At 39.8% G+C, this 144,179-nt stretch overlaps 2 protein-coding genes across 2 annotated transcripts; both read left to right on the top strand.

The window, feature by feature from the left end:
• Nucleotides 1-18,106: 18,106 nt before the first annotated feature.
• LOC122342232 (NACHT, LRR and PYD domains-containing protein 3-like) lies at nucleotides 18,107-49,414 on the top strand. Its single transcript, XM_043236042.1, has 17 exons — nucleotides 18,107-18,419; nucleotides 19,151-19,235; nucleotides 19,384-19,497; nucleotides 19,678-19,791; nucleotides 19,875-21,653; nucleotides 28,376-28,552; nucleotides 39,522-39,698; nucleotides 40,646-40,802; nucleotides 41,041-41,093; nucleotides 41,648-41,783; nucleotides 41,869-41,919; nucleotides 42,040-42,144; nucleotides 42,216-42,287; nucleotides 42,779-42,862; nucleotides 44,358-44,572; nucleotides 46,225-46,271; nucleotides 46,354-49,414. Exons 2-17 carry the CDS (start codon nucleotides 19,186-19,188, stop codon nucleotides 46,905-46,907), a joined length of 3,885 nt encoding a protein of 1,294 aa, XP_043091977.1. The 5' UTR covers nucleotides 18,107-18,419; nucleotides 19,151-19,185; the 3' UTR covers nucleotides 46,908-49,414.
• A 14,017-nt stretch (nucleotides 49,415-63,431) lies between these two features.
• LOC122343150 (NACHT, LRR and PYD domains-containing protein 3-like) lies at nucleotides 63,432-119,539 on the top strand. Its single transcript, XM_043237506.1, has 8 exons — nucleotides 63,432-63,565; nucleotides 64,302-64,386; nucleotides 64,530-64,643; nucleotides 101,859-103,724; nucleotides 109,509-109,685; nucleotides 112,445-112,606; nucleotides 114,956-115,002; nucleotides 115,313-119,539. The coding sequence occupies exons 2-8, from the start codon at nucleotides 64,337-64,339 to the stop codon at nucleotides 115,861-115,863; spliced, it is 2,967 nt and encodes a 988-aa protein (XP_043093441.1). The 5' UTR covers nucleotides 63,432-63,565; nucleotides 64,302-64,336; the 3' UTR covers nucleotides 115,864-119,539.
• The last annotated feature ends 24,640 nt before the right edge of the window (nucleotides 119,540-144,179 follow it).

Raw genomic sequence — 144,179 nt, 5'->3', positions numbered from 1 at the left:
CCTTTTTGTTATTGTCGTTTTTGATTTTTCCTGTCTGCACACATTGAACACACTTAAATACATTCTCATAACAACGAGATTGTTTTAGTTTTTTTTTTTTTTTTTTTTTTTTTTACAAAAACAGACACACGTTTGTTGTTTTCAATCACAATCACGAGCCTTTCACATGTGGTAGAGAAAGAACACACAATGCTGTCCCGCAGCTGTCTGATGAAAAATCCTGGACTTGCACAGTAGAATTTTGTACCCTATTGCAATTTAGATTTAGAAAATCATTAATTGCTGATGGAAAATATATATCGTCTGATTTATTTCCAAAGCTATCAAAGAAATATCATATGCCTTCTTCATTTATGAGTGTTAAAAATCACATAAGATGGTAATTTTCGTGAAGGGCGTTTTTGGCAAATAGTCACGTGGGTGTTGCATGAAATCGCATCCATGATTGTCATAAGTTAGATTGTGTTCATTATTATTTTTATTAATAGTAATCAATCAAGACACTTAGACACTTCAATAGCACAGTTAAAATTAGAATAAACAATGAGGTTTATCGTACGGGATAGAGGCTGTCTGAAGCACGCTTCAAGTCTAATATTCCCAGATTTGATAAGTGACCTTCGTCTGGTGTAAGATTGAATGCATAGAGAGTGTAACCATGCAAAAAGTCCTCTCTATCCATAGATAGAGCTTGATCTTTGAGATGTTTTCCTGAAACCAATGCTAATTGGTAAAATTCACGCACGGTAGAACCACTCCCATAATCAGGCTGCAGAGGCTTTGCCGGGAATTGTTGCCCATCCAGATAAATAGATTGCTAAATAATTAACATTTGTTTAAGGTCCCGCTGTTCTCATAGAATACCTCTAAACGAATTCTCGAACTCATAGGGTGTAATGTCTGGGAAGCAAGAAGACACACAGAGACTTATATTTCCTTATTCTAAAGTTTATTCCAGAATACAATGATTTATAGGCGTTTACAGAGGGGAGTTTTACCCCTCTAGCCAATGAAACAAAAGATGACATTTGTTGTATCCATGCAAAAAGATATGTACTTATATAAGATAAAGGAAATTATGAACATATAAAGAATACTTTTGGACACTGAAATACCCTTCTTTTTGTGAAGTATCAAAAGTGTAGAGCAAACACATTCAGCCACGACTGAGAGTAGCGCACACACCAATGACCGACTGAAACCTTCTAACATATAGAAGGATGTATAGATCATACATACTACAGAACACTAGGGGGAGATAAAAAGAAAATCACGTCTAGGAGGAGAGAAAAAGATCAGACAGAAAGTGTCTGGGAGGGAGGTGAGAAAGGAGGGAGAGTGTGTTCAAATCTAACAGTTGCCTGCTTTTGTTTAAAATAAACAACACAAAAACACACACTCTGAAATCTCTCATCCATCATACATGTTTCTAGAAGTAACTGGAATAAATATATGTTCACTCTTATCTTAATTCTGTCATGGAACCCTTTACTGGTCTGCTCACAAAAGCATACTGATATGATACAAAGGTATTCATAGCACAAGAAATCAGAAGTCTAACAAATGGGATGATGCAACACACAATAACTTTCTGGCACAGTGGCTTATTACTTTCCGACTCCTTTCCCTCATTCATTCTCGAGCACAGCCGACACCGGTGCAGTAGGTCAATCCCTTCCATCTGGAGCTGCCTTTATCCTGCTGGCTTGTATCCACTGTGGCTGGAAGTCCGTTAGTACTCCTGTCCTCATTACAGCAATGACACTCACAGGTCTAAGGTACCTTGGTTCACCCAGCTTCAGAGGTTTTAGACACCTTATTAACACCTGTTGGCCAGGAGCGAAAGAGTGAGTTGGTCCTTCTGCAGGAAGAGGGAGAGAGAGAGAGAAAAGTCACCGTTTATGCCATTTAACGTTTTCACCAGAGAATCCACGTAATCTGTGATGATCAACTCCAGATCTCCTGTGGAAAAAGTACCAGTATGGCCTTTAACCAAAGGGTTTGGGAAAGGTCTGCACATGATTATTTCAAATTAAGACATTTTTGTTGTTGCTGAGGGGGACATTCGTGTTTCTGCAAAAATAGCAGGCAATACGTCAACCCAGTTTTGACCACTAACCATACAAGCCTTCATAATAGAATCTTTTTATAGTCTGATTCATCCGTTCCACATTTGACACCGATTGTGGATGGTAAGGAATGTGGAAGTTCCAATTAATAATAATTTCTTTAGCCAATAGCTGTGTTAATTTAGAGGCAAATGGTGTGCCATTGTCACTCTCAATAACTGACGGTATACCAAAATGTGATATAATTTCTTTAGCCAAAATTTTTACTACTGTCTGTGTGTTTTCTTTTCCACACGGGAAAGCCTTTGGCCATTTTGAAAAACGATCCGCTATTACAAGTAGATATTTGTGATTCCCACACGGAGTCATGTGTGTGAAAATTTGCAAATGTTGAAACTGCAATTCCGGGTGTGGAAGAAAATCATGTTTGCTGGTTTTGTGTTTGTTTGTTTTTGTAAGGAGGTGAATCAAAACCTGTAAATGCAATAAGACTAATCTGAGAAGGGATATTCAAAAGAACAAAAGGACTTCAAAAAGAGAGTAAACAACACACCCCCTCCCTGTTGCTTTTATGAAACCCTCCTCACCTCTGCTCTTCCTGCTTCCCCCTCCTTCTTCCCAAAAGACATTATATGTCATGTGTTTTATGAACCTATTGTTCTTCACTCTCATGTTTGGTCTCATTTGAAAGGTCTTAGTGCAATTGATAAATTGGTCTCAATTTCACAGTAATCACTTATATTATGGGAAAGATTAAGAACTTGGTAGAACTGTGTTCTTTTGAGAAGGAGGTGTGCCCTCCTTTTGGGTCTCTGAACGTTCACAGCCAATTTGGATGGTAGCTGAGTGTTACATCCCTAGGATGTATGTGAATATTTATTGTATAATCTGCCCTTTTGGGTGTGGCTTTGTGCTCTGTGTATGTGGAAATCAATGAGGAGCACCTGCACACGCCCATCGCCGGCTGATTGGACGCAGCTGCTGCTCGTCTGGGAGAGAATTGCACCAATGCCACTCACAATCACAATCTGATGTATTTACTTCCACAATGAAAAGTTGTTCAGGGTTAGGGTGTTTCAAAATTGGGGCATCAAAATTGAGTTTTGCTGGTTTGCCCTTGAGTAAAGATGTCAGGGGTGATGCAACCTGGCTGAAGTTTTGGATAAACCCTCGGTAAAAATTAGCAGATCCCAAGAATCCTATAATTCTTTGACACTTGTAGGTTGAGGCCATTCTGTCACTGCTTGGACCTTGAGTTTGTCCATCTTAACTCTGTGATGGCTAATTTGATATCCCAAGAATGAGGTTTTTCTGACATGGAATTCACACTTCTCTGCCTTGACATAGAGTTGGTTTTTGACGTGAGAGGACTGTGCAGACATGAGTGATGTGTTCGGATTCAGACTTTGAATAGATTAAGATGTCTTCAATGTAAGCAACAACGAATCGATTGATGATATCTCTGAAGATTTCATTAATACATGAATGGAAGACAGCAGGTCCATATGGCTTAGTGCCCCCTGGTGGTGAGATAAACCGCCTTCCACTCGTCACCTTCTGTTACAGCCCAATGGATATTTTCTGGTGGTTGTCCGGACTTTCAACACTAGTGTTGCAACAGAAGACAGGTTGCTTGGGGATGCATTGATCATGGCAAAAGGGGGACCAGTTACGTAATTCTCCGCGGTGTCACAAAATATTAGGGTCATGCGCAGACAACAATGGGAACCCAAAAATTACCTCATGTTTAGGTGAGTCAATGACATTAAGGGAGATTCCTGATGGAGGAGTCCAACTTGTAGCGTGAGGGGTTGAGTCACGATGCCCTTCCCAATTAGCATATTGTTGATAGCCTTGATTTGAATTGGGAGGTGGCAGGACTGGGTAGGAATGTTGAATTTTGATACTAGACTTTTATATATTCACCCTGGGGTTTGAAACTTTGAGTGGACAGCTATGACTTTGATGGCCTGCTGTTCCACAGTAGAAACACAGATTGTTGTTCCAGCATCTCTGGCGTTCATCTTTGGAAAGACGAGAAAAATCGAGTTGCATGGGTTCAGAAACTTGTTTACTTGGCATGGGTGAGCTTGGTTTAAAACACGTGGCTCTACTTGTCTTACCTTTAGGTGCCTGTTTCATTAGGTTGTCTGTCTTAATAGCAAGAGTGACAAAGTCAGTGGAAGATAATTCCTCCCCTCTGCAGGCCAGTTCAGTCTGTAGCTCACAGGTCAGGCTTTGAAAAAACACGGCTTTTAAGGCAACATCATTCCATCCACTTTGAGCAGCTAGCATTCTAAACTCGATGGTGAATTCAGCGGCGGAGTGGTGCCATTGGGTACTCTGCAGTAGTAGGTACTCTGGAAATCACTTCAGCAGGATACTCGAACACTTCTCATAGTTGTTGAAGAAAATAATTAACTGAATAACGCAGTCTAGTCCCACACAGCTGTTGCCCAATCAATTGCTTTGCCCATGAGGAGGGACACAATAAATGCTCATTTCTTTTTGTCGTCATCAAACATATTTTCTTGAAGGCGCATATACAACTTAACTTGATGCTCTTGATAAATCTTGAGAATTTCACTCTGGTAAGCAAACGCCGCTTGTAGGCTCAAAACTTCCGCTGGATTCGAAGGAGGCGAAGTATTCTGTAATGAGGAGGCAGATACCAACGTAGAATCCATGTGCAGATGTTTATTAGACAGAAGAGCAATGGCTAGTACTCTGGTGAGGGCTCCCTCTGCTGGCTAGGTGTTACAGAAACCGAATGCCAATAAAGTTTTCCTAAGATAATTATGATTATCTAGAGTGATCCACAATCTAATCAAAATTAAACAACATTAAACAAAATTAACAGCAGACCATTGTCACGGGTGTGGTTAGCAGGAGAGCACACAACTAGCATAAGGGTAAATAAAAGGCTTTAATCCACTCAGGGATGAAATAAACAATATAATTACAGGCAGGCACGAAGGCAGGACGAAACCACACGCACATAAAGACGAGATCGGACAAACAGAACTGAAACCACAGGACTTAACTACTCTAAACTACTAATTACTTAAACTACACACAGCTGAAGACAATAAAGACAATTAACTAAAGTGGGTTAAACGGAACACATGGCAAACGACAAAAACAATAACACAAAGTCCAAAAACGTGACAACCATACTATGACCAGAAATGCAGGGTGGCCCAGACTCCCCTCTCCCTAGACACTTCCTCCAGCTCTTCCGGGGAACACCGAGGCGCTCCCAGGCCAGCCGAGAGACAACGTGTCCTAGGTCTTCCCGGGCCTCCTTGGGAGGCGTCCGGGAGGCATCCGGAGCAGATGCCTGAGCCACCTCAGCTGGCCTCTCGCGATGTGGAGCAGCAGCGGGTCTACTCGAGCTGAACTCCTCACCCTATCTCTTAGGGAGCGCCCAGCCACCCTACGGAGGAAACTCATTTCGGCCGCTTGTATCCAGGATCTCATCCTTTTGGTCATGACCATAGGTGAGAGTAGGAACTAAGATCGACCGTAAATCGAGAGCTTTGCCTTGTGGCTCAGCTCCTTCTTCACCATGACAGACCAGTACAAATTCAAATTCAAATTCAAATTTTATTTGTCACATACACAGACATACGTAGTACGACATGTAGTGAAATGCTTTTGGGCCATCATCCCATCCACATACAGATACAAGATGGGGGTAGACATGACGGGATGACAGAAATAAAGAAGTACAGCATTACATGAGGAGAGGTGAGGCGAGAAAAAAATAAGCCAAACCCAGACTGTGCTCCTAAGGGACCACAGTGTGGTAACGGGAAAAAAACACCTCAGCAATAGAAGCACATAGTTTAGACACTTTTGACAACATGTAAGACGAGGTAAAGGTCTGGGTTATTGGGATCCTCCACTAGCGAGCAGTCATCCTTCTCTGGCAGCCGTCGATGCAGCGCTTGATCCAGACCCGTCTGCCAGGCAGGCGGAAAGGTGGGGGTGAGGAGTGCGAGAGCGTCTTCACTGCCGTGATCTGCCGGGGGAGTTGTTTTTCCAGCAGTGGCCTTGGCGAGGCCAGTGCATGGTACAGGAGTCAAAACCAGATAAGAATGGAATTTGTTTAGGCTTAGTGCGAGTAGTCATAGACAATTTACCCGAACTACTCTATTGTCCATCCTGGTCCATTTTCCGAAACAGAGCCTCGAGCTTCCCCACGATGTTATCCAAAGTGCGGTTCACAACCACAGTCTGAGTCCCGACAGCCTCGAGCTTCCCCATGATGTTATCCAAAGTGCGGTTCACAACCACAGTCTGAGTCCCGACAGCTCTGCCCACCGCTTCAATTAATCCAGGCAGCATTGTGGGGCTGTGGACAGCTGCCCTCGTTCTCTCAATTTGTCGATAAACCAGGGCTATGCCCAATCCGATCAGCAATAGCCCGTAATCAAGGTTCGAAAAGAAAGATATCTTCAATATCCTCCACGGAAAGAGGCTCCAAGCACACGAGACGCCACTTCTCCCACGCGCGTCCATCGAATACCGGCCGCCATCGTCCCGGCAGGACAATCGGGTTCCCGAACCCACGCTCTTCGAGAAGATGGTGTCAATTGCGTTGAGAGACCAGTTGATCAAATCCATGTTTTCAGCTGGAGAGCAGGGCAGAGAGTCTCTCAAGTGGAGAAAAGTAGACACAAGACGAGACTAAGAAGCACAAGCAGGCAAGGTCACGGGTAGGAGAGGGAGGAAAAACACGTCCTACTCCGAGGACGGGCAGAGAAGACTGCATTACTGCATAAGCTGCACCGATCCGTCTGTCGATCTCTCGTTCCATCCTTCCCTCACTCGTGAACAAGACCCCAAGATACTTAAACACTTCCACCTGAGGCAGGAGCTCCCCACCAACCTGAAGGGGGCAAGCCACGCTTGTCCGACTGAGGACCATGGCCTCAGACTTGGAGGTGCTGATTCTCATCCCAGCCGCTTCACACTCAGCTGCAAACTGCCCCAGAGCACACTGTAGGTTTTGGCCAGATGCAGCCAACAGAACAACATCATCAGCTAAAAGCAGAGAAGCTATTCTGTGGTCACCAAACCAGACCCCCTTCGGCTCCCGGCTGCGCCTAGAAGTCCTGTCCATAAAAATAATGAACAGGACCGGTGACAAAGGGCAGCCCTGTCGGAGTCCAACATGCACTGGGAACAAGTCTGACTTAATGCTGGCAATGTGAACCAAGCTCGGCTCTGATCATAAAGGGATTGGACAGCCCTTAGCAAAGGGCCCCTTACCCCATATTCCCAGAGCACCCCCCACAGGACACCATGAGGAACCCGTCGAATACCTTCTCCACATCCACAAAACACATGTGGACTGGTTGGGCAAACTAAAAAAAGAGGGTATAGAGCTGGTCCAGTGTTCCACATCCAGGACGAAACCCACATTGTTCCTCTTCAGGTTCAACTATCGGACGGATTCTCCTCTCCAGTACCCTGGCATAGAATTTCCCAGGAGGCTGAGAAGTGTGATCCCCTATAGTTGGAGCACACCCTCCGGTCCCCCTTCTTAAAAAGGGAACTACCTCCCGGTCTGCCAGTCCAGAGGCACTGTCCCTCGCGTCCATGCGATGCTGCAGAGGCGTGTCAGCCAAGACAGCCCTACAACATCCAGAGACCTGAGGTACTCGGGCGGATCTTGTCCACCCTGGTGCCTTGCCACCGAGGAGCTTTTCAACAACCTCAGTGACCTCAGCCAGGGTGATGGTCGAGTCCCCCCGGGTCCCGGCCTCTGCTCCTCAGTGGAAGACGTGTTGGCGGGATTGAGGAGGTCCTCAAAGTATTCCTTCCACCGCCCGACAATATCCCCAGTCGAGGTTAGCAGGTTCCCACCAGCACTGTATACGGTGTTGGCAGGGCACTGCTTCCCTTTTCTGAGGTGTCGGATGGTTTGCCAGAACCTCTTTGAGGCCGTCCGATAGTCATTTTCCATGGCCTCCCTGAACTCCTCCCAGACCCGAGTTTTTGCCTGCACAACCACCCAGGCAGTGGTCCGCTTCTCCCACGGTACCTGTCAGCTGCCTCAGGAGTCCCATGAACCAACCAGGCCCGATAGGACTCCTTCTTCAGCTTGACAGCATCCCTTACTCCCGGTGTCCACCATCGGGTTCGGGGTTGCCGCCACGACATGCACCAGAGATTTTACGGCCACAGCTCCGGACGGACCAAAGAGGTAGAGAACATAGTCCACTCTGGCGCAATGTCTCCAGCCTCCCTTGGGATCCGGTCAAAGCTCTGCCGGAGACGGAGTTGAAAATCTCCTGACAGGGTCTCTGCCAAACGTTCCCAACAGACCCTCACGGTACGTTTGGGCCTGCCAAGTCTGTCTGGCCTCCCCCTGCCAACAGATCCAACTCACCACCAGGTGGTGATCAGTTGACAGCTCTGCCCCTCTCTTCACCTGAGTGTCCAAGACATGCGGCCGGAGATCAGATGATACAACCAAGTCGATCATTGACCTCTGCCCTAGGGTGTCCTGATGCCACGTGTACTGGTGGACACACTTATGCTTAAACATGGTGTTCGTTATGGACAGACCGTGACTAGCACAGAATTCCAACAACAGAACACCACTTTTCTGGTTTAGATCGGGAGGCTGTTCAGTATCACGCCCTCCAAATGTCGCTAGCATCACCAATAGAGTCCCCGGTTAGAGCACTTTCCAGCACCCCTCCCAAGGACTCCAAGAAGGCCGGGTACTCTAGAGTAGAGTACTTTTACTCCTATTTTTTATTAATTTAAGAAACAATTCAGTATCATCCACTTCATAATTGTGACTCACACAATCACTCTATGAAAGTGAGAAGCTAGAACCAGATTCACTGCCACTCTCAGAGACAACCTGGTCCTCACTTTTGGCTATATCTGTTTTTTTTGCAAATTTCACATCACCGCTATTATTAGATATGCTTTGATCCAATATTTGTATCGGGTATCAACATCAATAATGAAATTAATTATATTAAATATATACCAGCATAATAAATCCCTAATTAAAAACAAATAATTATAAGTACACCTTTTTGGTATATAATATGTTTGATTTCTGTGTTCTGTGTTAACACATTTGAGTATCCAATTCTTTAGCAAACAAAGATCTCCATTTTGGGGATCAAAGGGAACACTGCTCATTGACAACAGTTTGGTAGAACTTTATTGCTTTCCTGTAAAACTTTAAAAAAGCAGATTACACCCCAAACATTTTGTCGAATTGTGCTGGTATTCCACTGATACCTTCATTTATAAAATGCGTGTGTGCACAAAACAGGGCTAAAAAGATGTGTATGCCACTGTGCCAAAAGTTGGATTTCTAAAAACAAACTTGACAAAAGATTTACGCACCTACAAAGTCTGACCCATGCATACAAACTCTTTTTTTCTGGAGTGATATGAATGAATGAAGTAAAAACAGTGATTTTAAGCTCTGTTTTTGTTACATGAAATATTCAACTCTCATAGAGAATGGTCCAGTATCCGGATTGAATAATCTTACTGTACAACTGCAGCTGTTTACATGGAGGTGTTAATGTGGAGTGAAGGCATCTCTACAGCATTCTTTATACTGCTATTTGAAGGATAGGCTACAAACTGAAGAAAATGGTAAGATTTAGGCTATACGTTTTCTTTTTTAAATAGACTACTCAATGACACAATCAGACAATTTTTCACTGCAATAAACTGTAAAAGCCTGTCTGTTTCCACTAAAATAACTAGAATTTGCAATCAGACAAATCTGAAAAAGAAGTTCCATGAAAAAAGAGGACCATCACTTGGTCTCCGGACTGGGACTCCTGCGGTTGGGCCCCGGATTAATGGCATGAAGCGAGTGCTGAAAGAGTTTGTGTTAAAACACACACAATAAAGCTTGCTGCAAAACCGAGTAATTATCATAATGAGGACAGGAGAAATTAATTATTTGCTTACTTTTTCGGTTTATTTTTGTGAAGCACTTGCAGAAAGCGCATGTTTGTTTTTTAATTTTATGATTATTGTGAGTGCACACAAATGAAAGTAGACGCTTTACAGTTCCAACTGATGTAGTATTACTCTTACTTTTATCAGAAAAAATAGGTTTTGGGAAAAGGGGAAAAAGTCTTTCAGATTACATTTGATAATTATCTCCATCCAGTGTTGCGTTATATTTCGACAGAAAAATATAGTCCTTTAAACTAGTTGTGAATATGACATATAATAGGTATAATACACTTAAAGTGTGACATTTATTGGTAATAACAAAACTTTGTGAGCTTGCAATGAGTCACAGCTTTAGTGGTTATAAGCTCTTTGTGATTTTCTAGCCAATCAATTTAAAATATAGAGATTTGTTTTTGGCTACACAAACACCTCAAAGTTTCAAGAACAACATCTGCATATTTTTCCGGGATTCACTCTAAAGGGGACAAAATATGTGAAAATATGCACTAAGTGACCACCCTCAGTAATTGCAGAAGCAGTGATTTATTTCTGGAACCTGATTGATACACTTCTATAACTATATAATAATTAATAATTTAATAAGTGCATATTTACATTTTAAGTGGGGACAACAAGACCAGAGCCTATTCATAAAGGAGCAATGTATGTTTAAAAGCATGCATACATACAGTTTTTTGTGAGTGAAGGAAATCTGCTCACGAGTGGAGAGATAAATTCTATATATCTATTCATTATATTCATTATATTGTGATGGGGTGAAGAACCACATGACAAGGAGAGCTCAAAAATAGAGACCCTGAAGACTGGATTTATTTGTATAGAAACGGGGGAGAAATGACGGTAACGGCAGCAAGCAGGCGGTCAAACCCCAGCCAGTATTGGCCGATGAGGATGGTCACCGGCAGATCCTTTAGCACTTCCACCTTTCCCAACTGATAGTACAGGCTGGAACTTGTTGGGTGTCCAGTGTGGAGGATGCAGCCTGCCAGCCACATGGGTGTGGGTTGTGCGCAATTATCTGTGGGCACAGGCTCGTTGTGATGTGATGGAGCCGCCAGCCTGCTTACTGGTCGCTTGGTGCCCTCCGGTGAGCGCCGCTCCTAGACCACCCTCCGGAAAAAGGGCGGAGCTCTCTCCCCCTGCTCCCAGTGTTGAGCCACATCCGCCAGCTCAATCGCCTGGGATTCCTCATCCTAACGGCCTGTTGATAAGATCGGGGAAGGGCCCACAGGAAGCGATCGATAAAAACACGTTCCATTACCTGGCTGGCTGATGGGGACACCTCCAAAAGCCAGCCATGTGGGCTCAGGCTCCTGCGCCCGAGCCGGTTGGTGAGGCTTGTACTCCCACTCGTAAAAAAGCGGAGCTGCACATATAGGGGACAGACACAAACTTGAGAGTATCTCCTATTTCACGTCCCCATAGTGGGCGCACTGATCTTTACCTGTTAGGAGGGGAGCCAGGATCCGCGCCCATTCATTGAGAGACCAGCCTTTGGCAGTTGCAGGGGTCTCAAGCATAAGACTCAATAAGGTCGTGAGCAGTAATCTTAGGCAGAACTTTAGTGGCAGTGGTGCTCGGATCTGGCAGCATTATTTGCTGCTGGCAGATGCTGAGCTTGGTGGGGGGAAACAACAATTAGTGGGGGGAAATCACTTGCCGGTGATTCTTCACTCACTTGCCCACATTCTCCACCAGTGTGACGGGGTAAAGAACCACACAACAAGGAGAGGTAAAAAATAAAGACCCTGGAGGGTGGATTTATTTGTACACAAACGGGGGAGAGGTGAAGTGACATTGAGAAGGTGCTCCGGTGCTGATAGAGCTCAATTTTTCAAAAACTTCTGGGTGCAGTGGGTCCGTGGATGCTCTTGTGAGGAGACTGGTCACACACTGCTATCTAGAGTCAAAGAGACAAAGAGTTAGGTTCGTTCAGCATGGAGTCGTTGCTCAAACTGCCGTTCTTTCACATGGGGCTTTATAGCCCAGCCAGAACAAGTTGCAGTTGTGACCGATCTCCTGATGAAGAGTGCTGCCAGGTGCACAGTGTTGGTTGCCAGGGCGACCTTTACTAGCTTTCGGGATGCTCGTCACAATGTGCTCTTCACATTTGATATTAAGTTCATACTAATCCACTTACAATGTATTACAAAGAATGCCAGGATTTGCAGATGTAAGATGCAGTTAGAAATGTACTAAAACAAGCCTATCACAAGACATCAAGTGTGTCCAGACAAATTTCAGGAGGTCTGGTGTCAACAGCCTACAACCACCCCATGTACCCTAACAACTGCATAACAACAGCCTAGCAACCACCTAGAACATCCTAGACACTACATAATAACAACCTAGAACCGTAATGGTTTTTATACTGTACAGACTGTATGTGGTATTGTCCTCCACCCCAAGGTCAAAAATCCTTGTGGGGACATTTGGTTCCTACAACGTAATAAATACCAGGTGCACACACACACACACACACACACACACACAGCTGTAGTGATTGTTGTGTTTTTAATGTCTTTGTTTTTGTGTTCAGGGGTCAGTTTTCACACTGGATCCAAACCCGCTCCCCTGCGCATCTACTCAGTTTCAGCCCTGTTCATCCACCATACCCAATGGTGAGTGTCACGAGTAACTCCATCGGTTTCCCGCATTCCATATATCAATGTTAATCACCTGTACCGTGATCAAGACCACATTCACTCAGACCCCTGTCTTGGATATTGGGTCTATTTTGGATCCACAGTGAAACTGTGTTGATGAATCAGAAGAGACTGATGAGATTCTACCCATAATGCTTTGAGCGGCATGATGAATCCGTAACAGTGAGATGTTATGAGCATCTTCAAGACTAATACTGCATCTAAAAAGAAACGTTACGAAACAAAAGGAACAAGTTACAGTAAAGTCAAGTGTCTTATACTTGTCAAGCCTATACGTATTTAGATGATCAAAAACAGAAAAAGTAATATTGTGAAATGTAATTAAAATCTAACAAAATAAAAACTGCTTTCTATTTTAATATAAATTCAAATGTACTTTCTTAAACGTAAAGACAAATTTTCAGTTATTAAAGTTCAATTATTACACTAGATCATGAGTCACGTGATCAATCAGAAATGATTGTAATATGCTGATTTAATGCTCAGTTGTTATCAATGTGGTACTGCTTAGTATTTTTGAAACCTTTGGTATTTTTTCAGCATTCACTGATGAATAAGTCTTTATTCATTCCTTTCAAAAAGAAAGTAATTACTGACTCCAATATGGTTGTGTATTTATTATTTCAAACAAATAAATGATTATCATGCCGTCACAATCCCAATCACCAGAATACTGATCACCCGCAGCTGTAGCCACTTTTAAGCACGCTCGCTCCATTCAGTCAGTGGCTGATCTCAAGTTGCATACCTCCTGCTCTGATCCCGCTCCAGACTGCCTGCTTGCCCTGCCTGCTTGCCTGAAAGACATCTCTGTGACTATGATCACCGATAATTATCACCTAACCACTCAGGAAAGAGCCTGTTGGATAAAGGAGGGATTGTGTTGTACTGTGGCTCCCCGCGCATCTACTCAGTTTCAGCTTGTTCGTCCACCATACCCAATGGTGAGTGTCACGAGTAACTCCATCGGTTTCCCGCATTCCATATATCAATGTTAATCTCCTGTAGGAGACATCATCATGTCTACTGGTGTGCCAATGGACCCTTAGAAGGTGGAGGCGTAGGTAACCGAGAACTCCTGGCTATTAAACTCGCCCTCAAGGAGTGGCGTCACTGGCTGGAGGAGCCAAACACCCCTTTGAGGTGATCACAGATCACAAGAACATGCAGCACCTCAGAGAAACCAAATGACTGAATCCCTGGCAAGCCAGGTGGGTCCTGTTCTCCACTCGCTTCAAGTTCAAGATCTCCTATCAACCTGGCAATAAAAACCTTAAAGTAGATGCTCTCTCTTGACTTCACCAACCTGATCCAGAACCTGAGGAATCCTATTCAATGTACCGTGATCAACTTTCCCTAGTTAAGGTGCTGGTGGACCTAAGGAGCTGCCGGAAACTTAATCTCATCCCGCAGTTTGGCCCACATCTGTATTCCCCGTCACAGTCACTCTACAACTTACCAAATAACCACCATACAAGGAAAACCCTGGGAAAGGGTCTGGTCTGCACTGTACACCACCACTATCCCTGCAAATCGGCAGTCTCCATGCAGAATCCCTTACCCCACTCGTCCTGGAGGATGCAGCCATGGATGTGGTGTTGGGCCGTCCCTGGCTCACACAACATCAACCCATTGTGGATTGGAGAACTGGTTAAATACTGAGGTGGAGTGCCTATTGCCTCATCGACCTGCTGCTTGGTGCCAACCTGCCCAAGGGTCGAATATATTCTGTATTGGTCCTGGTGGAATACCAGCCACTCTAGAAAATCTTTGTGAGTTACAGGTCTTCAACAAATTTGAATTGAGGAATGTATATAACCTCATTCGAATCTGCACGGGGGACGAATGGAAGATAGCCTTCATCACCCCGCTGGGCACTATGAATATCGGGTGATGCTGTATGGGCTTTTAAACTCACCTTCCATATTTCAACCGAGAACTCCTGGCTATTAAACTCGCCCTCAAGGAGTGGCGTCACTGGCTGGAGGAGCCAAACACCCTTTGAGGTGATCACAGATCACAAGAACATGCAGCACCTCAGAGAAACCAAATGACTGAATCCCTGGCAAGCCAGGTGGGTCCTGTTCTCCACTCGCTTCAAGTTCAAGATCTCCTATCAACCTGGCAATAAAAACCTTAAAGTAGATGCTCTCTCTTGACTTCACCAACCTGATCCAGAACCTGAGGAATCCTATTCAATGTACCGTGATCAACTTTCCCTAGTTAAGGTGCTGGTGGACCTAAGGAGCTGCCGGAAACTTAATCTCATCCCGCAGTTTGGCCCACATCTGTATTCCCCGTCACAGTCACTCTACAACTTACCAAATAACCACCATACAAGGGAAACCCCTGGGAAAGGGTCTGGTCTGCCACTGTACACCACCACTATCCCTGCAAATCGGCAGTCTCCATGCAGAATCCCTTACCCCACTCGTCCTGGAGGATGCAGCCATGGATGTGGTGTTGGGCCGTCCCTGGCTCACACAACATCAACCCATTGTGGATTGGAGAACTGGTTAAATACTGAGGTGGAGTGCCTATTGCCTCATCGACCTGCTGCTTGGTGCCAACCTGCCCAAGGGTCGAATATATTCTGTATTGGTCCTGGTGGAATACCAGCCACTCTAGAAAATCTTTGTGAGTTACAGGTCTTCAACAAATTTGAATTGAGGAATGTATATAACCTCATTCGAATCTGCACGGGGACGAATGGAAGATAGCCTTCATCACCCCCTTGGGCTGGGCACTATGAATATCGGGTGATGCTGTATGGGCTTTTAAACTCACCTTCCATATTTCAAAACTTCATTAATGAGATCTTCAGGGACATGCTTAACCGGTTCATACTCATCTATATTGATGATATCCTTATCTACTCACCCAATCTGTCTGGACACCGGCGCCACGTCACCCAAGTCCTCCTGTGCCTCCAGACACATCATCTCTACCTAAAAGCAGAGAAATCTGAATTGCAGAAATCAATCATGCACTTCCTTGGCTACATCATCATGTCTACTGGTGTGCCAATGGACCCTTAGAAGGTGGAGGCGTAGGTAACCGAGAACTCCTGGCTATTAAACTCGCCCTCAAGGAGTGGCGTCACTGGCTGGAGGAGCCAAACACCCCTTTGAGGTGATCACAGATCACAAGAACATGCAGTGCCTCAGAGAAGCCAAATGACTGAATCCCCAGCAAGCCAGGTGGGTCCTGTTCTCCACTCGCTTCAAGTTCAAGATCTCCTATCGAACTGGCAATAAAAACCATAAAGCAGATGCTCTCTCTCGACTTCACCAACCTGATCCAGAACGTGAGAAACCCGAGCCCGAGTTAGTCTTTCCTATCCAATGGACCATCGATAGCCAGATCTAAAATGCCACTCTCAATGAACCTGCTCTGTCGGGAGGTCCAGAGGGGAAGATCTTTGTGCCTTTTATCCCCCGTCTACCCCTTCTGGACTCAAGACAAACCTCTCTGGGATCTGGGTATCAAGGCAGCTACCAAACCCTCTCGCTCCTCAAAAACCGCTATTGGCTCAACATGGTCCGGGATGACGGGCAGTATGTCAAAGGATGTTCAGTCTCTGCCATCACATCCACACCACGCCACTTACCGAAACGTGAACTCTTACCCTTGCCAATCCCACAACGGCCCTGGTCCCATCTCGGAGTGGACTTTGCCACCGACCTCCCTTCATCTCATGGCTGCACAACCATCTTAGTCATGATCGACAGATTCTCGACAGAAGTCTTGCTAGTTAATTCCCCTACGAGGATTACCTACTGCAATGGAGAGTGTGAAGGCACTGTTCCATGACATCTTTCGACATTTCAAACTTCCCAAAGACACAGTGTCTATCAGAGGGTCCCAGTTTACATTCAGCCTTTCTTCCGGTTACTATTCACAAACTAACGGCCAGACTGAACTAAAAAATCCAGGAAATCGGTCAATATCTCAGAGCCTACTGCCATTAGCATCAAGGCAGCTGGAGCCAAATATGCCCAAAACTAACCCGGTCTAACCCCTTTCCAATGTGTCCTAGGTTACCCTCTCTGTTTCCCTGACCGCGATCAAGCAGAAGTCCCAGCGATAGATTACTGGTTCCATAACAGCTAGAGGGTATGGGACTCAGCTCACATTCATCTCCAGTAGGCAGTTCGTAGACACAAGACCCAAGACCCAAGCAGACACCCGTTGAGTCAACAATCCCGTCTATCAACCAGGTGACTGCATCTGGCTGTCCACTAGGGACATTCGTCTCTGACTGCCCTGCAAAAAGCTGAGTTCCCGATACATAGGTCCCTTTCCCATCAGCCGGTGCATCAATGATGTCACCTACCAACTTCACCTGCCTGACCACTTCCGTATATCCTCCCCCTTTCACTTCTCCCTGTTGAAACCATACACTGACCCTCTTCTTCCTCCCTCCACAGAGCACAAGATACCCCCCTCCACCCAAAGTCAAGACCACCGAATCGATCTACTGAGAGCCACTAGCAATACCTGATTGACTGGGAGTACTATAGCCCCAAGGAGAGGTCCTGGGTTGACAAGGATGAATTATCAGATTGAATTCTGAGTTTGTCTCATTGATCACAGCGTGACAATGATATTCTTACTTTTTTACTTTTTGAAGCGCTCATGAAACTTTCACAGCTAAAAAATAACTGCAGATGCATCAAAACTTGATGAGTGATCCGGTTTTTATTACATTCAGTAAAAATGGATGCTGTTCAGTTGTTAATATTAAAAAGACTACATGTTTTCATACCTGAATTTTTTTGTAGACTTGTCCATTTTTTGCTGACCACAATATCAGCTAATATCATGTATTTTTCATATATGATAAATATGTGCCAAAGGAACAATAAAACAATTACAAAACAATTTAATAATATATTAATAATAAGATGGGTATTTTATTATTACTGTCCAGTCCTAGTTAAGTACTTTTCTTTTTTATTTCCTCAAAGTCTTAAGTACAAATCAATGTTTTTAATATACACTAAATTAATCCACACTAAAAACCAAATGTGAGATTTTAAATCATGAGCAGAGACCACGCCACAACTGAATACATAAATAAAAGTAGAAAGAGGATGAGAACGTGTAGGGAATGTTATAGTCAGCTTGATCGGAGTCATTGTCCCGTTAGTATATTTAGGCCAGACTATTAGGACAATAATATTGAGGATAAATAAATGATGACAGAATTTTTGTTTTTGGGTGAAATATTTCTTTAAAATTATGGGAGGGAGTAACTGAAACTGACGAATCATTAGTGTGACAAGTGTGTGATTTCCACCAATAGAAAGAGAGAAAATCTGGAAAATACCTGTATTTGACCATGAAAACAGGTGTTAAATATATATTTTTAAAATAAATATATGGCCATAGTGAAATAAGACATTTATTATCATGATCATTTCATAAATTGTATTTTTTTGGAAAACATCCAAGCTTCTCCTCGTAACCTCTAAACAGGAACAAACTTGCTGAGAAAAAGAAAGTGAATGCAGATTATGTTTTACATGTGACGTTTACGTTCTCCATTTTCAAAAACTGATCATTAATCTTTTTATTTGTTCTTGTGGGAAGATACATGAACATAATGGGAAAGAAAAGACATTTTCAGAAGTTTTCTAGAAACTGAACGTTTTGATCGAAGCAAGTCTTCAGCTGTGGAGCAGAAAGACACTTCCTTATTCATGTAAGTAAATATTAAATAATGTCTTAATCATGAAACATGATCAAATATGAACAAACAGGACTGATAAGACTGTAAGATGTTTCATTCTAAAATTCTGTAAACATTTTTTTTTACTTTTATAAAATGTGTAAAAAGTAACTTAAGTAAAAAAGTTTTTAACAGCTTTAATAAGGTTGAGTTACACTTACACTGTACTTAATATGAAATGTAACAAATGCGTTTCAAAAGATACTCATGCATTCTCATGTCTTTCTTATTTAATATAAGGAGACTATTTAATCTTAATGTACATTATGTAATCTTGAGCCAGATTCACTTCTACTTTTATTAATAGATAAACTGTCATTATCTTTAACACTGGACTTTTCTTAGTTTGTCACACTATACAACTGATAATTATTTAAGGAAAAATTAATTTTAATAAAGCAAAGCTAACAGCTATTAAACCCTGATTCATATTTCTTTACATAATTTAAAATGTGTTTATGACACAAGCTGACATTAACTATTGATTATCATTATTGACATAACTAGTGAATCACAGCAATTTACATGAGGATAATAATTTAAATTAAAGTGAACAAAGTGAATTTAAATATGCAGAATTGAAATTCTGTTATTTCATGAACACAACTTTGATTCTTTACGAAACAGAACAACTTGATTTATGACAATATAAGATGTTTCATCATTTACTGTAGTTTTTGTGATTGTTTGTCATTTCCATCTAGAGTCAGTGTTGGAGATCAAACTGTTCAGATCCATCATGAATGAAACACAAACATCTAGAGATGAAGATAATTTTCCAGCCTGCAGGTACTTTGAGGAACACAATAAAGCTTTTCTTGTATAGAAATAAAACCATAAACACTTGCAAGATTTTTTAAAAATAAAAATCACTTTTGAAATATACTAATATTCTTTATACTTCTGATTATAAAATATTACATATGTTCTGTTTCAGCTCAGTTCATCAGAAGAGATCAGAAGCAGAGCCCAGCTGTGTGTCTATGAAGAGTGACTGCTCTATGGATCCACCAATGAAGTTTAAGAGTGAAGATTCACAGCCTGGATTCAGGTATGACACTTATATGATGTTTTGCTACAGTTTATTTTATCATGTCTTATCAAATTTAAGTAAACAGTTTTTGTAAATACAGTGTATGAAATTATTAAAAAGTACTCTTTATGAATTTTATAATAATAAATAGCTGATTTGTTACCTACTGTGATTAAGTTGAATCTCTCTCTGTATTAGTTCAGTTCATCAGAAGAGATCAGATGCAGAGTCCAGCTGTGTGTCTATGAAGAGAGAGACATCTGTGATTCAGTCTTTAGATTTTAAGAGACGAGATACACGGCCTGTTCTCAGGTAGAACATTTCTGTAAGAGATATGATTTGAAAATGTCAAACACAATACAAAAAGCGTTATGCTTATTGGTTTTATTTTACAGTCATGAAGTCCTCAACACATTTAGATCAAATCTGCTGAAGAAGTTTGAGTGTCTGTGTGAGGGAACAGCGACGCAGAGAAACCCAACACTGCTGAATGAGATCTACACAGAGCTCTACATCACAGAGAGTGAGAGAGGAGAGATCAATAATGAGCATGAGGTGAGACAGATTGAGACACAATCCAGGAGAGAAGTAACAGAGGACACAGCCATCAAATGCAGTGACATCTTCAGACCTTTACCTGGACAAGACAAAGACATCAGAAATGTGCTGACAAAGGGAATCGCTGGCATTGGAAAAACAGTGTCTGTGCAGAAGTTCATCTTGGACTGGGCCGAAGGGAAAGAGAATCAGGACATCCAGCTCATATTTCCACTTCCTTTCAGAGAAATCAACTTGATGAAGGACAAAACATTCAGTCTTTTAGATCTTCTTCACGTCTTTTTCCCTGAAACTAAAGAAATGGAAATATCTAGTGATGAATGTAAAGTGTTGTTCATCTTTGATGGTCTGGACGAGTGTCGTCTGTCTCTGGACTTTAAGAGTAAAGTGAATCTGTGTAATATATCTGAGTCAGCCTCAGTGGATGTGCTGCTGATGAACCTGATTGTGGGGAATCTGCTTCCCTCTGCTCTCATCTGGATCACCTCCAGACCAGCAGCAGCTGATCTCATCCCCTCTGAGTGCGTCCATCGAGTGACAGAGGTACGAGGCTTCAATGAGCCACAGAAGGAGGAATACTTCAGGAAGAGGATCAGTGATCAGAGTTTGGCCGACAGGATCATCTCACACCTGAAGTCCTCCAAGAGCCTTTTCATCATGTGTCACATCCCAGTCTTCTGCTGGATCTCAGCTGCTGTTCTTGAGAAGATCTTGAGTCGAGCAGAGACTGGAGAGATTCCCAAGACTCTCACTCAAATGTACACACACTTCCTGATCCTTCAGACCAACATCAAACATGAGAAAGATTATGAGAAGAAGGTGACGGATGAAGACGTGATCCTCAAACTGGGGAAACTGGCTTTCCAGCAGCTTGTGAAAGGAAACCTGATCTTCTATGATGAAGACCTGAAAGAATGTGGAATTGATGTGACAGAAGCATCAGTTTACTCAGGACTGTGCACTCAGATCTTCAGAGAGGAGCTGGGCTTGTTTCAGGGGAAAGTCTTCTGCTTTGTTCATCTGAGTCTTCAGGAACATCTAGCAGCTCTATATGTACATCTCTCCTTTACAATCAACAAGAAAAATGTGTTTGACCGAATCAAACAATATTCTTTCTTTAATGTCTTACACATAATTAGAATGTTATCTAAGCTGCATCAGAGAGCTGTGGATGAGGCTCTAAAGAGTAAGAATGGACACCTGGATCTTTTCCTGCGGTTTCTTCTGGGTCTCTCAGTGGAGTCCAATCAGACTATCTTAAGAAAACTACTGACACAGACAGGAAGCTGCTCCTACAACAAAGAGAAAACAGTTCATTTCATCAAACAGAAGATAAGGGAAAATCACTCTTCAGAGAAATCCATCAATCTGTTTCACTGTCTGAATGAACTGGGTGATGATTCACTGATGCAGGAGATCCAGCGTTATCTAAAATTTGGAGAAATAGGAGAAACTAAGCTCTCCTCTTCACAGTGGTCAGCTCTGGTTTATGTTTTGCTGACATCAGAGCAGAAGATGGATAATTTGGATCTAAAACAGTTTGTTGGAGAACAACATACAGGAGATGAAGTTCTTCAGTATCTGTTACCTGTAGTTAAAGAATCCAGATCAGTTCGGTAAGTAACACTGAAGATTAATACACTTTAAAAACATGTTCATGATATAGTTTGTGTTTTTACTAAAATAAATGTGAATGATCACATCTCTGGCAGTGAACAGGAGAGTTTTGGGAGATTCACTAAACTAGTCAAAGAGGTCTTTGTGTGATCTGTGTAACAGTTCCTCCAGAATTTTGCAGCACTTTTTAAGACTTTTTTTCTTTATAATTTATGCCAACACTTGTGCCATTTATTGTGGTGATTTGCAGTAAAAATATAAAATTCGTCTGAAAATAAAATACATTTACATTTACATTTACATTTAGTCATTTAGCAGACACCTTTATCCAAAGCGACGTACAAATGAGGTAGGAAATTAATATCAGCAAAAGGGCAGTAGTGCATAAGTGGGGTCTTGTCTTACCTAACGCAGACACAAGGCTTTTTTTTCAAAAAATCAAGAAAAGGATAGGAAGGAGCAGGAGAAGAAGAAAGTGCTATCGATGTTGGGTCAAGTGTAGACGAAAAAGGTGAGTTTTGAGGTTTTTGAAGATTGCTAGTGACTCTGCTGCCCTAGTGGCGACGGGCAGATCGTTCCACCAGCGAGTAACAGACCAGGTGAAGGTGCGCAAGAGTGATTTTGCACCTTTTTGTGAAGGCACTGCAAGACGCCTTTCGTTTGCAGAGCGTAGGCACCTGGAGGGAACATATGATTCAATTAATGAGTGTAAGTATGAGGGAGCAGAGCCTGTGATTGACCTGTAGGCCAGCATCAGGGATTTGAATTTGATGCGGGCATCTATAGGAAGCCAGTGTAAACTAATGCAGAGGGGTGTGATGTGGGCCCTCCTTGGTTCATTGAAGACCACCCTTGCCGCTGCATTCTGGACCATCTGAAGAGGTCTGGTTGTAGAGGCTGGGAGGCCAGCAAGGAGGGCGTTGCAGTAATCAAGTCTACTCAGGACTAGTGCCTGGACAAGGATCTGTGTAGCGTGTTCTGATAAGTACGGTCTGATTTTCCTGATGTTGTACAGCACAAACCTACAAGATCGAGCAGTTTTTGAAATGTGTTCAGTGAAAGTTAGCTGGTCGTCAATGATCACTCCAAGGTTCCTAGCTGATCTAGACGAGGATACAATAGCCGAGCCTAGCTGAAATGATAGGTTGTGCTGTATGTTGGGATCGGCCGAAAAAACGAGGAGCTCTGTTTTTGTGAGGTTTAACTAAAGGTGATGATCCTTCATCCAGACTGAGATGTCGTTTAGGCACGCAGAAATACGTGCAGAAACAGTGGGATCGTCTGGTTGAAAGGAGAGATGGAGTTGAGTGTCGTCAGCATAGCAGTGATATGTGAAGCCATGCTTCAGAATGACAGAACCCAGTGATGTCATGTAGATGGAAAAAAGCAGTGGCCCAAGTACTGAGCCCTGAGGCACTCCAGTAGTGAGGTGATGAGACTCTGAGACATCGCCCCTCCATGATACCCTGAAAGACCTACCAGAGAGGTAGGACTCAAACCACCGAAGGGCTGTCCCAGAGACACCCATCTGCCTGAGGGTTGATAGGAGTATGTTATGGTTTACAGTGTCAAAAGCGGTAGACAGGTCCAACAGGATAAGCACTGAAGATTTTGATTGTGCTCTTGACCGTCTCAGTGCCTCAATGACTGATAAAAGTGCAGTTTCTGTGGAGTGGCCGCTTTTGAAACCTGATTGGTTGCTGTCCAGGAGATTGTTTTGTGAGAGATGGGAGGAGAGTTGGTTAAAACACGCTCTAGTGTCTTAGCCATGAATGGGAGGAGAGATACAGGTCTGTAATTTTCAATGAGCTCAGGGTCAAGTGTGGGTTTTTTAAGGAGAGGGGCAGGGTTTGGTGTTATGTTGGAAGAGGTTAGGGTGGTGTTGAATGTAATCAGGAAGTGGTCAGATGTGTGCAGTGGTGTTACCTGGGCATGATGAGTAGAGCAGTTTCGAGTGTAGATGAGGTCCAACTGATTACCTGATTTGTGCGTGGCAATGGTGGATACATGGCTGAGATCAAAAGATGCCAATAGGCTGAGGAAGTCACAGGCCAGACTCTTATCTACATGGATGTTGAAATCTCCAGTACCAGAGGAGTGCCATCCTCTGGAAAAGCAGAGAGCAGCACATCCAAGTCATTAATGAAGTTACCGAGGTGCCCTGGGGGGCGATATAAAACAATCAGGTGAATTTTAAAAGGGTGGGTGATAGTAATGGCATGTGATTCAAAAGAGGAGTTTGTATTGAGGGTCTGCATTTGGCTGTGCTTCCAATTCTTTGATATGAGCAGACCAGTACCTCCACCCCTCCCAGAAGTGCGAGGGGAATGAGTGAAAGTATTGTTGGCAGAGAGGGCAGCTGGAGTGACAGTGTCCACTGGTTTAATCCAGGTTTCGGTAAGTGCTAGAATACTTAGATTGGAATGTTCTGTGATGGCTGTAATGAAGTTTTTTACAGAAGACTGGCAATTCCAAAGGCCAATGGAGAAAGTGTGTGATGTGGTAAGCGATGTGGGAATAGTATGCATATTATTGTAGTTGCGCCTCCGATGACGCCGGATACAGGAAGTGCGAGTGGTAATGAGGCTAGGGATGTTTAAAGACATTGTATTAGTAGGGTGGAACAGAGACACAACAGTGGAAGAATTTGGAAGAGGAAATAGGGAAAGCTCAAATAGGAACGAAAATAAATACTAGGTATACGTGAGTGTTTAGCTGGTGTCTTTGCTCGGCGGAGTTGCACAGGTAGAGTCGATGGTCTTTACACTCATCAGTCTTCACACGATGAGGCCTGCACACGTGGGGTTGCTGCGACCGCTGCCGCGTTGAAAACACTATTTTTAAAACTATCTGAATCGCGTGACTGAGTTCAGCAGGGCATGCCTCCCAATTTACAACAACAAAATAACATTCTTCTAACATTATCTTTCTGACCTGAAAAACCACTGTGCTTATAAAACTTATAAAAAAAGACTGAAAATGTAACATTTAACATTTAACTTTATGTAACTCTAAATAAACATTAAATGTAAATTTAATATATTAATTGTATGAATATTTTAAATTTTTAAGTACTCAATATTTTTTTTTCATCTTAATCTGTTCTGCTATTTATCAATTTTAGAGCATACCAACAATGCATTAACTAACAAATGCAAACAATGTAAACATCATTTGGCTTAAAAACATCAGCTTTCATCATTCACAATTTGTACCATTTGGCCAAGGTTCTTAATGCAATTAGTCTTTCATGTAGACCTTTCCAGAACTCATCCAAATCCACCTCCAGATGATGAAGTTCTGAGGGCTGCTAGACTCAAACATGTCAAGCGAGTTAGTTCATATTGTTGCACATCAATGAAATGTGGAATGGCCTTGCAGCACATTGTTATCTAAGTGTCAAACACCCTGACCTCCTGGTCAACCTTATACCCATCTGCCATGTACTTGTTGAGTTAATCCTCTACACTGCTGTATGTTGAGTTTTAATTGCAAACGGGAGTCAAAGGTTCTTAAAGTACTGTAATCATGTTTCATTCTGATGCTCCTGATGCAATGAATGTATTATGCAAATCTTCCAGATGAAATAGATCTAAACATCTTTGTGGTCACTGTATATCTGTTCTGGAAGATGCTGAGAAACTGGAGGATAACATTGTGTTTGTCAGCCATGATGAAGATCTGGGCATTTAGATTGAGCCAGATTTGTATCTTACATTGTTTTAATGTACTCTTTACACCAGTGGTGATGAACGTCTGCCATACATCTGGGAATAAAATATACAAAAAGAATGAAAGTCTAAGCAAGGTTCACCCCAATGGTAAATGTAATTACATTTCTGAAAATGAAGACAAAGTATACAACTAGACTACGATATTATTTAATCTACGATATTGTTAATTGAGTTTTTTTTGCGTTGCTGAAGGAAGTATATGATAGGTCTATAATGAGTAATTTTAACGACATTTTATTTTGTACAGAGATTTGTACTTTATTCAGACCTACCTCCATTTCCTTTTTATCCTATTGTATTAGTTTGAGTTTTTTATGTTGATTTTCTGTCCTTTTATTTCCTTGGTGTCACAGTGTGGTTGTAGAGAGAAGCGCGAGACGAGAAAATCACTTTTAACAGTTGTAATGTTCTCCTAACGAGCAAAATAACAATATTACAGGTAGGCAGAAAAAAACACATGTATAAACGACAAGACAAGAACGGACCATAAAACAGAAGCAAACTGGAACTTAAGTACATACAGGAAATCACTAAATTAACTAGACAGAGCTGAACACACTTAGACAATTAACAGGACAGAAAGTAGGGCACATAGAGCACATGGGAGGTGAAAACAACAACAGAGTGACACTTGGTTCCTAAATATGTGTTTATTTGTTTTCATAATTACAGATTAGTTTGTTACATGTCTATTTTAGTTCTTCATTATGTTATTTATAGTCTTTCTTCAGACAATGGTGCAAGTTTGTTAGCTGTTTTGTTGGGATTATATTTTTTTGTTAATTTGAAATAATACAAACCTGCTGCAATTGGATCCATTCTTTCTATAACAGTTGTTTTCTAAAGAATTAAATTACTGAAACTGGCATTTAAAATCTAAAGGAAGGCCATATACTTTTGTTCAATCTAACTGTTTGTCTTGTTCTTTACACAGGCTATGTGGATGCAAACTCACTGCTCAGTCTTGTGAAAATTTGTCTTCAGTTTTACAATCCTCAAACTCAAACATCCTGAGAGAGCTGGACCTGAGTAAAATGACCTGCAGGATTCTGGAGTGAAGCTGCTCTCTGAAGGACTGAAGAGTCCAAACTGTCATCTGGAGATTCTGAGGTAAATGCTTTCAATAAAACAAATAAGCAAAATGTGTTTATCAAATTGAAAAGCTTGCAATGTCATTTTAATATTATTATCCAATCCAGCTCTATATTTATTAATATTTGACTCTGGACCACAAAACCAGTCATAGCCATCAAAATTAAGATTTTTATATAATCTTTAAGCTAAATAAATAAACATTGATTTGTTTATTTTGGATGGTTTATTAGGATATGACAATATTTATCCAGGAGACAAATATTTGAAAATCTGCAGTTTGAAGCAACAAAAACGAAAATCACCATTATAGTTGTCTAAAAGTCCTTAGTAATGCATATTACGAATAAAACAATAAAATTTTATTGACAAAAATAAATTGACAAAATATTTTCATTGGACATGATCTTTACATTAGATTTCAATGATTTTTTTTTTTTTTTTTTTAAATGTTGACCTATACAGTCTATATGACAGGTCAATAAAGAAAGACTTTAATTACATTTTATTTTGTACAGAGATTTGTATTTTATTCAGACCTACCTCCATTTCCCTTTAATCCTGTTTTATTAGTTTGAATCTCCTAGGTTTATTTTCTTTCCTTTATTGCCTTGGTTCCTATTTGTTTTCATAATTACAGATTAGTTTGTCATCTGTCTAGTTTAATTCTTCATTGTCTTATTAATAGTCCTTCTTCAGACAGTGGTGCAAGTTTGTTAGCCGTTTTGTTGTGCTTTTATGTTATTTGTTAATTTGAAATAATACAAACCTGCTGCAATTGGATCCATTCTTCCTATTACAGTTGTTTTATGAAGAATTGAATTACTGAAACTAGCATTTAAAATCTAAAGGAAGGCCATATACTTTTGTTCAATCTAATTGTTTGTCTTGTTCTTTACACAGGCTATGTGGAGGCAAACTCACTGCTCAGTCTTGTGAAAGTTTTTCTTCAGTTTTACAATCCTCAAACTCAAACATCCTGAAAGAGCTGGACCTGAGTAACAATGACCTGCAGGATTCTGGAGTGAAGCTGCTCTCTGAAGAACTGAAGAGTCCAAACTGTCATCTGGAGATTCTGAGGTAAATGCTTTCAATAAAACAAATAAGCAAAATGTGTTTATCAAATTGAAATGTTTGCAATGTCATTTTAATATAATTATCCACTCCTACTCTATGTATATTTATATGTGACCCTGGAACACAAAAGCAGTCGTAAGGGTACATTTTTCAAAATTAAGATTTATACATAATCTTAAAGCTGAATAAATATGTGTTGATATGTTTATTTTGGATGGTTTATTAGGTTATGACAATATTTGTCCAGCAGACAAATATTTGAAAATCTGCAATCTGAGGCTACAAAAAAATAAAAATAAAAATAGTGAAATTCACCTTTATAGTTACCTAAAAGTTTTTAGTAATGCATATTACAAATTAAAAAAATAAGATTTGATATTTAAGGTAGAAAATTGACAAAATATCTTTATGGACTATGATCTTTACTTAAAAACCTAATGATTTTTGGAATATAAGAAAAATGTACAATTTTAAACAAAACTGTCCATATGACAGGTCTATAAAGAAACTTTACATTTACTTTTGTACAGAGATTCGTATTTAATTCAAACCTATCTCTATTTCATTTTTATCCTGTTTTATCATTTTGAGTTTTCTTATTTATAGTCCTTCTTCAGACAATGGTGCAAGTATGTTAGCAGTTTTGTTGTTTTTTTTTTTTTTTGTTAATTGAAAAATAATACAAACCTGCTGCAATTGAATCCATTCTTCCTATTACAGTTGTTTTATAAAGAATTGAATTACTGAAACTAGCATTAAAAATCTAAAGGAAGGTCATTTACTTTTTTTTTTCAATCTAATTGTTTGTCTTTGCACAGGTTATGTGGATGCAAACTCACTGCTCAGTCTTGTGAAAGTTTGTCTTCAGTTTTACAATCCTCAAACTCAAACATCCTGAGAGAGCTGGACCTGAGTAACAATGACCTGCAGGATTCTGGAGTGAAGCTGCTCTCTGAAGAACTGAAGAGTCCAAACTGTCATCTGGAGATTCTGAGGTAAATGCTTTCAATAAAACAAATAAGCAAAAACATGTTCATCAGATTGAAACGATTGGAATATAATTTTAATATTATTATCCAGTTCTGCTTTTTGTTTATACATCATCTTGATTTATACATCATCTTTAAGCTGAATAAATAAACGTTGATGTGATTTATTTTGGATGGTTTATTAGGATAGAGACAATCTAAATCTAAAGCTACAAAAAAAATAAAAATAGAGAAAATCACCTTTATAGTTATCTAAAAGTCCTTAGCACAAATTAAAGATTTATATTTATGGTAGAAATTTGACTAAATGACTTCATGGAACATGATCTTTATTTAAGATCATAATGATTTTTGGCATGAAAGAAAAATTTAGAATTTTGACCCATATAGTCTATATGACAGTGTTGAGACTATTTCACTCAAACGGCTCTTTACCAGGAAGGATCAACTCAAGGCGAAATAAAACACAAGACAGGTTTTTATGGATTTTAAGGCTTGCAAAGATTGTGCTGTCGATTGCAAGCGGGAGAGAAGCAGGTTTCTCCTTAACCTCCCTTTTGTCTCCGAAGCTCAGATTGCAAGTCGCTTTATTTATAGAGAAAAAGACAAGATACAGTAAATGAAAACAATTGGCAACTTCTCTCGTGCGTCAGAGTCTTCACTCCTTCAGATTCTTCCGGTGGCCCTATCAGTATTATGCAGAGGTCATGTCATGACCAAGGATCAAACAGAAATTAAAAACCTACAGGTGCATAACTGTCAACATTTAACTCCAACATTCCGTTCAGACCAAGCTGACAAAGCCTGGCACCCGATGAAAGCTGAAACTGAAGGGTCGAGATTTCAAAATGTCAATACATAACTCTAACATATTCCTCCTGTTTGACGTTTTAGCACCTGAAAAATAACATATGCATATTAAACTACATCTCTACTGATTACTTGATTACATAGTCGATGCTTACTTGAAACAGCAAGGTTGGGCGAAAACCCCAGTATCTGAGGAAAAATTCCCAACCGACCCCCAAGATGTTACATGGGCGATCACCTGTAAGGCTTGCATCTTAATCATAATGTATACATAAAGCTTGAACATAGGAGGAGAATGTGAAAATAAACTGAAAAGGAAGAATGAAATAAAACAGTGCCTTGTTCTCAGCACGGCTACTGTAGCTTATCAGTGTACCTTTTGTATCATAACATCAGCACTCAGCCATGTCACAGCTGTGGTTTTAACTGAGACTTCATACATGATACTTAAAGCTCTCCGTTTCTCTCTTGGTGGAGAAGCATGGTAAAACTGAGAAATGTCTGGCTAATCATTTTAGTAATCATTGCCCTTAAACATGGTAAAACACAGATCATGCACAAACACAGCAAACTTAAGACTGCAATTATTGGTGTGACCATTTTCAATAGCACATTCCACCATCCCCCACTGAACAGCCAGGATAACAGTCCTTGAGTTGTTATGCTGTCTTTCTCCATGGCATCTCTCAATGCAGTGAGGTTGGCTATTGCTTGTTCGATTACTCCTCCGTCCGCATCGTTGTCTGGTATAAACGTGCAACATGATGTTCCAACTATTGCGCACACTCCTCCTGTGGAGGCTGTGAGTTGATCTAATACCAGCCTGTCTTGAAGCTCCATTTGTCTTAACGCTCTCAGCTCTGCCTGTACTCCTTTTATGGCGGCTATAGTGTTATTCACAAACAAACCAAAACGGTAATCCACCGTCTCCATGCGTAACATTAGTTTACCAACCCCATCTCATGGAAAAAGGGCCAGTAAAACTTTCTCTCCATCAGTCCATAGCTTGTGGTCTTTGGGAACGTCCGCCCCCAGATAGAGTCATGTCTCTCAAAAGACCTTTTTCTCAGTCTTACTTTGCTAGGATGTGCACTTACGATGTAGGAATGGTCTGTCAGCAGGACAGGGGCACATCGTCCGGTCCACCTCGCAGGTAGATTGGAATAAACATTGTAGCCACATAACCACACATGTGTTGACTGCGGCGTGGTTCCCATGACGTCAGGAACTGTAAAATATGACTCACAAATTGTCAGTGTAGGATTAATTCCATTATGTTTACCTGCTACACACGCTGTAAATGTCTGATTACAGTATGCAGAGGGGACATCTCCCATTTCTTGCTCTGGAGCGCCACCTAGTGTCTCTCGATTCTCATAACAGGTAAAAACGGACCCTGCTTCTATGTGCACCGGTCCACACAGTTTCTCTTCCCCTGTGGTGTTGAGTATTAACAAGTTCTTGAAAGTCAATGTGCTCATATTCACAGGTGCAGGCAATTTGTTGTTTTTAGTGGAATTCAAATAAGCAGAGCTGTAAGCTGATACAAGTGTTTCAGGAAACAATGTTGAAACATTCCTATACGGTCTAGGAACCATGCGCGGGTTTCTGCTTGCTGCTGGCATTTTAGTACAGACATAGCAGTTGGTTGAATTTGTGCTATTCGCTAGGAACTTTGCATAAGCATACCACATGTTCAAATCAAACTGAGTTTTTAGTTCATGTCGTTCTGTGAACCAGTCAAATTTCACCTCTTTCCGCTCCGCTGCAATTGTCTCTCTTTCCTCCGCATCCATCCACAGCAGGACCCCCACCAGGACTGCTACTGCCACAAAGGTGATTTCTTTCCACGCCATGCTAAAAATGAGTAGGGCTCTGTTGGTTTCTTCACCGGGTTGAGACCAGCGAGGCCTATTGCCTTCACCACCCTTTGTAACCGGACTTCACACCCGCACTCGTGCGTTTTAGGCAGGAAACTCTGTGACCTTTTTACAGTGGCTCTGATGAATCCACGTAGATCTCTCAGCAGTCTTCAAGGCAGTTGGGGTAGTCAGCACCACGGTGCTTTAATCAGGATGCTGTCGCCTGGTTTCACTCTTGAGGCCTGTGGGGACAGAGGTATATCTGGCAGATCATTTGCTCTCACAACATTTCAAACATTTTAAATTTCAACATTTTGTTCATCCACTCTGCTAGTGTATGCTGCTCTTGTGGTTTCTCACACACATCATCACACAGCGGTAAACTGAACGTACAGTATTTGTACTGTTGGCAAGGTGTCAGTTCAATAAAATCCATGTGGATAAACTGAAAAGGTAGTCTGGCTTTGGAAATTGACCTCTCTTAGGCCTGCAGTTTCCCTGTGAGTTATGTTTACAGCAGATCAAACAAGATTTAAAAAATTTTTTTGAGTAGTTATTAAAACCTGGTGCATAAAAGTACTGTTCTACCCTATGCACCATCCCTCCTGTTGACATATGTGCTTGCCCATGTGTCAAGATTGCTGCTGTTTTGTACAAACTTCGTGGAAGGCACAGTTTGCCTTCAAGTCTGTATGTGTCATCTGACAATTGTGCTCCTTTTGTTAACCACATTTGTTTCTCAGACGCTGGTGCTTGCTTTTGCATGTCTGATATTACTGACATGTCTAATGGAGTTTCTACTGATGTTATTTTATGTATTTCACATATCTCTAGCTTCCCTTGTGCAGCTTGCTTAGCTGCTTCATCTGCCTTTGCATTGCCAAGTGAAACTGGGTCAGTACCCTTTGTGTGTGCGGCGCATTTACACACTGCAATTTTACGAGGGAGTTGAATGGCTTTTAATAAGTCTGTAAGGAGGGCGGTGTGTTTCACGCTTTGACCACTAGCAGTTTTCATGCCCCTTCGCGCCCATTGTGCCGCAAAATGGTGTAAAGTAGAAAATGCATATTGGCTATCTGTGTAGATTGTGACGTCTTTTTCGGAATCGGAGTCATTTTCTGGGTCATCTAGGGGGTCATTATTGGTCTCACCTAGTCATAATTGATCATTATATGGAGCTGGTCTTTGGCTTTCCTCTGGGCTTTTACCCTGTGTTCTGGGCTTTAGCGGTTCTGGGCATTCTCGGATATAATGGCCTTCCTTGTGGCAATTAAAACACCTATCACATTCTCTGTCATCGTGTCTCTGTCTCAACAACTCTCCCCCTCTACCTCGACCACGTGCTGCTTTCCTCCCCTCCTCTTCCTCTCCGATTAGCTTGGTAATAAGTGTCTGCACCAAGTGAGGCCCGCCTTGGGAGAGGGCAGTGAGTGCAGCGAAAGTATGGGCCCTGTCTGCTTTTTCTTTTTTATTTTTCAACAATCCCTGTCCATGTTTGGCATAAGTCATTATGCTATTCACTGAGTCGGTGGACCAACTTATATCATATTTTTTGATGTAGTTCGTCAACTGGGGATTGAATCCTGAAAGGAGTGCTTGTTTTAATTGTTGTTGGTATGGACTAGCCTCCACGACACTCTGTATTCCTGTACATCTTCTCCATCTTTCTGTGTACACTGGAATATATTAGAGTAATCTGGCGCGTCCAAGGGTGTTTCTAATTCTTTCTGTCAATGCTCCTACTGCTTTTTTCAATGCCTCTCCATCATGAGCTAACGGATCATTATTCCTATCTAGACCCGTGAAACTATCCCTAACCAGGCCATATTTGTATTTAAGAGCCAATCCCGCAACTCTGTCAACCTCTTGGCCATTTAAACGATACGTGCGTATCAGTTGGTTAAAATTCTCTATCCATGCAGCGGTATTTTCAAGTGGACCAAGTGCCCCTGCTGCCTCTTTAATGTCTTGGTCTGACCATGGGCGATACACATTAAGGTATCTATTGCGATCGTCCTCTACACCGTAATGTGGATTTGCCACTTGGATGGCTGGAAAAACGGAACCTGATTCTGATGAAAGGTGTGAGGGGTTCAAGGGGTCTTTGTTATGCTCTTTTTCTTCCCTAATTCTCTCTATCGGGGCAACTGCTTCAGCATAGGGTGTATTTCGTCTAGTACGAGGGGGACTGAATTCAGTTATCTTGGATTGGTCATGTTTTTCTGTCTCTTTCCCTTTTACTCGCACTTCACTTTGTGCTGCCTGCTCTCTCGGCTCCTCTTGCTGAGCTGCTGCAGCCGTCTTCTGGCCTCTAGCTGCTCTCTCTACTCTTAACTTTTCTTGCCTATACAATGCCTCTGGTCTCCCAACATAATCTGCTGGATCCTCTTCTTTTTGCACTGCAACCAATCTTTCTAGTTTCTGTCTTTTTCTCTTCGACTTCCACCTGTCTTTTATCAGCCTGCTCTTGCCACTTCGTCGCTTCAATTAATTGAAGTTTCAACAGATCAACCTTTTTTCCCTTGGCTAAGGATAAATCAACCTCTATTTTGTTTATTAAGAGAGCGCAGTCCCTTTTGACTAATTTACCACTGAAATCATATTTTTTATTCCACTCATTGAGATATCGCACACTGTCTGCCGAATCTGCATGCATAAACTTTGGATCTCCCATCAATTTACTTTTTCCTGCACCCATTTTTGCTTTTTGGTAAGAGTCAACGATTAGTCACACGTCTGATCAGATCGTCCACTGCACCAAGCTTCTACAGACACTAATTTGTCTGCGGATACAGCCGTCTGAACAAACCAACTTTTCAATTTTGACTCAAACCCAATACAAATTTTATGTTTGAACGACACAACTCCCTTCTAGTGGGAAAAATATCAGTTGTGTTATTCCTAAACCACAACAACCACCTTATTCACCGTAAATCCTAGTGATTCACAATGACGTTCATACAACACATTCATACCATTCATACCCCTGCGCGCTTAGAACAATTTTTTGTCGACAAACCAATGTCCCAGACTATTGGTCGACAGAATTAAATCTGTCGAGATTACTGTGCTTCCAAAGCAGCTAGTAATCTTGGCTTCACTGTCGATACAGATCCTTCACCTTAACAGGCAAATCACTGGCTACGAACTCGAGCCGGTACCTATTATACTGCAGTCTCATCCACATACTTCAGCCATAAAAACAATACCGGTATATCACCTGATCAGTGCGTTGAGTTGTCCTTCCAACGGCTCCCGTCAGACAGCCCGGAGAAGTTGATTTTTCCAGACGAAGAATCACCGACCCCCCTCGAATTCACGCGGGTGGATTTTTGCAGGCAGCTATTGCCTGGCTCTGATCAGAGACTGTCTCTCGGCTCCTCTTCGTCCTCTCCTCCTCCGCTCTGTCGTGTTGGGATCCGGCTCGAAGGACCAAGTAAATGTTGAGACTATTTCACTCAAACGGCTCTTTACCAGGAAGGATCAACTCAAGGCGAAATAAAACACAAGACAGGTTTTTATGGATTTTAAGGCTTGCAAAGATTGTGCTGTCGATTGCAAGCGGGAGAGAAGCAGGTTTCTCCTTAACCTCCCTTTTGTCTCCGAAGCTCAGATTGCAAGTCGCTTTATTTATAGAGAAAAAGACAAGATACAGTAAATGAAAACAATTGGCAACTTCTCTCGTGCGTCAGAGTCTTCACTCCTTCAGATTCTTCCGGTGGCCCTATCAGTATTATGCAGAGGTCATGTCACGACCAAGGATCAAACAGAAATTAAAAACCTACAGGTGCATAACTGTCAACATTTAACTCCAACATTCCGTTCAGACCAAGCTGACAAAGCCTGGCACCCGATGAAAGCTGAAACTGAAGGGTCGAGATTTCAAAATGTCAATACATAACTCTAACAGACAGGTCTATAAAGATTAATTTAATTACATTTACTTTTGTACAGAGAACTGTATTTTATTCAGACCTACCTCCATTTGTTTGTTTTTTTCCTGTTTTATCAGTTTGAGTGTCACATGCTTGATCTGTTTGCTGTTGTTTTTTAACGTCCCATGTGCTCTGTGTGACCTACTTTCTGTCTTCAGTTGATTGTCTCATTATGTTCAGGTGTGCCAGTTAATTTAGTAATTTACAATTTGCTTTATAAGTTCCTGTTTGTTTGATGTCAGGTTGTCCGGTCTTGTCTATAGAAACGTGTATGTGTGTGTTTTGAGTCTGTCTACCTGCCTGCCTGTCTGCCTGCATTATTATTATTTGCTCTTTTGTAGAAGATTAAAGAATGTTGAAAGTTATATTCTCATCGAGCGCTCCTTCCTGCCACCACAGCGTGACAGAAGAACGGACCGTAAACTGTTAATAAGTGCTGTGTGTTTCCTGTTTTTTTTGTTTTCCTAATGTATGATCCAGATGTCCTTATCCTCTTGCTGGAGCAGGGGGATCGTTCTCTCGAGGAGCACACAAATAACTTTGTGTTCCTCTCGAAAGGCTCATGGTACCCAGACAGATTCCTGTTCACGATAAACTTTAGCGGACTTAACACCTTCACACAAGCGAAGCTGTCCGGGAATGGTCCTTGAGAGAGCATGATTGCTTACATTGAGTGGGTGCTGGTATCATGTAATTCCTTTGTGACTATTCAGTCCATGGACAATGACACCAGTCCAGCTCTGGATCCAGAGCCCAGCCCACCATTTCACCGCAACGCATAGCAACAGCCAGAGCCCACCGATAATGGAGGCTCGCCACAGAGTGCGATAGAGACCTGTTTGCATGCCTTCCAGTGACCGTGCCACCAGCGCTCCCTCCAGTGATCACGCATAAAGATTTCCCACCCTTTTACGTCTCCTGGCAGCCCCTATGCTCACCCTCAGCACACCATTTGGTGGTGGGATTCGCCACAGGTCTGCCAGTCACCATCACCATCGTGGGTGGAGGATCCCTCACCTTGCAATGCAGCCTCCGAGTCCCAGACTCCACTTCGGCCTGTAGACCTGTTAGCTCCCCCATGGCTCCTAGCTTCCTCCTTTCTTTACTGTGGCCCATCAATCCACCAGCTCCGCAAGGCTCCATCATCCCTCCAGCTCCGCATTGTTCTGTCATTGACCATATGTCGCCTTGCGATTCCACTCCTCTGGCTTCACCTCATCCTTCCTTACCTCCGGCTCTGTCGGGCTCCTCTATCCCCCTGGCTCCACCTCGCTCCTTTGTCATTCTGGCTCCACTGCGTCTTTCTCCGGTGCCATCGGTGTTGCCTAGGCGCTCCTGCCTCCTCCTGTCTCCGTCTCCTCGACCACCTGCTCTGCCCTGCTCTGCCTCCTTTGGTCAGCCCCATGGAGTCGACGGCAATTGCCAACACAGACAACAAGCGAAGCTGTCCAGGGGTCCATCCTCCACATGAACCTCCTCCCAAGTTTCCATTCGCTCCTCCTTTTGGTGCTTAATTCCAAGAGGGAGCGATATGTCACGTTTGATCTGTTTGTTGTTGTTTTTTAATGTCCCATGTGCTCTGTGTGACCTACTTTCTGTCTTCAGTTGATTGTCTCATTATGTTCAGGTGTGTCAGTTAATTTAGTAATTTACAATTTGCTTTCTAAGTTCCTGTTTGTTTGATGTCAGGTTGTCTGGTCTCGTCTATAGAAACATCAATGTATGTGTGTGGTTTGAGTCTGTCTATGTGCCGGCCAGCCTGCCCGCATGTATTATTATTATTTGCTCTTTTGTAGAAGTGTTACGTCCCCTATTGGTGTGATGGACTAGGGTAAATAAGGACGCACATAACCGGGAGAAATAACCCTCTTGAATGACATACGAGAACAGGTTAGAACAGGCTTGTCAAACTCAAATTCACAGAGGGCCAAAATTAAAAAAAGAACATTGTCGAGGGCCAGACCAATTTTTTTTATTAATTTATTTATGTTTTTATTATCTTTAAGATACAGTAAACTACTGTATTAACCATCCTCATATATTACAATTGAATTTTTGCTTACATACTGAAACCAGAACAGGGTTAAGAAAATAATAAACAACAAAAACTGAAAAAAATATCAGGCTTCTATATCTTTAACTTTATTGATTTTAATTGTAACCTAAATCTTTTCATCACAGACCATCAAGGCCAACACCTAAAAAAAATATCTCTTTCAACTTTGAACAGACCATGCCATCAGTAAATAAAATAATATTTATCCATTTTAGTTTTTTTCACTGTTCATTTACTCTAATGATGCACATGGGTCCAAGCCAGATACTTGGCATCGCTTTTTACATGCAAGTGCATCAATTTCTGGAGTCAGGTTCTGCGCAGAGGAAATCCTCAGGACTGAATGAAGGTGTTCATCGGTGAGACGACTCCTATGTGGTGTTTTGTTCATCTTCATTAACGAAAACAGTTGCTTGCACAGATGTGTGCTCCCGAACATAGAAAGCATTTGCGCAGCTTGGGCACGGAGTTCGGGCAGCGTGTCAGGGAGGTAAGGTGGAAATTGCGCAGCACCGACAAGTCATATTTTGACTTGAGCGTGTCTAACACTGCAGCTCAATAAGCTCCATTTGGAGATTGCTTGGTGCGTTATTCACATCAAACGTAAAGGGGTTGCTAAAAAGTTCAAATCTACATTTTTGGCCTTCAAAGTCGGCAAATCGTTGGGCAAACTCAGCGCCAAGTAGAATGAGTTTTTCAGCGAACTGTGCAAAAGGCATCACGGCGGTAGTGGTCTGCTCTTTCATGACTTGGCAGCACAAAAAATGAGCCAGGTTTCCCTGCTGCCTCTGACTCTCCCACAAGCGCAACTTGGTTGCCCCCCGGCACCGGCTGCTCTCCTATTGGCCGTGCGTAGATGTCGTCACAGCGTTTTGACGCTCGAATTAAAAATGTTTTAAATCAGGAGTCAAACGCCACCCTTGCGCGACGCTCTGCGCCTCAGTGCGGACTTGCACTCTGTTGCTGACTTCGCACATACACAATGAGTGGCTGCGCTGATGCCACCCAGCGCTTGACGCGTTCAATATGTAGGCACCTTTAGCGGTACGTGCGCTGTATAACGGGCCGGCGGGCCAGATGTAATACATATTTGAAATCATCTCGCGGGCCAAATATAATTGTAGTGCGGGCCAAAATTGGCCCGCGGGCCTGAGTTTGACATGTCTGGGTTAGAAGAAAGAAACAAAACAATCAGATAATTCACTACAAACCAGTGGTTCGTTGTATTAAATAATATCTGGCTATTGCCAAATATATGATCATGAGTGCATATTTACAGGTTGTACAAAAAGAAACAATAAACAGAGAGAAGAAAAAAAAGAGCGGTGCTAAATAAAAGAAATTAACAAAACATGCAATACTAACTGAATCCCCCTCTTCCTCTAACCTAACTGAAAAGAAAGAAAGAAAACAAATCTTCGGCGACTCACGCCGTAACTAAACTACCCTAACTGAAACATAAATACACAAAGCAGCACCCGCTCCTAATCTAGTGTGTCTAACATGGATACCTCTACGTGTTGGAATATGTATGTCACGTGACATCCTTTACTCACTCTTCTCTCGGGAAAAATAGATCATATCTAGATGTTCGACAATAGTACTCAAATGAAACCCCTCGGCTAGTACACAGACAGAGGGACCACAGCACAAATGAGGTACGGTGAAGCTAGCAACAACGCCACCGCCCTCCCGAAGCATGAACACTGTTCCGTTTAAATGCTGCATCACTGCTTCTGATTGGACCTCCAGATCTTGACAGACAGTCAGGCCAACCAATAAAGAAACCTAATGAAAACACAGCAGCAAATAATAACAGAAAAGACATCACCAAAATTACCCAATCACAGAAAAGAGGAGGAGAGAAACAGAAACAAATGTGGTCACGTAACAAGAAGAATAAAGACGTTTAAAGTTATATTCTCGTTGAGAGCTCCATCCTGCAACCAGAGCGTGACATTGAGTTTTCTATGTTTATTTTTTTGTCATTTATTTCCTTGGTTCCTAAATATGAGTTATTTGTTTGTTATTTGTCAATTATTTCTTTTCATAATTACTGATTAGTTTATCACCTGTCTTGTTTAGTTCTTCATTACGTTATTTATAGTCTTTCAGACAAAGGTGCAAGTTTGTTAGCCATTTTGTTGTGTTTATATATATATTTTAAAATATATATAAACATACGGCAGTTGGATCCCTTCTTCCTGTAACAGTTGTTTTTATAAAGAATTGAATTACTAAAACTGGCATTTAAAATCTAAAGGAAGGATGTTTACTTTTGTGTTCAATATAATTGTTTTATCTTTACACAGGCTATGTGGATGCAAACTCACTGCTCAGTCTTGTGAAAGTTTGTCTTCAGTTTTACAATCCTCAAACTCAAACATCCTGAGAGAGCTGGACCTGAGCAACAATGACCTGCAGGATTCTGGAGTGAAGCTGCTCTCTGAAGGACTGAAGAGTCCAAACTGTCATCTGGAGATTCTGAGGTAAATGCTTTCAATAAAACAAATAAGAAAAATGTGTTTATCAAATTGAAAGGCTTGCAATATAATTTTAATATAATTATCTAGTCCTGCTCTTTGTTTATTTATATGTGACCCTGAATCACAAAACCAGTTGTAAGGGTATATTTTTTAAAATTAAGATTTAAACATCATCTTAAAGCTGAATAAATAAGCATGGATGTGTTTAATTTGGATGGTTTATTAGGATATGAAAATATTTGTCCAAGAGACAAATATTTAAAAAATCTGCAATCAGAGGCCAAACTAAATAAAAATAAAAATAGAGAAAATCACCTTTATCGTTATCCAAGTCTGTAGTAATGCATATTACAAACTGTAAAAAAAAAAAAGTTTTGATATTTATGGTAGAAAATTTACAAAATATTTTCATGGAACATGATCTTTACTTAAGAACCTAATGATTTTTGGCATAAAAGAAAAATTTACAATTTTGACCCATACGTGCTATATGACAGGTATATAAAGAATCATTTTAATTACAATTACTTTTGTACAGAGATTTGTATTTCATCCAGACCTACCTCCATTTTATTTTTAATAGTTTTTTCAGTTTGAATTTTTCTGTTCATTTTCTGTCAGGCAGTACCTTACCTCGTGTCTGCCTCTTAGACTAGTATGTGACAATTTTCTTGGTTCCTAAATTTGTGTTTATTTGTTTTCATATTTACCAATTAGTTTGTCATCTGTCTAGTTTAGTTCTTCATTGTCTTATTTATAGTCCTTCTTCGGACAATGGTGCAAGTATATTTTTTGTTCACTTGAAATAATACACACCTGCTGCAATTGGATCCATTCTTCCTATTACAGTTGTTTTATAAAGAATTTAATTACTGAAACTGGCATTTAAAATCTAAAGGAAGGCTGTTTACTTTTTTTCAATCTAATTGTTTGTGGTGTTCTTTACACAGGCTATGTGGATGCAAACTCACTGCTCAGTCTTGTGAAAGTTTGTCTTCAGTTTTACAATTAAACTCAAACATCCGGAGAGAGCTGGACCTGAGTAACAATGACCTGCAGGATTCTGGAGTTAAGCTGCTCTCTGAAGGACTGAAGAGTCCAAACTGTCATCTGGAGATTCTGAGGTAAATGCTTTCAATAAAACAAATAAGCAAAATGTTCAATACAATTTTAATATATTTATCCAGCATTACTCTTTATTTAAGTGACCCAGAACCAGGGTATATTTTTCAAAATGAAGATTTATACATCATCTTAAAGCTGAATAAATAAGCATGGATACATTTATTTTTGATTTATTTTATGTCACAACATCACTTTCGTCTGCACCACCCTTCATCAACAGGAGTCACCACCTGGTCACGATCCCGTTCACACGAATACTAATTACCCGCACCTGTAGCCACTCACCAGCCACCCTTCAAAACAGGCTCACACCAATCCTTCTACGACTGATCACAAAGAAACATGCCTAGAACTCTGGTCATTCTTCTCTCTGTCCGTCTGCCCAACTACCCGTGCTGTCTGCCGCTATTAAGGAAAGAACTGTTTACTTCCTTCTTTACATTGTGATTGAATGATCTCTTTTTGTTTGATGTGCTGGCTGAGCGCCACTTCCTGAGTTATTTATATTAAAGGAAAGTTTCTTTGAAATTCATCAAGTGTCTGCTTCCTTGACCAGAATGTGACAGATGATCAGCTCTTAAAGATATGACAAGTGAGAATTATTGGGATGGATTCCCAAGAGGGAGCAATGCCAGACCCGTTCCAAACGTTGGTTCAAGCCCTACGTGAAGCGGTTAACCCTCCTTCCAACTACTACGCTACTTTTGCCAGAGAAGCTACATCATGTGCGGGCTTTCTCCTACAATGCTCCCTGTACCTGGAGATGCACCTGCACCTTTTTCCCTCAGATCGGGGTAAAATAGCCTTCATCATTTCCTTACTCCCAGGAAGAGCGCTACTCTGGGCGGAAGCCCCCTGGACGACCAACAGAGCCTTGAACACTTCAAAGAGGTATTCGGCCAACCCCTCACCAAGTTCTCCGTGCACGATGAACTACTACAGCTCCCGCAGGCAGACCTCCCAGTACACAAATATATCCTTTGTTTCCGCATGTTGGCTATTTGCAGTGGGTGGAATGACACTGCTCTCCTCTCCGTATTCCGCCAAGGACTCAATCCAGATGCACATGGCTATCTACTATGACAACGTAGGCTTGGAGGTAATCCTACGTAAAGTGTATCCCCTTTTGGTCCTGGAGAGAGAGGCCATGGAGGAATACATCCAGGAGGCTCTCAAAAAAGACTTTATCCGTTCATCCACCTCACTTGCCGTCTTTTAGAACTTCATGAACGAGATCTTCCGAGACATGCTTCATAAGTTCGTCATCGTCTATATTGACGATATCCTCATATATTCACCCAACCTGTCCGCACGCCGTCATCAAGTCACTTAATCCTGCAACGCCTTCGACAACACCACCTCTATTTAAAAGCCGAGAAGTGTGAATTCCATCAGTCCACCATTCACTTCCTCGGGTACATAATAACTCCCTCGGGGGTCAGCATGGACCCCAAGACAGTAGAGGCGGTACGTGACTGGCCCATACCCACTTCTGTCAAGCAACTTCAAAAATTTCTTGGTTTTGCCAACTTTTACCGCCGATTAATTTACAAATACAGTAGCATCGTGGCAAATCTCACTTTCCTTCTCCTCCAGAAACCCATGAACCTTCCCTGGAACCTGAAAGCACAACAAACCTTTTTTTTAGTTGAAATCTGCCTTCTGCTCGGCCCCAGCCCTCACTCATTCTGATTCCAATCGGCCATTCGTCGTCGTAGTGGACACGGCAACCCTGGGCGTTGGAGCCATCCTGTCCCAATGGCACGAGTAGCCTCCTGTCCTCCATCCATGCGCCTTCTTCTCTAAGAAGCTGTCCCCGGCGGAGCAGAATTATGATGTGGGGAATCGGGAATTGTTGACCAATTGACCAAATCCAACAAGCCACGACCACCGAACCTGCTCCGAGATCCAGAGGGGAAGGTGTATGTACCATCCATGCTTGACCCTTCTGGACTCAGTCCACACCTCTCCGGGATCGAGGCATCCAAGTAGCTACCGAACCCTCTCACTCCTCCGAGATCGCTACTGGTGGCCAGTACACTGTGAGAGAGAGAAAAGGTCTCTGCCACACAAATGCACATCTACCACGTGGAGAAATAAGCTGTCTGTCATCATGAAGTTTTATCTCATCAGTTTTTCACCAAAGCTACTCAAGTCAGTTTTGTGTTCTACACAAGATTCAAATATTCTGCTCTCTAACCAAAATAAAAAGCTACTAAGTGCTCTAAACACAACTGTAAGCTGCTGTGTGAACGAGACATTTCAAAATTCACACCTGATGAAAATGCTGTTGACAAGGTGTGTGATTTCACATTGAACCATATTTATTACTCACAGCCCTTGTTCACTGATAAGCTGTGCAAATTCATATTCATTATCAACATGGTTTTTGTTCAGCTTGTCAGTGAACAACGGCTGTGTGTAGTAAATACGGCTCAGTGTGAAATCATGCACCTGATGGCATTTACCCCTGATTACAGAACTGGCTTTACTAACAAAATCTGCAAACATATTGGTCGGTGATTTTTGGTGCATCCCTAATTTTAAATATTTTTGTGATTCAAACAGCTAGTAGGTGTCTAATGGAGTGCAGTAGTACAACATGAAGAATATCAACTCTCTTAGGATTCCTATGAAATGTAACTAAACCCAAAGTGGGCAGGACTTGGCCAATGAACTCTACCTTGTATTCATAGTTTTCAGTAACGTGACCGGTTTGAATACTTGGAGGATAAAACATCCATAAAACTGCAGAACAAACATGTCAGTTTTCTATGTTTCAAAGCCTCAAATATTTAGATCAACTCTCAAATCAATAAAACAAAGGTATATGAACAAAAGTTTTGACCATTTGCGATCCATATTAAGGATCTGACGCAATATTTTAATCAATAAACAGTGAGACAAAACATTATAGAAACACTGAAAGTGCCATTTTAAACAATATGGTAACAATAAAAAATTAAATTCGGTATTTGCCATATTAACACTGCATAGTTTTTAATCATAGTTATTTGTATTGTATTGGGTTCATTTTCTTGCCTGTACGAACAACACAAACATGAATATAAACATAATCAATAAGGGGTTTAATTAATTTTGCCTTTTAATATCAGTGCTTTACTTGTCGGTAAGTGAAGCAAATTTTCATTTTGCTCGCTAGTTCCAGAAAGGCTGTGATGTTGCATGAAAACTATACTGTACAATCCAGACCTTCATTCATCAGTCTGAAAGTCTGGCTACATGAGACCATCCTGGAATCAGTCAGCCATTAAAAACAAGCAGAAGCTGGTTTCTTAAGTAATGGGTGGAGGCAATACAATAAATCCAGTTTCACATTTTCAATAGAAAATGTAGAAAATTGCATCAAATGTCATCAAATAGATTTAATGATTTTTTTTCAGTAACACGGCTCCAATGAACAGTCACTTCCATCATATAATTTATCATGTGTGCATGACATTTAATACAGATTTACTGACAGATAACACTGACATTAACACATGATCCTATAGGATCCTATAGAAATAAATGTAAGAAATAACTTATTGTCACAAGGATCACTGCTGTGTTTTCAGATTGTCTGGCTGTATGGTGACAGAGAAAGGCTGTGGTTATGTGTCTTCAGCTCTGACTTCAAACCCCTCACACCTGAGAGAGCTGGATCTGAGCTACAATCATCCTGGAGATTCAGGAGTGAAGCTGCTCTCTGAAAAACTAGAGGACTCAACCTGCTCATTGGACAAACTGAAGTATGTCTTGCAGAAAGATTTTAGATTTTTCATTTTCAGTTCCTCAGAGACCTGTTGCTGTATGTGTAGGGATGCACAATAATGATCAGTTAAGATGTAAAGCACATTTTGTCAGTAAAGGTGTTTCTGTAATCAGCGGTGAATGTAATCAGGTGGATGATTTCACATTCAGCCGCATTTACTACACAGAATCAGTGATTACAGAACTGGCTTCACTGACAAAATGCGCATTACATATTGGTCAATCATTACTGTGAATCCGTTTGAGTCTATGGAACAGTTTATTTTCAGTTCCTCAAAATAGCAACATGCTACCAATGCTCCTGGGTGCAAATGCATTTTCTAGGTAAACAACTTGGTGCAGGAAAATGAGAAGTGCGTCAAAATAAAACTAGCAAACACTCTTGTGCTGTGCCTTGTGCTTCATTGCCCTGGATATATGATAGGGCCCATAGAGAATATGAGCACCACAACAATGTTACACAACAACAGTATTTACATGTATCTCAGATTACAAGATTAAGCAAGTATTTTTGTTCTCTCTCTGAGGAGTTATATACTTTTGGCAAAAAAAAAAAAAAAAACACCCAGCAAACATGTTTATGTATGTATATATATGTGTGTGTGTGTGTGTGTGTGTGTGTGTGTGTGTGTGTGTGTGTGTGTATATACATATATATATACATGAAAAATAATGTGGTAAAAAAATGGGCATTCTGACAATGTCCAGTTCCAAGGGGTCTAAAAAGAAAAGAGAATTGTCCATCTGTAGACCTCCACAACTCTGTTAAATAGCACATGAAACAGCCCTCCATCCAAAGTCACTTCAGCCCAAGAGGAGTCTTTGTACAAAACGCAAGAGGCTTTGCAAGTTTATCAGCCCTTGTCCACCTTCTCTAGACAGGAATAAGATGCTCTGATGAATCCAGTGTAGTTTATCCCCCCCACTAATAAAGCTTGTATTTCAGTCATCAATTATGAAGGTTGATCTATTCAAGCCAACATATGCCAGGTAAAGGATGCATTTAAATTTTTAATAATTAGAGTGAACAATTCCTTCCAGTTTTTTTGGACAGTTACCTCATCTCCTAAAAAAACACCTAAATTTAAAACCCCCTTTGATCAGCTGCACGATTGAACTCCCCCAGAATATGTACAATGTGCAGTGATCTAAACTACAACTGACTCCATAGGAGGAGATGGCGGACGAGCTGTGACATGCGGCTTCTTTTTGAGTTTCTTCTCTTTGTTTGTATAGCAGTTCAAGTGTGTGTGTGTGTGTGATTTGATAATCCAGCAGTAATGTGAAGATGATTTTATTAATATATTAACTCAACTGTCTGCTCTGTCTGTAGTTATCAATGATCCTACATTATACAGTGTGTAATAAACAGCTCTTTCACAAAATTCTGCTCAAATCAATCAGTTCTGTATTGAGACACAGCCCCACGAGCACCCTACTTGTACCCTAGCATTTGCACAGAAACAGCATAGCAACCACTCCATGTACCCTAGCAGCTGCACAACAACAGTCTAGCAACCACCCAGAACATCCTAGATACTACATAGTAATAACCTAGAAAACACCCTGAGTGCCTTAGCAACTGCATAGAAACAGTTTGTTGTTGACTGATTCTATGTGTGTTTTCTAGTGTTGATCATGGAGGAGACACTAGGATTATAGCAGGACTGAAGAAATGTACGTCTACACACACACACATACACACACACAGCTGTGGTGATTGTTGTGGTGTTATTAATGTCTCTGTTCTTGTATTCAGGGGTGTGTTTTCTCACACTGGATCCAAACACAGCAAACACTCGTCTCAGACTGTCTGAGGAGAACAGAGAGGTGACGTGTGTGTATCAGTCTCAGTCGTATCCTGAGCATCCAGACAGATTTGATGTGTATCTTCAGGTGTTGTGTGGAGAGAGTGTGTGTGGACGCTGTTACTGGGAGACTGAGTGCAGTGGACATGTGGAGATATCAGTGTCATATAAGAACATCAGGAGGAAGAGACAGGGTAAAGAGTGTTGGTTTGGTCGTAATGATCAGTCCTGGAGTTTGTGCTGCTCTCCTCTCAGTTATTCATTCAGACACAATGACATAAAGACTGATCTCTCTGTGAAGCCCATCAGCATCAGAAGAAGAACAACAGGAGTGTATAATGATATCTCTAGAGTTGGAGTGTATGTGGATGAGAGCGCAGGAACTCTGTCCTTCTTCAGCGTCTCTGACACAATGAGACTCATCCACACAGTCCAGACCACATTTACTCAGACCCTCTGTCCTGGGTTTACTGTTTATTATAAATCATCAGTGAAACTGTGTTGATAAATTAGAAGAGACTGATGAGATTCTACCCATAATGCTTTGAGCTGCATGATGAATGAGTAACAGTGAGATGTTATGAGTCTCTTCAAGACATTAATACTGCAGCTGAACTTCCGTAGAAACAGAAATATAAAAATATTTTATAAAAAAAAAAAAAAAAAAAAAAAAAAAAAAAAATATATATATATATATATAACATATGTCAGAAATACTCCGACAGATCACTTAGTGTGTGTGTGTGTGTGTGTGTGTGTGTTTTATTTGTTGTGTCTCATTTATTTGTTTTAATTCTGTTCTTTGGGAGCCCTCACTCAATTACTAGCTGTGCTCAACCCTTCTGCATCCTCTACTATAATTTCCTGTCTGAGGACTTTATAACTCTATGGATGGCCTTTATGCTCTCACTGGAAAGTATTTGCCAGTCTATCTGTCTTACCAAGCGTTTTACCTGTTATCTCTGATTACTTTTCCTGTGTATGATCACTGCCTGTTTTCCTGTTTATCGATTCCCAGATTTGCCCTCTGTATTTTTTGCCTGATTAGACTGATAATCTGGTAGACCCATTAGACCCATTGCCTGCCATTGCCTTTTGGATTTCCCCTGTACCTGTCGACGGATTGGACTTCCTTTGCAATCTTGACTCTCTGCCTGCTTTAATTATTGCCCTTGTGATTATTGCCCTTGCGTCTAATAAACTATCACACACAGATTGTAACTCAGCGTTACAAAATACTTTGCCTCCCACAAATTCAGCAGACGTTTCCAATTTGCAAGTGGCGTTTGCTTACTAAAATGAATTACTAAGAAGCTACCAGGAACAACTCACCAAGCTGCAGTCCATCAACAATGCAGGATATCTCAACACAACTTCTCTATGTCACCCAAGGGAAGTGACCAGCCACTGAATACGCCATCAAATTCAGAATGCTACCAACTTAAAGTGATTGGAACGTCATTGCTTTAAAAGCCGTTTTTTACTGAAATTTGACCAATGAGCTCCAAACTGAACTGGCCTATAGAGGTGAGGAATTGGAATTACTTCCCTAAAAACCCATAGCTTTTCTCACTTCCAGTATGAGAGTCTAGAAACTAACCAACCAGCAAAGCCAAAGCCACGAAACTCCCTCCACAGCAATCCGTCGACTACGCTATCGACCTGCTTCCCAATGCCATGCCTCGTACGAGTAAGGTCTACCAGACTGTAGAGAACTGAGAGTCAGGTAATGGAGCAATACATTTCGGAGGCCCTCAAATCCGCCCTTCTGCGTCCCCAGCTGCTGCAGGATTCTTCTTTGTAAAAAAGAAGGACGGAGGGTTGCGTCCCTGCATTGATTACAGAGGACTCAACAATGTCATGAGAAAATTCCGTTACCCACTTCCCTTAGTCACTTCTGCTCTGAAATAATTACGGGAAGCTACCATATATAACAAGCTAGACCTAGGAAGTGCTTACAAACTGATCAGAATTAAGGAGGGTGACAAGTGGAAAACAGCTTTTCTCACCACAAGGGGTATGGTGAGATATGATGCCATATGGGCTCGCCAACTCACCAGCCGTCTTTTGATCTTTCATAAATGAGATCCTCAAGGGTATCATCAACCAGTTTTTTATTGTCTATATAGATGAAATCCTCATCTACTCCTGAGTCTGAAGCCGAGCACATCACTCCCGTTAGGACCGTTTTATTCTTGAAAACAAACTGTATGTCAAAGCCAAGAAATGTGAATTTCATGTCAGTAAAACTTTCAAAAACTTTCAACTGTCAGTAAAAGAATACCGTAACTGAATGGCCACAACCCTCCACCGTTGAAGAACTGCAAAGATTCTTAGGCTTTGCAAATTTTTACAGATGGTTCATATGTAAATAAAGTCTGATTGCAGCCCCCCTGATATCGGCATTAAAGGGAAAACCTGCTAAGTTGAAGTGGACTCAGGGGGCTAGCCAAGCCTTTACCTCCCTGAAAGAAAGATTCACATTGGCCCCCATTCTAAAATACCTTGTCCCTGACTCGCCATTTTGGAGGTGGAGGTAGATTTGTCTGAGTGGCATAGGAGCCGTTCTCTCACAGAGGTCCAATCAATTAGGCAAACTACACCCTTGTACCTTCTTTTCAGGGAAACTCACATCAGCAGAGAGAAGTTATGATGTGGGCAACAAGGAACTCCACTCCATGAAAGCAGCTATCGAGGAGTGGCGACACTGGCTAGAAGGGGCTGTCCACCCATTCCAAGTCATTACAGATTATGAGAATCTTGAAATCTTGAAATCCACGGTTCTGCGCTTAGCACAGAAAACATTCTGTGCATAGCACTTAGGTTTTTTTGCGTCTGGCCATTTTTTGTACAGTGTGGGCAAATCGGAGCATGTGGGAAAGGCAACTGTGTGTAGGGCTGTTCGTTCAGTATGTCTGGCACTTAAACAGTTCTTACCCACGTTTGTACAGTTCCCTGGCCATAAACCTCTGCTTGTTATTAAAGACGAATTCCACAGAGTGGCAGGTTTGTCCTTTGTAGTAAAATCTATGATGCACATTTAATCATATTATTGATATCTATACATGTATTCATTATGCGCACACACACTTCATACTCCCATAACTTTCTGTTTCAGGGTTTCCAAATGTAATTGGGTGCATTGATGGCACTCACATTCCTATTAAAGCTCCATCAATAAATGAGGGAGACTATGTTAATAGGAAATCTGTTCATAGTATCAATGTGCAGGTAACAACTTAACTTTTTTCCCCTTTTTAAAATCATTAAAGTCATTACTTTTTCCACTAACTAGGTAATATGTGAGGCAACCCAAATAATTACCAATGTCGAAGCAAAATGGCCAGGATCTGTGCATGATGCCAGAATTTTCCGCGAGTCATCATTATGCCAGGCATTTCAGCAGGGTATGTTTTACTTTATATAATTTTTTTTTCCTTTTTACTATATTTGTGTTGTACACTTCAATCATTACAGGACAGTACAATGGTGTCTGCGTGGGCTCCGGGTTAGTCCAGAGAGGGCATGTGACATTATAGTGGCTTGTGTTGTGCTGCTTCACAATATTGCCACTATAAGAGGAGAGAGCCACCTTCCTTGTATTGAGGACGATGGCCCAGAGGAACACCTACAGCTTTTACAGGCCAACAGAGACGGAAGACTTTTGAGAGACAGGATCTGTCAAAATTACTTTTATTAGCCAGGCAGTTTATTTCTTTATTTCCTGAAAAAAAAAAAAAAAAGGAAAATTTTTTTTACATACACACAGATATATATATATATATATATATATATATATATATATATATATATATATATATATATACACACACACACACACACACTCACAACACTTTTAACATGCAACAGATTATTCTGTATTCTGTAAGTTCTCACCTTAAGGCGATGCTCCAGTTATTCAATTTCAAGTGCTGCCTTTTCTCTTCCATTTGAAGCTGTATAAGGTCCATCTCCATGTCACTTTTCCTTATTTGTTTTTAAAGATGGACCTTATACAGCTCCTTTGCTGGCAACTAGGAAGGTGGAAAAAATTTAATAAGTGAAATTGTTTGGTCAGACAATATAATTAAAATATGGACACCTGGATACAAATTGTTACCCTGCTTAGATTGTGTGCTGAGGTTGAAGGACCGTAATCTGTGGGCAAATCCCTAGGTATGTACTGTGAAAGGACAATGACAGTTTGTTACTCTAATGCAAAAAGGGGCAATACATTGGTATGCACAATGGTATGCATCATAGCTCAGTGGATCTACCAGCATTGTCCACTTCTGTCACAGCAGATGTGGTCTCTTCATCATCATCTTCATCATCTTCATCCTACAGGAGAAATATTCAAGTATACATTTTCTGGCAAAAAATAAAACTACCTAAAAGCAACTAAAGGTATCTGACAACAAATCACTTACAACTGTGAAAGACTGTTCTTTCTGGAGGGTCCAATAATACAATCCGTCCCTCACTATCTATAAGAACACACAACCCATAAAATTCTCAATATTATCAAAGAAAAAAATACATGAAAAGAGCAACATGTCAGTCTAAGATCACAGTAGCCTATACATCATATGCAGTTAAATAAAATAAGCCTACATAAAAAAACTAATCTTGTTCAAAAAGCCTTTAAGTGACTTATTAGGACAAAAATGAAAACAAATCATAGAGATAAACTTACATTTCACCATTTTTTCACCATCACGTGTGGTGCATGGTGTGTGTGATGAACTGCCCCCTGGAATGCCCTTTATTAAGGGACAGAGCCAGCTCCTCAGATGGGGTGAGGGGAGGTTGTGGTGGGCTTCAGTCTTCTTTCTATTAGCTACATGACAGAATGAATATATTAAATCCTGTTATAATAATAGTTCAGTAATTGTGTAATCAAATATTACCTTTTTGTTGAATTTTTTTGTTTTAATCCAGAAGGATTACACCTTATTAAATAAGAATTATAACTAAAGAAATAAATGGCAGCAAAAGTAAATGATTTCAAAGTGATATAACATTCAAAAGGATGTATAAGTCATACTTCATTATTTTGCATTATAATAAAACGGGAGCCAATACTGTTGAGACTATTTCACTCAAACGGCTCTTTACCAGGAAGGATCAACTCAAGGCGAAATAAAACACAAGACAAGTTTCTGGATTTTAAGGCTTGCAAGGATTGGGCTGTCGGTTGCAAGCGGGAGAGAAGCAGGTTTCTCCTTAACCTCCTTTTGCCTCCAGACGGATCTCAGTCCGCCTGAGGCCGGGGGCCGGGCAGGCCCCCGCCTTCTGCCTCCTTCCCTGCTTTGCCTCCTCCGTTTGCCTCCTCCGACGCTCAGATCGCAAGTCACTTTATTTATAGAGGAAAGGACAAGATACAGTAAATGAAAACAATTGGCCACATTTCTTGTGCGTCAGAATCTTCACTCCTTCAGATTCTTCGGTGGCCCTATCAGTATTCTACGGAGGCCATGTTATGACCAAGAATCAAACTGAAACTAAAAGGCCACAGGTGCATAACTGTCAACATTTAACTCCAACATTCCGTTCTCATCAGGCTGACAAAGCCTGGCACCCGATGGAAGCTGTAACTGAAGGATCAAAGTTGCAAAATGTCAATACATAACTCTAACATCTCCCTCCTCTTTGACGTTTAGCACCTGAAAAATAACATAATAAAGCATATGCATATTAACCTACATCTCTACTGATTACTTGATTAAATAATCGATGCTTACTTTAAACAGCAAGGTTGGGCGAAAACCCCAGTATCTGAGGAAAAATTCCCAACCGACCCCCAAAATGTTACCTGGGCGATCACCTGTAAGGCTTGCATCTTAATCATAATGTATACAACATAAAATTTAAAGCATGAACATAGGAGGAAAATGTGAAAATAAACTGAAAAGGAAGAATGAAATAAAACGGTGCCTCTTGTTCTCAGCACGGCTACTGTAGCTTATCAGTGTACCTTTTGTATCATAACATCAGCACTCAGCCATATCACAGCTGTGGTTTTAACTGAGACTTCACACATGATACTTAAAGCTCTCCGTTTCTCTCTTGGTGGAGAAGCATGGTAAAACTGGAAAAGTCTGGCTAATCATTTTAGTAATCATTGCCCTTAAACATGGTAAAACACAGATCATGCATAAACATGTTCAAATCAAAATGAGTCTTTAGTTCATGTTGTTCTATGAACCAGTCAAAATTCACTTAGTTTCAGTTTCCCTTTAATCGTCTCTCTCTCCTCCGCATCCATCCACAGCAGGACTCCACGCCATGCTAAAAATGAGTAGGGCTCTGTTGGTTTCTTCACCGGTTGAGACCAGCGAGGCCTATTGCCTTCACCACCCTTTGTAACCGGACTTCACACCCATACTCGTCGGTTTAGGCAGGAAACTCTGTGACCTTTGTACAGTGGCTCTGATGAATCCACGTAGACCTCTCAGCGGTCTTCAAGGCAGTTGGGGTAGTCAGCACCACGTTGCTTTAATCAGGATGCTGTCGCCTGGTTTCACTCTTGAGACCTGTGGGGACAGAGGAATATCTGGCAGATCATTTGCTCTCACAACATTTCAAACATTTTAAATTTCAACATTTTGTTCATCCACTCTGCTAGTGTATGCTGCTCTTGTGGTTTCTCACACACATCATCACACAGCGGTAAACTGAACGTACAGTATTTGTACTGTTAGCAAGGTGTCAGTTCAATAAAATCCATGTGGATAAACTGAAAAGGTAGTCTGGCTTTGAAATTGACCTCTCTTAGGCCTGCAGTTTCCCTGTGAGTTATGCTTACAGCAGATCAAACAAGATTTACAAAATTTTTTTTTGAGTAGTTATAAAGCCTGGTGCATAAAAGTACTGTTCTACCCTATGCACCATCCCTCCTGTTGACATATGTGCTTGCCCATGTGTCAAGATTGCTGCTGTTTTGTACAAACTTCGTGGAAGGCACAGTTTGCCTTCACGTCTGTATGTGTCATCTGACAATTGTGCTCCTTTTGTTAACCACATTTGTTTCTCAGACGCTGGTGCTTGTTTTTGCATGTCTGATATTACTGACATGTCTAATGGAGTTTCTACTGATGTTACTTTATGTATTTCACATATCTCTAGCTTCCCTTGTGCAGCTTGCTTAGCTGCTTCATCTGCCTTTGCATTGCCAAGTGAAACTAGGTCAGTACCCTTTGTGTGTGCGGCGCATTTACACACTGCAATTTTACGAGGGAGTTGAATGGCTTTTAATAAGTCTGTAAGGAGGGCGGCGTGTTTCACGCTTTGACCATTAGCAGTTTTCATGCCCCTTCGCTCCCATTGTGCCGCAAAATGGTGTAAAGTAGAAAATGCATATTGGCTATCTGTGTAGATTGTGACGTCTTTTCTCGCGATACTTGGCACGCTTTTGTTAACGCGCTATAACTTCGGCTGCCTGGGCTGAGTAATGAGAGGGCAGTTTCCCTGCAGTCACTATCTCTTTTTCTGACACAACAGCATAACCACATTGATTTTCACCTTGACTATTTTTAGAGCATGAACCATCTACAAACAGTGTCTCTCCCTCAGTTAATGGAACATCTCTCAAGTCAGGCCTAGGTTTGCAATTCTGTTCTGTGCTGGTCAAGCAACAGTGTGGTGTGCCGTCGTTACAGGTTGGCAACAGAGAAGATGGGTTTAATGTCGTACATCTTTTGATGGTGAGATGTGGCTGTGACATTAAAATGGACATGACAGCTAAATGTCTTGCTGGTGATAGAAATGACATTTTTGTTTCAGTTAATAGTGCGTCGACTGAGTGTGGGACCAATAGTGTGAGTTTATGAAACAACACTACTTCAGCTGATGCCTGGACGGCCAGGGCTGCTGCACATACAGCTCTCACGCAAGGCGGAAGTGCACAAGCCACTGGATCTAACCTCTTGGAGTAGTAAGCTACTGGTTTGTTCTTGCCACCTGACTCCTGTGTCAGCACTGACGTCATAAATTTGTCCTTGCAGTCTACTGTCTGATTAAATGGTTTGGAATAATCAGGTAAACTCAACACTGTGGATTGAATCAATCCCTCCTTTAGCTGTGTGAAAGCTTTTTCCCCTTCCGGGGTCCAGCTAATCTTATCTTTCATGGCTGTGGGAGTGCCATAAATCATGTCTAACAAGGGCTGTGTTAGTATGGCGTAGTCTGCAATCCATTGTCTGCAGTAGTTACACAAACCTAAAAATTGCAACATCTGTTGCTTTGTCTCGGTTTTGGTGCTAGCTGTATAACCTCTTTTCTGCTGTCCGTTAGGGCTTTACCTAGCGGGGTTATTCTGTGACCTAAAAATACCACTTCCTGTTTCGCCCATTGCAGTTTGGCTAAAGAAGCTTTGTTCCCTGTCGCTGCTAAATGCTGAAACACTTTTACAGCAGCTTCTTTGTTGTGCTCTTGTGTGTCTGAGGCAATCAATATGTCATCGACATAAACTAAAACCTGACTGTGGGTTGGAACTGTGAGGGGTGACAGACAGCTCATTAGTTCTGATGAAAAGATTGTCGGGCTATCAACAAATCCCTGAGGAAGGCGGGTGTAAGTGTATTTTTTACATTTGTAAGTAAACCCAAACCACCCCTGTGAGTCTTTATGTACTGGTATGGAGAAAAATGCATTGCTTAAATCCACTACCGTAAACCATTTCATTTCAGGTTTTAACTGATTCAACAATGTGTGTGGATCTGGCACACAGGGGGCCCTGCTCTCTACAGCTTGATTTACAGTTCTTAAATCTTGAATCATCCTCCAGCTCTGGGAGTCTGCTTTCCTGACAGGAAAAATCGGCGTGTTACAGTGGGCCTCGGGGGCTTCAACTATTATACCTGCCTTTATCATTTCTTCAATAACTGGTTTTATGCCTTCCTGTGCATCTGGCTTAAGGGGATATTGCTTTATGCGGGGCCTATAGTTTGTTTTTGGCTTTATAACCACGGGTGATGCTGTCGTCATTAGCCCTACGTCTGTCTTCCCTTTTGACCAAAATTTATCTGGCACTGCTTTGAGAAAAGGATCTATCTCAACAGCGGCTAAAGAATGTCATATTGTGTCTTCAGTCAAATGGGCTCTGGGGGTAAGTATACACATCCAGTTCATTGTTTTGGAATAGAGAGAGCGCCTCTCATTCACTTCCCACCCATCCCCATTGTCTGACCATCTGTCTAGCTGTCCTTGCTCTATCAGTTTTGGCAACACTTCCCACTTCATGTTATCTGTTTTGGACAAAGATACATGTGGCGGTCTGCCTTGACCTTCAAAAAGTCGCTGTGCCTCGCTGTAAAGTTTCACAGAGCAAACAGCATTTCCTTTTCTGTCTGTGTATAGTGTGCTCAATGTCACGTGCTGAGGCCCTAGCCTCGAAAATCTTGCTGAGTAGGCTGGGTCGGGCCCTGGGTCTCGCTTGTAATACATAGTCACATGTAGGTCCCTGTCAGTTTTAACTTCTGTTTTTGGGGGTGTTGGTTTTGGTAACAAATCTAGCAGAGTCTTCCCTATCTTCCCTGGATCTTGATCGGGGAAATCTAAAGACCAGTAGTAATTGGGCTCTTTTAAACACTGCACTGGGTATGTGGGCACTTCCTCATCCTTCCCTATAGCAACCATGCCTGTTTTCAGTGGGTGTATGGAAATTTGAAGTGGGGACATGAGATCCCTACCCAGGAGGTTTACTGGACAACCTGGACATAACACTACTTCTGTGTCTGTGCTGAGGCCCGTTTTTGGATCGTTAATGGTGGTTGGTTGAGAAAACTTATTCTCTGTTACCAGCCCATTGGCTGATTTTACATATATCTTTTTAGAGCTAGGCTGCAATCCTGGAATTCTGTCATGTAATACTGTTCTGTCTGCCCCAGAGTCACAGAGAAATTTCACTCGGGTTCCATTCACTATTAGCTCTCGTTCGGGTAAGCGAGTATTTCCTGACAAAGCTAAAAAGGCTTCGATACTGCTCTGCAAGTCTAGGTCAGTTTTGGGGTCATTATCAGTCTCGCCTAGATCGGAGTCATTTTCTGGGTCATCTAGGGGGTCATTATTGGTCTCACCTAGTCATAATTGATCATTATATGGGGCTGGTCTTTGGCTTTCCTCTGGGCTTCTACCCTGTGTTCTGGGCTTTAGCGGTTCTGGGCAGTCTCGGCTATAATGGCCTTCCTTGTGGCAATTAAAACACCTATCATATTCTCTGTCATCGCGTGCCAGTTTCGACAACTCTCTCTCTTTACCTCGACCACGTGCTGCTTTCCTCCCCCTCCCTCTTCCTCTCCGATTAGAATAAGTGTCTGCACCACGTGAGGCCCCGCCTTGGGAGAGGGCAGTGAGTGCAGCGAAAGTATGGGCCCTGTCTGCTTTTTCTTTTTTATTTTTCAACAATCCCTGTCCATGTTTGGCATAAGTCATTATGCTATTCACTGAGTCGGCGGACCAAGTTATATCATATTTTTTTATGTAGTTTGTCAACTGGGGATTGAATCCTGAAAGGAGTGCTTGTTTTAATTGCTGTTGGTATGGACTAGCCTCCTCGGCACTATACTGAATCCCACTGTTACCCCTAAAAACTTCTTCCAGACGTGCTCTGTATTCCTGCACATCTTCTCCATCTTTCTGTGTACACTGTGATATACTAGAGTAATCTGGGCGCGTTCAAGGGTTTTTCAATTCTCCTGTCAATGCGTCTACTGCATTTTTCAATGCCTCTCCATCATAAGCTAACGGCTCCTTATTCGCGTCTAGACCCGTGAAATTATCCCTAACCAGGCCATATTTGTATTTAAGAGCCAATCCCGCAACTCTGTCAATCTCTTGGCCATTTAAACGATACGTGCGTATCAGTTGGTTAAAATTGTCTATCCATGCAGCGGTATTTTCAAGCGGACCAAGTGCCCCTGCTGCCTCTTTAATGTCTTGGTCTGACCATGGGCGATACACATTAAGGTATCTATTGCGATCGTCCTCTACACCGTAATGTGGATTAGCCACTTGGATGGCTGGAAAAACGGAATCTGATTCTGATGAAAGGTGTGAGGAGTTCAAGGGGTCTTTTTATGCTCTTTTTCTTTCTGCACTGCAACCAATCTTTCTTGTTCCTTTCTCTTCGACTTCCGCATACCTTCTATCTACCTGCTCTTGCCATCTCGTCGCTTCAATCAATTGAAGTTTCAACAGATCACCCTTTTTCCCTTGGATAAGGATAAATCAACCTTTATTTTGTTTATTAAGAGAGTGCAGTCCTTTTGACTAATTTACCACTGAAATCATATTTTTATTCCACTCATTGAGATATCGCACACTGTCTGCGAATATGTATGCATAAACTTTGGATCTCCCTTCAATTTACTTTTTCCTGCACCCATTTTTGCTTTTTGGTAAGAGTCAACGATTAGTCACACGTCTGATCAGATCGTCCACTGTACCAAGCTTCTACAGACACTAATTTATCTGCGGATACAGCCGTCTGAACAAACCAACTTTTCAATTTTGACTCAAACCCAATATAAATTTTATGTTTGAACAACACAACTCCCCTTCTAGTGGGGAAAAATATCAGTTTGTGTTATTCCTAAACCACAACAACCACCTTATTCACCGCAAATCCTAGTGATTCACAATGACGTTCATACAACACATTCATACCATTCATACAATGCGCGCTTAGAACAACCTTTTGTCGACAAACCAATGTCCTAGACAATTGGTCGACAGATTCTTCTGTCGAGATTACTGTGCTACCCTCGCGGAGTCGATCCAGATCCTTCACCTTTACAGGCAAATCAACGGGTACGCTCGCGCCAGCAGCTAGTAACCTGATCACTGTGCTACCGGAGTCGATCCAGATCCTTCACCTTTACAGGCAAATCAACGGTGCGCTCGGGCTAGCAGCTAGTAACCCAGGCTCGAGTCGATCCAGATCCTTCGCCTTAGCAGGCAAATCAACGGTGCGCTCGAGCGGTACCTATTATACTGCAGTCTCATCCACACACTTCACCCCCAAAAAAACAATACCGGTATATCACCTGATCAGTGCGTTGAGTTGTCCTTCCAACGGCTCCGTCAGACAGCCCGGAGAAGTCGATTTTTCCAGACGAAGAATCACCGACCCCCCTCGAATTCACGCGGGTGGATTTTTGCAGGCAGCTATTGCCTGGCTCTGGATCCAGAGACTGTCTCTCAGCTCCTCTTCGTCCTCTCCTCCTCCGCTCTGTCGTGTTGGGATCCGGCTCGAAGGACCAAATAAATGTTGAGACTATTTCACTCAAACGGCTCTTTACCAGGAAGGATCAACTCAAGGCGAAATAAAACACAAGACAAGTTTCTGGATTTTAAGGCTTGCAAGGATTGGGCTGTCGGTTGCAAGCGGGAGAGAAGCAGGTTTCTCCTTAACCTCCCTTTTGCCTCCAGACGGATCTCAGTCCGCCTGAGGCCGGGGGCCGGGCAGGCCCCCGCCTTCTGCCTCCTTCCCTGCTTTGCCTCCTCCGTTTGCCTCCTCCGACGCTCAGATCGCAAGTCACTTTATTTATAGAGGAAAGGACAAGATACAGTAAATGAAAACAATTGGCCACATTTCTTGTGCGTCAGAATCTTCACTCCTTCAGATTCTTCCGGTGGCCCTATCAGTATTCTACGGAGGCCATGTTATGACCAAGAATCAAACTGAAACTAAAAGGCCACAGGTGCATAACTGTCAACATTTAACTCCAACATTCCGTTCTCATCAGGCTGACAAAGCCTGGCACCCGATGGAAGCTGTAACTGAAGGATCAAAGTTGCAAAATGTCAATACATAACTCTAACACTCACGCATTTACTCTGTCTGTTATTTTCTTGCTTTAGCTGATGCAACTGTATTGCTTCTTTTTAATATTATTGGCTTAAACTCCTCATAAGCGTGCATTAAAACCTCCAACTCCGCCTCTTTGAAATACGCCGCTCTCTATTTTTCGATTTGGTCACATGGTCACTCGTGAAATCGGCGATCCATTGAAAATGTCTTTATATATGCACCGTCCACACACATTAACTCTGGGTAACCATTTGGAGGTTGATTAAACTAACTCTTCTCAGGTGTTTTGGAACCGACATACTCATGGTATGCCTGTTTGGGGTAAATCAACACAGAGGTTATGATTTATCAAATGGTAAGTTAACCAAGCTTTCTGGAATACCCCCCGGTCTTTAAAAAGTACATAGTGTGGTGTATGAGGACACACACCACACTACGGGCCGATCTGGCTACAGAATTGCGCCTTGTTGTGTTTTATCACTTTCCTTATATACTCAGACCAGACAAAGAGATCCCAAATTTAGTTGTAAAAACCTTTTGGTGATTAGGTTCCCGTGCTCCAGGGTCACACCTGGCTAGAACACTTTCAGAGACCCAAAAGGAGGACACACCTCCTTCTCAACAGAACACAGTTCTACCAAGTTCTTAATCTTTTCCATAATATAAGTGATTACTGTGAAATTGAGAACAATTTATAATCACACTGAGACCCTTCAAATGAGACCAAACATGAGAGTGAAGAACAATAGGTTCATAAGACACATGACATATAATGCCTTATTCCTAATGAACTTTAAACCAAGTCTTTTAGGCAGAAGGAGGGGAAGCAGGAAGAGCAGAGGTGAGGAGGGTGTAATAAAAGCAACAGGGAGGGGGTGTGTTGTTTACTTTCTTTTTGAAGTCCTTTTGTTCCTTTGAATATCTTCTCAGAGTAGTCTTATTGCATTTCAGGTTTTTGATTCACCTCCTTACAACAGTAAAGCTGATGCCCTCTCCAGACGTTATGACCGCCACATAGATAACATCATCCCCGAACCCATTCTCCCACCATCCGTTATTCTCACTACCGTGTCCTGGGACATAATGGGGAAGTTACAATGGGCCCAGCAACAGAAACCATCACCAACTCCCCTGAATAAACAGTATGTAACCCAGTCTATGACAATGCATTATACAGTGGGTCCACATCCCTCAATGCCACCTTCACTAACTTCACTAATACCTCTAAAAGGACTCCCACTGCCATGGAAACAGCTCAAGCTCTCTTCCATAAAGTATTTCAAGTATACGGCATTCCAGAGGATATGGTTTACGCTCCAAGGCACCTAGTTTACATCCCAAGTTTGGAGAGCTTCCTGTAAACAACTCAACATAAATGTAAGCCTCACTTCAGGGCATCATCCACAATCTAACGGCCAAGTGTTGTGCCTGAATCAAGAGATCGGCAGATATTTGAGGACATACTGCAGCCTCTTCCTGCCTATTTGTGATTATTGCCCTTGACTCTAATAAACTAGCGCACTTGGATTCTAACTCTGCCTCAATGCCTTCGTTACACTGACATGAAATATGACATTAATCACAGCATTTAATAAGATATTTTAAGGACAGTAAAGCTGTATTTAAAAACGTATTTCAATAAATAAAAGCTGTGATATAAGACTCTTCACAGACTAGATATAAAGCTCATCTGTATAATTAGTTTTAGGCTTTTGGTTGCTCTGTGGTTCATCCTTTATGTCATCACATACTTTAAATGATTAACATTTATGTTCTAAAGTAAATCTGGAGGTTTTAGGCGAAAAAGGCTTTTATTTTACTCCAGTGATGTGACATCACAAGGCCGTGCCGCACTCCGCATCTGTGATTCTGCTCAAGAGAAAGGTATGGGCTTTAAATCATTTCAATAGTTTAAGTCAGTGCATCGTGTTTAAAAAATTGTATATACAAACATGAAATGAATTATGATATGAAAATTATATTTTATAAATAAAAACGCAGTGAAGGAGAAACAAAGCTTTTGAAAACGAGTCATTTGAATTAATTGCTTCACAAAAAACACTGTTTTGAATCACTGGAAACAGCTTGCACTAATTATAACAGTATTAATGTAAACAAACACTGATGTGAAATTAATTTGACAGAAACTAAACTAAAACTAATTATATAAAGAGTCTATCTAATCAGAAAACAAATCTTAATAGAAATGTGAACTTTGTTGTTAGATTTGAACAACCACCCTTGTCCTACTGAGAACCATGGCTTCAGACTTAGAGGTGCTGATTCTCATCCCAGCCGCTTCACACTCAGCTGTAAACCGCCTCAGTGCACACTGTTGGTCCTGGCCAGATTTAGCCAACAGGACAACATCATGACGGCATCCCTTACTTCTGGTGTCCAGAACGATAGAGTCCCCGGTTTCCAGCACCCTTTCCAAGGACTCCAAGAAGGCCAGGTACTCTGTACTGCCATTCGGCACAAATGACAGTGAAAGACCTCCCCCCAAACCGAAGACGCATGGAGGCGACCCTCTCGCTCACTGGGGTAAAAAAAATCACATGGCGGCTAAGCTGGGGGGGCTATGAGCAAGCCTACACCAGCCCGCCGCCTCTCACTGCAGGCAACACCAGAGTAGTGAAGAGTCCAGCTCCTTTCGAGGAGACGGGTTCCAGAGCCCAAGCTGCACGTGGAGGTGAGCCGACTATCTCTAGCCAGTACCTCTCCATCTCCCGCAACAACTCCGGATCCTTCCCCCCCAGAGAGATGACATTCCATGTCCCTAAAACCAGATTCTGTGTCCAGGGGTTGGGTTGCCGAAGTCCCGGCCTTCGGCTGCCGCCCAAACCACAAAGCAACGACCCTCTCCTGCAGGTGGTGGCCCCACGGGAGTAAAGCGAATTCCTAAATTCTAGAAGGTGCAGGTTAATGTGTTCTTAACATAACTTAATCACAGCGTTAAATGATTTGGCACAAGCTGATTGGTCGATGATGCCTATGTAAACAATGAACTTGCTGCTTTCACTCAAGTGACTTTCTCTGTATGATGATAAAGAATAAGCGTCAGTGTTTTTGCTAATGTGCTGTTAGAGTCGACACACAATACTATTGTCTATCAGCACAACCATAGTGTGGTGTCCAGATTATCTTTAAAATTCTAACCTAAAATACTGGCTTCCAGCAATGGCCGCATGCACTTTCACGAGAGCATTGAGTTACGGCTTCTTGATTTAGATTAAGTTAAATTTTTAGGTGATCTATTTCTTTGTGACGAAGCAAGTAGGTTGTATTTCCAGAATTTTTTCTGAAGGACATCACCTACACATCAGCTCTGAAATCTGGATGAGCTTTTATATTTACTGCCATGCTTACTCCATTAGCTGTTTACATCAACCTATTTTTATGTGCATAAAAACTATATATATTTTAGGTATATTGCATAAAAAACACTAGAAGTAGATGCCAAAATGTGCAGAAATTCTAAAGATTTGTATAAAAAAAACCTATGCGCTCAAAGTAGGACAAATTTCTCATCCAGTACACTGTGTATGTTGCATTTTTTTTCTGAGTTATATTCAGGGTTGTTATATTTAACTTATATTTATACTTCATATAATGTTGACTTGAATAATGACTGTTAGAGAAAAGATATTATTCAGCATTTGATCTTCTGTGTGTGTATTGTATGGTTTTTCATAGTTTTTTAAATGTATCATTGCATTCAAGCAAAATCCAAGCAAAATTAAAGTTGTTATCCGGGGATTTAACCAGTCTCGAGACCGACTCCATTGTGACGTGAAACATGAAAGTGAAAGTGATCAACTCTGGCTCCTCCTATCCTGTAGGACGTCAGCTCTCCGTTGCTATGCGACAGGAGCGCTAATTGGGAACACCTGAGGAAATCCTGAGGAGGCGAAGCTTCGAGCTTCACGCGCTTCAGTTTGGGACACAGATACAGTGGTCTGTGTTTTGGTTCCACTACCTGCTCGTGAAACGGAATTTTAACACATTATTAGTAAGGACGTCCTAGTATTTACTTCACGTGTTGAAAAATAAAGTGCGTAGGTATGTGTTTGTTGAATGACATCAAAGTACCGCGAGAGCGAAAGTAAAGAGAACAGAACCGTCAGTCGATCTCGCGATACTTTGATGTTATACACCTTGTACTTTACACGTGACGTTTACATCTGATCGAAAAACCTTATCATTAACCTAATCATCATTTTTAATGTTTATGCGGGGACATACATGAACATTTTGACAAATAACATTTTGAGAAGGTGTCTAGAAACTGAACGTTTTGATCAAAGCAAGTCTTCAGCTGTGGAGCAGAAAGACACTTCCTTATTCATGTAGGTAAAGATTAAATACTGTCTTAATCATGAAACACTCATGAAACATGATCAAATATGAACAAACAGGATTCATAAGTTTCTAATGTATTGTAAACTTTTTACAACTTTTTATAAATGCGTGTAGTGTACATAAAAATGAAACTAAAGAAATGTAATAAATGCATTATATATATATATATATATATATATATATATATATATATATATATATATATATATATATATATATATATATATATTACTTACTTCTATATATGCGTTCTCACGTCTTTCATACTTAATATCAGGTTATTAAATAATCTTGAGCCAGATTCACTTCTACATTTATTAATAGATAAACTCATATCATTGTAACACTGAATTTTCTTAGTTTGTGACGTTGTAAAATTCCTAATTATCTAATGGAAATGTCATTTGTATAAAGCAAAGCTAACAGCCATCAAACTCTGCTTTAGATTTTTAGTATATTTTAATATTAAATATGATCAAACTGACATTAACTTGACATAACTAGTGAATCACAGCAATTTAATCACCACCGTCTGAATATGAGATGAACGACATGAGAATAATACAAAAGTGAATTGTTGATGTTATGCCATTTCAGAAAGAAATAGCAATTGATTCTTTACAAAACAGAACAACTTAAAATGTTTAATAAAATGACTTATAACAATATGAGCTGTTTATTTAGTTACTGTAGTTTTTGTGATTGTTTGTCATTTCCATCTAGAGTCAGTGTTGAAGATCAAACTGTTCAGATCCATCATGAATGAAACACAAACATCTGGAGATGAAGAGTATTCTCCAGCCTGCAGGTAATTTGAGGAACACAATAAATCGATTCTCTTATAGAAATAAAACCATAAACACTTGTAAAATAAAAATAAAAATAAAGATCACTTTTGAAATATTCTTTATAATTCTGATTCTAAGAAAAAAAACATCTGTTCTGTTTCAGCTCAGTTCATCAGAAGAGATCAGAAGCAGAGCCCAGCTGTGTGTCTATGAAGAGTGACTGCTCTATGAAACAGCCAGTGAGGTTTAAGAGTGAAGATTCACAGCCTGGACTCAGGTATGACACTTATATGATGTTTTGCTACAGTTTATATTATCATATATTATAAAGTACTCTTTATGAATATGATCATAATAAATAACGGAAGTGTTAAATACAGTAATTTAAGTGATCAAGTTGAATCTCTCTCTGTTTTAGTTCAGTTCATCAGAAGAGATCAGAAGCAGAGTCCAGCTGTGTGTCTATGAAGAGAGAGGCATCTGTGATTCAGTCTTTAGATTTTAAGAGAGGAGTCCTCGACACATTTAGATCAAATCTGCAGAAGAAGTTTGAGTGTCTGTGTGAGGGAACAGCGACGCAGAGAAACCCAACACTGCTGAATGAGATCTACACAGAGCTCTACATCACAGAGAGTGAGAGAGGAGAGATCAATAATGAGCATGAGGTGAGACAGATTGAGACACAATCCAGGAGAGAAGTAACAGAGGACACAGCCATCAAATGCAGTGACATCTTCAGACCTTTACCTGGACAAGACAAAGACATCAGAACTGTGCTGACAAAGGGAGTCGCTGGCATTGGAAAAACAGTCTCTGTGCAGAAGTTCATTCTGGACTGGGCCGAATGGAAAGAGAATCAGGACGTCCAGCTGATATTTCCACTTCCTTTTAGAGAAATCAACTTGATGAAGGACAAAAGACTCAGTCTTTTAGATCTTCTTCAAGTCTTCTTCCCTGAAACTAAAGAAATGGAAATATCCAGTGATGAATATAAAGTGTTGTTCATCTTTGATGGTCTGGACGAGTGTCGTCTGTCTCTGGACTTTATGAGTAAAGTGAAACTGTATAATATATCTGAGTCAGCCTCAGTGGATGTGCTACTGATGAACCTGATTGTGGGGAATCTGCTTCCCTCTGCTCTCATCTGGATCACCTCCAGACCAGCAGCAGCTGATCTTGTCCCCTCTGAGTGCTTCCATCGAGTGACAGAGGTACGAGGCTTCAATGAGCCACAGAAGGAGGAATACTTCAGGAAGAGGATCAGTGATCAGAGTCTGGCAGACAGGATAATCTCACACCAGAAGTCCTCCAGGAGTCTCTTCATCATGTGTCACATCCCAGTCTTCTGCTGGATCTCAGCCACTGTTCTTGAGAAGATCTTGAGTCGAGCAGAGACTGGGGAGATTCCCAAGACTCTCACTCAAATGTACACACACTTCCTAATGCTTCAGACCAACATCAAACATGAGAAAGACTATGAGAAGAAGGTGACTGATAAAGACATGATCCTCAAACTGGGGAAACTGGCTTTTCAGCAGCTTGTGAAAGGAAACCTGATCTTCTATGATGAAGACCTAAGAGAATGTGGCATTGAGGTGACAGAAGCATCTGTTTACTCAGGACTGTGCACTCAGATCTTCAGAGAGGATCTGGGCTTGTTTCAGGGGAAAGTCTTCTGCTTCGTTCATCTGAGTCTTCAGGAACATCTAGCAGCTCTATATGTGCATCTCTCTTTTACAAACAAGAAGAAAAATGTTTTCGACAAAACCAAACACAGTCTATTGTCCAAGATATTTTACCAGAATAAATATAATTCATTATCTGAGCTGCATCAGAGAGCTGTGAACGAGACTCTAAAGAGTAAGAATGGACATCTAGATCTTTTCCTGCGGTTTCTTCTGGGTCTCTCAGTGGAGTCCAATCAGACTCTCTTAAGAAAACTACTGACACAGACAGGAAGCTGCTCCTACAACAAAGAGGAAACAGTTCAGTTCATCAAAAAGAAGATCAGGAATAATCACTCTTCAGAGAAATCCATCAATCTGTTTCACTGTCTGAATGAACTGGGTGATGATTCACTGATGCAGGAGATCCAGGGTTATCTGAAATCTGGAGAAATAAGAGAAATCAACCTCTCCTCTTCACAGTGGTCAGCTCTGGTTTATGTGTTGCTGACATCAGAGCAAAAGATGGATGTCTTTGATCTAAAACAGTTTGTTGGAAAACAACATACAGGAGATGAAGTTCTTCAGTATCTGTTACCTGTGGTTAAAGAATCCAGATTAGTTCTGTAAGTAACACTGAAGATCAATACACTTTAAAAACATGTTCATGATATAGTTTGTGTTTTTACTAAAATTAATGTGAACGATCACATTTCTGGCAGTGAACAAGAGAGTTTTGGGAGATTCACTAAACCAGTCGATGAGGTCTTTGTGTGATCTGTGTAACAGTTCCTCCAGATTTGTGCAGCACTTTTTCAGATTTTTTTAAATATATAATTTTTAAAAAATTTTAAATACTCAATATTTGTTTTGTTTTAATCTGTCTTTTGTATTTTAATGGAGCAGTAGATATTTAGCAATTTTAGAGCATGCATTAACTGACTAATGCAAACAATGTATTAATAATAAACAACCAAATAATTATTTCAAATGACATAAAGTTTATTAACAGAATGCCAGCAGTGCATGATCAAGAAAGAAAAATGCAACCAATGCATCAATTTTTGCAAGTAATTAATCCATTCTAAAGATTGACAACTATGCATCATCTCCACATAATTGACGAAAGAAATGTGAAAACCAACATTTCATTTCTTTTTTTTTCACATATCAGTATAAAGTGTGTGTAAAGCTACAAATAAGATTTTTAGTTAACCTCCTTTGGCTTAATAACACCAGCTTGTTCACCAGCTTTCATCATTCACTAAGTTTGAGAAAGCATATTTGTACCATTTGGCCGAGGTACTCTCATGTAGATCTTTCCAGAACACATCCAAATCCACCTCCACCTCAAACTTGTCAAGTAAGAGGTTAGTTCATTTTGTTGCACATCACTGAAATGTGAAATGGCCTTACAACACATTGTTATCTAAGGGTTAAACACCCTGACCTCCTGGTCAACCTTATGCCCATCTGCCATGTACTTTGTTGAGTTTATCCTCTGCACTGCTGTATGTTGAGTCTGAGTCTTAATTGCAAACGGGAGTCAAAGGTTCTTAAAGTACTATGAACACGTTTCATACTGATGCTCCTTATTGGCAACGAAAGTAGCAAATCTTCCAGATAAAATAAATTGAAATATCTTGGTTGTCACTGTATGTCTGCTCTGGGAGATGCTGAGAAACTGGAGGATAACCTTCTGTTTGTCAGCCATGATGAAGATCTGGCCATTTAAAGATTGAGCCAGGTTTCTATCTTTAATCGTTTTAATGAACTCTTTACACCAATGGTGATGAACGTCTGCCACACATCTGGGAATAAAAGTTAAACAAAGAATGAAAGTCTAAGCAAACTTTACCTCAATGATAAATGTAATTATATTTCCGAAAATGAAGGCAAAGTATACAACTAGACTATGATATTATTTAATCTATGATATATTGAATTTCCTGTGTTTATTTTCTGTTCTTTATTTCTTTTGTTCCTAAATATGAGTGCATTTGGTTTCATAAAAATAAATAAATAAATATTATTAATAATAAAAATAGTAATAAAAAATCTGACTTTTAAGGACAATCTGGGCATATAAGCAGTTTCAGTGCCAAAACAAAGAAACACACAATAGGGTCAGAAGACTTTCTAAGCACTACCTTGCTGGTCAGTCTCAACATTACATTGTTCCAATTGGTCTAGAAATAGTTACCATATACTATAAGACTTATCAATATTACCCATAACTCCATACCAGACATGTGCAATATTACAGTAAGATATGTCAACCAGGTCTTAAACTGAGGAAAAGTGTCTGATTTCCACAGCCTGAGAATGAGACTTTTAGCAATAATCATTCCTTAAATGATGGTACTTTGTACAGACACATTATGATCAGACACAGAGAAACAGAATAACCAAATAATGCTATTTCAGGACCAAGTATAAACACACAACCATTCAAGATTTTATTTGTCACATACAATTTGTACAAGTACAACTTGTAGTGAAATGTTATTATGGTACATTCCAAGACTGTGCAGAGAAGAAAAAAATAAATATATTTAAATGTAGAATGTAAAATAAATACTTACACCAAAAAATATACATCAAAATAACAACATATATTGTACACTTTATTTTATTGTCATTATATGTATGTACATGTCAGAGAACCACTTAAATATGTCACACCAAAAATCTTAAAGTATTGGACATGTCAAAGAGCCTTCTGCAGATTTACATCGGTCACAAATAGGAGAAATGTTAGAAAAAAATCTGTGCAGTTCTAATTTTGAATAATGCAGTCTATGCATCATTTTAAACTGAATTAATTGATGTATAGAATTAACAGAACAAGGTAGAATCCTGCTGAGGCCCTCTTCCCATACATCAGCCTCAATCCATAAACCCAGTTCCTCTTTCCAGGCATTTTTCAACAAAGAAGAAGAATGATTAGTTTCTAGAGAAAATAAATTTACAAAATCTGAAATTAAATGTTTGGAATCAGGTGAGCCCAACAATATCCTATAAATCCTTCTTTCTTCCGGCAAAAAAGATACAACTGCATGATGTACATAATTTAATCTGTAAATGCCGAAAAAAGTGTGTTGTGGGGAGAGAAAACTTTTCTTTTAGTTGAGAAAATGAGACAAAATGTTTGTTAAAATAAAAATTCTGCAGGGTGACCATACCACTCTGCCTCCAGGTGTTGAATTTCAGAGATAGAAGGGGAAATGCATGCAAAAATTTCTTAATTTTACGCCATATTTTCAAACAGTTTAAAACAATAAAATGATCAATCTTAACAGATGCAAGTGATAGAGCGAAGCAAACTATTTTTAATAATTTTTTTTTCAATAGCAATCCAGGGGGTGTATCAGTGGGGATTTCCACTTTATAATCATCCTGCCAGTAGACAAGGGCCCTGACATTTGCTGCCCAGTAGTAGTGTAAGAAACATGGTAACCCTAGTCCACCTTTACCTCTTGCCTTCTGTAAATGTATCTTTATGGATATTCTGTGAGCTTTAAAGCCCCAGAAGGGAGAAAAGTTAAGAGAGTTAGGGAGAGTTAATGAATCTAATGTTTAAAAAAAAGACTTTGTCAAAGAAATGGGTGTTTATAGAGCCTGTCATAGAAAGAGGAAGTGTCCTCCATTTGCTTATGTTTGTCTTCAAACCAATTTATTAAAAAACTACTTAAAAATTAATTAGGTTTTTTTGTACAGAATAACGTCTCGGTTACGTATGTAACCCTCGTATGTAACCCTTGGGATCTCGCTTCGAGAGTATAAATAAGCAGTGGGTGCAGCGCATATTCAGGTTTTCGCTGAGGAGCCGAGCTAGTGACCCGGCCCCTTCAGCGGAGGTGCAGCACCATGGCGAAGGGATATGACGTCTCCGTTCCCTTCTTCAGGGAACGAGGGTTACATAAGTAAATGAGACGTTCCCTTTCAGTCGGGCACTCCGAGTCACGTCAGATGACCAACGAATTGGGATCCCTACCAAAACGCCAAAATCCCTACCATGGACGCTGCCTCTTCCAGTGTTCTGTGGGAGCCCACAAGCCCCCTCAGTCTATCGGCGTAGGCCGTGGCTCAGCCACAAGAAGCCAGATACTTTTGTAAACAATACCCGTTCGTAAGACTGGGACACTGGGGAACGTCCCATGTTCTAGGTAAAAAGCACCAAAAAAGCCTGCAGGTCCCCTACCCTCTTGATGGAGGCCAATGCGAGCAGGAACAACATCTTCATAGATAAGAACTTTAGCCCAACTGCTGGCAAAGGTTCAACGGAGCCTGCTGCAGTGCTGTCAGCACTACAGACAGGTCTCAAGAGGGTTCAACCTCCTGGCCTCCCTTTAGGAACCGGATGATCAGGTCATGCTTACCCACAGACCTCCCGTCTATGGGGTCATGATTTGCAACGACCGCAGCACCTTTAAGGGTGGAGGGAGACAGCCTTCGCTCCAAGCCTTGCTGCAAGAAGGTAAGCATGACTCTGATAGGGCAATTCTGGTGGTCTTCACCTTGAGAAGAACACCACTCGACGAACAGGCTCCACTTCAAGGCATAGGCCTGTCTCGTGGACGACGCTCTAGCCGAAGAAATGGTGTCAACTACCCCTTGAGGTAGGTCACCTAGAGCCTCCGCGTCCCATCCAGGGACCAGACATGGAGTTTCCAGAGGGGTGCCAAAGGGGTCCCCCGTCTCTGAGTCAGAAGATCCAAGGCCAAGGAGAGGCTGTCGCGAGGAGCACAAGTTCCGGGAACCAAGTCTTCGTGGGCCAGTAGGGTACTACTAGCAAGACCTGCTCCTCGTCCTCCCTGATCTTGCACAGTGTCTGTGCAAGAAGGCTCACTGGGGGATATGGATACTTGCAAAGGCCCCGTGGCCAGCTGTGTGCCAGTGCGTCCGTGCAGTGTGTCAGGGAGAAAAACCACTGGCAATGGGAAGTCTATGGAGAGGCAAACAGGTCTACCTGAGCGGCTTCGAAACATTCCCAAATCAGCTGAACCGTCTGGGGATGGATTCTCCATTCTCCGGGTAGTGCAGCTCGCGACAGCTTGTCAGCTGCCTGGTTGCACACTCCTGGAATGTGAATGGCGTGAAGCAACCTCAGAAACTTCTGACTCCATAGGAGGAGGTGGCGGGCTAGTTGCGACATACGACGGGAGCGTAGACCACCTTGGCATCCATGAAACCACAGCATACCTGGAGACCTGCTCCAGGGGCACTCCAAAGGAACGAAAGGTCTGACCACAGGGTGAAGGTTTGGCGGCATGCCGGTGTTATTTGAACCCGGTGAGTGCCACGTTGCCACGCCCACCTCGGGACTCGATCGTGTAGCCAATGTTGAAGCGGCCTCATATGGAGTAGTCCCAGAGGTGTCACTGCGGCCATGGCTGCCATATGCCCCAGGAGCCTCTGAAAATATTTCAGTGGGACCGCCGTCCTGCTCTTGAACATATTCAAGCAGTTCAACACCGAATTGGCACGCTCCTGTGTGAGGCATGCCGTCTAATCGATCAAATCCAGCTCCATCCCAAGAAAAGAGATCCTCTGTGTTGGACAGATCTCCTCTTTCTTTGTTTGCTCTTCTCCTGGTTGACCCCAAACCCCAACTGGCTGAGATGCTGTAGCACCAGATCCCTGTGTTCACACAACTGAGCCTGGGACTGAGCTAGAATGAGCCAGTCGTCCAGTTGGTTGAGAATGCGAACACCTTGCTCTCTCAGTGGAGCAAGGGCAGCCTCCGCGACTTTCATGAAGACACATGGCGACAGGGAGAGCCCGACGGGTGGGACTTGTACTGATATGCTCAACCTTCGAACGTGAACCTCAGAAATGGCCTGTGGAGCGGAAGAATCGACACATGAAAGTACGCGTCCTTCAGGTCGATCGCTGCAAACCAGTCCTGGGGACGGACGCACTGAATAGGCGTTTCTGTGTCAACATCCTGAACGGGAGCCTTTGAAGTGCTCGATTCAGTACTTGCAGATCCAGGATCGGTCGTAACCCACTGCCTTTCTTGGGCACTATGAAGTATGGGCTGTCCCGACCTCATATCGGCTGGAGGAACCGGCTCTAACGCGTCCTTCGCTAGAAGGACAGTAATCTCCAAACGCAAGACAGGGGCACCCGCATTGTTCACTGACGTATAGCGGATCCCACTGTACTTTGGGGGAAACCGGGCGAACTGAGTCGTATAGCCGAGTCGAATGGTTTGCAGGAGCCACTGGGATAGCCTGGAAGATTCAACCAGGCACCCAGAGACCGAACTAGTGGCTCGAGTGGAACCACTGACGTGCAGGCGATGGGGCAGCGAGGGCGAGTGCAGGGACCCGGCTCGGGCGTCTCATGGCTGATCTGAAGCGGGGTCTGAGTGTGTGCAACTCTTACCTGCGTTCCCGCAGAAGTGAGGCATGTAGGCCATTGGTTCGTCCTCCCAGTCTTCCCACAGCTGCATGTTAGCCCAAGAAGAGAGTGAGTGTGGTGCGGAACTGGCCCGCTCAACTCCTCGTTCTCCCTGGGGACCCAGAGACAGAGGAAACTGCCCTTGTCATGGTTTTGGGTAGGACTGACCATGTGGTCAGCGGTGAACAAAATTCTCCACCCGGCAGAGCAGCTCCCTCCATCCCCGGATCGCCCATCTGAGGGCCTCTTGCACCTGCGCTTTCCTCCAGGTTTGGCAGGAGCCTGGACAGGGTGGGGGGCCATCCTTGGCGACAAGCTGGCTGGCCGTTTGCGGATGGGTGGAGGCAGCAACTGCATGCTGAGGCAGGATGTTTCTTTATTCTAATCACCTCAGTCTGCTTCTGGGCAGCAGAGAACTGCTGGGCAAAGTTCTCCATTGCGTCGCCGAAGAGGCCGGTCTGGGACATGGGGGCATTCAAGGAACATGTCTTGTCTACCTCACGCATGTCGACCAGACTCAGCCACAGATGGCATTCCTGGACCACCGTCGCTCAAATAAGATGTTGTGATAGTTTGAGGTAATCATACTTGATATAAGTTTGGAAACTAGCAAAAAATAGTAAATAGTAAAAAAATCAGACAGTAAATGAAATATTTTAAGAAGGCAAGGTCATCAAAGTTCTGACCATATACACTGAGAAGTGAAATATACAGTACATATATTCATATACAGTATACATATATAATATATAATATACATTAACATGAAATAAATAAATGTAGCCAGTTACCAAGCTGTAACGACCATTTGAATCAGTCATAGTGGAAACATGTCTTAAAGGAACTGTTTAACAGATTAAGAATGCAACACTTGTAGCCTTGCTGGAGAATGTAGACCGGAAAATATGACCAACCCAGCTGCATTTGAGCATATTCTCTTTGGCGGGCCTAATATGTGTCTCTTGTAAGTACATGACATTGGCAGATAGCGATTTTAAATGTGACAATACTTTAGCTCGCTTATGCACATGACCCAGGCTATGCACATTCCAGCTAGTAAAGGCCACTCCCTCTTGAAGGTAAATTATGATTCATACAAAAGTTGAAAATGAAATATATACACCCTTTGAAAACAAGCATGAAAAGTGCTTATAATAAATAATAATAATAATAATAATAATAATAATAATAATAATAAAAGAACTTGCACAAAAAGAGAACCAAGAACATTACCCTCCTACCCCCGCCCCACTTTCCTAAACAAAGTAAGAATATACACCCCCGAGAATCACTGAGGGATTGCGGACCATCTGAACAGTAAACTACAGCTTAAGAGAAAAACCCAGAAGCTCTCTCTGCAATCACATGAACACATATCATAACAAAAAACAGTCAAATTAATGCTTCAGTCTAAGCGACTGCTGAGTAGAAGTCATGTACCAGTGCATGTCCAGCCTGCATATATATGAGTTATATTTCAGACAGCACCCCAGTGAGTGTATCAAGGTCTTCAGGTGAGGAAAACACCTTGTCAGTAGTGCCGTGGGTGAAGCGTAGTTTCATCAGGTAGATGATCCTTACACTGGCACTTTGGAGATGCTTCCGAACATCACTAATTTTAGCCAGAAGATCTGGAAAGATGTGTATTGGTCTGCCCTCGTAGTGAAAAAGAAAGTGTTGATGAAGCAGTTGAAGTATTTTTTCCTTCTTTAGAAAGTGATGAATCCATAAATTGTTTTATGACAAAGGGCTTCATTCTCTGATTGTATTTTCGCACACTTCTGCTCAATGTGAGAGAGGAGACATTTACATTTACATTTAGTCATTTAGCAGACGTTTTTATCCAAAGCGATGTACAAATGAGGGAGACAGTCAAAATCTGCAGTAGCATTTACAACCTCAATTGATTCTATCCCAGAGCCTCAATAAAGATGCCTGAGTGGACACCAAAGATGCTTCCACAAAAAAACTAAGCGGACAGTCATCGTTTTGCTCATATTCTTTAATGTCAAAAGAATACTGCTAGATTCAGCTTCAGACTCGAAACCAGACTCAGAGACTGAAGCTGCCTGTTCTGCCATCTCCAGCGGTGACTGAGCAGGAGGATCATTCAACGGTTTACCCTTTCGGTTTTAGGCTTTGTCATTGTATAGTTCTTTACTAATCAAAGTTATGTAAAGATACAAGTCAAACCCAGAGTAATCACAGTAGTGACCGAAAAATATAAAATATAGAGAGGAGCTTCACTAAAACACGGCTACTCCATTCAGTACTCACTAGCGTCCCCCATATTTTTTTAATTTGAAATAATACAAACCTACTGCAATTGGATCCATTCTTCCTATAACAGTTGTTTTACAAAGAACTGAATAACTGAAACTGGCATTTAAAATCTAAAGGAAGGCTATATACTTTTTTTCAATATAATTGTTTGTCTTGTTCTTTACACAGGCTATGTGGATGCAAACTCACTGCTCAGTCTTGTGAAAGTTTGTCTTCAGTTCAATCCTCAAACTCAAACATCCTGAGAGAGCTGGACCTGAGTAACAATGACCTGCAGGATTCTGGAGTGAAGCTGCTCTCTGAAGGACTGAAGAGTCCAAACTGTCATCTGGAGATTCTGAGGTAAAGGCTTTCAATAAAACAAATAAGAAAAATGTGTTTATCAAATTGAAAATCTTGCTATGTCATTTTAATGTAATAATCCAGTCTGGCTCTCCAGACTAGATAATTATATCCAGTAGTCGTAAGGGTCAAGTTTTTAAAATGAAGATTTATACATCAGCTTATTAGGATATGACAATATTTGTCCAAGAGACAAATAGTTGAAAATCTACAATCTGAAGCAACAAAAAAATCAAAATAGAGATCAATTGTGAGCAGCACCCAGAGACAATTAATTGTGAATATAAGGGATTTAATAAATGAGGCTATAGATAACAGACAACAACTTAAACAAAACACACATATATACAGTGCCCTCCATAATTATTGGCACCCCTGGTTAAAATGTGTTCTTTAGCTTCTAAAAAATTCAAAAGAAGTGTTGTTCTAAATAACATAGGACCACAATGGGAAAAAAAATGAAATTCCAACCCTTAATTCAAGTGCATTTATTCAGTAGAAAAAAAACCCACATTAAGAAATAATTCTTTTACATCAAATCATGGATGCCACAATTATTAGCACCCCTGATGTTTAATACTTTGTACAACCCCTTTTTGCCAACAAAACAGCACCTAATCTTCTATAATGTTTCACAAGATTAGAGAACACAGAAAGAGAGATCTTCGACCATTCCTCTTTGCACAATGTCTCTAAATCATCCAGTGACCTGACTCCTCTCCTCTGCACTCTCCTCTTCAGCTCACTCCACAGGTTTTCATTGGGGTTGAGGTCCGGGGACTGAGATGGCCATGGGAGGAGCTTGATTCTGTGTGGGGTGAACCATTTCTGTGTAGATTTGGCCACATGTTTTGGGTCATTATCTCGCTGAAAGACCCAGTGACGACCCATCTTCAGCTTTTGGGCAGAGGCCACCAGATTTTGCTGTAAAATGTCCTGGTATTTCAAAGCATTCATGATGCCATCCACCCTAACAAGGTTCCCAGGGCCTTTGGAAGAGAAACAGCCCCACAGCATCACCGATACTCCCCCATACTTCACAGTGGGCATGAGGTGCTTTTCTGCATACTCATCTTTTGTGTTCCGCCATACCCACTTAGAGTGTTTGTTGCCAAAAAGCTGGAGGCAAAATAAACTTGCATCCTCGTCCAGGCTTGTTTACTACTGTTCCAGTTTTTTTAAACTTCTTAATGATTCCTCTCACAGTAGATATGGGCAGCTGCAGCGGGTGGCTATTTTCTTGTACCCATTACCTGACTTGTGAAGGTCGACACACATCTGCCTTACTTGAATGGTGTGTTCCTTTGTCTTTCCCATGTTGAAGAGTGGATAAGAGAAATGGCCTCTGTGTCACGTCATATTTATACCCCATGGAAGCAGGAAGTGATAAATTGCTAATTAAATGTTCCTAGATATTCTGATCAACTTTGTAAACTACTGTAGAAATGACAGAAATACTTCAATTACATTTATTTTATAGGAATTGTTAGGGGTGCCAATAATTGTGGAACAAGTTATTTTATGAAAAATAATTATTTGTTAGTCAGGGATTTTTATTTCCCCTTAAAATTCATTTTATATTCACGTTATATTTTTCTACAATTTTCAGTGTGACAATATGCTTCTGCAATAAAAATTGAATTTATTTTAAGGCTTTTAACACATCTTAACCAGGGGTGCTGATAATTATGGAGGGCACTGTATATATAGGATAAAGGAAAGTAAGGAAGAGAGAGAAAGAGGGGAGCAAAAGAATGGCAGTATTACCCTTCAATTAACCACATCCCAGTGAGAATCATCAAAGAATCAAGATTCACCTTAAAAGGGGCTCAAAGTTAAACACGTATCCAACTAGTTATAAAAGTTACTTGTGTTAGTTTTTGTTGCTGCAAAAGAATCTTGATGCGGTTTTTGATGACGTTTTTAGGTGTGAGCTGGAGATTTTCCTCTGGTTCCTCTTGAAGGTAGGAAAGTCCATAGCGAGATGACAAAGTTTTTTGAAGGTTACTACCAGAAGGATGGAATCAAGAGTTGAGTCTGTAGAGTATCCGTCTAAAAGAAAAGAAGATTTTGAGCCTTGAATAGTCGGTGTTAGGGACTTCTGATAGTTCCCTGACAGACCCACCGTTTGGGTAGAACTGCCAATCAGAGGCATGGATTTTGAGCGGGAGAAAATTTGTTTGTTTGTTTTTATGGCCCATTGGCATCTTTATTGCTGGTTTGGAAATTTGGAGCAGCTTTATTCAAAAACACAGTAAAACTGGTGTGATGCACTTCATGATTCTATAAGGTAAATCATCATTTTAGGGAAAACGAGAGGATTATTTTGATAACAAGAAAGAACCTTCTAGGAGATATCAAAGTAGAGATAAAATCATATACATGAATATAGGCATTTAGAGTCTAACTAAAGCAAATCAAGAGTTGTAACTAGGCTAATGAGATGAAGGGACATACATACAAGACAAATATATTCATAATTGTGTAATCATGGATTAAAATAAAGAAAATGTCCTTATGTGTGTGTGTGATGTCTATTGTAAGTGTGTGGCCAGACCACGACTATAGTGGATCTATAGGTGAATGGCACAGGGGTTTGTTACTCCTCATAGAAATGTTTTTGGAGCTTTGATGTAGGGACTAGAGAGCAAATCTGTTTAGCATCTCTGTGATAATGTGGGAACCATGGGCAATTTTACACCCACAAAGATGTAGAAATGAGGTCCAGGTCGGTGATTTATCAGCAAATTTTAAAAAGGCTAAAAGGGCCTTTTTAAGACAAAGTCCAAACAAACATCTAGATCTTAAGCAGACGCTACAATTAAGTTTTGATATTTATGGTAGAAAATTGACAAAATATCTTCATGGACCATGATCTTTACTTAAGATCCTGATTTTTGGCATGAAATTTATAATTTTGACTCTTTATGACAGGTTTATAAAAAAATTATTTTAATTACATTTAATTTTGTACAGAGATTAGTATTTTATTTGATCCTGTTTTATCAGTTTGAGTTTTCTATGTTTATTGTTTGTCCTTTATTTCCTTGGTTTCTAAATATGTGTTTATTTGTTTTCAAAATTACAGATTAGTTTGTCATCTGTCTAGCTTAGTTTAGTTTATGTTATTTGTAGTCCTTCTTCAGACAACGGTGAAAGTTTGTTAACCGTTTTGTTGGGTTTATATATTGTTAATTTGAAATCATACAAACCTGCTGCAGTTGGATCCATTCTTCCTGTAACAGATGTTTTATAGAGAATTGAATTACTGAAACTGACATCTAAAGCAAGGCCATCTAATTGTTTGTCTTGTTCTTTACACAGGCTATGTGGATGCAAACTCACTGCTCAGTCTTGTGAAAGTTTGTCTTCAGTTTTACAATTCTCAAATTCAAACATCCTGAGAGAGCTGAACCTGAGTAACAATGACCTGCAGGATTCTGGAGTGAAGCTGCTCTCTGAAGGACTGAAGAGTCCAAACTGTCATCTGGAGATTCTGAGGTAAAGGTTTTCAATAAAAAAAATGCAGGACTAGATAATTATATCCAGTAGTCGTAAGGGTCAAGTTTTTAAAATGAAGATTTATACATCAGCTTAAAGCTGAATAAAGCATCGATATGTTTATTTTTGATGGTTTATTAGGATGCCAAATTTTCCAAGAGAGACTTCCAAGAGTCACAAATAGTTGAAAATCTGCAATCTGAGGCTACAAAAAAATCAAAAGAAAGAAAATCACCTTTATAGTTCTCTAAAAGTCCTTAGCAATGCATATTACAAATCAAAAATTAAGATGTGATATTTCTGATAGAAAATTGACAAAATATCTTCATGCACCATGATCTTTACTTAGGATCCTAATGATTTTTGGCATAAAAGAAAAAGGTACATTTTTGACCTATACAGTCTTTATGACAGGTCTATAAAAAGTAATTTTAATTACATTTAATTTTGTACAGCGATTAGTATTTTATTCCGACCTACCTCTATTTCCTTTTATCCTGTTTTATCAGTTTGAGTTTATGTTTATGGTTTGTCCTTTCTTTGGTTCCTAAATATGTGTTTATTTGTTTTCATAATTACAGATATAGTTTGTCATCTGTCTAGTTTAGTTCTTCATTATGTTATTTATAGTCCTTCTTCAGACCGTTTTGTTGGGTTTATATTTTTTTTGTTCATTTAAAATAATACAAACCTGCTGTAATTGGATCCATTCTTCTTGTAACAGTTGTTTTATAAAGAAATTAATTACTGAAATCTGAAGGAAAAGCCATATACTTTTTGTTAAATCTAATTGTTCTTTACACAGGCTATGTGGATGCAAACTCACTGCTCAGCCTTGTGAAAGTTTGTCTTCAGTTTTACAATCCTCAAACTCAAACATCCTGAGAGAGCTGGACCTGAGTAACAATGACCTGCAGGATTCTGGATTGAAGCTGCTCTCTGAAGGGCTGAAGAGTCCAAACTGTCATCTGGAGATTTTGAGGTAAATGCTTTCAATAAAACAAATAAGAAAAATGTGTTTATCAAATTGAAAGGCTTTGCGATGTCCTTTTAATAGTATTATCCAATCCATCTCTATATTTATTTATATGTGACCCTGGACCACAAAACCTTAAGTCTTAAGAGTACATATTTAATCTTGAAGCTGAATAAATAAGCGTTGAGGTGTTTTTATTTTTGATGGTTTATTAGGTAGAAATATTATTATTTCTTGCTGTTTGGAGAGAATATTTGCGTTTCCCTTCTTATTTGTAGTGTGTAGTTTAGTTGTGCTGTACTTATTCAGAGTGCTCTTATTGGTAACTTGTAAATTGTTTGCCTCCGGGCTATTAAGAGCACTTAAGTGTGAAGGTGTTAGTTTCGTTTTTCCTGATCGACCTCCTGATTGGCTACTGCCTGGGCAAATTAGAACTAGCTTTCCGTGACTGTAACTATTTAAACTGCGCTTTTTCTTTACATTCTTCACTCAACATTCTGGGATTGACTGAGACCTGGATTCGTCCAGAAGACTTAGCAACCCCCGCGGCTCTAGCCAACAATCACTCTTTCTCACACACACCTCGTCAGGTTGGCCGGGGTGGGGGCACTGGTCTGCTCATCCCAAACAATTGGAAATATTCAACCCACCCACTTCTATGTAATTACTCTCAACTCTTTTGAATTTCATGCTATCACAGTTACTACTCCGACAAAATTCCACATAGTGGTAATTTACCGCCCCCCTGGACATATTCTAGACACCTTCCTAGAGGAGCTGGATGGATTATTGTCCTCTTTTACAGAGGAAGGCACTCTACTCCTACTCTTCGGGGACTTCAACATTCATCTTGACAAACCTTACGCTACGCACTTCCATTCACTTCTAGCTTCATTTGACCTCAAACGCCTTATCACGACAAGCACCCACAAATCAGGCAACCAGCTTGATTTAATTTACACATGCAATTGTACTGCAGACACCATTTCAGTACAACTGCTTCACATCTCTGACCATTTCCTTCTTACATTTAAACTACATTTTCCTATCTCTGTGCAACCAACCCCTATACCGGTTACTTTCCGACATAACCTTCGTTCCCTTTCTCCCTCCCATCTCTCCTCTGCTGTGTCCTCCTCCCTTCCCTCACCTACCCATTTCTCTTCTTTGGATGTGAATGCAGCTACAGATACCTTGTTCATTACTCTAACCTCCTGTCTAGACGACATCTGCCCTCTCTCCTCCAGGCCAGCACGGACTGCCTCCTCTAGCCCCTGGTTGTCTGATGTTCTCCGTGAGCATCGGGTCAAACTCAGGGCAGCGGAGAGAAAGTGGCGCAAATCTAAAGATCTGTCAGACCTGAGCAGGTATCAGACTTTGCTTTCTTCCTTCTCTGCTGAAATCCGCACTGCCAAATCATCATACTTCCAAAACAAGATTAACAACACGTCAGACATACGTAAGCTCTTCAGATCCTGCTCTATCCCCCTCCACCACCTCCCACCACCTCAATATCACCTGACGATTTTGCCACATTTTTTACAAACAAAACAAAAGCGATCAGTAGCCAGTTCTCAGCCCCCAACACACAACCTTCAACCAACCACATCGACTACTGATTCCTCCACTTTCTCCTTCTGCTCCCTCACTGAGGCAGAAGTATCCAAACTTCTCCTCTCCAGCCATCCAACAACATGTCCGCTAGACCCCATACCCTCTCATCTTCTGCAAGCAATCTCCCCCACAGTCTTGCCGGCACTCACGCACATCATCAACACATCTCTCCTCACAGGCACCTTCCCCACAGCATTTAAGCAGGCGCGGGTAACCCCACTGCTCAAAAAGCCCACTTTAAACACTTCCCTTATAGATAACTACAGGCCAGTCTCTTTTCCATTCATAGCGAAAACACTTGAAAGAGTGGTTTTCAACCAGGTATCACTGTTTCTTTCACAAAACAACAAACTGGACCATAACCAGTCAGGTTTCAGGTGCGGCCATTCAACTGAGACTGTGCTGCTCTCAGTCACTGAAGCCCTGCGGACTGCAAGAGCTGAATCCAAATCATCAGTTCTCATTCTGCTGGATCTATTCGCTGCTTTTGACAATGTGAATCATCAGATCCTGCTGTCTACCCTCTCATCACTGGGCATCTCTGGGATCCCACTTTGCTGGTTCGAATCCTATCTCACTGGTAGGTTTTTTAGGGTGGCCTGGGGAGGAGAAGTATCCACAGCACATCAACTGGTCACTGGGGTTCCTCAGGGATCGGTTCTTGGAACCCTCCTCTTCTCCATTTACACTACATCACTTGGCCCCATCATACAGGCTCACGGCTTCTCCTACCACTGCTACGCCAATGACACACAGCTCTACCTCTCCTTTCATCCAGATGATCCAACGGTAGCTACTCGGATCTCGGGTTGCCTGGCAGACATCTCGGCATGGATGCAAGAGTACCACCTACAGCTCAACCTGACAAAGACTGAGCTGCTTGTATTCCCTGCCACTCCAACTACACAGCATGACTTCACCATCCAGCTAGGTTCTTCTTCAATTACCCCATCAACCTCAGTCAGAAATCTTGGTGTAATCCTCGATGACCAACTAACCTTCAAAGATCACATTGCAAAGACTGCTCGATCCTGCAGGTTTGCATTACACAACATCAGAAAGATCAGGCCCTTTCTAACAGAGCAAGCTGCACAGCTACTTGTCCAGGCCCTTGTCATTTCTAGACTGGACTATTGCAATGCTCTTCTGGCTGGACTTCCGATTGCAGTTAGCATCAAGTTCAAGGCACTGATGTTTGCATATAGAACAACCACAGACTCTGCACCGGTCTACTTCCACTCACTATTACAAATCTACACGCCCTCTAGAAGTCTGAGATCTGCTAGCGAGCAGCACCTCGTGGTACCATCTCAAAGAGGCTCGAAATCACTCTCCAGAACTTTCTCGTTCTCTGTTCCTGGCTGGTGGAACGATCTTCCCGTACATATCCGGAATGCTGGATCTCTGTCAATCTTTAAAAAACAGCTCTTTCAGCAATACCTGACCTCATCATAAAAAAAAATAAAATAAAATAAATAAATACTCTTACTGTCTCTGTCTCACTTCACCTCCCCCTTGTTTATTTCTTCCCTTCTGCCATGTACTAATTTGAACACTGCCTGTGACTGGGTGTTATAAGCACTTACTCTGTCTGTTTGTCTCTCAAAAAAATTAATCGCTGTTGTACTCTCAATTTTAAGTCGCTTTGGATAAAAGCGTCTGCAAAATGACTAAATGTAAATGTAAAATGTAATAAGGTTATGACAATATTTATCCAAGAGACAAATATTTGAAAATTTACAATTTGAAGCAACAACAACAACAAAAAAAAAAAAAATCACCTTTATAGTTGTCTAAAATTGCTTATTGCATTACATGACTTGGCATGTACTGTTACACAATAGAGGCAGTTTTGAAAATATAACATTTATATCAGGTCAAAAATGCAATAACTTGATTAAGAAATTGTTGGACTGCTCCTGTGATGGTGATTATTAAATTAAATTAATTCAGGTGTTAATAGGCATTACCTAAAGCTACAGTAAGTTTTGTGTCTGATGTGTGGAAAACTATAAACAGAGAATTATGGAATATTTACTGTATGGAAGTTTGAGGTTAAGTTCTTAATCTATGTGACAACTGCTAGAGATTGTTCAGGCAAACAATAAATCACTTGGTCCATGTCCACAAAAAACGTCTTCACTGTTCGCAAATTACGTCATACATACATTACGTCATTATGAGTGTGGTTCTATAAATAAACAATAATACCAATAATAAATATACATGTACACGACAGTAATAGCAAAGTGAAATATCTTGTCATATCATTAAATCCGTTTTTTTTTAAGTTATATATATTCTATTTGCTTATAGTTCATCTTCTGTACAAAATATACATAATCAATAAGGTGTTTACTGAATTTTTCCTTTTAATATCTGTGCTTTATGACTTTATTACTTAAAAACAACTGCCGTTGAGTGAAGCAAAGCCATATGAGTGTTTCTATAAGGCTGTGATGTTGCATGAAAACTATACAATCCAGACCTTCATTCATCAGTCTGAAAGTCTGGCTACATGAGACTATCCTGGAATTAGTCAGCCTTTAAGAACAAGCAGAAGCTGGTTTCTTAAGTAATGGGTGGTAGCAAGAAAATGTAGGAAATTGCATCAGATGTCATGATTCTAAAGGAATAATTCATGGCTGAAATGGATAGTTCATGAACGAATAAAAGGATCACTGCTGTGTTTTCAGATTGTCTGGCTGTATGGTGACAGAGAAAGGCTGTGGTTATGTGTCTTCAGCTCTGACTTCAAACCCCTCACACCTGAGAGAGCTGGATCTGAGCTACAATCATCCTGGAGATTCAGGAGTGAAGCTGCTCTCTGAAAAACTAGAGGACTCAACCTGCTCATTGGACAAACTGAAGTATTTAATAGAATTTTTCATTTTCATTTTTCATTTTACAGCTCAGTGAGAAATCACGAACCTGATTGCATTTACCATTGATTACAGAACTATCTTTAATGACAAAATGCACATTACATATCGGCCAATCGTTATCATGCATCCCGTATATATATACTGTACTGTGCAAAAGTCTCTAGTATTTTCGCCAGCTAGAAATAGTTTAATGTGTTATTTCTATATTCTGCTTTAGTGTGTCATTAAGGAATATTAGTTTACTTTTCCAAACATTAATTTAGCCATTAATTGTGATAATTCAGTGAGATTCCAGTCAGTCTGGAATGACATGAAAACACAGAACTAACTGATTGAGACTAAATCCAGAACAACTGAAGAGAACAATGTCTCCAAGATGCTTCAAGAGATCATAGTGTCATGTGCTATTCCATCTGAACCTAAAATACATTTTGTCAATATAGCTGGCATTGTCCACTTCCAAGACATGATAAGTTTTACTGCAGAAGCTTTTAAAGCACAGGACAAGGTGACAAGACTGCTTTTTGCTTTGAAAAGATGTGCTAGCTGAGAAGAGTATTCACAAAGCTGACTAAATGGATCATTTTGACAAACTACATGAATCTGTGATATCTTTTTCAGTAAAAGTTAAATAACAGCTGAAATGTTTTCAGAGAACCTTCAAAAAGCAGCGTGTTACGATGGTGAGGGAAAAACGTGTACATGTAATCACATCTACACAAACAAAAACTACAAAAAAAACAAAACATAGGGCCAAGTTTTAACGATATAAACGCAAAGTCTGAAGCGCACGGTGCACTCAGCACGTGTTCAAATCTACTTGCTATTTTAACGACGGGAAAACGGTGAGTTTGAAGAAGCAGAAGATGTGAGTCCAGCTAGTACTCGGACGAGGGCTCCCTCTGCTGGTTAGGAGTTACAAACAGTTATATCATCTGCATAAGACGAGAGCTTAATAGCTTCAGCTCCTGGTTTCTTACTAAAATGCCTGATCATTTATTAAAAATAAAGGCTCTATTGCCAAAGCATACAGCTGAACAGACATATGACAATCTTGTTTTATCCCTCTTTTCACTTGGATCGCTACAATTAAACTTTCTACAAAAAATAACAATTAAACTTTATTCTGGCGTGTGCCTGCTTTTATAAATCTGAACATTTTTTATAAAAGAGCCCTGATGAAAGTTGATTGAATGCATTTGTAACTTCTTTAAAAGTCAGATCAGAGTCTAAGTTCTTTGTGTCTCCATGAAGAACTCAGGATGTCCTGTACACTCTTTGGTATATAAGTCCACATAGAAATCTACAGCCAGTCTCTTCATTTCTGATGGAACTAAAGTCATATTTCCATCATGTGTACATAATGCATGCATATAGTTCATATAAAAACACTTCAAATTAAATACAAAAATGAATTTGTAGGACCATCCATATCCTTAAAAGAAACATAATGGGATCTAACAAGAGCTCTTTTTACTTTTTTGTGTAACATATTAATTAACTCTTGTTTCTTTTTACTAAAATCTTTTTCTGAATTTAAATCATTTTGATCAATTGACATTTTCTGAAAAAGTTAAATATCTTTGTATGTTGTATGTGAGTGAGTGTGTGTGTATGTGTGTGTGTGTGTGTGTGTGTGTGTGTGTGTGTGTGTGGTGCAACCACTCCATGTACCCTAGCAAAGGAACAACAACAGCCTAGCAACCACCCAGAACCTCCTGCATAGATACTGCATAGTAACAACCTATGCAACACCCTGAGTGCCTTAGCAACTGCATAGCATCAGTTTGTTGTTGACTGACTCTGTGTGTGTTTTCTAGAGTTGATCATGGAGGAGAAACCAGGATTACAGAAGGACTGAAGAAATGTACGTCTACACACACACAAACACACACACGCACTCACACACACACACACACATACACTCTCTCTCTTTCACACACACACACACACACACACACACACTCACACACACATACTCTCTCTCTCTACACACACACACACACACACACCCACACACTCTCTCTCTCTCTTTCACACACACACACACACACACACACACACACACACACACACACACACACACTGTAGTGATTGTTGTGTTATTAATGTCTCTGTTCTTGTGTTCAGATGAGTGTTTTTTCACACTGGATCCAAACACAGCACACACTCGTCTCATTATGTCTGAGGAGAACAGAAAGGTGAAGTGTGTGTCTCAGTCTCAGTCATACCCTGATCATCCAGATAGATTTGAAGTGTATCCTCAGATGTTGTGTAGAGAGAGTGTGTGTGGACGCTGTTACTGGGAGACTGAGTGGAGTGAAGGTGTGGAGATATCAGTGTCTTATAAGAACATCAGCAGGAAGGGACAGGGTGAAGAGTGTTGGTTTGGATATAATGATCAGTCCTGGAGTTTATGCTGCTCTCCTCTCAGTTACTCATTCACACACAATAAGATAGACACCGGTCTCTCTGTGAAGCCCATCATCAGAAGAAGAACAGGAGAGTATAAAGATATCTACAGAGTAGGAGTGTATGTGGATGAGAGCGCAGGAACTCTGTCCTTCTTCAGCGTCTCTGACACAATGAGACTCATCCACACAGTCCAGACCACATTCACTCAGACCCTCTATCCTGGGTTTTATCTTTATTCTGAATCATCAGTGAAATTGTGTTGATGAATCAGAAGAGACTGATGAGATTCTACCCATAATGCTTTGAGCTGCATGATGAATGAGTAACAGTGAGAAGTTATGGGTCTCTTCAAGACATTAATACTGCAGCTCAGCTTCTATATAAACAGAAATATAAGAATAAATAATTAATCTAAAAAAATAGATATAAAAGAATAAATGTGTCAGAAATAAAAAGATCTGTGTAAGAAGTTTTGGTGCTGCATATAACATTATCTACAGAATCATGTGCTAGTGATAAATCCCCTGTCATGTTTGTACTGGCTACTGTATATAGGCCACCAGGACACAGCACAGATTTCATTAAAGAATTTGTTGATTTTCTAACTGAGCTAGTACTGGCCGCAGATAAAGACATTTTGAACTTCGTTGGGGTTAGACAACACGTCTGGACCTACTCATTGTCTAAATTATACTCTAGATCTAATACTGTCACATGGAATGGATGTTAAAATGGTTGAAGTTCTGCAGCAAAGTGATGACATTTCAGATCACTATCTAGTCTTGTGTGAACTCTGTGTAGTTGAACCTGTAAACTCTGCACCTTATTACAAGTATGGTAGAGCCATCACTTCCAACACAAAAGAAAGCTTTCTAAGTAATCTTCTTGACTTATCTCAATTCCTTAGCATATCCAATATGACGCAAAAACTTGATGATAAAAAAGAAACTATGCACTTTTTTCTAGCACTTTAGATACAGTTGCTCCTTTGCACTTAAAAAAGCTGAAAGAAAACAATCTGACTCCATGTGTGGTGGGAGGAGCCAACGACAGACACAGTGGGCGTGGCGTCAGGCCTCGGAGAGGCTTTTTATTAACAAAATATACAAAAATAAAGTGAACAGGGGGAAAAGTGTCCAAAATAAACGGGGGAACTGGTTTCCTTGTGGTGCTGCAGGGGAAGTGCAGGTCAGGTAGTGCTCCAGGGTGAAGGGTCCAGGGTGTGCAGTCATCACCTGGACTACGGTGTCCGACAACGCGCTTCTCTGGTGGCATGGCGAGTCTCTTCACACACTTTTCCCGGACCCACGAGGACACCAGCGTGCATGCACGGGGGAAGAGACCGGTCTCTTGAGGATAGGCGCGCTCTGTATTTAACGGCGGCGGTGACGAGGCTCGATTCACTTCACTTGTGCCTCGTCACACGCCGCCAGCCCTGTCCAATACCACGCCCCTCCTCTCAGACACGCCCACTCCCGTCGGGAGCCTGGTGAAGGGCAGCGAATAAAGGACGGGGTGATGATGACAATCAAAAGGAGGGGCAGCCGACTCGTCACACATGGTATAATGACAACACACGCACCCTAAAGAGAGCAGCCCGGAAAATGGATCACAGGTGGAGAAAAACTAAATTAGAAGTATTTTGTACATCCTGTCATACAGAAAAGCATAAAAAATTGCAAGATCTGATTATTTTTCATCTCTTTTAGAAGAAAACAAACACAACCCCTGGTATTTATTCAGTACAGTAACTAAATTAACAAAAAATAAAACGTCAACAGGTGCTAATATTCCCCAAGAGTATAGCAGTAATAACTTCATGAATTTCTTTATTTCTAAGATTGATACCATCAGAGATAAAATTGTAACTATGCAGCAGTCAACTACAGTTTCACATCAGTTAGTGAGCTTTAGATCCCCTGAGGAAAAATTACACTCTTTCTCTATTATAGGAGAAGAAGACTTGTACAAACTTGTTAAAACATCTAAACCAGCAACATGTATGTTAGACCCTATTCTATCTAAACTATTAAAAGATTTGCTTCCAGAAGTCATAGATACTATTTTGCGGATGTATCAAATCGCTCAAAAGTGAAATATGGAGTTCCTCAAGGTTCAGTGCTAGGACCGTTACTTTTCAACCTGTACATGTTACCTCTGGGAGATATTATCAGGAGACATGGTATTAGCGTTCACTGCTATGCTGATGATACTCAGCTTTATATTTCAGCGCAGCCTGGTGATACACACCAAATTAAGAATCTAACAGATCGCATAGTTGATATAAAAAATGAATGTTGAGTAACTTAATGCTAAATTCTGAAAAAAACAGAGGTGCTAATAATTGGACCTAAAAACCCCACAAATAATAATCTAGAACACAGTCTAACACTTGATGGCTGCTCTGTTAATTCTTCATCATCAGTTAGGATCCATTAAAAAAATGTGTAGTTTCTTCATGAAACTTCTAGATGGCACAGGTTAATGGGTTCTTAACGTAACTTAATCACAGCATTAAAAGACTTGGCACTGCGCCTAGAAATTCTGTTCATAAAGATAATGAACTGGACCAGTGACAAAGGGCGGCCCTGCTGGAGTACACCATGCACCAGAAACAAGTCTGACTTACTGCCGGCAATGCAAACCAGGCTCCTGCTCCGATCATACAGGGACTGGACAGCCCTTAACAAAGGGCCCTGGACCCGTTCTCCCAGAGCACCCCCCACAAGACACCAAAAGGGACTAGGTTTAATGCCTTTTCCAAATCAACAAGGCACATCTGAACTGGTTGGGTAAATTCCTATGAACCCTCCAGGACCACCACCAGGTTTGGGGGTTGTCGCTATGACAGGAAATGGAGACTTTACAGCCACACCTCCAAACGGCTGTGCCGACAATGGAAGCAGAGAATATAGTCCACTCTGATACAATGTCTCCAGCCCCCCTTGGCATCTGCTCAAAGCTCTGTGGAGGTGGGAGCTGAAGACCTCCCTTCCCAACAGACCCTCACAGTATGTTTGGGCCTGCCGAGCCTGTTCAGCTTCCTCCGTCACAAACAGATCCAACTCACCACCAGGTGGTGATCAGATGACAGCTCCACCTCTCCGCCTCTTTCTTCACCCAAGTGTCCAACAGAAGCACAGAAGTCCAACAACAGAACACCATTCGGGTTTAGATCAGGGGGGCCTTTCACCCCAATCACGCCCCCACCAGGTCTCACTAGCATCAGCTCACATAGTATCAGTCCCAGGTCAGAACACTTTCCAGCACCCCTCCTAGAGACCCCAAGAAGGCCAACTGACAGTGAGAGACCTATTCACAACACAAAGGTGCAGGGAGGCGACCCACTCGCTTACCGGGGTGAACTCCAACACAATAGCGGCTAAGCTGGGGGGCTATGTGCAGGACCACACCATCCCACCGTCTCACTGTGGGCAACAACAGAGTAGTGGGGAGTCATGCCCCTTTCGAAGAGCCTAAGCTGTGCCCGACTATCTGTAGTCGGTACCTCTCAACCTCCCACGCTATCGGCTTCTGCCCAATCCACAGTGCTCCGGACCCTTATGTTCCTTCCCTCAGGAATTGGACCCATGGGAGGTTGGCCCCACGTCACTCTTTCGGACTGCAATTGGCCGGGAACTGTGGGATCCCCTGGCTGCGCCGTACCGGGCGGCATCACAACCTGTTTCTTATGAATTTGTCTTCATAAGGGGCTTTGGACCGCTCTTTGTCTGGCTTGTCACCTAGGACCTGTTTGCCTTGGGAGACCCTACCAGGGGCATAATATAGCTCCTGACAACATATCTCCTAGGGTCATTCAGGCACTTAAACCCCTTCACCGCGTTAAGGTGGCGATCCCAGCAGAGGACACTGCTTTATTTAAAAAGAGAGAAGAGAGAAGACCACAGATTTCCCTACTTAAACAAACTTGTCAGTGATGCCCTGTGACTGTTTCTTAATAAAATAGCATAGAGAAAATACATCGCTACATATAATTTCTCAGCAAGAAGGTGGTAAACTCTATTTTTGAGAAAAAAAAATAGCTTGATTGTTTGTAGAGAGACGCACAGAAGCAGGTAACGCACTCACAGTTGCATCTCTATCTCTTTAATGGACAGAATATTAGCACTAAAGAGCCGTAACTGACGAAAATAATTTTTTACCCATCCGGTCAAATATTGCGCTGTGTAAGAAAGACTAAATGCACTTCACGGAGTAAACCAGGTTCTTAGCCTCCACATTGTGTATTTAAAATAATTTTATGCGCGGCTGGCTGTTGATTAACCCTTACATGTTTTATGCAGTATTCCAATTTTGCGCACAGGTTTAATTGGATGGAATATGTATGATTCACAATATGTAGTATATATGAAGGACAGTTATTAGCTTTGTAAACAGCAAGTTAAGGATAAGAGCAGAGGAGGAGGTTGTTTGACACATAAAGGGATTCGATCAACTTTTAAATTTCAGTATTGACAGCATTATTGTTTTTCATGGGAGTTTTGGTGCAGAACTCAGTCAATGAGCTCATACTGAACTCTAGTGATTATAAAGAGTGCTCTTTGCAAACTTTGATTTTATCTTTTTGACCATTTTTATTTTTTTTATATATTTTGATAAGCTGTATGCAACTTGTGTACCGAACTGACCTTGACCAGTAACTGTTTATTCTCCCTTCTCCAGACTAAGATGATGCAGACAGTGGTCAGGGTGACTAGTGAGTTCTAGCTGCTGAATTAAATGGATGTTAATTTGTATTTGTGTTACGACCCGCTCGTTGAAGGTTGCAACATAAAAGATGGTCGGAGAAGGATGTCTAAACAAATACTTGTTTATTTGCGTTTCAGGATTACAACAAATATTAGTAATGAAAATTAAACGTCTAAGGGTATTTAAAGAACATAATAAAGAGAAAAACAAAACTTAAACTACATAATATAAGGAATGTAGAAGAAGTAAGGAATAAGGAATTTCAGTCATAAAGGAAGCCTTGCTATGCACATGAAATTTCACCTTGAAAAGAAACCTTCAATATGCCCTCAGTGGAAAGAGTTTTACACGGAAACAATATCTTAATGTCCATATGACAGTTCACTCCGGAGAAATATCTTACTCTTACAAACTGTGTGGGAAGAGTTTCTCACATAAAGACAGCCTTAAGGTTCACTCGAGGATTCACCCGGGAGAGAGACCTTTCATATGTGTTCAGTGTGAAAAGAGTTTTAGGATTAAAAGGAACCTACAGGATCACATAAGAAGCCACACCGGGGAGAATTAGTTTTTCCGCCATTTTAGAGCGTATGGCAACACATACGTGGGCTTTCCCCTCGGCATAAACAATTCTGAGATTCATGTGTGTGCTTCCCCCTACTGGCTAGTAATGTTAGTTTGCTTGAGACCGAAAGCTGTGTACTATGGAAACCCGTTTCCGCCACTGAATAAAAAAAAAAAAAGATTATTGCGACTTTTTATCTCATAATTCTGACTTTTTTTCTCAGAATTGCGAGATATAAAGTCAGAATTGAGAGATATTTCAGTGTTACTGAGATGACCTTAACAGAGGGTAGTATTTAGTATTCTATAGCCTGTAACAATGGAAACGATTATAGAAGATTATTTTCGGTGTGCGGTTTTACTAATAGATAAATCTTAATTTTATTGGAGGAATCACACAACATAAAGCTTAGTTTACGGACTCTTTGAGAGAACATTATGCAGGAATCATTTGTGGCGGAGACGCAATAAAACAGACGAGGCTGAAGTGGCACGTTTTATACACCAGCAGCTTCAATCATCGGCCAATACCTTACCCTTTTTATATTGAATTTCTAGATTATAATCCTGAATAAATAAGGACTAACACATGATTTTTTTATTTGAATTTCGCATACGTGATAGAAAAACCAAGGGATTGTGATCGGTAAAAATAATTACAGGGGCAGAACTCGATCCAACATACACTTCAAAATGTTGCAACGACAGTAACAAATCGAGTGTCTCTTTCTCTATCGTGCTGTAGTTTTTCTGGTGCGGTAAGAATTTTTCCAAGAAGTAGGCTACAGGATGCTCCACTCCATCATCATCCTGCTCTGAATAATTTGGAGCAGAAAGCACTGGAGCATTACACAATAGCGCTTTCACAGATTCGAAAGCATGTTAGCACTCAGTAGACCACAGAAACTTTTGAGAGGCACGAAGCAAATTAGTTAGAGGCAAAACAACGTCAGAAAAATTTCGGCAAAATGCTAATAATAATCCGACATGCCTAAAAAAACAGCGAAGATCGCGTTTTGTCTGAGGCACTGGAAAATCAACAACCGCCTGCACTTTTTGAGGAACAGGACGTACTTGACCTTGTCCTACTTGTTTCCCCTAGTAAGTAACCGTTGCTTTGGCAAACTCACATTTAGCAAAATTCAACGTAAGCAAGGCTTTAAGCAAACGCGTGAAAACAGTAGATAATGTAGATGAATACAACACAATATCATCCAAATAAGCCTTACAATTTTCAACATCACCTAACAAGGTGTTCATGAGGCGTTGAAAGGTTGCTGGAGCGTTCCGTAGTCCGAAAGCCATCACTGTGTAATTAAGGAAGTTATCGGGAGTGACAAATGCAGACGTTTCGGCTGCCCGTTCTGTTAAGGGAACTTGCCAATAACCCTTCAGAAGGTCTAATTTCATCACAAACCGAGCCGACCCCACACAATCTTCCATTAAAGGCAAAGGAAACGAGTCAGGTTTCGTAATTGCATTTACCTTACGGTAATCGGTGCAAAAAACGATGAGATCCATCGGGCTTCGGGACGAGTAGACAAGGCGAACTCCAAGCACTAGAACTAGGCACATCTAAATCATTTTCCACTAAATATTTCACCTCAGACTTGATCATTTTTCTTTTAGCTGGATTTACTCGATATGCATTTTGTTTTATAGGTGGGTGATTGTTCACTTTAATGTCATGTTTAATTACAGATGTTTGAGTCGGAACATCAGAAAACAACCCAAGAAAAGAGTGAATTAATCTCACAATGTCAGCTCTCTGCTCTTCAGTTAAGTGCAGCAAATGAAAGTTAAGGTCTGACAGAATTTTAGAATTATTTAATCGGACACCAGACACAGGAACACTTCACAGGCATATATCATCGTCAGTTATACTGGCCGGTGATACCGTAGCTCCGGAGGCAACTGAGATAATAGTGTGTTTTAACCCTTCTCCCTTATCTCGAGAAACATAACCTTTAAGCATGTTAATATGGCACACCTGCGTTTTTCTCCCCCGATCGGGAGTACTGATAATATAGTCAGTATCACAGCGAGTTGCTGAGCACATTAGCCTAAGCAAATACATATGACCAGATTTCGTCTTCGGTAAAGGTCCCACACAATCTAAAATAATGCTCTCAAACGGTTCACCGACAACAGGGATCAGTTGAAGAGGTGCAGAAGGGATAGTCTGATTAGGTTTTCCAACCATTTGGCAGACATGACAAGATCGGCAGTACTTGGCAACATCAGACCTTATACCAGGCCAAAATAAATGACGGTTCACTCGATAAAATGTCTTAGTAATTCCGAGATGACCTGCAACGTTATCATGCGCAGCGATCAGTGTTTGGTCACGAAATATTTTAGGCACTACTAACTGGTAAAGCGTTTCCCAACCCGAATTAACTGATTTTGAAGGAGTCCATTTCCGCATTAACACTCCGTCTTCATAAAAATAACCAACTGGTTTGCTCACATTATCCTTTTCTGGGAAAGCAGAATCTTGGCAGCACATCACAATAAATCTTGTTTTTGCTCAGCAGCAAACGTTGCACGGTCCATAGCCAACAACAGGTCCACAGGCTTAGCGTCAGCACCACTGACAGGAGACAGCGACGTAGACACAGACTACTTAGGCTGAAGCAGTACAGGGTCACAATCATCTTGATCAATAAGGAAACTATCAGAAAGTTCAATAACATCAGGGAACTTTCGTGACTGGGCTCGAGTAATAACGCACGCAGGGAACACAGTTAAATCGCAAGCGGATTCTCAGTGACTTCAGAAACAGGAAGTACTTTTCCACCTACCCTTCACAGGTAACTGCATTCATACAGCCATTTTTACGAAACCAGTTATCAAATCGGAATGAATATGCACTTTATGCAAGGGAACCTTCACAACTCCCATTTCAATTCCCTGATCCGAAACATCAGAGCCACAGTACGTCTCCTTCGAAACGGCAACGCACTTTCTAAAATGAAGGACTGGGCGGTTCCTGTATCACGCAGCCAGGTAACAGGAACTTCATCCTCCTTTAAACCACTTATAGATATCAGACCCTGACCAGTAAAGGGTTTGAAAACAGAATCAATTGCAAACGATTCCGTACCAATAGTTTGTACGAAGCCGACACTTATTGCTTGCTTAAACTTATTTTTCTTTTTCAAAACGGGACATGCCGCAATCAAATGACCATTCTCGAGGCAATAAAAACAACCACGCACATCAGGTGTTCCTGGCAATTTCGTTAGTTTAGATGTTTTAAATTTATCTGAAATTCGTGGAATATGTTAATTCTCGTCAAGCCGGTGATACAAATACATTTTTGTGCGTTAATACAAATTCTTCAGCGCACACTGCGGCCTCAGCAAGAATGGAAACCTTTTTCTCATTTAAATACACAACTATTTTATCTGGCAACAATTTTTTTTTAATTTTTACAAGTTCACGGAGCTGCTCAAAATCAATCGTTTTACTTTACTGGCACCACTTATCGAAGAGAACACACTTTTCACAAGCGTACTCAACGAATGTTTGAGTGGCAGTTTTCAAATGCGAACGATCTTTTGGCTATAAGCTTCGGGAACAAGCTCATAAGCTCTCAAAACAGCAGCCTTCACTTTTTCATAATCTAAACTGTCATTAATAGACAATGCAGAACAAACTTCTTGAGCCTTACCAATCAAACGACACTGCAACAGAAGAGGCCATACTTCTTTAGGCCATCCTAAAGCTACGGCAATGCGCTCAAAAGCGCCGAAATACAAATCCACCTCGGACTCTCGGAACGGTGGCACGAAATTAATCTGCTTACACACATCAGAATCAGAATCACTTTATTGCCAAGTATGTTTACACAACTCTACAGTGCAACACGATAACAAAACAAGACAGATAATAATAAAGAGAATTATATACACTATACAAGATACAGAATATAAAATGTGCAAAACAAAAACAAAAAAAAAAAAAAAAAAAAAAAAAAAAAATATATATATATATATATATATATATATATATATATACTGTAAACATTAAAGTGTAAACAGGAATTATGTTTGTGCAGTGTTATGTGCAAATCTGTATGTTAAATAAATAAGTGTCAAAATTAGACGAATTAGCAGCAGGCACAGACGACAGTTATCACTTTGGCTCGAATCCCGACTATCTGGAACTAAAGCAGGAGTGGTTCTCAAATCACTGGGTAGTCAGTGACCAGAATAATAAACCAAAAGAACTTAATAAAATAAAATATATAAATTACCTAAGGATAAGGAAAAGAAAATACAAATCAACTTCCCTAACTCCCTAGGCAAAATTCTAAAAAAAAAATAAAGGGCAGATCTCTCTTACGTTCCAGAGTGGTTACTTAAACATTAATCTTTTTGTTGTTAACTGAAACCGACAAAACCATAACGAAGATGTAGATGATCTGTTGGCTGCGGTGGAATCCGGAGCTCTTCACGCCATAGCAAACGCCGAAGTGAACTCGCCATGTTTTGGGAGCGCCGCCGTTTTAAAGACGTCCCCATCAGGATTCACCCAATCACGTCCCTCGAAGAACAGCCAATCCCTGCACACATACATTCAAAATACACAAAAACCCCGATGCCGGGGTACTGTAACAGCAGGAACATCAGGAAAATCAGACCGTACTTATCAGAACACGCTACACAGATCCTCGTCCAGGCACTAGTCCTGAGTAGACTTGACTACTGCAACAGCCTCCTTGCTGGCCTCCCAGCCTCTACAACCAGACCTCTTCAGATGGTCCAGAATGCAGCGGCAAGGGTGGTCTTCAATGAACCAAGGAAGGCCCACGTCACACCCCTCTTCATTAGTTTACACTGGCTTCCTGTAGATGCCCGCATCAAATTCAAATCCCTGATGCTGGCCTACAGGACAATCACAGGCTCCGCTCCCTCGTACTTACACTCACTAATTGAATCATATGTTCCCACCAGGTGCCTACGCTCTGCAAACAAAAGCGTCTTGCAGTGCCATCGCAGCAGCAGAGTCACTAGCAATCTTTTTCGTTCACACTTGACCCAACATCGCTAGCACTTTCTTCTTCTTCTCCTGATCTTTCCTATCTTGTTCTTTCCTATCCTTTCCTTTAAAAAAAAAAAAAAAAAGCCTTGTGTCTGCGTTAGGTAAGCCAAGACCCCACTCTTTTGTTTATATAAATTGCTTCTATTGCCTACCTCATTTGTACGTCGCTTTGGATCTGCTAAATGACTAAATGTAAATGTAAGTGTAACAGTATGTTATAAGTTTTTTAAACATTCCATTAAATAAATGTCTAGTTGTGAAACTCTAGATGGTGCAGGTTAATGGACATTTAACGTAACTTGTGATAATCACAGCACATGACTTGGCACAAGTTGATTGGTCGATGATGCGTATGCAACCAATGAATTTGCGGATTTCACTCAAGCATTTTCAATATCATTGGTCTTAAGTTTTTGTCCAGTAGCCATGGACTGAATACTGAATACTGATTTTCTGTTTCTATATGGTTTCCATTAGGGTGTGAAGTAGGTGTGTATTATGTGTTTCAAATGCAGGCAAAAATGATGTATTGTATAATAATAAACGCCAAGTTAATATGTGTGTTCATCTTGAAGCTGCAGTTTATGACACCGATGTAGAGAGACTGAAAACCGCACAGATGTTCACTCTTTACAGCTCTCGCAGTACATTGAATTCCACTGTTTATTTGTAGCATTGGTTCAAGAAAACACACCTAAATTGTGCATGCCATAGCAAATAATAGCATGCCAAATTAAAAAAACTGAAAATCATGCTTTTGATACTCATTTTCATGAGATTGGCCTCAACCATTCAGACCAAGAGAAAAATACTAACAGAAGGATGGCGCTCCTTCTCATACTTTAGCCTCCACATCCAAGTTCCTGAGAGCAAAGAAGGTCAAGGTGCTCCAGGATTGACCAGCCCAGTCACCAGACAGGAACATTATTGAGCAGGTACTCAGGTAAGATGAAGGAGGAGACAATGCAGATGAAACCAAAGGATCTTGATGAACTCTGAGAGTCCTGCAAGAATGCTTTCTTTGCCATTACATATGACTTTATTAATTAAAAGTTTAACTTTATTAGTAAACTTATTTGAACCATTGCCGAGATGTTTGGACGCAATCCTCCAAGCTCATAGGAGTCATCAATCAATCAATCAATCAAATCATCTTTATATAGTGCTTTTACCAACACAGATTGTATCAAAGCACTAAACAATATAAAATAGAAGATTACAATGATAGGGGTGTATAATGATGAGATTGAACAATTTGTTATTAAATGCAGAGGCGGCCTCTGGAATCAATTCGATGATAATCACTAGAAGTTGTGTCCAAAGCTAAGCAAGCCAGAAGAGACAGAGGCAGAGAACAAAAACCCCATCCATACAGAATGCATGCATTTTCCTCATATATTTTGCATCAACTTGTGCTTTTCAATGTTTTGTCTAGCTTTTCCAAAAAAATACATTTAAAACATCAGTTAATCCCTTTAGAAATCAATTCACTGCCCAAAACACACTCAAAACAACTTTTAAATACTGTCTGGCTACCAAACAAGTAATAGTTATGATCAACCTACTAAACTGAATGTGGAAGTTATTATAAAACTGATAGTGTCTTTTGCACAACATGACACATGCTTAGGTTGACTTTTAGTCTTGTATTTTATGTATTTTTGTAAATCGAATCTAACAGGAAGTGCATTCACTCTTGCTTCGGCGGCTTCTGCAGACAAGAGATGAAGACAGAGTCAGAGAATCCTATCCCATCTATTGGTCAGGAACCTACGAGAAAAAGCTGAGGTCGAATGAAGAGCTCCAAAGAAAAACAGTAAAAACCTTTCTATAATTGGAGGAGTTTGGTCACAGTTTAGACTCAAATGCAAGAGAAGATTCTGTTGTATTTTCAGTTATCTTAAAGTGTACTTGTTTATCTCTAAAACCCTTATTTAAACCATTTAGGAGCAATAATGAAATCATAACCTGGGTCTACTAGCATGGAGGCTGAAAGACCAGGTCTGGTTAGAAGAAAGACTCATGGCAGTATTTTGAGAATGTATTATATTACTGATAATATGTGTATAATATATTATATTCTATTGGAGCCCAGTTAAAATGTTCACTGCTCTGCTACAAGAATAAAATAACTGTATTTATTGTTGTTTTTGATCCTTGTTATCTTGTATTCTTATAAATAAACTTATGCTAAATCATAGTTAATAGTATAAGATGGATATAAAAGAAACAACTGAACAAATTACAGACAATATATAACAATAATATATTCTCATAATGTGAAGTATTGAGAGACTCATAGTAGTATATGACTGGAGCTAAACCTGCCTTACGTCACATATTGTAACATCCAGCCAGCAGAGGAGCCCTCTCCCGAGTACTGACTCGAGCCGCTCCCTCTGCTACTACTTCCGGGTTAGGGCTATTTAACCGTAGAGCACCTGGTGTTCTACGTGAAGTATTGCCAGCTTGTCTGCCTTACCAAGCGTTTACCTATTGTACTACTGACTATCATTGTGTATGACCATTGCTTGCTTCATCGACTCACGGCTTCACGGATCTTCCTTGTTTGTTACGGTAACCTATCACCATTGAACTTTGTTGTTGACCTTTGCCTTCGTTGACTTTGCCCACGGATATCCCTTGTGTATGTTTGCCTTCCGGACTGATACTACTGTTGCCAACCCTTGTATTTGACCATTCTCATCTGTGTGTGTGTTTCTAATAAAAATCTGCAAATGAATTCGCAATCGGCTTCCGCCTCCTCCTTACACATATGAAAGAAAGAGATAGTGAGAAAAGTCTAATAATACTAATCTCAGTTTATTTTAGATTTGAGAGATGTTTCAAATAAAAAGTCTCAAAAGACTGAAAAAACTATGCTGATGTGATGTTTCTGTCAGAAGTCAGGTTTGATCTTTGTCTGCTTTTTTATTTAAATTAAATAATTAATTAGCACAAGTCAAGCTGTGATACCAAACAAGACCACAGGGAGACACCAAAGACCATAATATTAATATTGAGGAGCAAAAGATGAATATTTTTATTTTTGGGTGAACTGTTACTTTAACATTATGGGCGGGACTAACAGAAACTGACGAATCATTAGTGTGACAAGTGTGATTTCCACCAATAGAAAGAGGGGAAATACCCACATTTGACCATGAAAACAAGTCTAGCATATATTTTTAAAACACGTATATAAATAAATCTTTTTATTTGTTCTTGTGGGAAGATACATAGACTTAATGAGGAAGCAAAGACATTTTGAGAAGTTGTCTAGAAACTGAACGTTTTGATCAAAGCAAGTCTTCAGCTGTGGAGCAGAAAGACACTTCCTTATTCATGTAAGTAAAGATTAAATACTGTCTTAATCATGAAACACTCATGAAGCATGATCAAATATGAACAAACAGGACTCATAAGACTGTAAGATGTTCCTTTCTAATCTTCTAAAAACACTTTTTTAAACTTTTATAAAATTGTGTGCAAAAAAGTGTAACTGAAAGTATCCTGCAGTTGTTACACACATTTTTTACAATGTTTTTAATGGCTGTAATAAGGTTGAGTTACACTGTAATATGAAATTTAATAAATGCATTTCATTAATTACTCGTGCATTCTCATGTCTTTCTTTAATATAAAGACAATATCTCATCTTCATGTTCGTTGTGTAAAAAAGATTCATTTCTACATTTATTAATACATAAACCCATGTCATTGTTTATTTAGTTACTGTAGTTTTTGTGATTGTTTGTCATTTCCATCTAGAGTCAGTGTTGAAGATCAAACTGTTCAGATCCATCATGAATGAAACACAAACATCTGGAGATGAAGAGTATTTTACAGTCTGCAGGTACTTTGAGGAACACAATAAAGCATTTCTCTTATAGAAATAAAACCATGAACATTTACAAGTTTATTTATTACAATTTATTTTATATACAAATATTTTTTAAGCACAATAAAATTATCTTGTAATATTGTAAGGAGGTGAATCAAAACCTGTAAATGCAATAAGACTAATCTGAGAAGGGATACTCAAATGAACAAAAGGAACTTCAAAAAGAAACTGCTGATCAGTTGTGCAAATGTTTATCAATTATACCAATTTGGAAACTGTTCTTGCCTGGCAAAATAAATGTTAATCTTGGTTAACTTATAATATTGTCTGAAATAACTTTTTTAGTAGGTTAGTGACTTCTGAGGTTTTCCGCATTGTTGGCGTGCTAGGGTGAGTCAGATCCACGATCGATGGATGGAGCCGTGTTGAGATCTTGACTTCTGGCCACCAAACTGGCTTAGCATGCTATTACTTAGGGAACGCATAAAAAATTACTCTTTTTGAGTCTATCGAGGAGATGGCTGCATTAAGGTAAGCGATCTATGGGGTAGCCTCTGACTAAGACCTGGACTAGCCCAGATGTGTCGTGAGTCTGTTCTGGCCAAACAAGGTCTCTAAGCGGCCCAGACTCCTAACAAACGATAAGTCGAAACTAGGAAATATTAATTAAATAAATTAAATATTAGTTAATTAATGATCCATTTTAATCACAACCAGAGGGATCAGCAGTTACATTTCAGTAAATATAACTAAAATCACGAAGGATTGGAGTTAGATAAATTTATGTATAAGGTCAGTACTATAATTGGAAACCCAAAAGATTAATAAATATTAGTGATTTTTAACAAGATGCAAAGAAAAGACCGAACACGCATTGACCTTCGTCCAGGGCCTCTGGATTCCGTTCTGCAGGAAAAGGGGGACCCTTACAATATATTAAGATGATTCTGATTATAAAGTATAACATCTGTTCTGTTTCAGCTCAGTTCATCAGAAGAGATCAGAAGCAGAGCCCAGCTGTGTGTCTATGAAGAGTGACTGCTCTATGGATCCGCCAATAACATTTAAGAGTGAAGATTTACAGCCTGGACTCAGGTATGACACTTATATGATGTTTTGATTTACAATTTATATTATCATATATTATAAAGTGCTCTTTATGAATGTGATAATAATAATTAGGTAATTTGTTACCTACAGAAAATTAATGATTAAGTTGAATCTCTCTCTGTTTTAGTTCAGTTCATCAGAAGAGATCAGAAGCAGAGTCCAGCTGTGTGTCTATGAAGAGAGAGACATCTGTGATTCAGTCTTTAGATTTTAAGAGAGGAGTCCTCGACACACTTAGATCAAATCTGCTGAAGAAGTTTGAGTGTCTGTGTGAGGGAACAGCGACGCAGAGAAACCCAACACTGCTGAATGAGATCTACACAGAGCTCTACATCACAGAAAGTGAGAGAGGAGAGATCAATAATGAGCATGAGGTGAGACAGATTGAGACACAATCCAGGAGAGAAGTAACACAGGACACATCCATCAAATGCAATGATATCTTCAGACATTTACCTGGACAAGACAAAGACATCAGAACAGTGCTGACAAAGGGAGTCGCTGGCATTGGAAAAACATTCTCTGTGCAGAAGTTCATCCTGGACTGGGCCGAAGGGAAAGAGAATCAGGACGTCCAGCTCATATTTCCACTTCCTTTCAGAGAAATCAACTTGATGAAGGACAAAACACTCAGTCTTTCAGATCTTCTTCATGTCTTTTTCCCTGAAACTAAAGAAATGGAAATATCCAGCGATGAATATAAAGTGTTGTTCATCTTTGATGGTCTGGACGAGTGTCGTCTGTCTCTGGACTTTAAGAGTAAAGTGAAACTGTGTAATATATCTGAGTCAGCCTCAGTGGATGTGCTACTGATGAACCTGATTGTGGGGAATCTGCTTCCCTCTGCTCTCATCTGGATCACCTCCAGACCAGCAGCAGCTGTTCTCATCCCCTCTGAGTGCGTCCATCGAGTGACAGAGGTACGAGGTTTCAATGAGCCACAGAAGGAGGAATACTTCAGGAAGAGGATCAGTGATCAGAGTCTGGCCGACAGGATTATCTCACAGCTGAAGTCCTCCAGGAGTCTATTTATCATGTGTCACATCCCAGTCTTCTGCTGGATCTCAGCCACTGTTCTTGAGAAGATCTTGAGTCGAGCAGAGACTGGAGAGATTCCCAAGACTCTCACTCAAATGTACACACACTTCCTGATCCTTCAGACCAACATCAAACATGAGAAAGACTATGAGAAGAAGGTGACGGATGAAGATATGATCCTCAAACTGGGGAAGTTGGCTTTTCAGCAGCTAGTGAAAGGAAACCTGATCTTCTATGAAGAAGACCTGAGAGAGTGTAACATTGATGAGACAGAAGCATCAGTTTATTCAGGACTGTGCACTCAGATCTTCAGAGAGGAGCTGGGCTTGTTTCAGGGTAAAGTCTTCTGCTTCGTTCATCTGAGCCTTCAGGAACATCTAGCAGCTCTATATGTACACCTCTCCTTTACAATTGAGAAGAGAAATGTGTTTGATCAAACCAAACAAAGTCTGTTGCCTAAGGTTTTAAGCTGGATGAAGTCACTATCTGAGCTGCATCAAAGAGCTGTGAACGAGGCTCTACAGAGTAAGAATGGACACCTGGATCTTTTCCTGCGGTTTCTTATGGGCCTCTCAGTGGAGTCCAATCAGACTCTCTTAAGAAAAGTACTGACACAGACAGGAAGCTGCTCCTACAATAAAAAGGAAACAGTTCAGTTCTTCAAAGAGAAGATCAGGGAGAATCACTTTTCAGAGAAATCCATCAATCTGTTTCACTGTCTAAATGAATTGGGTGATGATTCACTGATGCAGGAGATCCAGGATTATCTGAAATCTGGAGAAATAAGAGAAATCAAACTTTCCTCTTCCCAGTGGTCAGCTCTGGTTTATGTGTTGCTGACATCAGAGCAGAAGATGGATGTTTTTGATCTAAAACAGTTTATTGGAGAACAACATACAGGAGACTATGTTCTTCAGTATCTGTTACCTGTGGTTAAAGAATCCAGATCAGTTCGGTAAGTAACACTGAAGATCAATACACTTTAAAAACATGTTCATGATATAGCTTGTGTTTTTACTAAAATTAATTTGAATGATCACATTTCTGGTAGTGAACCGGAGAGTTTTGGGAGACTCACTAAACCAGTCGATGAGGTCTTTGTGTGATCTGTGTAACAGTTCCTCCAGAATTTTGCAGCACTTTTTCAGATTTTTTTCAAATTTATGGCAACACTTGTGCCATTTATTGTGGTGTTTTGCAGTAAAAATATAACATTCATCTGAAAATATATTCTTCTGACATCAAGAACTATTGTGCTCTGTAACATAAAAAGAGAAGATTAAAAATTTTAAAATATATATTAATCAACATTTATCTTCATATTACTCTTTAATATTAAACATTTTTTAATTTTTAAGTACTCAAATTTCATTTTAATCAGTCTTTTGCATTTTAACGAACCAGTAGATATTTATCAATTTTAGAGCATGCCAACAATGCATTAACTAATCCAAACAAATGCAAACAATGCATTAACTTTTGCAAGTAATTAATCTAAAGTTATCTAATATAATTCTATAGACTGCCAACTATGCATCATCTCCACATAATTGACAAAAGAAATGTGAAAACCAACGTTTCATTTTTTTATATTTATATATCAGTATAAAGTGTGTGTAAAGCTAGAAATAAGATCAAAATCTATTCAGTCATCCCTGGTTTCCTCTAAAAAGCTGCAGAGCTATTAGTTGTAGTACAAGAAAACCAAGGCCCTAAGAGTTTGGTTAGTAGTTAACCTCCTTTGGCTTAATAACACCAGCTTGTTCACCAGCTTTCATCATTCACTAAGTTTGAGAAAGCATATTTGTATAATTTGGCCGAGGTACTCGCATGTAGATCTTTCCAGAACACATCCAAATCCACCTCCACCTCAAACTTTTCAAGTAAGAAGTTAGTTCATTTTGTTGCACATCACTGAAATGTGGAATGGCCTTGCAACACATTGTTATCTAAGGTTCAAACACCCTGACCTCCTGGTCAACCTTGTTGAGTTTATCCTCTGCACTGCTGTATGTTGAGTCTGTGTCTTAATTGCAAACGGGAGTCAAAGGTTCTTAAAGTACTGTGAACATGTTTCATACTGATGCTCCTTACTGGCAACGAAGGAAAAAAAAAACTTCCAGATAAAATAAATCTAAATATCTTGGTTGTCACTGTATGTCTGCTCTGGAAGATGCTGAGAAACTGGAGGATAACCTTGTGTCTGTCAGCCATGATGAAGATCTGGCCATTTAAAGATTGAGTCTTAAATTGTCTCATGAACTCTTTACACCAATGGTGATGAATGTCTGAGATTAAAATATACAAAAAAAGAATGAGTCTAAGCAAGGTTCACCCCAATGGTAAATGTAATTACATTTCTGAAAATGAAGACAAAGAATACAACTAGACTATGATATTATTTAATCTATGATATTTTGAATTTCCTGTGTTTATTTTCTGTCCTCTATTTCCTATGTTCCTAAATATGAGTGCATTTGGTTTCATAAAAATAAATAAATATTATTAAAATAAAAATAGTAATAAAAAAATCTGACCTTTAAGGACAATCTGGGCATATAAGAAGTTTCAGTGCAAAAACAAAGAAGCACACAATAGGGTCAGAAAACATTCTAAGCACTACCTTGCTGGTCAGTCTCAACATTACATTGGAACAATTGGTCTAGAATTGGTTACCATATACTATAAGACTTATCAGTATTCCCCATAACTCCATACCGAACTCTTTCCATGTGCAATATTCCAGTAAGATATGTCAACCAGGTCTTAAACTGAGGAAAAGTGTCTGATTTCCACAGCCTGAGAATGAGACTCTTAGCAATAATCATTCCTTAAATGATGGTACTTTGTACAGACACATTATGATCTCACAGAGAAACAGAATAACCATATAATACTATTTCAGGACCAAGTATAAACACACAACCATTCAAGATTCAAGATTTTATTTGTCACATAAAATTTTCAATCTTGTAGTGAAATGTTATTCTGGTACATTCCAAGACTGTGCAGAGGAGAAAGAAAGAAATGTATTTACATGTAGAATGTAAAATAAATACTTACAACAAAAAATATACATCAAAATAACAATATATAAAGACAATAAAATAAAGTGTAAAATATATCAATCAATCAATCATTTTTATTTATATAGCGCTTTTAACAACACAGGTTGCATCAAAGCACTGTACAGTATAATGACAGGGATGTATAATGACGAGAGTGACCAATTTCTTATTAAATGCAGAGACGGTCTCTGTAGTCAATTCAACGATAGTCACTAGAAGTTAAGTGTCCCCAACCAAGCAAGCCAGAGGCGACAGCGGCAAGGAAACAAAACCCCATGCATACAGAATAGAGAAAAAAAAACCTTGGGAGAAACCAGACTCAGTTGGGGTCAGTTCTCCTCTGACCGGACGCCCAGCACTTAACTTCCAGTTCAATTTTAAACGCAGCTGTGTCAGGTAGTGTAAATGACTTAGTGTGTGCGTGTGCGTGTGTGCATCAGGAATGTATGTATATGTAAATACATGTATGTACATGTCAGAGAACCACTTAAATATGTCAAACCAAGAATCTTAAAGTATTGGACATGTCAAAGAGTCTTCTGCAGATTTACATCGGTCACAAATAGAAGAAATGGCAGGAAAAAATCTGTGCAGTTATAATTTTGAATAATGCAGTCTATGCATCATTTTAAACTGCATTAATTGATGTCTAGAATTAATATAACAAGATAGAATCCTGCTGAGGCCCTCCTCCCATACATCAGCCTCAATCCGTATGCCCAGTTCCTCTTTAAAAAATAAGAGGAATGATTCATTTCTAGAGAAAATAAATTTACAAAATCGGAAATTAAATGTTTGGAATCAGGTGAGCCCAACAATAGCCTATAAATCCTTCTTTCTTCCGGGAGAGATTCAAAATTAGATACTGCTGTAACAAGGACACGGAGGCTGTGTTTGAATCCATGTACTGTAGTTTATTTAGGGCTGAGACAATAATCATAAACGTGAAGGTAAGCAGAAGGTCAGAACCAGTTCATCAATCCAATCCAGTAAACAATACAGAAGGGCAAATCCAAAGGTCGTAAAACATGTAAACAGGCAATGATCATACACAAGATTAGCAAGAGGCAGAGATAAAAAAACGCTTGATAAAGCAGGTAATACTGGCAATACTTTGCATTGTATTCTTGGAGGGCCTCTGGTTGTAAAGGCTTCCAAACAGGAAATGAAGGCAGAAGAAGCAGAGGGTGAGCCCAGCTAGTACTCAGGTGAGGGCTCCCTCTGCTGGCTGGGTGTTACAACTGCATGACGTACATAATTTAATCTGTAAATGCCAAAAGAAGTGTGTTGTGGGGAGAGAAAACTTCTCTTTTAGTTGAGAAAATGAGACAAAATGTTTGTTAATATATGAATTCTGCTGGGTGACCATACCACTCTGCCTCCAGGTGTTGAATGTCAGAGATAGAAGGGGAAATGCATGCAAAAATAACAATGTCAGGTAATTTGCAGCCTTTCTTAATTTTACACCATATTTTCAAACAGTTTAAAACAACAAAATAATCAATCTTATTAATCTGCAAGTGATATAGCAAAGTAGACTATTTTTAATTTCATTTTTTTCAATCGCAACCCAGGGGGTGTATCAGTGGGGATTTCCACTTTATAATCATCCTGCCAGCAGACAAGGGCTCTGGCATTTGCTGCCCAGTAGTAGTGTAAGAAACATGGTAGCCCTAGTCCACCTTTACCTCTTGACTTCTGTAAATGTATCTTTATGGATATTCTGTGAGCTTTAAAGCCCCAGATAAAAGGGAGAGTTAATGAATCTAATGTTTTAAAAAAAAAAGACTTTGTCAAATAAATGGGTGTTTATACAGCCTATTGTTGAGACTATTTCACTCAAACGGCTCTTTACCAGGAAGGATCAACTCAAGCAAAATAAAACACAAGACAAGTTCTTTGGACTTTTGGACTGCGCTGTTGGTTGCTAGCGGGAGAAAAAGCAGGTTTCTCTCTTTTGCCTCCAAAGCTCAGATCACAAGTAGCTTTATTTATAGAGGAAAGGACAGGACAAGATAAGTAAAAGCAAATGGCAAACAAGGGTTTCAAATACGTTTGTCGTATAAGTTATCACTAGCTACATATCTTTTTTGTGCATCAGAATCTTCATTCCTTCAGCTTCTCTGGCGCCTACACCAGTCCAAGATATTATATGGAGGTCATGTCATAACCTAGAACAAGAAGTGCTATAACAGATGGAAACTGAAACTGAAGGGTCACAGGTGCATAATGTCAAGACACAACTCCAACACCTACCATAGAAATAGGAAGTGTCCTCCATTTGCTTATGTTTGTCTTCAAATCTTCTAAATTTATTAAGAAAAAACTACTTAAAAATTAATTTGGGTTTTTGGGGCAGAATAACTCCAAGATCAGCACCTAAAGACATAAATTAATTATATATTGCTAGCGGGAGAAAAAGCAGGTTTCTCTCTTTTGCCTCCAAAGCTCAGATCACAAGTAATTTTCAAAGACCATAGAAAATTATTTTATAAGATCTATAAGATCTAAGAGTACAGGAACTGACTGTTTTGGATCTGACACAAAAAGAACAATATCGTCTGTGTATATGAAGATGTAATGATTTCCCAGACTTACAGGCTTGATAGGTGAATGATTTCTAATAATGTTTGCAAGAGGCTCAATCTACAGAAAGACTTGTGTCTTAGTTAAAAAAGAATAGTCTCTGCTAGGGGGATGTGTCATTCTCCATATATGAACCAGGTTCATAGAGGACGTTAGGTTATTTATACAGGAGTGGAAGGCAACTGGATTATTTGGGCTGACCTGTTCAAACAATGATTAACTACACAATTAAAATCACCATCTACAATCACATGTGAATCAGTGAAATCAGTAGTTTCTCTGGGTAGATGATCCTTACACTGGCACTCCGGAGATGCTTCTAAACATCATTAATTTCAGCCGGAAGATCTGGAAAGATGTGTATTGGTCTGCCCTCGTTGTGAAAAGGAAACTGTTGACAAACCAGTTGAAGTATTTTTTTCCTCTTTGGAAAGTGATGAATCCATAAATTCATAAAAAAAGGGCTTCATTCTCTGATTGTATTTTCGCACACTTCTGCTCAATGTGAGAGAGCAGACGGTCAAAATCTGCAGTAGCATGTACAACCTCAACTGATTCTATCCCAGAGCCTCAAAAAGGATGCCTGAGTGGACACCAAAGATGCTTCCATAAAAAACTAATCGGTCGGTCATCATTTTGCTCATATTCTTTAATGTCAAAAAATACTGCTAGATTCAGCTTCAGACTCAAAACCAGACTCAGAGACTGATGCGGCCTGTTCTGCCATCTCCAGCTGTGACTGAGCAGGAGGATCATTCAATGGTTTACCCTTTCGGTTTTAGGCTTTGTGATTGTATAATTCTTTACTAATCAACATTATGTAAAGATACAAGTGAAACCCAGAGTAATCACAGTAGTGACCGAAAAATATAAAATATAGAGAGGAGCTTCACTAAAACATGACTACTCCATTCAGTACTCACTAGCGCCCCTGTGTTTATATATTTTTTGTTAATTTGTAATAATACAAACCTACTGCAATTGAATCCATTCTTCCCATTCCAGTTGTTTTACAAATAAATGAATTGAAAGGAAGGCCATTTACTTTTTTTTTTATCTAATTGTTTGTCTTGTTCTTTACACAGGCTATGTGGATGCAAACTCACTGCTCAGTCTTGTGAAAGTTTGTCTTCAGTTTTACAATCCTCAAACTCAAACATCCTGAGAGAGCTGGACCTGAGTAACAATGACCTGCAGGATTCTGGAGTGAAGCTGCTCTCTGAAGGACTGAAGAGTCCAAACTGTCATCTGCAGATTCTGAGGTAAAGGCTTTTAATAAAACACATAAGCAAAATGTGTTTATCCAATTAAAAAGCTTGAAATATCATTTTAATATAATTATCCAGTCTGCCTCTCCAGACTGAATAATTATATCCAGTAGTCGTAAGGGTCAAGTTTTTAAAATGAAGATTTATACATCAGCTTAAAGCTGAATAAAGCATTGATATGTTTATTTTTAATGGTTTATTAGGATGACAAATATTTCCAAGAGAGACTTCCAAGAGTCTCTCCAAGAAACAAATATCAGCAAATCTTAGGTTCCAAAAAAATCAAAATCAGATAAGAAAAAGAAAATTACCTTTATAGTTTTAGAAATGTTCTTAGCAATGCTTATTATGAATCAAAAATTATGTAACGAATTAGATTTAAAATAATTAAAAATAAATGTTTAAATTCAATCTAAGAATTAACTGTAGAAGAAATTTTCAATTATTTCATCTGTTTGTCCACAGAGCAGACAATATAATTATTTATCAATTCTAGGAAAGGTTATTTTCCTGGCCAAGGAAGAATAGCTTTTCTACTCTGCAGTACTAGCATTAATTTAGCATGTAGCAAGGGTCAACATTCAGTGACTTCAAATTGTGAGCAGCACCCAGAGACAATCAATTGTGAACAAAAGGGATTTAATAAACAAGGCTATAGATAACAGACAACAACTTAAACAAAACACATATAAATAGGATAAAGGAAAGTAAGGAAGAGAGACAAAATAGGGGAGCAAAAGAATGGCAGTATTACCCATTAATTAACCACAACCTAGTGAGAATCATCAGAGAATTAAACAAATTTACTCAAACTTAAACACGCATCCAACTAGTTACTAGTTAAGAGTTACTTGCATTAGTTTTTGTTGCTGCAAAAGAATCCTGATGCGGTAGACAATAAGTTTTTGATGACTTTTTTAGGTGTGAGTTGAAGATTTTCCTCTGGTTCCCTTTGAAGGTTGGAAAGTCCATAGTGAGATATCAAAGTTATTTGAAGGTAACTACCAGAAGGTTGGACTCAAGAGTTGAGTCTGTAGAGTATCCGTCTAAAAGAAAAGAAGATTTTGAGCCTTGAATAGTCAGTGTTAGGGACTTTTGATAGTTGCCTGGTTTATTAGGTTATGACAATATTCATCCAAGAGACAAATATTTGAAAATCAGCGATTTGAAGCAAAAAAAAAAAAAAAAATCACCTTTATAGTTCTCTAAAAGTCCTTAGCAATATATATTACAATTAAAAAGTAAGTTTTTAAACATTTAATTGACAATTTATTGTCAAAATATCTTCATGTAACATGATTTTAACTTTAGATCCTAATCATTTTTGGCATAAAAATAAGAAAGTACAATTTTGACCCATGAACTCTTTTACATTATTCCCATGTGACTTGGCATGTTACACAATAGAGGCAGTTTTGAACAGATGACATTTATATTGAGTCATAATGCAATAATTTAATTAATACATTGTTGGACTACTCCTGTGATGGTCAGGTCAAACGATTTCTTAAATTAAATTAATTCAGTTGTTAATAGGCACTTACCTAAATCCGCAATAAGTTTTGTGGCTGATGAGTGGAAAACTACTTTTTAACATACAATAATGGAATATTTACAGCATGGAAGTTTGAGGTTCAGTTCAGGCAATAAATGAAGAGTAAACTTATCATCCATCGTGGTTCTCATTACACAGTCCTTCTACGTCATCACCATGTAGCGTGCGTTATAAGTCAAATGATAGATCTCTTAAACGGCACACCACACAATAACATGGTACATGCAAATAAATAGTTTTGTCCGTTATAACACAGCCTGTGTGAACGGAACAGGTTGTCATCTGTCACATCAATTTCACATTGAGCCGTATTTACTACACACAGCCGTTGTTCACTGACAGACTGAACAAAAACCATGCTGATAATGAATGTAATTTTGAGCAGCTCATCAGTGAACAAATGCTGTGTGTAATAAATACTGCTCAATGTTAGCCAGTGATTTTTGGTGCATCCCTAATTTTAAATGTTTTTGTGATTCAAACAGCTAGTAGGTGTCTAATAAAGTGCAGCAGAACAACATGAAGAATATCAACTCTCTTAGGATTCCTATGAAATGTAACTAAACGAAGTGGGCAGGACTTGGCCAATGAACTCTACCTTGTATTCATAGTTTTCAGTAACATGACCGGTTTGAATATCTGGAGGACAAAACATCCATAAAACTGCAGAACAAATGTGCGATCTTTCACCAAGCCAGCAGAGGGAGCCCTTACCTCTGGATGATCTGCGATCACTCCCTCTGCTTCTACTTCCTGTTTCAAGACTATAAATTCTGAAGCAGGCTCCTCACCTGCAGGTTGCATTGTTTGATTGATTATTTGTCTGTTCCTAGTTAGCCTAGCCTTGCGTTTCCCTTGTTATAGATTCTTTGGTTTTGACCCTGCCTGTCTCTGATACTTTGATTGTTTGCTGCCTGACCCGACCTCTGCCTGTTTTTTTGATTCTGTTGTTGCCTTGACTCTTATACTCCTGTTTGCTGTGATTCGACGCCTGCCTGCTTTGACCATGCCTTCATCCAATAAAAGCCTGCGAATGGATCCTGGAATTCCTGGAATTAGTCAGCCTTTAAGAACAAGCAGAAGCTGTTTTTTTAAATAATGGGAGGAAGCAAGAAAATTGCATTAGATGTCACGATTCTAAAGGAATAATTCATGGATATTTCATGAATGAATAAAAGGATCACTGCTGTGTTTTCAGATTGTCTGGCTGTATGGTGACAGAGAAAGTGTCTTCAGCTCTGACTTCAAACCCCTCACACCTGAGAGAGCTGGATCTGAGCTACAATCATCCTGGAAATTCAGGAGTGAAGCTGCTCTCTGAAAAACTAGAGGACTCAACCTGCTCATTGGACAAAATCAAGTATGTCTTGCAGAAAGATTTTAGATTTTTCATTTTCAGTTCCTCAGAGACTACGTGCTGTATGTGTAGGGATGCACAATAATGATCAGTCGATATGTAAAGCACATTTTCTCAGTAAAGCCGGTTCTTTAATCATCGGTGAATGCAATCAGGTGGATGATTTCACATTCAGCAGCATTTACTTCACAGAGCCATTGATGATGAGCCATGATGAGCTGCGCAAAACCATGTTTATTATCACTTGTCAGTGAACAATGGCTGTGTGTAGTAAATACAGCTCAGTGAGAAATCACGCACCTGATTGCATTTACCATTGATTACAGAACTGGCTTTATTGACAAAATACACATTACATATTGGCCAATCGTTATCGTGCATCCATATATATATATATTGTACTGTGCAAAAGTCTCTAGTATTTTCACCAGCCAGAAATAGTTTAATGTGTTATTTTTTATATTCTGCTGTAGTGTGTCATTAAGAAACATTAGTTTACTTTTCCAAACATTAATTTAGCCATTAATTGTGATAATTCAGTGAGATTTGTGTTTGACAACAGTCAGTGCTCCACACAGAGATCTGATCTGAAGATTATCCAGTCAGTCTGGAATGACATGAAAAAAGTAGAACTGATTCAGACTAAATCTAGAAGAACTGTGGAGAACAATGTCTCCAAGATGCTTCAAGAAATCATAGTGTCATGTCCTATTCGATCTGAACCTAAAATACATTTGGTCAATATAGCTGGCATTGTCCACTTCCAAGACACAAGAAGTTTTACTGCAGAAGCTTTTAAAGCACAAGACAAGGTGACAAGACTGCTTTTTGCTTTGAAAAGACATGCTAGCTGAGGAGAGTTTTCTCAAAGCTGACTAAATGTGATCGAGAATGGATCATTTTGACAAAGTACATGAATCTGTGAATCTTTTTCAGTAAAAAGTTAAATAACAGCTGAAATGTTTTCAGAGAAAAAGCAGTGTGTTATAATGGTGAGGGAAAAACCATTTATTAAAAATAAAGGCTCTATTGCCAAAGCATACAGCTGACCAGACATATGACAATCTTGTTTTATCCCTCTTTTCACTTGGATCGCTACAATTAAACTTTACAGCACCAGTTTATAATATTCTGATCCATGGTAAAAAAAAAAAAATCTATAAAGTCCCTCCATCCATCCATCCATTCGCTACCGCTTTTCCGGGCCGGGTCGTGGGGGCAACAGTCTAAGCAGGGACGCCCAGACTTCCCTCTCTCCAGACACTTCCTCCAGCTCTTCCTGGGGAACACCGAGTCCTAGGTCTTCCCCGGGTCCTCCTCCCGGTGGGACATGCCCGGAACACCTCTATTGGGAAGCGTCCGGGAGGCATCCGGAAAAAAGAGGAAAAGATGCTCGCTCTCGATGTGGAGGAGCAGTGGGTCTACTCCGAGCTCCTCCCGAGTGACTGAACTCCCCACCTTATCTCTAAGGGAGCGCCCAGCCACCCTATGGAGAAAACTAATTTCGACCGCTTTTATCCGGGATCTCATCTCATCCTTGACCCATGACCCAAAGGAGCGAAGATCGACCGGTAAATCGAGAGATTCACCTTGATAGACCAGTACAGCGACCGCATTACTGCAGAAGCTGCACCGATCTGTCTGTCGATCTCTCGATTTCTGGAAGTGCCGCCGAGGGGATCGGGCTCAAGTGGAAACGTCCACCGCATCCCGAGCCCTCGAGGCTGGATGATTGGTACTTAGGGGTGGCTTGCGCTGGTTCTCAGGGCCTCACCCCGGTACCTTTCTTCTCAGAAGTGCATGAGGAGCTTACTAGGGCATGGAAGACACCTTTCACTGCCAGAAACCGCCCCAATGGCTCCTCCTCCTACACCAGCCTTGACAGCAGTGCAGCCAGGGGTATATGTTGATCCCCCCCCAGTGGAGCAGTCAGTTGCGGTGCAGCTGTGTCCCAACGCCATTTCCACTTGGTGCGGTGATCCTGTGCTCCCCTCCCGGGCCTGTAGGAACTCATCGGCTCTGATCGGAAGTGCTCTGCAGTACACGCTATAGCATTGTTGCAGGTTCATCAGGCCAAGGCACTGAGGGACCTGCACGGGGGTGGTCATGACCCGGACGTTCTGAAAGAAGAGAGAGAGTGTGTGTGTGTGGTGCCTGTGTATGTGTGTGGTGCAACCACTCCATGTACCCTAGCAACGGAACAACGACAACCACCTAGCAACCACCCAGAACATCCTAGATACATAGTAACAACCTAGAACCTACATAATAACAACATAGAAAACACCCTCAGTGCCTTAGCAACTGCATAGCAACAGTTTGTTGTTGACTGACTCTGTGTGTGTTTTCTAGAGTTGATCATGGAGGAGAAACAAGGATTACAGCAGGAATGAAGAAATGTACGTCTACACACACACAAACACACACTCCCTCTCTTTCACACACATACGCTCTCTCTCTTACACACTCACACATATACACTCTTTCACACTCACACACACACTCTCTCTCTTTCTCACACAAACACACTCTCTCTCTTTCACACACACAGACACACACACTCTTTCACGCACATACACTCTCTCTCTCTTACACACACACACACACACACACACACACTCCCTCTTACACACACACACACATACACAACACACACACACACAGCTGTAGTGATTGTTGTGTTATTAATGTCTCTGTTCTTGTGTTCAGATGAGTGTTTTTTCACACTGGATCCAAACACAGCACACACTCGTCTCCTTCTGTCTGAGGAGAACAGAGAGGTGACACATGTGTCTCAGTCTCAGTCGTATCCTGATCATCCAGACAGATTTGATGTGTATCATCAGGTGTTGTGTAGAGAGAGTGTGTGTGGACGCTGTTACTGGGAGACTGAGTGGAGTGGACATGTGGAGATATCAGTGTCATATAAGAACATCAGCAGGAAGGGACGGGGTAAAGAGTGTTGGTTTGGATTTAATGATCAGTCCTGGAGTTTGATCTGCTCTCCTGACAGATACTCATTCACACACAATAACAGAGAGACTGATCTCTCTGTGAAGCCCATCATCAGAAGAAGAACAGGAGTGTATAAAGATATCTACAGAGTAGGAGTGTATGTGGATGAGAGCGCAGGATCTCTGTCCTTCTTCAGCGTCTCTGACACAATGAGACTCATCCACACAGTACAGACCACATTCACTCAGAAACTCTGTTCTGGCTTTTATCTGTATTTTTCTGAATCATCAGTGAAACTGTGTTGATGAATCAGAAGAGACTGATGACATTCTGCCTTCTGAACATTCGCCAAAGACTTTCATTTTCAGATTAGGGCAATGAAACTCACTTCCGCCCTCTGCATGCCCTACTGCAGAGACGGACTGAAGTTTACCGGCTGTGATCTTACTTAATGTTGCAAATCCCATTGGGCTTGTTTCTCTCTCAACAAACATTGCTTTCTGGCCACTAGGGAAGGGTTTGGGTCACTTTTACATTGAGCATCAATGTGCCCATCTTTGCAACGCCGAAAACATTATCCAGGACGAGGTAGAAGCCAGTCTGTCTCACGTACCTGAGTCAAAAGATCGGGGTCACACCTTTTCAAAATTTCCACTGGAACCTACCAGTTTGTGCATCTGACTTTTCTGTGCTTCCATTGTGACCATTTGAGCTTTTAACTCAATTACTTGGTTTTTTAACTCTGCAAGCTCTGAAGTACCCGAATCACTGAGCAGCAACTTTCTAGGCACAACTGACTCCATAGCCTGGACTTGCGCTTTCAAGTCATCTACTTCTGCTCTTAATTTTAAGAGCTCAATCGTGCCCTTAAAATCAACCTGTCCATTCGTAGAGCCTGGAATCTTCAGAGTAACTACCCGTGGCTGAACGCCTGATGGTCTGTTTTTATTTAGGTCACTTTTAACAGGTTTTTTATCTCCCACTTCAGTTGCCTGAGTAACTTCAAATATACCACTGGAGATGCTTGAGGGCTGACAAGAAACTGTCCAGTATTTTTCTAATGCGAGACAAGTTAGAAATGGATGGGTCATCAAGCAAGAAATCCACACTTGCCCTTCAGGTATCAAAGTCTGGTTCATTAGCAGGTCATGGAAGTTTCCCTGAAAATGACCTCAACCACACAGGAACATACTGAGTTGATGCAGCATCTGTAGGCCTCACAATATGTTCGACTACTACTCGTTGTACATTAGGGGGATTTACATTAGGGTGCTGCGGGTTCTGCCAGTGTTAAACCACTCACTAGAACAGCGCCACTTTCTCACATTTCACAATGTCCATAATCTTGCAATAAGAGCATTGTTTGCACTACTTCTAACTCAATGAGAAGTTTCTATTGTTGTGTGACACTTCAAATTCTCCTGGCTGGCTCGCCACAATTTTGTAACCCTCTCTCTCTTTTTGACACAGACAAGAAGAAATTCTGTGTATGATGAGATTATTCAGAATACTAAGTTTGTCTGCGGAGAATAAGGATGTCACAACAACAATGAACCAGAAACACAGCGTATTAAGTTGGACCAAATGTATTAATCTTCTTTGGAAAAGTGTTAGATTTCAATAAATATATACATCAATATGGAAAAGTACAATGCAGTTCTCAACCCAAATAAACAAAATTAAATTTCGAGAACTCTTCTGAATTCACATTGAGGACGAAAGAAAAGAAAACAAAAGCAACACAAATAAACAGTAAAAGAAAAAAACCTGTTTAAATCTCTTAATCAATGCTTATCTCTTAAAATTTCCTAATTAGATATCTTTTCTTTAGTCCAAATACTCAAAAAAAGAAAAAACAATGAATTGCAAATAGATTTACACATATATATATATATATCCCTTGACATATATTTTCAACCTCAGGTTTCAAAACGGGTTGATTCAAACAAAAAAAACAATTCATTACCAAATTATATTCGCAACCTTGAATTGCTCCTTGAATTGTCTTTCCTCTGTGAATCGAATCTTATGAATAATGAAACCGTTGTATGTGCTGCGAACTCAATCTCCTACCATCCAAATCGGCAACAAACTAAGTTTCACGCGATCCCAATCCTCAATTTGGTCCGTGGCTCGCCAGTCCCGACTCCCTCCACGAATACAGGAGTTAGAACGAAATGAAATGCAGAAATTTCAATCCAATAAGCATCTGTCCAACGCAGCAGTTCACAGCTTTCACTCGATCAGACAACAAGGACATTCAATAAGTAAACGAATATTTTCTTTCGAAGAAAAGGGGAAAAAAGGAGAGAGAGAAAAAAAAAAAACCCTGACCAATACTCAATCTTGAATAAACTGATCTCTTTTTTCCTGAGACACTTAGTTACATCTTCTTTTGTTGCATATCCATATGGTAGAAAATACCAATATCTAAAGAAAATATCTATTTTAACAGATATTGTATACAAAATGTTAACGAACTATGCAATAACCATAACTATGTGTGTCACATGTTGTAAATCTGTTTAACTTCTCTTCTTCTCATACAATTTGATTCTTCACTCAAATTCTCTCTAACCACATATAACTTTCATTTTAGTCCAAAAATCACCACAAAAAAATAATTCGGGAGAGCTACAACTCGCGTCTTCTCTTCCAATCTGAAGAACGTGAGTTCCTTCCCTCGTGCAAAATCCGGCAACTGAAAATGCCTTATGCAGCAAAACCGAATCCTTATTGGTTGTTCTACCCAAAGACAAAATTATTTTACTGTCCATTTTAAACGCCCATGAACTATACATAAACTATATACAATAAAGAAAATTTATCCATTTATCTCTTTCGATCATATTTTAATGCTATTAGTAACCTGGGTTACACATGCATTAATCAACACAAATCTTACTTGAACACTTCTATCCATTGCTTGGAATACATCACGGTGAAATTAGATTTTTTCTGTATTATGTAGATGGATATTATGAGCTTAATGGTGATAGAATAGCTTTGGAATTTAGGGGTTGTTTTTGGCACGGATGTACTTGTCGTTTTAATCCTGGCGATTTGAACCCCGTATCAAAAATACCTTTTGGGCAACTAAGAAGAATGTCTGACCACAAGATGGAAGTTCTGCCCAACAGTTATCAACTTCGCGTTCTTACAATTACAGAATGCGAATGGGAGAAAGCTAAACAAAATGATCTGGATGTCATAGTGTTTATGGCCAATTACAAATCAGATGAGAGGCTTAACCCTCATAAATGATATCATAAATGATCATCAAATGATATCATAAAGCATCCAAGGATGAACGTGTTTCATATTTTTACGTAACGTCTCTATACCCCTATGTACAATCTTGTCAAAATTATCCAATAGGTCATCCTGTGATCATTTAAAAGATTTTGAGCCGGCGGAGACGTATTTTGGTTCTTACCACCTCTAGGACTGCTCCACCCCCTTTTCCCTTTCAAATCTTGCGAGGGTAAACATTTGTTTGCTCTCTGTTGCACATGTGCAGAACTCCAACTTCAGAATTCATGTCACCATAGTGATGAAGAAAGGTACCTTTCAGTTGTCTGGACATCTGTCAAGCTTTCCAAGGCCATCGAAATAGGTTATTCGGTTGTCAGAATTGTGGAAGTATGGCATTTCCCCCAAACAATTGGGATTTACTTCACTCAAAAAAGGCTGGTAAATTTACAAACATTTGCCAAGTAAAAGCCTATCAATAATTATTTATAAGTAAATGAAGCCCATGAGCTGAAAGCACGCATTTGTGAGATTCTTACAACCCAACAGTACCTCGTTTCCCTCAATGACAATGATGGCGTCATCTATGTTGGCATCTCCTGCAGTGATGCCCAGTACAACAATCTTCATTACATGATTGGTGAAGCTATGTTTACTCATGTCTCTGCTGACATCCTGTCAAATAAACTGCTGTTCAAATAAAAAGTGCAAAGTGGTTACAATACTGTACAGTAAGTTGCATGTTCTCTTTAATTTCATGTGATAAGTGCTCCACACAGAGATTTGATCTCGCCATTATTAAATCTGTTATAAAATGATAAAAAGATTTTTAAAACATTTTCTTGATATGCTTGAGATAGTTTTTCACGTAGATTTGCATTTTGCAAACATTGCCATGTTTTTTCTTTATTTAGGCTTTCTTAGTTTTGTCTCTTTCTTCATATTATAATAGACAGACTCGATGATAGTGAGACCAAATCTTCAAATGTTATGACTCCCTGTGTATACAAAAATTTCACTGGTTTATTAGAAATAATCACAAAAGTAATGTTTAGGAACATAAAATGATATTTCATTGCTGACAAATACAGCAGAAAGATGATAACTAATGTGCACAAAACATAGACTTTTGCAGCATTGTACATATCTGAAGTCAAAAGAACAAAATATGAATTCATCTACTAATGTACCTGGTAGTTTTCAATGAGCTCCTCAGAGGATTCTTCCAGGTAGGGAAGCAGGCAGCGAATCACAGCATCTCGCTTATCTTCAACTTGCTGTTAAAAAGAAAAGGAAATTGCAGTGAACAGTAACACAGTTTTGGTAAACTTCCATCTTATAAATGCATATATACACTATGTCCTGAATTATTAGGCAAGTTCAAATTGGGGTCATATTTTTTTCCCAAAAACATTTTACCAACCCAAACCACATCACGAGCCAAAATAGAAATTTAACTCAGACTAAAAGTTACAATTATTAAATGCCAACAAGAAGGATGCAATAGTAATGCAATCATAGAATTATCAAATTTAAGGAATGACCATTGGGCAGTTTGATTGATGGCACAGTCGTACGGCAGATGAGGAGGTAAGGATGTGGCTCGAGACTTACTGAAGACCAGACAAAGATTCCAGAGAGATCAGCGGTCTCCATCTGAAACACAGAAGACAGGGAGACAGAAGACAAGGCAGCACCCAAACATGAAGCATGACAGGACTGACTCCAATCCACGTGAGGCTTGTGCTGCACCAACAACGGGTGCCCGAGGACAACAACCCATATGAAAAAAAACTGTATAATTCATATACAGCAACCATATATCTTCCTTACTGAATTCAGCCAGATTTACCTTCTGTGTTTCATACAAGTCCAATATATGTCCTACACAAAATCAGACCGGTTATGGCCACTTTCATATTAAAAAGCACACATAAAACATGTAGGGGATTTTAGGGTCATATATGAAAACTGCATAAATTCTTATATGAATTTTACATTAAAACAGTATGAAAAAATATTAAAAATAATTAGGAAATTACTAATACTCGTATACAAATTATTTAAAGTTCTTATATAAAATTATATGCTAGTGTAATTGAAGTCATATAGGATTTATTTACATTTTGTGTAGTTTCTTTATAGGTTTCTTTATATATTTCATACATATTTTATACTGTTTTAATAGGGAAACTGTGTGCCTGCTCTTGAAGTTTTATGTTTCCATCTAATTGCTTATATTGCATCAATAATATTGTTGTAACTCTACATATAATTATCATACATGATTTCAGTCAATATTAAAATATGTAGGCATATACTAATCATATAGGATTTCAGTCAATGACTTACACAAATTTGCATTGGAACGCTTATTTATTTAAACTCAATGAAGATGACAATTAAATTATACTACAAGTAATATAAAATTTCAAATAGCAAACAAAACATTGCTCTGGAAAAAAAACAACAAAAAGTTGATACAACAGTAAATACACACTGTCATAGCCATCAGTTATCAAAGAGCATCAAGGTTTCCGAATGTTTTTGTGTTTTTTTCTTTCCTCTTATTTCTGTTAATTTGGCATTGATGGCTGCACCAATGCTGGAGGGCACCACGTGAGGCCACTTTTGCAATGTTGCTCCTGTGAGACAAATGAAAAAAAGGTGGCCTACAGTTAAGGACTACATAAGTCTAGTGTTTAGGGATCCTAGAAGATCCCCAAATGGAACCCCAGAAAGTTGTGAGACAGTGAGGGCATTTACATGCACATTCTTAAGCTGATTATGCTTAATAAACCGAAAACACACTTGGTCATGTAAATGCGGTAACAGGTTTTCTTTTATCGTAGTAATGTCATAAACGGCATAAGCATAAAGTGGTCAGAACAGGTAGTTTTTTTGCCTCTTACTCAGATTTCGTGTAGCATGTAAACGCAGTGGCCCACTTTCTGTCGGCTTATTAAAGTGTGCTATTCATGACAGGAGCGCACCGTTACTGCAGATTTAAGCACATCTAGACAGAGCAAACGTCTTGCAGAACAGAAAGAAGGACTTTTTCATGACGAATAACATTATAAAGGTGTGTTCTCATCTCGTGCAGCATAAGTAGAAGTGGTTCAGTCACAATGCTCCATCTATAACTGCATAAGAGGATCATATATAAGCTGCAAGTTCCCTGCTGATATTTTGCAAGTTTTAATTAACATCACAACCGATGAATTTATGGAATACTCGGGAGTCAGATACGCAAATGATTATATTTTGATGTCACTACAGGAAAATAACTTGATTTATGAATGAAGTCATGTAAACACAGCTTACTTGTATTGTCAGGTTACTGATGAGCATATAAACAGGGGAAAACTTATTATTTAAAAAAAAAAAATGTGAGTTATCAGCTTACTGGTGTGCATGCTCAGTGCTGGGCAAGTTACTCTGAAAAAGTAATAAAATTACAGTTTTCTTCTTTTATGAGTAATCATATTACTGTTCTGATTGCTTTGTATAAACATTAATTAGTTAAATTACTAGTTGCATTACTTTTTTTTTTTTTTTTCAGTGGCAATATCCATGACATTTACATGAAATGCCAGCATAAACTCTCCTGTTATATATTTATTAAAACATTAACTAAAGCAAGCATAGGCTGCTGTGTACATGGCAGAATGTCAGCAAATAGCTCTGCTTTTATAATTTGTAGTTCATCGCAATCTCACAAATCTTTGTCATAACACAATTAATATACAGTACAGACCAAAAGTTTGGACACACCTTCTCATTCAAAGAGTTTTCTTTGTTTTCATGACTATGAAAATTGTAGATTCACACTGAAGATTCAAAACACTGAACTGGCAAGATAGCAACATCAAAACTATGAATGAACAGGTTTTAAATACTTTAAATGAAGCTGCTTTTTTTCTTGCCACAATACAGATTCTAACAGTCTGTTCAGTAGACTATCAGCTGTGTATCACCTTACTTCTGCACAACACAACTGATGCTCCCAACCACATTTATAAGACAAGAAATCAGTTTTTATTAAACCTGGCACCTGTGAAGGGACAACCATTTCAGGAGATACCTCTTGAAGCTCATCAAAGAAAGCCAAAGTGTGAAAGCAGTAATCAAAGCAAGTTGTCGGTGTGGCTACTTTGAAGAACCTAGAATATGACATATTTTATGTTGGCATGTATATATTTTTCCACATGTGTTCATTCATAGTTTTGATGCCTTCAGTGTGAATCTACAATTTTCATAGTCATGAAAATAAAGAAAACTCTTTTAATGAGAAGGTGTGTCCAAACTTTTGGTCTGTACTGTATGTTAGGTTTGAATCACTGTATAGCCAGCTAAAGTGTACCGACAAGCCGACAACGGCCGTTCTGATAATGAAAATATTGGACATTAAGTGCTAAGGTAAAAGTTAACCTAAGTTAATATTAGTACTAGGAATTTGTGAGCGCTTAACATTAATGTGTTACTTGGTAACACTGCAGCCAAAGTAGACTGTCACTATCATGGCCTGAAACAGACATTTCATTTCATAAACTTTACTCCCAGTGAATCACTTTGGATATAATGATAATAATATATAACTCATAGCAGCAGCTACCTGTTAATATGGACCTGCTCAATCTACACTAATTACAAATTTTCTGAACTGTTTTACAACTTACTGTAGATAGCATCCACTTTTATTTTGTCAAATGCCTGACGTTTGTGGTCCAGAATCCTTGGATTGTTCCTCGAAGATTGCTCACGAGGAGCACATCAATTGGGAACACTGCTGTCAGGAGTGTTCTCGGGCAAATCAGGAGGCAGAGTTATTATTCTGTGCCACTACTAAAGTAGATGTCACAGAATGACTGTTAGATCCAGGAGAAATTTCCACCTGTTTTTAGAGAGTTTGAAAAAGCTTTTTTTATACAGTGTTTCCAAGGCCTGCAATACTGATTACCAAATCATCATTCAGTAATTAATGTAGTACATTACCTGTTCTGTGGATGCTGCTTTCGGTGCCGGGAGGGCTGTTGGATGGGGTCTTCAATCATATTCTGTGGAAAACCTGTCCAACTTCCAAGTCAGAGCTGACCTATTCGTTGACGAACACTGAGACTTTAGGCCATTTTTACATCATTAACCAGATTTGGTAGCTCTACAAACAAAATAAGATATGATAAAGCAATCTTTAATACCAGTTTAGCTACTCAACTACCTCTCTTTTATTTTTTGTACATATGGTCCAAAGCAAGTCGATGATGATGCAATGTCAATGAGTGCAGTTTACAAATTTACATGTACTGAGACTTGCTACATCATATACACAAATGTTGTAGCTTGGATAAGTTTAGGATAGAGTATTACCTACTCTATCCTATACTATGCTGCCTATTATAAAAAAATACAAAATTATGCCCTGAGCTATACTAACTGAGACTTGCTACAGCATTTATATCCAGTGTCTTCTTGTTGATTGGACTGCTTCTATTCTCAATTGTAAGTCGCTTTGGATAAAAGCGTCTGCTAAATGACTAAATGTAAATGTAATGTAAATGTTTGGGGTTTTTGTCATATACTTTATAAAAATGTAGTTACCAATAATTATTTTGATTGCATGCCATTAGAGTGTTTGTCTCATCTTTACATACCAAATTAAACAATATTATTGGAACAAAACAACAGTTCAATAAAAATCTAAAAGTCTGAAAATGCTTACACAATGCATGTTTTATACAATTGTGACAATGCAACATTTTCCTCCTCCAAGTCGTTCAGCTTCCAATACATGCCTTTAATTTGTTCTTCATTGTTCATTGTCATTTCTCAATTTTTCATTTGAATCCAAATCGTTCAGCTTCTTCAGTCTGTCTGTCAAGGTTTGGCTTGATCTGATCAACAATCATTTGGGCAACATTTTCTGTGGTTTGTGAACCACTGTCCTTTTCTGTTTTATATAAAGTTAAACAAGAAACAAGTAGAATTTTTTTTTTTTTATCTAAAATGAATTCAGTGCAAGTGGACAAAATCTTTTCCATGAGGGTCTGGTGTTCTCTTTCAATATACTTGTAAAGTATAAAGAGGTCTTTACTAAGTCTAGATCAAATATCAATGGAAAAATCCTTTAATTTGTCAAAACATTAATTTAAGCTAAGAGTGAGGTATCTAGCTACCAGCTATGAAAAGGCTATACAATGGAACTGTGGCAAGATAGCAACATTAAAGTTATCCTTACTTAAAGGCTACTAGGCTTAAAAATGTTAGATAAAGGATACTTTTATGACCCTGGAGAGGACATGGAAAATGACACACATTTGTCTTCTTACCTCTATAAATGTAAACATATTGACATAAAATAACTGTACAGCAGAAGATACCTAAGTGAGAGAATCTGAAGGGAGGCAGAGAGGCAGATCTCAAAGAATGTTATTCCCATCTTAAAGTCATCCACATTTTGGACATAGTCAGGTACAAAAAGTAGGTTACTTTGTTGTCTTGCTATGTAGACTTCCTTTGTATAGCCTGTTTGCCACAGCTGGTTTTACTGCTCTAAATATCAATAGGACCTATGTTTAAAAATACCAAAGACCTTTTTAAGTATCCAAACATTTAAACTCTGTACTTAAGTATATGGTGTGTGATTATTGTGATCTGAACACAAACAATCTTACCGGTGTATTCTCAACATCAGTTTCATCTGAATCTGTATATCTTGATGGTGAGACTGAGGCTTGTTACTTGCATCAGACTCCAACCCCAGTAATTCTCTAATTTTAGCATTAGTGTGATATCGGTTGTCTGAAAAATAGTTCAAAGTGGGAGGTGAGATCAGAGCACTTCAAAGTAAAGAAAACAATATTTTTAATTTAATGCATGTAATTAATCATGTGCATGTTATTGTATGTTAAATAAATATATACCTAAACATTAGATTAACATTTTAAAACTTAAAAACAATAGAAATGCCTTGGCAAGTAACTGAAATAAGTTTAAATGAAACTGAAATTGAAACTAAATGACAGCTAAATTAAATCTTTATTTTATTTCACTTGTAATTTAATTAATTTAAAGTACAGTGAAAATTTTAAACTGATTTTAGTATACTTAAATGATATATAATGAATAATAATAATAATTACAAATGTTGCCATGGCAATTAATAGAAATAAGCTTAAGTACTAAAAATTTAAATGGAAATTAACATGAAATAATGGAAATTAACATGAAATAAAAGCTAAATTAATCCTTTGAATTTATCTACAAAATTTCTAAATGTAAAAATGTTATTGGTAACAGAGTCACATCATTTATAGGTCCTGATACTGTAAAAGAAATGCATTACATAGGTCTACTTACTGCTCACAAATTTGATAGAGGCCATGTACACTGGCCATCCATGTTTTGGCTTTTTTTCCTTTCTGCCACTCCACAGCAGCCGAATAGTCCGTTTGTGGGTATCCATCGTCATCCATCTTGGTGTCATCATATTTACGTATGGCATCGGTTTTCACCTCGCTATACATCCCAGCATCCTCTCCACTGACCCACTGGACCACTGCAAACTTTCTCATCACACCTTAGGAATTAAAAAAGGGTTGCTTGTTAAACTTACATTTATAGTACACAAAAAATAGTAGTGTAATGTTGACATTTCTCGATATAACGTTAAGGCTCAGGTACTAAGTTTAACGTTAGCTATAAAGTTAGCAAACTAACGTAACGTAATGTTAAACGTTAACTCTTGCAACTGTGGTCTGATAGTTTAGCATTAACGGATTCTAGGGAAAAATATAGCTATACTTTGCTTATTAATTGTTAATTGCACAATCCTGGATAAGCATCGTTAAATTATTCATACCTTAGGCTCCTGGTGACGTTACTGAAGAAATCAATCAAGTGAGAGCCGTTGAAGAAACGCCCCGTTGCCGCTCTCTGGGTACTTGACTTCCAAATAACCCAGCGATCTGGCTTTTCATTGGATCCCGCCAACCAGTTCAAACATCAACCAATCAGCGTGTTTTATATTTTGCTTACGCGTAGGTGTTCAGAAAATATACTATTTTTTTTTACATAAGCAAGAAGAAAAATGCAGAAACGAAAAGCATATTGCTTTCACAATTGCCATGAAGATGAAAGAAAGATACCTCGACGTACATGGACCAGATGGAAAAGAAGGTAAAAAAAAATATATATATATATATATATATATATATCGATGGTATAAAAAATACAACGTTATAAAATGTATGTAGAAAAAATTAATTTGACAACAGGGTCAGAAATTAAAGGGTGCTTGAAGAATATTAATTTCATGAATGAAAATGGCCATTTCGCGCAATCCTGTTTAGATAATCAGATTGCTTTATTGGTTGTTTTTGCAGCGTTGAACTTTATAACCAATCACAGTTCTGTTCACGTTTTGCGCTTGCAACGCAATAAACAAGGACACCCAGTCTTTTGTGTTATATTATTCGACATTAATTATTAATCACTATTAAATTAACAAGAGCAATGATTTTTTTTTTTAAATATATAATTTTGCAACTATATTACTTTTTAGTTTTTTAATGTATGTTATATAGTTTTCAACAGTTTGTTATTGGTAACAGTTTAAAGTATTCTGATTGCATTCATTACATTAAACCATTTATTTCAAGCATTCAGGTGATTATCAAGTTTGCCCTTACAGGAAAATAACATCGCCTCCTAATGGAAAACTGAATTTCTGACCCTGGTTAAGAACCACTTATCTAGAGTAATGTAGTCTAAATAGTAATTAGGCAGTATAGAGTCGTGAAACTGTCTTTTACAATGTTGTATTTGTACAGGAAAATCAAAACATATCTACAGGACTTGGAAGAACAAACTTTCCAGAGTGACACTATTGATGTACAGTAAGTCCTAAGTATTAAAATAATTCAGACATTTAAAAAGGAAAAGTGGGGCTATTTTGTATGTGTATTGTGCTAAAAGATTTAAAGGGTATAATTAAAATGAAGGTTTTCTCATCTTTTGAAAAGGAAATCAACTTTATAATCATTTAAATTGACTGTTTTGTTTCATCCCTGTTTTTATATATTTCCTTCTGCCCTGTCTTAGAATGATGTTTCTCACTCACCAAAAGAGACTGAAGAATTCACCCCCACATATCTCCAGGTAGACATTTTGAAGTAAATGGTATCAATCTATTTATATAGTCCTGTTTTTTTTTCTTTCACATAATTTAATAATGTTGTCCCCTCTTTTAGGACAATATACTGTTACAACCAGCAACCACAAAAGGTTCACCATCTAAAGAAACACAGGTGAAAAGACATTTGGATATTAATATTACCAAAGGATATTGTTGTGATTTTTTTTTTAAAAGGTGATGTATTGGCTTCTTTTAGGATATGTTACACCTCCCCAAAAGGACAGAAGAGTCACAATCACCAAACGTTAATGTGAGATTTAAATTACATTCATAATATACATTAATTTATTTAGCAGACACTCATCCAAAGCGATTTACCAATGAGAACAATAGAAGCAATCAAAATCAACAAAAGAACGATGATATTAGTTACTTATTTATGTTATTTCTAAAATGTCTCTTTTTGAAAATAGACAGCTCTACAATACTTATTATACTTAAATATATAATTTCTTAAATATATAATTTCTTAAATAACATTGTCTTTTGTGTTCACATTTATTAGTTTGTTTTGTCCCCTGCAGGTCAATCTACTACTGAGGACAGAGCAGCCTATATCTGGACAAATACAGGTAAACATGACCTATTTCTGTTTTAGTGCTATTCATGTTTCAATTGGTATATTTGCTATTGTTAGTTCAAATTATATATCCTAAAAAATGTTGTTCTTTTAGGATGACAGGCCTTCATCAGAGACTGCAGGAAATGGTACTTCATCAGAGTTGCAGGTAAATAAGGAATTTGTCCCAGACTATGTTTGGGAATCAGAAAGGTTGTATATAATTTAGGTTTACGTTGTATTCTAGGTACATTATCCCTAAATGTGTAAAGACTATTCAGTACATAGCATAATGCATTTTTGATGAGTTTAATTTAATTTAATTTATTCATTTATAAAGCACTGTTCATTTATCTGGTGTTTTTTTTTTTTTTTAGATGTGCATTTTTACTTTTGTGCAGCACTTTGGTCAACACTCTGTTGTTTTAAAAGTGCTTTATAAATGAATGAATTGAAATGAAATGAGTTTAAAAAAAAATATATAAACCTTTAAACTGTAACACATTTCTTTTGGTACACGCTTAGATTATGATCACTCCTATTTTGATTCTTTTCCATTTGTTACAGAATACTAAGCATGCCGCTTCGGGTTCCTCAGATGACCATGTCACAGACATCAGCTGGCTGAACATCCTTGCATTTTCCTTGAAGCACAATGTAACAGGGGCTTTAATGGAGGACCTACTGAAGCTGTTAAGGTTATGTAGTGGGGATACTACAAGCATCCCACGTAGCAAGTACATGCTAGAGAAGGCATTTAAAGATTTTGTGGACAAATCACAATACCATCATTATTGTGGTGTTTGCAGCTCTTATATTGGCTTTTCAGCATCCAAGGACAGTGAATTAAAATGTCAGATTTGTTCCTCAATAAAAACTGTGAGACAAAGTTTAGAGTTGGGCCAATTTTTATTTGTATACCTTTGAGGATCAACTTAAAGCTCTTTTGGAGAATGAACCTATTACAAACATTTACAATGAGCAAAACAAAGCTGGAATAACAGATATTTCCGATGGAAAGCTGTACAAATGTCTGAAATCAGTTAGTGATTCTTTCCTTTCCCTCTCGTTTAATTGTGATGGAGTGCCTGTGTTCCAATCATCTAAATTCAGCATCTGGCCCTTACTATGCTCTGTTAATGAATTACCCCGAGAGGAAAGAGACAAAAATGTCATATTATGTGCCTTGTGGTTTGGGTCATCTAAACCACTGATGAATAGCTTCCTCAAACCTTTTGTGGAGGAATGCAAAAGTCTTGGACAAATGGGACTTCATTGGCAGGATCCAGTAGATCACTCATTTAAAAACACAAAGGTCTATGCATTATGTGCCATATGTGATGCTGTTGCACGACCCTTGCTGCAAAATTTCAAGCAGTTTAATGGAGAGTATGGGTGTGGGCACTGTCTTCATTCAGGTGTTCAAATGAGAAAAGGCAGTGGAACTGTGCGAGTGTATCCTTGTTTGGAAGAGATGCCAGAACGTAGAGATCACAACACAACTGTGCAGATAGGTGAGATTGCCAAAAATAATGAACAGAGTATTTTGGGTATAAAAGGGCCATCTCCAATTGTGGATTTGCCCCATTTTGACCTGATTAATGGTATGGTCCCTGATTACATGCACTGTGTGTTACTGGGTGTTTGTCGGCAAATGGCCACTTTATGGTTTGATACCAAAAGCTACAATAAACCCTGGTATATTGGTTTGAACTCTGCAAGAGTGGATGGAAATCTTTTAGCTATCAAGCCTCCAAGCATTTTTTCCAGAATCCCACGGTCTATTGTTGAGCGAAGGTTTTGGAAAGCTCACGAGTGGCAGAACTGGCTCTTATATTACAGTTTGTCTGTCTTGAAGGGGATACTTCCAAACAAGTATCTTTGCCACTGGGCTTTACTTGTGGAGGGCGTGAGCATTTTGCTGGGTTCAGACATTAGCCAAGAGGATACTGACCATGCTCATGAGGCTCTGGAACTTTATGTTAAATCAGTTCAGTCTTTGTACTGGCGAAGATCAGATGACCTACAATGTGCATTCACTCCTGCATTTGACTAAGAGTGTTGAGAATTTGGGTCCTCTTTGGGCCCAGTCTGCTTTCATGTTTGAAAACTATAATGGCTACTTGCTCAAGCAAGTAAAAAGCAGTAATGCAGTACCTCAGCAACTTTGCAAAAGGGTAGCATGGTCTTGTGCATTGCCACGCATCGCTAAGGCCTGCTCAACTAATGATGTCTCACCTGAAATGAAATCATTCTACACAGAAATTACCTCCGTAAACATCATGTAAGGAACTATGCTAGATATGATGGGGTGACTGCACTTGGAGTGCCAAAGATCAGGTCGGTGTCTGAAAATGATGTCAATGCATTGCATGCATTGCTAGATGTAACCCGGAGCTCTACTGGCAGGTATTATAACAGAATAGTGGTCAATGGAGAGGTCATTCACAGCCAAAATTACACAAAGACAAAGAAAAGGAACAACTCTGTTGTGATATTGAAAGATGGCAGTATTTTCAAAGTGTCATACTTTCTCTGTGTCAGTGATGACCAACATCACCTATATGCAGTTGGCAAATTTGGAAACTGTATAATGCAGAAGCTGGTTCGAGGATGTACTGTCAAAATATCATTGACCTTTATGAAGACTGTTCATTTTCCTACAGGGTTTGAAAGAGCAGTTGACAGCAATGACATTGTGAGACCATGTATTTACATTAATTGCGAAAAGGCTGGTCCTGTTGTTTGTGAACAAATCAGGACATATTACTGTAAATAAATGAAGTTGTGGCAAATATGTTTCTAGATCAGTGATTAAATGTGACTAAATATTAAACATTAAGAGGTTAAAATTATATAGAATATAGCATAAGAGAAAACCATTTTTGTACAGTATGTGACATGAACAAGAATTACTTTTTTTTTTTTTTTTTTTTTATGTTTGTAGGTAACAAAAATTACTTGTATAAGCTAAACTTAGTAATGTGAAAGAAGCTGTGTTAAAGAAATCGTCACAAAAAAATGGTGATGATTTGAAAGAAAAATAAATATGTGAAATATGCAGCTGAACTTTGTATAATACACTCTATTAAAAATTGTGTAATTTAAATGTGTGATTGTGTGTGTTTAAATGTTGTGTTTCATGTAAGGCTGAAAATCAATATACAGATTATGACTATAATTGTCTTGAATAGACATGGGGCTGTTCAAGATAAGATACTGTAAGATAATTGCAAGGGCGTGACTGAAGTAATTCCTTGTACTGATTAGTAATCAGCTTTATTGCCAGGTATGTTTAGACATACAAGAAATCCGTTTTTGTGACAGAAGCCCCACTGTGCTTCTGTCACACAGAATAGCAGTGACATAATAAAAGAATAGGAATAGGACTAACAATAGAAATTGACCGTTTTAATTTATAGGTATGTTACAATTTTGTATATTATGTGTAAATTTGAAATCTAAATTAAGTATAAGTGTGTTGGATAAATAAATAATGTTGAGTGTTCCACAATTGTCTGAGATGGATTGCCTGAGAAAATAAACTGTTGTTGTGTGGCCACTCTGGTGCTCTGTGCTCTGCAGCGTTTTATATGCCTCACAAGAGATGTGGCTGGCATTCATATTAAATTAGCATTCTTTCCCTATATTTTTACATCTTGGAAATATATAAGGATTCAGTCATATGCAGGACATATATAACATATATGATAGTAAATACAGAAATATTATGCATTTTATATATGTGATTTCTGCAACATATAAGTCCCTTACAATATTCTGTTGAAACATATAAGAATCACAGTGGTTTTTAACAAAACTTTTCCATATGGGAAGGGCTCCCGGGGAGTTAAGAAGGTACAGCTCAATTATCTCATGGTGATTGCCAGAGACCTCTAGACTTACTGAAGGGGTGGAGTGGGTGATGGAGAAGAGAAGGAGGCCATTGAGAGAGCGAACAGGGATGGGGAAAGGGAGAGGAATGGCAGGAATGCCCTACTGTGCTGCAACCGAGGTGTTCAAAAAATTGCCCTCAGCTCCTGAGTTCACAAGAGCTGGACAAGAGTAAATTAAATCCTTAAACTGAATTGACACAGGAAGCAGGGTACAAGACTTGGGGGATTGGGAACATGGAAAAACGCCCATCAGGATCCCCCGTCTTGCTGATAGGCTCCGGCACCGGATGGCTCTATATCCAGGCTTCCCACAGTATAGGCAGAGGCCTCGAGTCAGTCAATCCTGCTTCTCCTTGGCTTTAAGACAGGAACAGGAACTCCACTTCCATCCATTGAGAACATCCAGAAAAAAAACCTGTTTGCGTCGAGCATGTAGTATTCTTAACGACTCCTCTCACCCTGCCCACAAACTGTTTTGCTTAACATCTGTCTGGTTTAGTTACTTTATAGGTTGGTTAAGAACATCTGGTTTCAGAATGAATTGTATATTTGTAATTACAGATGAAACTTCTTTCAGAACTCCCTGTTCCAGTAATTCTTCTGTAGTTTCATCTAATTCCTCTTTAGCCATTTTATTCATTGGATATCGACACTGAGGCTCATGTATTCTACCGGATATTTTCTATATTTCATACTCATTTTTATCATTAACTTTCTCACAAATGTTTTTGTTCCTTTCATACGGTGCTTCTCTTTGTATTAACTCATCTTTTTGTCTATTCTGATCCTATCATTTTACTACATATTTTTTCTTAATTTTAACTCAATATTTACCTATTTTTCTAATTATATATCTTAGATTACTCGCTGATCCTTTCTCATTTTTTTAAAGCTTTTTCTCCTATTTGTCCTTTATTTTAACACAAGCGTGGAATTAAAACTAATCTGTGAATTGTTGTCTCTGTTGTTGAAGTCTGGGCTCAGTTTCTTCTAAATGACTTTTGAGTCTGTAACTTATGAGGGGTTTGAGGCGTGCGGTTCCATTCGCAGGTTTTACTGGCTGAAGGCATGATCAAAGCAGGCAGACGTAAAAACACAGCAAACAGGAGTATAAGAGGCAAGGCAACAACAGAATCCAAAAACAGGCAGAGGTCGGGTCAGGCAGCAAATAATCAAAGAGATTAAAGACAGGCAGGGTCAAAACCAAAGAATCTATGACAAGGGAAACACAAGGCTAGGCTAACTAGAAACAAACGAACAATGCAACCTTCAGGTGAGGGGCCTGCTTAAGAATTTATAATCTTAAAACAGGAAGTAGCAGCAGAGAGAATGATCACTGATCATCTAGAGGTAAGGGCTCCCTCTGCTGGCTTGGTGACAGAGTCAAAGTTTTTTTGTTTCAGAATGATTATGTTTCTGAATCATTTCTCTTTCTGCTTGGGTCTCTTCTAGTTTTTCCTCTATACTACTTCCTAATCCATTTTTTTCTGTTTTTGTATTATTTTACGCTCTAAGAGTATTTGATTTCCTTCTCTCTGTCTAGTTTGAAAAGGAATATTGAATTATCTTCACTGTATTTTTGGAGGATTTGTTTTCCGCTGTCTCTGTATATTCTTATTTTCAGATTCTTTTTTCCATATTGCCTTACATGTTGGAAATGTTTTTCAGTTTTATTATTCAGAATTGTTATTATCTTATCCTCCTGGATGTTTCTTCTCTTAATCTTGATCTAACCTTGCCTGACATGGGTATTTCTTCTTCTATTAATAACCATATACTTATCAATGGCACTGATCTCTAGATGCACTAAATAACTGTAGGAAATTATCAAACAGTGCGTACACTTCAATCTGCACCGCAGCAGGTCCCCTCTGTCTGTATCGCTGGTGGATGTGTACCCTTGGTTCAGCGCGCTGGAAGCACAGCCGGAGAAAACCACATGAGTGAAATCAATCTGGTTTATTCAAGCAAATGCTCAACACATCAAGTCTGTCTTCAGCTTATATACATAAGGAAAATAGGAGTGCACCCAAAAAGGAGGAACTCGGTCCTCAAGCCATAACATAGAAAAAAATATACATATATGGTAATATCAGTTAAATCGTTCTAACAGCTCAGCAAAACCAAAAAGAGGGAAAAACAGTGGGAGTGAGAACCTTGTGAAAGCAAGATACATTGTGTCACCTTGAGGTGATAGAAGGGCCAGTTGCTACCTAGCCAAAACAGCTCTCTGTATGCACAAGGCATCTCCGTCGCATTTAGGTCAGAGTTCATACACACACATAGCAGAGAAGGCATAATGTTCCCTCAACAACATTTCTTTCTATTGTAAGTATTTGTTCCGGTTAAGTCTCTAAACTTTTCTATAAACTCTGCTGATATTACCTGTACACTTAACTAAAGCGTTTACAGCTTCACAACTTGAACTTGTATTTTATAGCAGGTTTAATACTATAATCAGAATAAGAACTTTTTCTGAATCCTACAGTATCTGTGTTCTTACGGTATCTGTCTATTGCAGTTTGTACGTCTAACTGTTTCATAAATCAGTTGTTTCACTGGAAAATTATACAGAAATGTACTGTTTTCCCATTTTACAATCTATTACTGTAATTTTCAATGCATTATGGGTTACACAGGGTTTTACAAGTGTTAACTGTAATTCATTTACATGTCAGAGGTGCTTTCACTGTAACTTAAATGTTTTTAAAAGAATGTACTGTACTGTTGCATTATGGGATTGTGCGGCTGATACAGTTTGAAATCAGCTGAAGATAAACGACATTATTCGGTTGGTTTTTCTGGTAAATTCAGTTAAATGTAGGTCTATAATTATCGATTGTTTCATTTAATGTTTGAACAGAACTCAAAAGAAAGAAGCCTATGCCTGGACGTTTATCTTAGAGGGATGTAACGTAAAAAGTTTTGGATTACAGCGATATTACCCTAAACGTTATGTTCAGCTCTTTTGCAAAGGACGTGTCGTTCACTATATTTATAACGTTATGAGGAGACATGTTCAGGTGGAGAAAGTAGCCAAGGCTAAAGGGTAAATAAATCGTTAGCGACATGCTAATGTTGCTGTATGCCATTAGTTTTATTCGCCTTTAGTCTCGAGAGAGCAGGCACACGAAGTGCGTTGAGCATATTGTTGGTCTTTGGTCAATGAAAGAAAAACTCACAATGGTCACAGAAATAACTTTAATCTGACAAAAGTAATAATAAATAAAATTCTATAAATGTTAACCAATGAAAGTCAGACATTGTTTTTCAACCATGCTTCAACAGAATTATTAAAAAAAAATCTCATTTCTGATGGAAACTTAATACAACCTTTTGAGTATTAAGCGCATAGTTGGATTAGTTTTCCTGAAACATTATGTTTATCTTGAAAAAGGCATGTATTGTTAACTTTTTTCAGGCAAAACATCACGTGCGATCCGGAGCTAAAAGATAGAAACATAGGCTGTGTTTACACTGCAAGTCAACAGATCCGATCTTTTGAATGCTCTTTACATGAACTTTAGTCACGACTGCTATCTGTGTTTACATCATTCCCATAGGATTGCTTTATGCACAAGGTAGACAGTCGGGTTCTGAACGTGAGTCAAATCAGGACCCCTCACCATGTCAAACGCTACGTTACAATACAGTATTTCCAATTTTCCTTTTCCTTCCTTAAAGTCTTCTGCTACAGTGAGCTTTCTAAAGCTGAACTATTCTGTTGAAAGCAGTCTGACTTTCATTGTATGGCATCTCACAGTAAAATAGGATTGCTTTATGCACAAGGTAGACAGTCGGGTTCTGAACGTGAGTCAAATCAGGACCTGCCCTCACCATGTCAAACGCTACGTTACAATACAGTATTTCCCATTTTCCTTTTCCTTCCTTAAAGTCTTCTGCTACAGTGAGCTTTCTAAAGCTGAACTACTGAAAGCAGTGTATGGCATCTCACAGTAAAAGGCATAAAACACTACTGTATTTCTTCCAAAGGTGCAGTTTGCTCAGGTTTTACCTCCACAGTCATCTGATGTCGTTCGTTTCCAGGATCAGAACAGATTAGAGGTAAGAGACGCTGGTGCACCGGTTTAATTAGACTTTTAATCGAAATCAAAAAAAGCATGACTTGAACTTTAGAAAGCATTATTCGCTTTCGAGGTGCCTTCGATGTTCTTCTGAGCAGATTCAGTCACTCCTAACACACCGCAGGGAAATCTGACCAGATAATCCTCACAACCACCGAGATGATCGGGAAATAACCTAGCATTGTCAGAAATCAGCTCAAAATCAGCCCAATATTAAGTAAAGATCATGTTTCAGAGGAGAGGAGCATTTTCAGATTTGGATGAAAGCTTATGAAGGCAAACTAATATTTTGTGGATTTCTCACCACAAAAATTTCAACGTGAGCTAATCAAATAAATACAGTTCGTTTTGATTTCATGATTATATCCAACGTGGAGCTTATAGGTTATAAATACCTTGTGTTTTGATCTGGTTTTATCTAAAGAAGATCTAACAACATGATTGTTTATTATGCCATTTTAGTCAATGACTGGGAGACTTGAATGTTTTATTGAAAGTTTATGTACATTTGAATAACAGAAACTGGTAAACTTTTTTCCCCGTGACGGCTCTAGTGATTTTTCTCAACATTTTTTTTTGCACCCTTAAAATTTCATATTTTCAAAAAGTATCCTGTCCTAACAAACCCTACATCAATGGAAAGCTTATTTCTTCACGTGTATAAATCTCAATGTATTTATGACTGCTTTTGTTGGGAGTCGATGTATTGAAAATGTATTTAAATTATCAACAAGTAATCAAGCAATAAATCTAATCATATAGCCCTTATTGTTTTCTTTTCTTGCAGATACCCGTGACCAGCAGCTCTTTCATTCATCACCATCCTGCAGACGCTCCTCAACAATACACTGAAAGCAAATATGAATAAGTGTTCCCTCAAAAAAATAAGGGAACGTACAGGACATGTTCAAAAATACATTTCCATACATGGAAACTATACTGAAGTATATTCATGGACCAAGTATGAATATAATTTGAGGAATTTAAAAGTACATGTCAAACCTGCAGTACATTTTACAAGAAACAGCTTAATTGAAAAACTCAATTTCTTCTTGTTTTATATAGCTGAACACATTCATAAACATTTCTATCACTTTGTAATATATCACTATAATATATATATATATGTATATTTTTTCTAGGCTGTGTGTGTGTGTGTGTATACACTTCAAATAAACATATCGTATCAAATCTACATATTATAAATACATTATATAAGTAAATATATATTTGCTCGTCCCGCTCTGATACACATTAAAGGGATAGTTCACCCAAAAAGGAATATTCTGTCATTAATTACTCGTCTTCATGTCGTTCAAAACCCAGAAGGTCTTTATTGATCTTCAGAACACAACGGGGCCTTTTACACCACTGGAACCTTTTCATAGACCCTGAACTAATGGTGGAGCTACCCACTTTTTAGCACGTTCACGGGAACTAGGAACGGTTTTAGTTCCAGGTACTCAACTAAATTAGCTCTGAACACTTCTATATGAGATATCAGATCAAACACACATAAAACACTGGCCATATAAACAGATTTAAATTTACTGGTTGTATGTAACACAAGCAGACACAAGTCATATCCAAAGCACACAAAGAGAACAGCTTTGGTTGAACATGGTGGTTTTTGAACAATTTGATGTTGTTTAGGTATTAATACCGTATGTACACGTCCAGTGCTACTGTAACATGTAACAGGTTCTAGTGCGTACTAACAATAAGATCCCTTCAGGTACAAAAGTGCATCTTTTGAAAAAGTTCCGTTCCAGTGACAGCTTTTGTACCTTTTTTCTGAGAGCATGGAAGCATGACATCATAAAAGAAACATTAGAATGTTCAGAGTCTGACTCAAAACCCAATCTGTTTAGTTGAACGACGATTTGCTCTGCTCGTTTAATAATAAAAACTGTTGATTATTTATCAAAATTCTTCATCTGGTTCTCAGCAAAAACCCAATCATGCTGATCACGAGTCTGCTGCTGATGTGGTGGTACTCCACCAGAATGAAGAAAGATTCACCCAATACAATGAAGTTGGAGGAGAACAAAGAAGGTAAGGGCCTTCTGGACATCAGGAAACACAGAAAATCAAGTGTTTTTAAAATAACTTTGTTTACCCTTTGTTGAAATGCTAAACATTAAAGCAGATACAAATTTATAAAATCCATCTTTGTTTACTTTTTAAAAGAATATATCACTGATACTTCAATAATTTTTCATTGTCACAGAATTTATTCAAAATTCATCATTAAAAATATATATTCCAGTTATATTCAATGTGCAATTAAAATCTTAAAAAAAAAAAAATCAATCCTATTAACTGTTATACTTGTAAGATTGAACTAGATATAACCGTATATAACTATAATATTTCATGCCTTTTTCTTTTTGCCACAGTATCTGAGACTAGAAGTCTCTGAGAACCGAAGCCTCTCAGTCTGGGGCGGCTGGCTGGCGGCTGAAGCCCCTCAGTCTGAAGTCTGTGCCGAAGTCTCTGAGACCGCCAAAGTCTCTCAGTCTGAAATCAGTCTGAAAGTCTCTCGGTCTGAAGTCTCTGAGACCGCCGAAGTCTCTGAGACCGCCGAAGCCTCTCAGTCTGAAGTCTCTGAGACCGAAGTCTCTCAGTCTGAAATCTGTGAGACCGCCTGAAGTCTCTGAGGAGACAAGAAATCTCTCAGTATGAAGTCTCTGAGACTGGAAGTCTCTGAGACCGAAGAAGTCTCTCAGTCTGAAATCAGTCTGAAAGTCTCTCGGTCTGAAGTCTCTGAGACCGGCAGAAGTCTCTCAGTCTGAAGTTTCTGAGACCGCCGAAGTCTCTGAGGCCCGGCGAAGTCTCTCATTCTGAAGTCTCTGAGACCGCCGAAGTCTCTGAGGCCAATGAGAATCTCTCAGTCTGAAGTCTCTGAGACCGCCGAAGTCTCTGAGACCGGCAGAAGTCTCTCAGTCTGAAGTCTCTGAGACCGCCCGAAGTCTCTGAGGCCGGCTGAAATCTCTCAGTCTGAAGTCTCTGAGACCGCCCGAAGTCTCTCAGTCTGAAGTCTCTCAGTCTGAAGTCTCTGAGTCTCTGAGACCGACAGAGTCTCTCAGTCTGAAGTCTCTGAGACCGCCCGAAGTCTCTGAGACTGCCGAAGCCTCTGAGACCGCCGAAGTCTCTCCTGCGAAGCCCTTCACATTGATGAAGCCTCTCCTGCCGAAGCCTCTGAGACTGCTGGTACCTTTAGGACCGCTACTTTCTCTCAGACTGGCACTACTTCTGAGATGACACTGCCTCTGAGACTGACAGTACCTCTCAGACTGACACTGCCCTGAAACTGATTCTGCCTGATAGACCGGCACTGTCTCTCAAACTGACACTGCCTTTTAAACTGTCACTGTCTCTGAGACCGGCACAGACTTTTAGATCAGAACTGCCTATGAAGCTAACTCTGTCTCTGAGATTGACACTCTCTCTAAAACTGGCGCTGCCTCATAGACCAGCACTGCCTCTCAGACAGACACTGCAACTCAGCCTGACACTACAACTCAGTCCGACACTGCCTCAGTCTGACTCCACCTCCAATGCTTCTCAGACTGCCATTGTCTCAGAGACAGTCATTAAAACAGAAACTGCCGCTGTCTCTGAAGCAGCTCCTGAACATCAGACTGTCTCTAAACTGCCATTGGATCTGATACAGTTACTGCTTCTCAGCCATCCACTGTCTCTAAGACTTCCCCTTCCTGAAGACCTGAGCTGCATTTAACTTCCACCGTTTGTCCTACTGTCTGTGTAATGCATTTAAAAAATAAAAAAAAATACATAAATTACAAATACTTTGTACTGTTCTCTGTGGGATTGGCGCAGTGAAGTGCACAGCAGGAGCAATGCTAAGTACAATACAATAGCGTTAAAGTGATTCCACAGTGAATAGCAATGCTTTGTTATTTTATGTATATTCTTTTGAAAAGACGGTTCACGGATTTGCTTTTTATGAACACACTCACACACACACACACAGATATACAGTTCACAGTCTGGATGAATGTTTGATTCTATAACACCAATACAGTCATAAAAATATATATCAATTATATATTTTGAAGTAATTAAACAATCGCGTGATCATTTCCATCACTGTAAGCTTTAAAAAACCCATCCATCCTATTAAAGCCCAACACAAACAGAATCAATAACTCCAGTACTTCACCAAGACACTAATATTTGACGCATGAATCTGTGTTTTCTGTTCTTTTACTAATAAACTAATATTTAACCCTGGAGCACAAAAGCAAGGGTGGATCAGAATAAATCATCTTTCCACTGATGTGTGGTTTGTTGTGAATCAGACTCTATTTGTCTGAGAACTGTTTGAAAATCTGGGATCTGAGGGAGCAAAAAACATAAATACTGAGAAAACCTCCTTTAAAGTTGTCTGAACGAACTTCTCAGCATTGAATATTACTAATCAAAAATTAGGTTTTGACAAAATATCTTCATGAAACACAATCTTTACTAAATATCCTGATGCTTTTTGGCATAAAAGAAAAATGGATCATTTTGACAAATATGTATTGTTGTTTATTGCTACAAACATAACATTTGTAGAGCTGCTTGAAATCACGCATTGCTATTAAAATCATAATTAATAATAGTAAGATGTAAAGTGATTTTTCTCAACATTTTTTTTGCACCCTTAAAATTTCATAATTTCAAAAAGTGTCCTGTCCTAACAAACCCTACATCAATGGAAAGCTTATTTCTTCACGTGTATAAATCTCAATGTATTTATGACTGCTTTTGTTGGGAGTCGATGTACTGAAAATGTATTTAAATTATCAACAAGTAGTCAAGCAATAAATCTATTCATATAGCTCTTATTTTTTTCTTTTCTTGCAGATACCCGTGACCAGCAGCTCTTTCATTCATCACCATCCTGCAGACGCTCCTCAACAATACACTGAAAGCAAATATGAATAAGTGTTCCCTCAAAAAAAATAAGGGAACGTACAGGACATGTTCAAAAAATACATTTCCATACATGGGAAACTATACTGAAGTATATTCATGGACCAAGTATGAATATAATTTGAGGAATTTAAAAGTACATGTCAAACCTGCAGTGCATTTTTACAAGAAACAGCTTAATTGAAAAACTCAATTTCTCCTTGTTTTATATAGCACACATTCATAAACATTTCTATGACTTTGTAATATATCACTATAATATATATATATATGTATATTTTTTCTAGGCTGTGTGTGTGTGTGTGTGTATACACTTCAAATAAACATATCGTATCAAATCTACATATTATAAATACATTATATAAGTAAATATATATTTGCTCGTCCCGCTCTGATACACATTAAAGGGATAGTTCACCCAAAAAGGAATATTCTGTCATTAATTACTCGTCTTCATGTCGTTCAAAACCCAGAAGGTCTTTATTGATCTTCAGAACACAACGGGGCCTTTTACACCACTGGAACCTTTTCATAGACCCTGAACTAATGGTGGAGCTACCCACTTTTTAGCACGTTCACGGGAACTAGGAGCAGTTTTAGTTCCAGGTACTCAACTAAATTAGCTCTGAACACTTCTATATGAGATATCAGATCAAACACACATAAAACACTGGCCATATAAACAGATTTAAATTTACTGGTTGTATGTAACACAAGCAGACACAAGTCATATCCAAAGCACACAAAGAGAACAGCTTTGGTTGAACATGGTGGTTTTTGAACAATTTGATGTTGTTTAGGTATTAATACCGTATGTACACGTCCAGTGCTACTGTAACATGTAACAGGTTCTAGTGTGTACTAACAATAAGATCCCTTCAGGTACAAAAGTGCATCTTTTGAAAAGTTCCGTTCAGTGACAGCTTTTGTACCTTTTTTTCTGAGAGCATGGAAGCATGACATCATAAAAGAAACATTAGAATGTTCAGAGTCTGACTCAAAACCCAATCTGTTTAGTTGAGCGACGATTTGCTCTGCTCGTTTAATAATAAAAACTGTTGATTATTTATCAAAATTCTTCATCTGGTTCTCAGCAAAAAAACCCAATCATGCTGATCACGAGTCTGCTGCTGATGTGGTGGTACTCCACCAGAATGAAGAAAGATTCACCCAATACAATGAAGTTGGAGGAGAACAAAGAAGGTAAGGGCCTTCTGGACATCAGGAAACACAGAAAATCAAGTGTTTTTAAAATAACTTTGTTTACCCTTTGTTGAAATGCTAAACATTAAAGCAGATACAAATTTATAAAATCCATCTTTGTTTACTTTTTAAAAGAATATATCACTGATACTTCAATAATTTTTCATTGTCACAGAATTTATTCAAAATTCATCATTAAAAATATATATTCCAGTTATATTCAATGTGCAATTAAAATCTTAAAAATAAAAAAATCAATCCTATTAACTGTTATACTTGTAAGATTGAACTAGATATAACCGTATATAACCGTATAATATTTCATGCCTTTTTCTTTTTTGCCACAGTATCTGAGACCATGAAGTCTCTGAGACTGCCGAAGCCTCTCAGTCTGAAGTCTCTGAGACGGCCGAAGCCCCTCAGTCTGAAGTCTGTGAGACCGCCGAAGTCTCTGAGACCGCCAAAGTCTCTCAGTCTGAAATCAGTCTGAAAGTCTCTCGGTCTGAAGTCTCTGAGACCGCCGAAGTCTCTGAGACCGCCGAAGCCTCTCAGTCTGAAGTCTCTGAGACCGCCGAAGTCTCTCAGTCTGAAATCTGTGAGACCGCCGAAGTCTCTGAGACCGATGAAGTCTCTCAGTATGAAGTCTCTGAGACCGCTGAAGTCTCTGAGACCGCCGAAGTCTCTCAGTCTGAAATCAGTCTGAAAGTCTCTCGGTCTGAAGTCTCTGAGACCGACGAAGTCTCTCAGTCTGAAGTCTCTGAGACCGCCGAAGTCTCTGAGGCCGACGAAGTCTCTCATTCTGAAGTCTCTGAGACCGCCGAAGTCTCTGAGGCCAACGAAGTCTCTCAGTCTGAAGTCTCTGAGACCGCCGAAGTCTCTGAGACCGACGAAGTCTCTCAGTCTGAAGTCTCTGAGACCGCCGAAGTCTCTGAGGCCGGGAAGTCTCTCAGACGAAGTCTCTCAGTCTGAAGTCTCTGAGACCGCCGAAGTCTCTGAGACCGACGAAGTCTCTCAGTCTGAAGTCTCTGAGACCGCCGAAGTCTCTGAGACTGCCGAAGCCTCTGAGACCGCCGAAGTCTCTCCTGCCGAAGCCCTTCACATTGATGAAGCCTCTCCTGCCGAAGCCTCTGAGACTGCTGGTACCTTTAGGACCGCTACTTTCTCTCAGACTGGCACTACTTCTGAGATGACACTGCCTCTGAGACTGACAGTACCTCTCAGACTGACACTGCCCCTGAAACTGATTCTGCCTGATAGACCGGCACTGTCTCTCAAACTGACACTGCCTTTTAAACTGTCACTGTCTCTGAGACCGGCACAGACTTTTAGATCAGAACTGCCTATGAAGCTAACTCTGTCTCTGAGATTGACACTCTCTCTAAAACTGGCGCTGCCTCATAGACCAGCACTGCCTCTCAGACAGACACTGCAACTCAGCCTGACACTACAACTCAGTCCGACACTGCCTCAGTCTGACTCCACCTCCAAT

This window comes from Puntigrus tetrazona, chromosome 4 (genome assembly GCF_018831695.1).
Source record: "Puntigrus tetrazona isolate hp1 chromosome 4, ASM1883169v1, whole genome shotgun sequence".
Taxonomy (NCBI): Eukaryota; Metazoa; Chordata; class Actinopteri; order Cypriniformes; family Cyprinidae; genus Puntigrus; species Puntigrus tetrazona.
The sequence above is the reverse complement of the archived record's forward strand: the minus strand, read 5'-3'. Positions and strand labels throughout refer to the sequence as shown.

Coding starts and splice junctions, on each gene's coding strand:
- LOC122342232 (XM_043236042.1), top strand. CDS start 19,186: ATGAATGAAACACAAACATCTAGAGATGAAGATAATTTTCCAGCCTGC. Junction 40,803..41,040: donor GACTGAAGAGTCCAAACTGT/CATCTGGAGATT, acceptor CTTCATCAACAG/GAGTCACCACCTGGTCACGA. Junction 42,863..44,357: donor CTACTGGTGGCCAGTACACT/GTGAGAGAGAGA, acceptor AAATAAATGTAA/GAAATAACTTATTGTCACAA.
- LOC122343150 (XM_043237506.1), top strand. CDS start 64,337: ATGAATGAAACACAAACATCTGGAGATGAAGAGTATTCTCCAGCCTGC. Junction 64,644..101,858: donor GATTCACAGCCTGGACTCAG/GTATGACACTTA, acceptor TCTCTGTTTTAG/TTCAGTTCATCAGAAGAGAT. Junction 112,607..114,955: donor TGCTCATTGGACAAAATCAA/GTATGTCTTGCA, acceptor TGTGTTTTCTAG/AGTTGATCATGGAGGAGAAA.